This window comes from Uloborus diversus, chromosome 7, assembly GCF_026930045.1.
Source record: "Uloborus diversus isolate 005 chromosome 7, Udiv.v.3.1, whole genome shotgun sequence".
Lineage (NCBI taxonomy): Eukaryota > Metazoa > Arthropoda > Arachnida > Araneae > Uloboridae > Uloborus > Uloborus diversus.
The window spans coordinates 28,707,634-28,851,812 of record NC_072737.1 but is presented as its reverse complement, the minus strand read 5'-3'; the positions used below and the strand labels follow the sequence as shown (position 1 = coordinate 28,851,812).

The window sequence follows — 144,179 nt, the reverse complement described above, 5'->3', positions numbered from 1 at the left end:
TTTTTTTTTTTTTAATATTTAATTAAAGAAAATTTTTGTGCTGGGATTTGGATTTCCAATCCCGAAATCTCGATTCCGAATTCCATGGGATCTCGCATAATAATAAGAGGGATTAATCACATGGGATCGAGAGCAAAATACCGCAATATGTCCAACCCCACAAAGATTTTCCATGCCAGCATTTTCCAATTTTTGCCGCTCATAAAACGAATATTTTCACAAGCATCATTTGAAATTTGAGTCAACTTCCGCGTATTTCTGCAAGAAGAGCAAGAGAAATTTTGTGTCTCATATGATGAACGGTAGATTTACCATTTAAGAACAAAATAAATATAGAGTATATTCTTTGAGAAAAAATTGTCAGTCTTATTCAAGATTTGTGCTTTCATATTTTCAGCAAATGAGATAATGCGTAAAAGTTATAAACGTTTTCGAAAACCATCATTAAAATTTGAAACCGAGAAAATTCCGCTTTAGATAACATTAAGAAAATGCATTACTGGCTGCAAACTCGCTGGAGTATCCTGAATACAATGTTGAAATGCTTTAGTAAGCTTAAGGTAAATCTTTTACTTACTAAAAGAGCACACTATTTTTCTATGAAGAAGAAATGAAAAACGTTGCATTTTTTACGCATTTCTACTCTGTAGAAAGTACTTGCTGATGTCTTTGTCACTATGAAGCTGATGTTATTACGTAAATAACGGTGGTACCTTGAAAGTTTTCTTGGGTGAACTAGCTGAGAAATCTTCAATATTCGGTATGACTCTAAAATAAGTGACAGAAACTTGGATGGAACACAGGATGAGTCGCATGACAGTGCAGTACGTTAATCTGCTGAAGTTTTTGAACGTTAAGTAAGAGGTAAAATTAGCGAAGTTATCCAATAATTTTTAATAAGACTGCAACTTGTGGACACCTATGAAACGGACACTATGAAGCAAGAAGGGTTTTGTCAATGCAAATTAAATTGGACACAGCAATTCCCACATCAAATAGACATTTTTTTTGTCTGAAATTAGCAGCTCCTAAGCAAAATCCATAAAGCATAACCGCCACAAGAAAAGAAAAATATATTATACACGGTACTAAAGTTTGGAAATTTTTGATAAATGTTTACAATTTTTTAATATCAGTAAAACCAACTGCAGTGGAGCCACGATAGTTGCTTATTGGTATAAGTCACTTTGCAATACTCTACAACTGGTGTGAGGAATTGGAAAAAACTACTAATTCAGTAACAAAAGCAGTCCTTCCTAAAATAAACAGCTTTTTTCTATTTGACACTAAAATTTAACTTTTAGATGAATAAAGTCAATTCTACTTGAATAGCTCTTTTCGATTCCAAACCATAGTTGGGATTGCAACATACGATATTGGTTGAAAAGGAAAAAATATTTGAAACCACTGCTCCAAACGTGTATCACAGAAGAACTTATTGTTTTTCTGTGACACACTTTAAGCAATCAGACACGTTACATTTCATCAATAGAATTTCATGAGATAATGTAGATGTTGTTCTAAATGATTGTTTACAAGCAGAGCATTAAATAGTGGGATAACATGGAGTCCATCGGTTTCTCTTCAATGAAGAGCTGCAATCCAGCGGTAATAAAATAAACGTCTTGCCAAACCCATGATTGATACTCCAGAGTCTATTTCGTTTATTTGAATGCTTGAATACGTTCGCTGCATACGAATCATTGTGTTTTTAACTTTAAAGAAATAAATGCGTTTAAATGTTTGAGAATCTGCTCTAATTATTATAAGTTTGAATTGCAATATGAGGCTAAACGTAATTTACGGTTAAGGGACGATAATTTGAAGTTCCCAATTTCAGTTGCTATGCGTTCCAGAACAGTTTCCAAAAATGAAAAATGCAATGAATAATTAAAAATAATTCTTTTTTGAAAGATATTTATATACATATTTGATAAAATTTCAGTCGCATACTATGTAAATACGAAAACAAATCATTAATCAATTACTTGAGTACTGGTAACATAAGTTCCTTTTAGTTCCACTAGGGGGCGCAGTATTTCAGTATTTTGTAAATGTAGAATTTTGTAACATTTTTTCAGAGGAAACTTTGTATTTTTCTGTTTCAAAATCTGGCAACCGCGGGACCGATTTCGTACCAATTATCCTGTAATACTAAAAAAGGCAATTGCAGATGTAAATAGTTAAAAGTTTAATAATATTTATTTGTCTGTAAGAATATGATATTTTTAGTTTTTCAAAAGAAAAAAAAATAAATGCTGGACACACATGATTTAAATTAAGAGAAAATCCTTTTGGCCGTTTTGCCGACTGATAATTTCATTTTTCAATTTTTCCCTAGTTCCCGCCGTTTTGCCGACATGCAATCCCTACATATTTCAAAAAATGTTAGATTCAAAGTGAAAACATTTGGGGGAGGGAGGAAATTTTGTGTCGACGAAAAGTAGCGGACACCAAATTAGTTTTTCGGAAGAAGAAAATAAAATTTTCATTATCAACAATTATATGATAGAAAACTCTCCATAAGCATTTACTAAAATTTTCAAGGTTGCCTCAAGAACAGAACTTCTTTGTTGTTAGGCGTTAATCTGTCCAGACTGTTTCTAGCTAATATTTTGGCAAACAGGCATTTAATTCAGAGCAAGAATGAATTTAAACGAACAGTCTGATTTATTAGAAGTGTATAAAAAATCATTCTTTCCTTCAAAATTGATTTTTTGTACTCTGAAAAAAGTGAGGCATGTGAAATAAAAATATATCTAGATATATAATAAATGAACCACTTCCTACAAGTGCTGACAGTAATTATGGTAAAGTATGATCTGTTAAATCCTAGCGCTGCTGAATCCCAGGAGAAAAAGGGGCGAACGCTGAGAGCAAAACTGATAAAAAGTAGTGTTTATCTCATTTCAGAAAGTAAAACGTCGCACTTGTAATCAAATTTTCTTTTATTTTGAATTGTGCAATACAATATCCGAAATATTTTAATAGCACACAATCAGTGCGATAGAGGAGGGTTACAGAAGAAGAGCTTGAAAAAAATAGTTTTCGCATATTTTTAAGACAGGAAAGTATTTTATTTTTTAATAATGGTCAAAAAAGGCTAAATATGATGAATGGGTTGTCTTATCTGCCACGCTGCAGTGAATCAATATGCAAATAGGACATTTATTTTTTACAAATGAAAATCATCAATCATCATTACCTAAAGTAAAAATTGCCTTTTTTGCGTCCTCTCTATCTAATGTAGAGAGGAAATAATTAGATTTATTAAATTTTTTTAACTTTGAATTCAACGATTATGCAAGTAATCTGAATCATTTTTGACCATTTATGGAAAGTGCTGTTGTGGCTATATGTGTGCCCTCATTTATCTGGTCAGTTGGAAATTAAAATACTTCTTTCTCAAAAGAAAAGCGGATGCATTTCTCAAAAGCACCAACAGCCGGTGTTCAAGCCAGTTTAGTTAGTATTTAGAAAATTACCACAAGAACTTTATGTTCAAATTATTCACACTCTATTAAATAAAATAGGTTTTAGTTTTGCGAATACGTTAGTAGTTTGTTGAAGTTTCTTTCAATGCTATTCTTTGTACAGCACTGTCCATTATGAAGCAGTGCGCTGTACTTTTCAGTGTGTTTATTTCCATCTTCAGTGTTTTTAATACATTTTATGATTGACGATACGTCGTTCAAAAACACAATATATTTCCACCGCTCTGCTCCAAAAGTTTTAGGAGCATAATATTTTTATAACAACTTTCTCCACTTTTGTTTAACGATCCTTACGTCTCTCTGTGCCCTAAATAAACGATACGAAGGAGCAGAATCCTGTTGTACCTTCCAATACTATTCTGCAACTGCACTTAGACACTATGCGAATACGCCTAGGCATTCGCCATTCTATAACCAGAAAAAAAATCTTCATATATTGGTTTTAAGAATAATTCTGAAATTGAATGTCTTTCTTGTGCAACAAATGCAAAACAGTTGTGTAAGTTTGGGAAAAATATGCATCCAAAATGATCATCAACTGCATGTGTCCTTGTCAAGAGTTTAAAAATGTAGTCCATCTTCTGCACATAAAGCTAAAGGCACTCAAGATTAATGCAAGACGCACTTTCCGGCCTCCATTAGAGCTCAAGAATAGCCACCGTATTCCTGAGAGATTTAAACCCAAAGAATTATTCTCTTTCGTCCAACTTCACAAGTCGTCCATCTTGACTCGCAAATTTTTTTTTAGCTGATAATTTATCTAAACAATTCAAATGCAATTTTTTGGAATGATTTTAACTAAAAATTAGCATTCATTACGTTTCAACAGGACAACGCTCGTTGGTTTTGCTAGTAATATAATAACTATCTTCATCATTAATCAATTTTTTTGAATATTTTAAACCTTCTTAACACTAATGGAGGATATGTACTTAACCCTTTCCGACGGAATTTTGAAATACTTAAATAAAAGTGTTTTTATTTGGTAGACAGTATACTATGGTAAAGAGCATCTTATAGACAAAATTTCAAGTTTATAGATGAGAAATTAAAAGAGTTATGGCCCGTCCAATAATCCGGGCATGTGTTATTGAAATACATATTTCAGATAATAAAACGGTTAAACATCAAACAAATTTCTTTGTAAAATATTCTCTAAACAATAATAAAACATAATATAAGCATTTGAAATAATCAACATAAGATAATATATTTTTTTTAGATCAGAAAAAAAACCTCGCCTTTTGCGACGAGAGCCTGTGGTTGGGAAAATGAGCAAGTCCCATTCTCCCAACCCCTATTTCTTTATGTTGACAATCCCAAAATGAAACATTCTTGTACAGATAATAATAAGCAGACTGTAAAGAGTCAACTAAGAAATAAATTGAGTAATTTATTCAATTAACAAATGATTAGCAGCTGTTTAAAGTTCATGTCCAGTATACCGGACGCCACGTCTGAAAGGGTTTGTACCAAATATAATTTGTACTGCTGGTAAATTCTTCGGGCAAATTTTAGTACAACGGTAGAAGTAATGAGCGGTACGTAAACCTTTCAAATTAACTATCGAAGAATGGGAAAAAAACAAGCAACCGATTAGTATAATTAAAGGTACGTGAAAACTAATGACGTTTAATGATATTTTAATGAGCGTACTTAAACAGACACAACTGAATTCAATCCAAAGTCTTTCAAAGCCAGCTTAAATCGTGTGAGTAACATACTAAGAGGCTTGAATGATTTCAGTAGAAAAATAATCTGGGGAAAACTTTCTTTGTATAAAGTAAACATTAGGTTATTTTGCGACCCTCATTGTTATGCACAAAAGCTTTTGCTTTCTCTGGAATTAGTGAAAGAAAGAGAAAAATCTATAAGTAAAAGCTTTCATTGAATAACCTCATGCTTAAATGAATTTACTTCTGTGCAGAAATCAATATATATTCGTTTTGTGATACTATTTAATTACGTTGGATCTGTTGCTGAGAAGTAAGGAAAATTATGCATTTCAAAAAGCGTACAGTCAGAGTGATCTAATAATGTTTTGTCTTGGAAATGAAGAAATGTAATATATTTTTCCTTTATGTATTTGAAATGCAATTGAAGTATATGCTTTATAACATATTTCTTAAGAAGGACTGCAATTTTCATTTTCGTACATATGCTATAGTCCGACCGCGAACAAATGACCCTTGTCAATAATTTGAGAAAACGGGTCCATTCCTTCAAATAGGTAGAGAAGAAAGAACGCGTGCCATATTTTCAAATTTAGCTACATTTTGGGGGGGGAAAATACTCCTAGTATATTTTGGTTCTTTTTTATTTTAATGTAAGTGGAAGTATTTTTTTCGTCAAAAGAAGTTTAATAATTTTAATTTAAATATTTGTCTTTATAAATAAATGTTAAAAATTAACTCAAATTCCAGCATGAGCACAAGGTCCTTAAAATAACACTTTTTTTTTAATCTGTTTCTCCCAATATTTAAGGTGTTTTCTCTTCTTTTACGGAATAGATTCATCATGCTCATTTAATCAAAACGCGATTAAATCTTTGCCTCATAGTAAGAGAAACTCTCAAGAAACATCATTAAAAAACATAATTGTTTTATTTCTGTGAATTCCAATGCAGTTTCGTTGAAAGAAATGCTATTATTTTTTTTCTTTTTTGTAAACAAATATAGCTTTCTTGTTTCAAAGAGGATTACACATGCAAGTTAAAACCTGCATTGCTAATAGGGTTAAAAATTCTGAGATTTTTTGTATGCTAAAAAGTGTTGCTTGCTACTTAAAAAAGAAAAGCTAAAAATAAGCACTTTATGTTTTTAATTTCTCTTGCTTAAGAATAAAGATTTTTTTTTTTTTTTTTGCGAATTGCATAACGAATTTAATATAGTTTTTTGTGTCCCCAACTTAAACGAATTAATGCAACCAATTTTCCCCCTAGCTTAATGACTCCATTTTGGGGTTTTTTTTTTTTTTTAGTTTTTTTATTTATTTATTTTTCTGCCGTCAATTTATGAATGAAAAGAGTTGCGTAACGGTTACAAATTATGCACAAAAATATTTACTCACAAAGGCGGTAAATTGTTAAGGTGATTATATTTCTGTAAAGACATAAACTAAAAATAAAAACGTATGCTCTTGAATTATCTATGATAATCATGAAACTTCTTTTGAGAAATAGGGTTCATGATAAAATGATTTGTTTAGTGATTATATTTAAACTAGAAATTCGCCCGTCAATGTATAACGGGTGAAAATTGCTTCTACATTTGAACGAAGCAATTGCCTTTTTGATGATAGTTTGAGAATTGAAATTGTAACTCCAAATCTCTAGTGAACTAACCCTATACTCCAGTATGTAGCGTTCCTGGTTGACCATTTGTTTGTTTCTTAATTCCCCTGAAATGACACAGTCTTACCAGTAAAACAGTTAAGTTACCGGATCAAGTTCAGCCTTGTCGCAAGAAAGCCTTTCCCTGCATGTTAAACATTACCAAAACATTTTATCAAATTATCATGCTATGCCGCGAGTTTCATTGTTAAAACACCCGGGTTACTTGGTCATCGGCTATTATTAAGATGAGGATATATTTTTTTAAAGTATATTTTTGTAATTCGTGGTACCAGTAGGTCTTCTAAGATGCATCACTCTCCTGCTTACATTATTATTTAGAAGCTGTATTTTCTACTTAAATTACAAATATTTGAGACAGATCTCGAAATGGTTTTTTCTTTGCTTAAAATTGTATCAGTTAATTTAAAAAAAAAATATTTTTTACTCATTTTGATGGAAAGAGGAGTGCATTGTTAGGACAAACGTTATAAGCACACCTTTGGACGTAGAATGTGTAACAAATGTGCATTTTCTACTTCGGTACGTTTAAGCGTTTTTAAATAATGTAATAATATTTAACTATAGCTTCGATGAATGAATAAAACTTGATTATGAGCTCTAAAAACGATGTTGACCAAAAAAAATTAGAAAGTGCACCTGACATTGGAGTAATCACTGTATTCATGACTTATAAATGCTATAAGTTATTTCACTGTTTGTTAGCAGAAAATTGTCGTAAAATTAAAAAAGGAAAAAAAAGAAATAACTATCTGCTTTTTACGTAAATACTAGAAAATGTCCCTTCAAGATATGATGGGTGAAAATTGCTTCTACCTACATTTGAACGAAGCAATAGCCTGTTTCCTGATAGTTTGATAGTGGAAATTTTAACCCTAACTCCAGTGGATTAGCCCTGAACTCCAGTAGATAGCGATCGTTGTTAACCACTTTTTCATTTTTTAATGCTCTTTAAATTACATTTTTAGTAGGAAAACAGTTAAGTTGCCGGATCCAGTTCAGCCTTGTCAAAATAAAATATTTCATTGAAAGTCAAACATTACCAAAAATTTTTTAAAAGTGTCATGCTATTGGGCGAGTTTCATTGCTGGTGACGTCAGGAGCGTTACTCAAATTGGCTATTATATGTACGAGGATTTAAATTAAAGAAAAATATATCAATAACTGAATAATCTTGTAAAATAGTGTCTCGAAATTCAGAAAAAATGGCATAATAAGGAAATTATGGGGTTACAGTACCTCCAAAATGATCAAACTATCAAAAAAAATTTATTGCATTTTTCAAAACTAACAGTTATTCCAAACAAAGGGAAAAGTTTCATCGCTTTAATTCAAACATTTAAAAAGTTATGAATAGTTTTAGGTATGCTCGCTATGTGCTCTTATGCAAAATAAAAACTTTAAATTTCTTTTCTCAATGATCGTTTTTTTTTCTTTTGTTTTCATGTCATTATAACCCCTAAGGATTTTTTCTATTAAACATACAGCTTTAAAGTAATACGTTTTGCACTCAGAATAATATATTTAACAAAACTGCGCAATGGGTAAGCATTTCATAAAGTACTCAAATTTTTAGAGCGTGTTATTATACATTAAAAACATTTTTTAATACGATTTTTTACATTAATAATCACAGAAAATTTTCTAATAAATATGTAAACAAATTAATGCACAGATTTTTAGACATGATAATTGTCATCGTTTAACAAAAAACGTTTTTTAAATAAGTGCGAAAACAAAAAACCTTAGAGATTTAAAAACATTAAAATTTTCCTAAATTTTTTAAATAAAAAAAAAGATGACAATATTTTAAAATATTGAAAATAAATTATTGATTACGAAATAAATATGCATGTTATGGTTTCAATGAAAAACAAAATTAACTCAAATTTTAAAAAAAATGTTTCGAAGGTACTGTGAACCCTTCACTACATCAATTCATTTCAATTAGGATTGGCATAAACGCCATACTGACAGCCTTAATGTTTTTACTGAAAAACAGCTTGCAGTGTATGCATATTGTCCCGAAAAAGAACTCTTTACGTCTGAATTCTAATTTACATTCTAAGCCCTTCCATTCTAAACCTGAAATAATTTTTAGAATTTATCATGGTAGAAAGTAATCTAAATTTTAAGACAAACTGCGGCTATGGCACCTCAACCCTTGCTCTGAACCAAAATGCGGGTTATAAGTATTTAAAAATGTTCATTATATGCACACGGAAGTTTCAATTATTTAGACACTTAATCTTGCACAGTGTTCGTTGTGTTTTCCACACTGTCACAAACCATTCGTTTTCCAGAACTTTAACTGACAAGAGGAAATAAATGTAATACTTTTCCAGATGATAATTGTGTAAAGATTCAATAACAGCTTAATTTAATATTAGAATTAAAGCTATAGTATGAACTGAATCTAACCGCAAACTACACAGCACTTCAAATGAGCTGCTTCATAAAACTGTTGATTTATTTTGTTAAACAGTTTTATCGCAAACAAAACTGATAGCAAAAATTCTTGAAAATAGTGACAGTAAAACTTGTCAAATTTGGTAAGAGATGACAGTTTATATCGATAAAAGTAAACAAAAATCTTTAGAAAATTTTGTGCACCCAGTATTAATTTTCAACAAAAATGTAACACGAGTTTGCTACACAAGTTTCAGGGATAAAGTCATTATTATAACTTTTTTTGAATCACATCAAAATTTCACATCAAAAAAGAGAAGGGTTAATTCTAAAACTGCAACGCATCTATACATCTTTTGCTTTTTTTTTTTTTTTTTGTCATAACGTTGATTTCCTACAAATATGAACAAATAAATTTCGTATTTAATTACGTTTAGGAATACTATTTCAAAACTCCTCTTTCCTCCGCGCTAGAATTATAAACTTATTTATTACATTCCAACCATGTGGCATGTGCAAAAGTTTCTAGTTTTTGTATTATTTGTACATTTTGAGCAACATAGGAGTAGGTAAAGCATTAATTATTTCCTTTCTAAATTTAAAGTTAAATGTAATATTGGCATATAGTATGTTACCAGGTCTGCATTCTAGAAATTTCTAGACTATTTCTAGAAATCTTAATAGAGGGAAGATGACTGTCATTTTTACATGAATTTTACTAGGAAAAAATATAATTCAGAAATCATGAAAAAAAATATTAACAACATTTAAAAGAGCATAGTAAAACACGTTTCTAGATGCGTATCCCTTTTTAATGAAACATAAGGTCTTGAAATCTGTACGAGTTCAAGGAAAGTCGCCAAATTAAGCAGACATGCAAACGGGGAAATCGTTGACGAGAAATTGGTTCCTCCAATTCTCACGAAGTCTTTAAAAGTAAACCTTTTCTTAAAATTTCAGTAGGTTTTAACACTTTATATCTGGATAACGAGGGCATGAGTGCAAACGTTTTTTGTGTCAAAAATTATGTCACAAAAGACTCTTTCGATTCCTCTCTGTTTCTTTTTTTTTATTATTACACTATTCATGTGGCTTCCTGGTTAGAAATGTTCATGCTAGCTTTAGTTTTCTAAGAGTAAAATAATATAAAGAAGAAGATAGTAATCATTGAAATTGAAACATTGCTGTTAATTTTGAAGACGAGCTCCAATTACAAAAAGTGTTGTTAGCGCTAAGGCGGACCTATGGATTTAGCACTGAGCTCGTGGTCGAAGGGTCATGGGTTTGACATTCGACGGTTGAAGACCTTCGTGTGAGTTAATGGCGACTGATGTAAGTTAAATATAAAGCAACCTTCAAGATCCCATCACAAATAAGAACCACCAAGGAATTACTTGGTTCCTCTTAGCTACGTCCGACTTCCACCGTAATTGTCACACTTCTTCTGTCTTAAAATGGGTAATAATACACACTACTTGTGCTGTTTTCCAGAATGGTTTAAAACACAACAGGGTCAGTCTGTATATCCCCCCCCCCAAAAAAAAAAAGATTTTATGAAATGAACGTTGATTTGATTAACATGTGTTCTGAAGCAAAGACATAAAGCATGCAAAACAAAACTTTATTTTTAAAAGAGCAAAAACGTTTAAGTGCAATATCTTTCCAAAGAAAAAAACCTTTGAAACTAAAAGAAACTTAAAGCGAAGCACAGGATTTTAAAAATTAATCTGCAACATTAATGCAGGATATGAATATTTAACAACTTCGATTCGGGATTCCGAAAAGCGTATTTCGCGGTTAAATCTCAACTTAATACGAAAGCGAAAATTAAATGTAAGTTTTATTTAAAGTTAATTAACCTATTTTACTTTCACACAAACATTTCAGAATAAAATAATAAATATAAAATTAAACCGCATTGCGCTTCTGAATTTTTATTTCAGTGTTTCGTATTCTTAGGGCTACGTAATGTTTCTGAATTTTTAATGAAATAATTTCAAGGGGGAAGGAATGTTTTAAATATGTGTTCTTATTTTAATGTTTGTTAAATAGAAAACTTAGCTACTTATGAAGTAGCCATTAACGAAAAAGCAACGTTTATGTTGTTAATTATTGTACAACTCATTGAACAAGATTTTAGAAATCTTATAAAATGTGTTGCTTTTACTAAAATAAATAACTAACGTCGCTTGAGTACTGTAAGTATATCTGTTATTTGCTATCATAAAAACAGAATGTTAGAAATTTATATGTGTTTCTTCATTCTCTCTTAAAACTCTAATAACATTGGAAAAACATTTAAGCAGTCAGAAGTATTTTGATGATTTGTGAATCTGTAAGCGTTCTTCTAAAGCTAGATCTGATCCTAAATTTGAATATAAAATCATTCAAAAGTATTTTAAGTATAGAAATTAAACAGAAAAAAAAATCATTGGGGTAACAGCACCAGTAACAGACAAGGGTCCAGTACCAGACAATCGTAAGTTTGGATTTTAATGATAAGAATTTTAGGCCGGTAAAACTGATGTTGTTGCGACCCATGAATACGGTGCAACCATCTAGTGTTATCAGAATGAATTTTATGAGCCAGTTGGTATTTACAAGGCAGTGGTGGAAGGTTATGGACTATTACCACGAGATCAGCTGGTGTTCCATGTTAATTTGAATTTAATAAGGTTTTAGATCTAAAAATAGAGAATGTTTGCACATTTTGAAGAGAAAAGGGATTATGGCTGTTCATTACTCATCCTTTCCGCATCCTATCTGTTACTGGGTATCATCATATTTGTCGGTATCTGTTACTGGGGACTCGGACCTTTTTTCGAAATTAAACAAATAAAAATAGAATTAACTCATTCAGAGGACCCAGAAGCAGCCAAACGTTACATGAGATGTAGTTGCATGAGTGAAAAATAGTTTTAAAAGTCTAAATGCATTGAAAACCTCAGAAAATTGTGTTCTGAGAGCGATATTTTAAGCATGTGGTATGGTACTGGTGCCGTTACCATAAACATTTCAACTCCTTTTTGATTAACTTTCTCTTAACAGTAAAATAAAACGAAATGTGTAGGTCGGTCTGCCGATCTACGTGTCCCCTTATAATGACTTTTAAGAGAAGGTTACTATTCGAACTCTATTTTTTTTTTTTTTTTTTTTTTTTTTTTTTTTTTTTTTTTTTTGCTTCTAAGGTCTTGCTAAAAATAGGGGAGAGTTTCGTACCTTGGGACACTGCTAATTTCTAAGAATCTATTTTTAGCAGCCATGTTTTTGTAATCTCTAATGGTAACCTTTACCACTAAATGGTGCCATAGTAAAAACAGCATCAAATGAGTAAAATTAACAGTTTTGTGAGAGAAAGAAAATTTCATGACTCCAAAGTAAATATTTTCATCATTTTTACTTCAATTTCTGTCTTTGTATTGTAAAAGTAATCAACTAAATTTTATTTTACTGTAAAAGAGAATTGCGTTAAATATTTTTATTATGAGAAAATAAATATAATGCATCTAGATTGACCACTATTTTGGTTTTTCTTAAACCACGTGGAGATTGTACATGAGGACAGCCAAACATATTTTACCTTAAGACACGTTCCAAGGTGAAACATATCCATGGTTCTTAATAATTAAGATTTGTTTAGGAACATGGAACAATGTTCTAATCTTATGTAGTATTTTAACATTTTTAATTCATTATTCCTTTTCAGAATTCATTATTTCTTTTTTCATAATTTATTATTCAGAATTTAATTCATTACCATGAAAAAAAAATTTTTTTGGTGCGAAACTGGTTTAAGTACATGGTTGTTTCTTGAATCATGAAGACTTTCCCACAGTACAACAGGAGTGTCCCAAGGTACAAAACGGATGTTGTACCTTGGGACAGATTGGAACTTTTACGTTAAATAGCTGGCAATACAGTGAAACCTGTGTAAGTTGACCACTTGCGGTGCAGTACTTTGGTGGTCAACTTAGACAGGTGGTCAACTTATAAAGGGGGTAATGTTTTTTTTTTTTGTCATTTTTTGCACAATGTTTTCATTTTTTGACTAATTGACACTTACTCTTTCTGTTCAACTCACTTTCATTGTTTAACATTACTTTGAAGCAAAAATGTATAATGTTATTCAAATATTTTTAGAGATAATTTTCCCAGAACGACGTATAATGTGTCATGCAATTTTAAAATTTCAGTAAATTGAGCAAAAAAAAAAAATCTTATATCTTATTGTTTATGAAAAGTTACTTGTTTGATATTAATAGTTCCTAAAAATTCATAGCTATCCAAAAATAACAATTTTTTCGCTTTATTTTTTTCTCATATACATTTATAACCATGATGATCTATTGTTCAACAAAATAATTCCTTATTGAAGTTTGGCGCATTTATTAGACACTAGTTAATTTTCTTTGGATTTCTCCCATTTCAATTAATTTTAATATTTCATACTTTTTATCAATCTCAAGTTCAACTAACTTTCTTTTATGTAAAACTATAACACAAAGAACAACAAGATGGACTTTCATAGTTCAAAAAGGCAGTTGAAAATGAAAATGTCCTATCTCTTAATCCCTTGCACCAGAAATACTGCAATGCAACTAACTTTACTCTTTAGTGCAATTCCAGTGTTGCCACAAAATATTGCAGCTGGAAAAAAATACTTTGTACCTTTCTACTGACACATGTTTTCATTGAGCAGAGTACAAAAGGCAATCTCAAATAGAAGAAAAGAAAAACAAGTTTGGAGAATAAAAGGGTTCTTAGTAGTTTTCCCATGTTGTTAAACTCACAGGAAAGTTTAGTTATGCTGCTGTTTTATTTAGTTGGTAAAATGCTGCTCTGGCATCGAAAATATTCTTGGAAAGCTATAAAATAAATAATAATGTAAAATAAAATAATTTGCTACATTAAGTTTTAAAAAATAAACCAAGTTGTCAACTTACAAAGGGTTTTTTACAATACTCCAAACCAAATTTGGTGTACATCAGTGGTCAAGATAGACAGCTGGTCAAGATAGAGAGGTGGTCAAGTTACAGAGGTTTTCCTTCATTATATAAGATAGGAAAAATTCCGTTCCTGACAAAAGCGGTCAACATAGACAGGTGGTCAACTTACAAAGGTGGTCAACTTTACAGGTTTTACTGTATTTTATTTCCAAACCGTCAGGATTTTTAAAAATATATATATTGCTTAGAAATATGTTAGGGTATTTTAGCTTTTAAATTTAACTCAAATTGATTTACAAAATTAAAATATTAAAAATGTCCCAAGGTACAGCACTATCCCCTACTTCATTTCCAAGTTTAGTTTTATTTGAGCAAACGAATGCTCATGACGAAGAAATATGACTTTTTTCCTTTTATCTGGCTATTTAAGGCTATTTGTTGAACATTTCTAAAGAATATAAAATTGATTAAAGAATATAAATTCAAACTTTTTTCATATGAAAAACTAACTAAAAACTTCTTACTTGCCGATACTCTGAATTAAGCAGTACTTTTTTATTCAAATAAAAAGAGGAAAGTTGTGAATAAAACTCAAAGTGCTCTTTCTCAAAGAGTCAACGACAGAAAAAGTTAGAGAATGATTGACTGAAACAAAATGTAATGAGTTCACTGCTTGATAAAGGTACGACGATTTAGTTTTGAATAAAAAGGATAAAAATCTGTAATTTTGCAAAAACTTTAAAATTTCTTTAAACGAAAAAAGACAAACTTAAAGAAAAAAAGTAAAAGAAAAAATTCTTAATCGGAATAATGTTCTTAGGGTTCCTGTCAATGATAAAAAGTTAAATACATAAATAAAAGAAAATACTTTTATTTTCAATATCATTTTATTTAAATTAAGCACATTTGTATAGCATTGTATGGTCATTGCATTTTACTATACTTGATTTTTTTTTCTTTTTTTGAATTCAAATAGATTTTGTTTCGCAATTCAGAGGAAAGAAAAGGTTTGCTTTTTTTTTTGTTCAGTTACGTGCCGATAAAATTTTTCAGGAATTGAAATTTTTTCCGTTTGAGAAAATTAAAATAATACCTAGAATAAAATTTATATCGTCTTTATATATATTTAAGTAACTTTTTCATATTTTCACGTAAGACATATATATATATATATATATATATATATATATATATATATATATATATATATATATATATATATATATATATATATATATATATATATATATATATATATATATATATATATACTCAGGAACATTGAAAATAGCTCCCCAAGAAAGAAGAAAGGTACAATCGCGAAAATTTTGCATATAAGAAGAGTGACATCTGATAATCAAATGATACAAGTTTGATGTCAATACGCATAACCGTTTACCCTATAGTACCGGTGCAATCGGTTAAAAGGTGCTATATATACCAGTGAATAATTAGGGATTTAGAAATTTTACAATTACATCCCGATTGTCGGAGAGCCTTAATGAGTGAAGGATAAGCTCGATTAGTCAGAAAACGTTTCTTACAGTTAGGCGAGTTTGAGAAAGGTTTGATCATCGGTATGAAAGTTGCAGGCTGGTCAACGAGCCGTGTTGCTGCTTAGGTGAATCGTTCGGAGTATTCGTTAGAAACTGTTTCAGGCAGTGGACACGAGATGGTACCCACGTGCAAAAAGTCGGGTCTGGAGCAACCAGGAAGTCGACGAAGAGAGAAAATCGAAGGATCTGGCTGCAGGAGCTCGTGGATCTCGCAGTGACTCGTTCCATCGTACAAGCAGACGTAGGGGTAGCAGCTGTTCTTGGAAAAATTTCCAGATATCTTTCGGCAGTAAATCTGCAGTCCAAGTGCCATCTTTCCGCGTAATCCCTTTAACACCAAAGCAAAGGCAACTCCGTCTACATTGGTGCGGAGCCTGAGCGATGTGTGATGTCACTGACTGGCAAAAGGTGGTGTTTATTGATGAATCCCGTTTCGTTTTGGGGTCAGATGATAACCACGCACGGGTGTGGAAGCACCATGGAGAAAAATACCATTCAACCCATTCTATCGCATGACGACTGCCCGAACAGCGAGCATAATGGTCTGGTGGGCCATAGCCTATGACAGCTGGTCTACTCTAGCCGCGGTACATGGAACCTTAACTGGCCAGCATTATGTTAAGGACTTTCTGCAACCACATATAGGACCGTTCCTAAATGGGGCAAATTTTCCAGCAAGATAATGCTCGCTCGCATACAGCTAGAGTTGCTCAATGACCAGCTGCTCCCCCTACTTGTCCTGTATGTATAGATCATGTATGGAAAAAGCTGAAACGCCAGATTCTCTGTGCAAGATTTAAATGAGGCTGTTCAAAACTTGGGGGTCCACCTGCCTCAGGACAACATCGGATGTATAATTAGTTCAATGCCGGTTCGTGATGCGGCATGTAATGCAGCAAAAGGGGGTCCAACGCGCTATTGAAGTAGCACTGTATTTATGTCATTTCTTAGCCTGTATATGTTTAATTGCCTGGATTTTCGGATCAAGAGTCTCTCTCACCTGTATTATTATGTATATTAAATTTCACTTTAATCCAATGCTTCCTTCTTGAGGAGTTATTTTCAACGTTCCTGAGTGTATATATATTTATCTATCTTCAATTTTGTTATCAGTTTAAAAGATGTGTTTGAACTAATTCGAAGCCTATGACCATCGACAGAGAAAGATACGCAAACGGTTGCTATGATTACGGTTGGTTGCTAGTTTAGGCTAGAGCGAACTTATTATTTCACCAACTTACGAAAAGGGATATACAGGGTTTCCGAAAAGTCCTTGACACATTTAAAAAATTCATAGAAAACCAACAAATTGTCGTATGAATTTGCGGTTTGCACCATAATACTTCACAGGTTCAAGAGCTTTTATGATATCGAAAAAAAAAATGAACAGAGGAAAAAAAAGGAATTTCGCAGCCAGGGTGTCAGTATATGTTATGTTTGTAATTCTTCGATTAGTAATTTTCATTCCTTTTTGCGTTTTCTCATGTCAACAAAAACGATTTATAAGTTCCTTTTAAATCGTTTTTGCATCCCTAAAATATTGCTGACTCCTTTCAATAACGTCATATCTCAAAAATCGTGAGTTTTCAGGGGAGAGATTTGAAAAATTAAAAGTAAGGTATCATTTACTAAAAATATAATACAAGCCACTGATTGCACTTTTTCAAAAGCATAAGGTCTTTTTGAAGAAAATCTGGTGTTTCTTCTGTTTCATGAAGATGAAGCGCAAGAAGTTTTTAAAATTTGTGCTTTATTTTTGACGTTCTAACACAAAATACAAAGATACTATTTGAAGCATTTGAAAATATGTCGTTGTTGAAACTAATTGTTCGCTTTTCACTACGAACAATACCGACATAAATGCAAAAAGTGCGTTCTTGATTAAAAACTTTAAAAAAGTGAAAAAAAATAAATAAATGTAAAATGATCTTTTTTGTGCGCAATACTGTTTTCTGAATAAATAATATCATCTTTTACCAAACGACGCAGATATTTCATGCCTGATGGATCAAGCGCAACTCAAGACCATTCTTGAAAAGAATATTCTGAAATTAATTGAAAATGTAAATACGACACTTTTGCTCTCTAACGGCGAAATATTAAGTTATATAAATAGAGGTCTTGCAGAGATACACTAATCATTCATGGCAGTTCAAAAAATGGTATAAATCAAAATCGCTATTTTTTGAGATATGACGTTTTTGAAAGGAGTGAGCGACATGTAGTTTCCTTTAGAATTAAAAAAGTATATATATGCAAACCGTTAAAAAATACCTTTAGCTACCGTCAAAAATTTGAAAACAGTCTCCAATTTTAGTTAGTGATATTTGATTCTTCAATACAAACACTTTCATCATAAAAACATTAACATGCTAAACTATGACATGCCTTTTCCATGAATTTTACTTTATAACTAAAACTAGTTTAACTAAAACCAATTCAAAATCATTTCTCGCATTTCTTCACGTTTGCTTTCTTGTGAATAATTTTCTGCAAATGAGTGAATAAGAAGCTGTTATTTCTCGAAACCACGAAACAAATCTTAAATTTTCCGATTTGAATTCTCTACATCTTCCTCGTACGTGAAAAATAATAAAATATTCAACGGTGATATTTTTAAATATTCCACCCCTCCACCTCTTCTTTGTTCTTTAAAATTCCTCTGCTTAGATTGTTTTAAATTAAATTTTTAGATTAAACTCACTTTGGATGGCGGGAAATACTTTTTTGGCACCACTACAATTACTGTATTGAGGGAAATAGCCATGCTTTTCCTTCTTTTTTTTTCTTTTTAAACATTATTCCGCGAAGGAAATTACTGTTACAGTTTTACTTTTTATCAAAAACATTTCGACTTGAATTTAAAAAAAACAACTTACAGTTAAAGATATTAAGAACAAGATATCAAGAACTATTTATTTAAAATATAGGGGAAAACAGCTAGAACCTAGTGGAGGAGAAAGTACCATAAGTTAATCACTATGCATTCCAATTCCCGCTGGGAGAATAGTACAAGTGGTTTTTAGACGTTTAGCCGAGCATGAAGTTATCTTCTAAGCTACTAAAGGAACTGAAAAGCGAAAAATTAGTGCAATTCATGGTGTGTTTTAAGGGGGCATTCTAGTTTGGAAATTCAAAAAAAAAATCGATTTTTTTTTTCCTTATTCTCAAAGTTCAGACCTTTAAGAATAAGTTTCTAAGAGGATTTATGGAAATTCAAATTATTTTTGGAGTTACAGTTATATTTGTTAAAATAAACTCTTTTGCTGAAATGAGACTGCAATCTATAAACGCGTTCAATCTATAAACGCGTTTTTCTCGAAACTAGTTTTTTCGATACGGTTGACAAGATCTCAAGTTTTAATGCACCGATTTTCTTGAAAATCAACTCATACATTCTTCCTACTACCAAAATTGTCTCCACGTAGGATTTTTTTTTTAATTTTTGATTTTTATTATTTTTTATTTTTATCAAGTTCAAAAAATGAGCCAAAAAATGAACTTTTTTATTTAAAACTAGTGGTACCCGCACGGCTTTGCCCGTAATAGAAAAATTAAAAGGTGTTTTGGTTCGCCTGTATATTTACAAATAATGTATGGTGAATTTTCTCACCAATTGGCTTGCGCCCATGTTACAGTTCCACGTTATGGTAATTTAGTCGTTCATCTTATGATAATTTTGTTCTTAAAATTGGAATAGAAAAAGAACTACATCGAATTTTTGAAAAATCGCTTCGAGGTGCACACCCCCATGCTAAAAACAAACTTAGTGCCAAATTTCATGAAAATCGGCAGAACGGTCTAGGCGCTATGCGCGTCACAGAGATCCTAACAGACAGAGATCCGGACAGAGATCCTGACAGGCAGAAAGACTTTCAGCTTTATTATTAGTAAAGATAAAGATCAAGAAGACGTCATTTTGTGAAAAAAATTAATTTCAAGTCGGCTACGTCCAGACAATTCTACATACTTGTTTAATAAGAATTAACATTAACTTTATGTTTCAGATCACTGGGATTGGAATCACGTCAGAAGAAACGTTTTTAGAATCCCCACTTTACCAGCCTATACCAACTACAATTTCGAGTTTTTTTTTTTTTTATATATACATTTTCATACTTTTAAAGCGTTAATAAAAAAACTGATAAAAATAGATAGGGAAAATAGTTCCTTTTTTTTTAATTACGCCCGTAAAATCTCCTTAAAAATCAAGCCTCTAGACTAGAATACCCCCTTAACTGGCAACTATTACGTGCTTATACAACTAAAGGATAGGATTCTATAAGGCATGTGTTTAGTTGAAGACCCACAACGTTATTTCTCTATTCTTTATGTTGGGGCCTTAGAAAATTAGCAGTTTTATTTATTTATTTATTTATTTATTTATTTATTTTTTTGAAACATAAATGTAAAACCTTATAGAGGTGATAATTACATACTATATCGTACTAGATGACCCGACAGACGTTGTTCCGTTCAAAGTTTGTAAATTGAAAAGTTAAAAAATTTCAATAAACTATCAAGCGTTTGAACCGTTCTATTGAAAAAAATATTTTAAGCTGCTATGGTGCGTATAATATGGTGCATATATAATGCGTATATTTATTACAACTTGATTTATCTAATTCCCACTGAGCAGTTTTATTAACTTTTTTCTCCCGTACTTGATGGTTTGTTCCTTCACCATACTCAAAGGATAAAAAGCATCCTCAGATATTAAGTGTAAAAATCTAACTACCCATCTAGGACAAAAAGGGAAATCCCGCTGCAACATCCCCCATATGAACAAGTATAAAACAATTGAAAGGATATCGTTTAGAAAAATTACGTAGGTAAAAACAGTTTTCTGAATAAACGAAAATCACTTATTTGCCAGAAAAGACAAACACTCAAACACGCGCTCCGATCCAAAATGGCTGATCTTAAGCTTATGCGCCGGTTCTTTTTTTTTATTGGGGCTTTAGGAAAACCTAAAGCACGGATCCGGTCACATGGTTCAGGTACGACGACAGAACACACGTTTTGCGTGAACTTTCCAGTACTTAACTTTAAAATAAATATCTCGGGACCTAAAATCGTTACTTTTAGGAAAGGAAGACTTCACTCTCTCTCTCTACGTTTTATCTATTCTCAATTGACATATCACAGTAGGAAATTTCATTATAAAAAGCAGAGCTAGCTTTCTTTTTGTCCTTTGGCAACGGGTTAAATATTTATTTCAGTTCTCGCTCAACAATGGATTAAAATAAATATAAATCATTTTTGAGAGATATAACCATCCAATGTTTAAATTAATTAATTAATAAACAGAAATTTTTCGGATTCGATCCATCGCGCTTCGAAACCATGCTTGCCACAACTTAATTACACACAAAAACTTTGATCAAAATCGGTCCAGCCGTTTAAAAGCCTTATGGTGACAAACATCCGCACAGAAGATTTTTATATATTAAGATAAATAAAAGTAACTTATTTTTCGTTTCTTCCAGAATAAGGAAAACAATAATATGTTTAAGTATTTGAGCAAATTTGGGTGCATTTTTATATATTTTTCTGCTTCCTGATTTTTCTGAACATGAAATATTCAATCGTTATATAGTATTAAAAAAATGTGTAGGTTAAGAAATTGCAGTATTACCCAATTTTGTATGCAAAACGCGTGTTTTTTGCACAATAGCTACTGGTACTTAAAACGTAACATTTTTCTTTTAGAAAACCTTAACAAATATATGTATATAGATGTGTGAAAAAAAATAAATAAGTTTGGGTACCTGGGGCCCGTATAAAGTTAAATTTTGTATTTTTTGATTCATTTTTATTTTTAATTTAAACGTTCAATACCCTGCATCTGATTTTGAACATTTTTGCAATTGGAAGTATACATCTGGGACTAATGGTTGCGAAAATAAATGTCTAGCAGGTTAAAACGGAACACCCTGTATAAGTAGAATATATTCTTCATTTATTCTGATGCAAAAGGAAAATTAGCTTTGAAGCTAGCTCACTTTTATTTGAACTCCAGACATCTCTCATGACCTATATTACGCACTTCCAAATATCCAGACATAGGAACCAGCCACTCGCATGGGATCTCTTTTGTAGTACCGAACTCCACGCGATGATTTCCCATGAGAAAATAGCTAAAATTGTTGCTTACGAGAAGACTGTTATTTTTATTCTAGATTAAACGAGCACGTCGAATGCTTATTCAGGTGTCTTAAACCCGAGTGTCATAATCACGAAGCAAATTCTAGCATAAAAAAAGATGATTCATAGCATTTGGTTCTTATGGTTCTCACTTCTTATTGGTTCTACACTGCAAATAATCAAACACTTTTTGAACACTTTTTTTCACACGCACACTTGTCTCCTTTTTTAGAACACTTATTTCGGAACATTTATTAGAACCGTTGTAAGATTACTTTTTAAAACATTTTTTGAACACGTACACTTGTCCCCCTTTTTAGAACACTTTTTGGGGTCAGTTTCCAAAACACATCTAGAAACACAGTTCGGAACATATATATAGTTCAGCATTCTTTTTAGCGCACTTTTAGGATCGCGTTAAAGACACGTTTTTGAACACTTCATTGAACATTTTGTGGCACACATACAGGTACAGTTTCTAGAAGGCGTTTTGGAACAATTTCTTCGCACTAATATCATCCGAGGATACCTACCGCACAAATATAAAAGTAGCTTTTAGAAATTATAAATATGCACTAAATTCGTGTTCATTTTGAGACAGCAGCTGATGATGGTTTAGGCTTTGGATGAATCTAATTATTAGTCAGCATAGCTACAATGAAAATTTAAAATGCAATGATATTTCCAAGATAATTGACTATCTTACAGCAGAATTGCACACGAACAATGTTTACCAATAAGAAGGTTGCAGGAAAATGTAGTGCACAATATTACTTAGTACAGAAACTGCATACATTTAAAATATTAATGTCCATATTTTAGTTTTTAAAGCTAATCCATACTGTAAAAAGTAATCAAAAGTGTACAAACAAAGGCTCGCATAACTTCAGTTTGTTGCTTCATAAATTTCACTTTCAAAAATTTTAATTTCTCAAGATCAAAATAAATTTGCCTTCATTGTTTGAATTCGTGCTACTTTGCTATTCAGTGATCTATTGCTTGGTATCTGATCAATGACCTTAAACATTAGTTGTGTTCTTTTAAAAATGTAAGTGCAGTGGAATTCTTTAATGACTAATTATTTCCTTGAATATTAACTAAAACGATGAGTGCTGGATCTGGGGGCGAAGGGGGGAGTTGGGATCCTTGCCCCCGTGAGACAATTTTTGGGGGACAACAAATTTGTTCTATTTCCGTGGGGGGGGGGGGTTGTTGAAACTCAATATAAAACTTGAAGGAGAATGAATAGGAGCATCAGTTTCAAGATTTGCCCTAGCTCGAAAAAATCGTGTATCCGGCACTGACAATTATCAATTAATTATTTTTAGTTTTAGTTCCTTGCATAAGGAAGAAAAGTGTTCGCGAAAAACAAAATAAATAAAAAATTACTTAGTCGTCAGTGGCTGGCATATACTTTCAGTTTAGTAGCCCTTTTTTTATCATTAGTAGCCACTTTATTCAAAACATTTATTTCTTGAATGAGGAAAAAATGTACTACATAAAAACATGAGATGTGGAAAAGGTATTACCGTATGAGATCTAACTGAAATTACATTCATTTGCCTTTTTTCTATCCCCTCCCCCCCTCCCACCAGAGGTGAGTACAAACCTTTTGTATAAGCTTCCAGGTTTGTGCTTGTTTTTAAGGGGTGCGGTTTGGATCCTGAAATTATCAATGGCTTTTATTATTGATTGAAAGGCAACATGTAATACTAAGGTTGGGATTGTTATTACATTGCAAACTAATTGCTTCAAAATAGAAATGATTTGTGTATGAAAATTCATTGGTGAAAAAATTGTGTGGCCGTTTCGGTTCTTAAGACGTGACTGGTTGAGTACTCTTTTTAGTTTCTATCGTATGGCATTTAATCTCCAGATGGCAACTAAATGCCATACATTCAGGTCTAACTCAATCAGACAGTTAATATCAAGTTCATTAACTAATGCAGCTAAATTTAAAATACGCATGGAATTTATGTTTGAAACTTACGCACATAATACTGAACTGAGTTTATCAAATTTATCTAGTCAGTCATTAAACACAATATGTTTAAAATGAATTTTTTTAACTTTATAGATACACATTAAAAAATTTACACAACAATGCTTGAAACTATCATTCTTTTACAACCGGGTAAGCCATTACCTAAAAAAAACAAGAAAAGCCTTTTTTTTTACAAACATACGCTTAATTACGAGAACACAAGAGTTCCGTTATACATTTATTTGTAGGCTGTAGGGGAATGTGGGGCAAAGTGAAATGGTGAAATAATTACTTTTACTGCCAAAAATCTCATAATATTTTAACTATATAGTAGCACATGTACTCTATTCCAGTCAGGAAAAAAATACATCTGAAGCTTAAAATTAATGATAATAATGGCAATTTTCAAAAAAGGACATTCATATTGTAATATTTTGATGTAAGTCAAAAATTATTTTTGTAAGAATAAAATGATAAACTTATTGTTACTAACATTTTAAATACTAATTGAGACCTTCTAATATTTAATTCGGTATTTTTTACTTTTTTCAGTTAATTTTAAGCTTACTTGTATTTCTAATATTGGTAAGGTGAATGGAACAAAGTGAAATAGTTTATTTCGTTTACTCACTCAATTACACTGTTCGGCAAAAAAGAAAAAAAAAACCCTTCAAAATGTTTCTGACATTTCGTTGGCTGATTCTTATGTTAAATGACCCCCTGAATCCGAATATGACCTCCGTTTTCTCCCTATACGTACCAATTTTTTTAAAAGGCCTCCCCAAGTTTTTTTCAATTTTCCTTAATTTTAGAGATTTTTTTTTTTTTTTTTTTGGAGGTGAAAGGAACTTTATATTAACTGCTAACATAGTTTTGGTGGGCAAGAGAGGTTCAAAGTTCAAGATCATGGACACCCATCGCAAAAAAGGGGGGACTTGAGGTGTATACCCCCCCCCCCCCCCCATATTAGAAAAATCACGAAAAACGATCTTTTTATTCTGCTTTTTTTAAAAAAGATGTTTGTAAAAACCATTTCGATGTAGAATGAGAGTATAAGACTCTCTTCTATGACTCCTATGTCCAAAAAAAATTTCGAGATGTAAAAAAAAATTTAAAAAAAAACTCTCCTGAATGTCGCACGTTGCATACGAGTTGAATCGCAGGTCTTCATTCAAATAGATATTCTTCTGGCTGATTCTTATATAAAATGACTCCTTGTTTCTAAATACGACCATCTTTCCCCCATCACGCCCCCTTTTTCGAACCTCCCCCCTCCCCTGATTCAGAGCCATTTTATTTGTTTTAAATTTTGAGGGGAAAATGAGCATTACAATAACCGTAAACATTATTCTGAATGACTAGACATGTGCAAAGTTCTAAATCTTGTGCATATATAGCAAAAAAAAACTTGCTCCCCCCCCCCGAATAAAAAGGGGGGGAGTTGTACAAAAATCGGTACATGTAGGAGGATAACGGAGATCATTTTTGGATTCAGGGGGTAAATTTGCAGAAGAATCAGGCGGATTAGCCTAAGAATTATTTGAGAGTCATTTTTGCTGCACAGTGTGTTTGGAGGGGTGCCCCCCCCCCCCCTGTTTTCCTTTTTGCTACATATGCATAAGATTTTGAGCTTTGCACATATCTAATCATTCAGAATTATGTTTACGGTTATTGTAATGCTCTTTTCCCCCTTCAAATAAAAAAATGGCGGGGGAGAGGAGGGGGGTAGGTTCTAAAAAGGGGACGTGAATGAGAGAAAGATTGTCGTATTTGGAAACAAGGGATCATAGGGGTCATTTTACATAGAAATCAGCCAGTTGAATGCCTTTTTGAATGAAGACCTGCGATTCAACTCGTATGCAAAGTGCGACATTCACATGATTTTTTTTTTTTTACATCGCGAAATTTTTTTTGGACATAGGAGTCATAGAAGCTTAGTCTTATACTCTCATTCTGCTCGGAAATTTTTTTTACAAACTTCTTTTTTAAAAAACTCAGAATAAAAAGATCGTTTTTCGTGATTTTTCTTTTATTTTGAGAGGTTATACTCCCCCCCCCCCCCCAAGTTCTCCTTTTTGCGATCGGTGTCCATGATCTTGAAATTTGAACCTCTCTTGCCCACCAAAACAATGTTAGCAGTTAATATAAAGCTCCTTTCACCTCCAAAAAAAAAATTAATTGCTCTAAAACTAAAGAAAATTGAAAAAAACTTGGGGGTCCTTAAAAAAAATTGGTACGTATAGGGGGGGAAACGGAGGTCATATTCGGATTCAGGGGGTCATTCTACATAAGAATCAGCTGACAAAATATCAGAAGCATTTTGAAGGTTTTTTTTTTTTTTCGTCGCGCAGTGTTATTTACAATATCACTTACGGATTCATTTATTAATTTATTTACATTTCTTCATTCATTAATTCACTAATTTATTCATGCCTTCACCCATTTTCTTATTCATTCACTATTTTATACGGTCATTTATTTTTCTTCATGTATTAAGTATTTTATTTATTTAAGTATTCGTTCATTGTTTCATTATATTTTTATTATTCATTCTACCCTTCTTTTAATCATTCATTTGAACAAATACATTTTTTATGAGTGAATAGAACATTTTTCATTCAGAAAAATATTTTATTTTTCACTATTTCTATGAAAAAAATAAAAGGAAAAATTTCCACTTTTTTTTAATATTCTTTCTTTTTAAAGAGTAATTTTCAAAAAAAAAATTACAATTTGTTCATTTAAAAAAAAAATCTAGCCTGTTTAGCAATTTCACTTTACCCCACATTCCCCTACTATTTTTTCTATAATAATTATTTTTCCGAAAAAAGCCCCTATATACTTGTCTTTCTCCTTTTCTCTTTACATCATCAAAGATAGCTAAAATGTTTTAGACGCATCAGTTTTTACAATTTTCCGGATACCACCCCCCCCCCCCTTTAACCAGAGTTTCCTTCCTCTAACATCACCAAAGATAGCTTTGAACTATACTTTTAAAAAAAAAAACATTTTCAAAATATTGTGGTTAATAATACCCTTATTCTTCAGGTTACCTTACAAAAATGTTTTTAACACTTTAGCTTCAAAATATTTTCCGCTGAAATGAACCCCGGAACATAAAACCCAAAGTTCCTTAAAAATGCCCTAAATGTACAGTTTTAAAACTTTTAAACTTCTTACATTTCTTCCTATAGGTATCCTTCCCCCCTCTCCATACTTTTCCCCATCTTTACATAATCAAAGACAGATTAAGCATATGTTAGACTAGATAAATCTCCGAGGGAAATCTCCCTACGCCCTTTTTAGAACTGTAAAAATGGCTTAAACTTGCGTTACTAATATTGAATTCGGCATTTTTCTCAGAAAAAGGTCTGATATTTCCTGTTTCCTTAGTCTGTGGTCACCCTTAATCTATCTCTCAATGTGATAGAACATATAACAACTAAATTACAATTGAAATAGTTTTTACACTGCAACAGACATCACATTTAGTTATCCAACAATTTTTACTAAGTCTTTCATGGAACTTTTCATGGTTCAAAAAAAAAAAATGTTTTTGTGTTTACGTTATCAGGTTGTACCCGTTTACAAAGAACTAAAGGTTTTTTTTTCAAAGAAATAAAGGGTGAAATTTTTTATTCACATGTTTTTTATCACACGGCAAATTAAAAAGTGGGATTAAAGAAAAAACTATTAAGCATTTTTTTCTGAACTAGCGGTTTTAACTATTTTTGTGTCATGACCCCATTTTTAACAACACGAAACCCGATACATGTATTGTACGTACTCAAAACACATATTTATATAAGGCACCCTGTTTGCTCTAATTGCTTTAATGATTTCAAAAATTTGACTAAAATACTTAATAAGATTTTTAGCTAATGTTTTGAACTCAGATTATTCATTCGAACAGCACTTTGCTTGGCATTTCTGCAAAACATCGATCATGAAACTCGAATTTCATGATTTTTTTAACTGCAACAGATAATAAAATTAATTATCCATAAATGAGATGCTAAATGGTTCGCAATATTTTATCCTCAAAATTCAAGATAAAATTGATTGATATGAAACATTAGACAGTATATTTTGTCAAACATCATTACTTAGAAGAATCTTGATCTCTGGACCTAGGTTCGAATCTCATTCATACTATTGTGGTAGATTTTGATCATATTCAAGTTTAACCTAATCTAAGCCGCAGAACCTCCAGCGATTCATTCTTTTTCGGTTTGTTAAACCAAAAAGTTGTGCAAAAGATGATCGATCTTATGGGATGTTTACAAGCAAAAATACTAACGTATCAAAAAATTGCTAACCAGAAAAAAAAATCACCTGAACTATTTGTAAAAACAAAAAGTGGATGACAGAACTTATAAAAAGCATTTAGATGAAAGAGAGGCTTTTTTTAGATTGAAATTGAACAGCGTAAGAAGTGCCATTCGACCTTCATTACAAATGTTTTTGGGTACCCGCAAAGGGGACCCGTAGTTTAGGATCCCTTGTTTAAACCTCTAATTCCGATGCTCTTAAAAAATTTTAAATCGAAAGGTAACGACAGGAGCCCTAAACCAATCGTCAAGTTTCAAAATTAGAATCGTAACACGTTAGTCTTAACGTAACCACACAGTTTTAAAACACAGGATTTCATTTTATTTCAAAACTTAAGCGGTATGGTAAATTATTAGTTTATTGCCATAGTTAGTAATGTACAAATACAATAATTATCTGTAAAAAACATAAAAAAGGAAAGTGGCGTACCTTTTGAGCATTCAAAAATATCGCGAAAATGATTGCGGCCGATCCAGATAGTTTACAAACATGGCGTAGCTAAGAAAGCAGTGATTTCACAAGCATTCTCAAATCTGCGCGCTATGTGTTCTCACGTGTATTCCCAAACTTCGGCTGAATAGAGATTCCCAGCAAAACACATTCGGTGCACTTTTGGAACGTTTTCTTTAAAACGGAACGGATTAGTAAAACATTTCAGCTTCATTTCTTTGTACTCAACACATTCGAAATACATTTTAGCACATATTCAGGCAACTGGAACACTTAAAGAGTTTCAAATGTGTACCGATTATTTGCAGTGTACACGTTTGGCATGTATTCATGCACATTAAAGCTGTTAAAACATTAATGCACATTTATGTTATTAAAATTGATATTTGTGACACCTAACTGCGGAAAAAAGAGTTGTGCTTCAGCTCCGTAAATAGGAAGCGAATAATGAAGACATTACTCTGTACGTCTTTTTTTTTCACGAACGACTTTCAAAGTTTGAAAAAGATATAAGCCCCCCCCCCCCTCCCCGACAAAACTTTTTTCTTCAAGTACACATTATTTACGTTTTTCTTCTATTTTCCACTGTCAAATACTCATTTCTCTCTCTCTCTCCATAAACATTTATTTATTTATTTATTTTACATTTTTTTGTACAATCACGCGTAAACCGTACAGTTTCGTACCATTAACAAAAATTATAACTTTGTTTTTTGGTTTTTTTTTTTTTTTTTTTTGAACATTAATATTTTTCTATTAAAATCCAAATCTAAAGTTTTCAATGAAATAACACGAAATAGACATTGCCGCGTTTTTCTCGTAACGCAGTTATAGTTAAATACATAAGCAATTCTGAACATACCACGATTAGGTGGGTGCACTTCGTGTTACGCTCTGCCCTTCTCATCTACCCAGCTAAGAATAATTACAAGTGTTTAAAAATTTGAAATGTATTTTCATTTGATAAGAGATTTTTAAGTTTCTTTTTTTTTAGTTTTTAAACTCAAGGTTTAAAAATAAACTTTTGATTCAATTTTTGAATTTTCGTCGCGTAATTTTAGTTGGGAGCAGGGTTGCCAGACGTCCTGGATTTCAAGGGACAGTCCCGTATTTTGAAAAATTGTCCCGCGTCCCGGAGAACTTCCATAAGGGACGGCATAGGTCCTGTATTCTAGCCAATAACGATATTTTATAATACGAGACTGTATTTTTAAGTAAAAAAAATACTGTTGAACGAAAAATGTGACTAAACTAATTTGCACCTGTTCCTATCAACGTCGATCTGTATACTGAACTTCGTTCTATTGCTTGATTTATTCTTTGAGTTAGAGTTTCTTCAAAAGTGTACTCACAAATAAACATACTGAGAGGAATCTTTCGAAAGCTAATGAAACATGGTTGTTTATAACCCCTTAAAAATACACCATAACCAGTAACTGCCCTCAAATACAAAATTATCATCCTCCCCCCCCCCCTTTCACTCTTAGAAGCCTGTCCCGTATTTACTGTTTTTAAATCTGGCAACCCTGGTTGGGAGTGTAAAAATGTTGCTGTTAATCCATCTCTTACGTTTTCTCAAACATATTTTTACAAATTCACTGACCAATTATAGGGCAATTCGACCGCCACGTGCGAGCAATCAGACTTGACAGCTTCAAAATATTTTTGTTATAGATCTTAATATTGTTTTAGTTAAACAGAAGTAAGCATATCTTTCAAGCTTTTCATTTGATACAAAGATAATCCTGTCACAATTATTTGTTATTAAATAATTTGGTCATTCAAAATTTTAATTATTTACACTTAGCTTAAACGGTTGTAAAGATTTATGTAAAATGCCATTCTATTTTACCCACAGGTGACAGTTCAAATATTTAATTAAAGAGTAATAATTTTTTAAAGGCGGTGTAGAATTTTTGTCTTCAGAAATCATAAGTACGTTTGTCATTAATAAAACAAAATTTTGTTCATTACTCTTTTAAATTACTGTTTTTAATAAAATATATGTGGTATCACGTGCAGAAAATGGCCGTATTCCATAGAGTGGCCCTAAATGAATCTTTCAACAATCTAAGTATGATATAAGGATTTTACAAATGCAAACATAGACAAGTGTTCAACTTTTTCACTTTGCATCGTTGAAGAAGGTGAACACGTTGTCCAGTCGATAAACACTTCTTAGTTAGAAATATCACTCTTAATATAAAGAGATGATCATTTCAAAAGTAAATCATAAAATTTTGGCTAAGAGAAATTAGAAAGTATGTGCTTTACCTTTAAGAAGAGCATTTCGGGAGTCAGATTAAACGTCAAATACACAAGGAGGGAAACTGAAAACAATGCGCTCTATTTCGGTTTCAAGCGATACTAATATATGTACCTTACTAAATTACGAAATACTTTCTCCGTTATATGATTTTGATAGATGATTTACAAATGTGGTGGAAAGGATAACCGATTTTTAATCTAACTCTTGAAACTCGACCCCTATCCTGAAAATTCCATACCGTTGCACTTTCAGATAATAGAGCTAAAAACTGATAAGCAGAATTGAACTTATGAAAGTTGACCACCTGCGATGCAATTTTTTAGTGCTCAACTTAAAAATGTGTTCAACTTATAGAGGTAGATTTATATGATAAAGGACAAATTCTGAACCTGAAAACAGCGTTCAGCTCAGGTGGTCAACTGACAAGAGTTGTCAACTTTGTATGTTCACTCGACTTCTACCTCCTTTTTAGTTAGTCATATGATGCAAGTATATTTTTGAAACTTTTAATTTTATTTGAATATTTCATGACAGATGTTGTACTGAAGTGAAGGAAATTAATTGGTCCAAAAATACCCCATAATAAAATACCATAAAAAATACCATAATAAAATTCTTAATGTTAAACATAACTTTTTAATTAAATATCGTATGCCTCAAAGATGATCGAAATGCCATTAAAGCTTTACAGAAGGTCAAGCATCATTAAACAGTAAGCTCTACTTATTTGGGAAAGTAGATTTAATATTAATTCGACGTTCATAATGGAATCAACAAAAAATCCTTGTGTATCAAGAATTCTCAAATCTCCAATTTGCATGGAGCTAAGAAGCTTACATTTCACTTAGTTTGTGATGAAATTTTGTCGTGGGAGGGACCAGTATGAGAAGAGAAAGTCTTGGAAATACTAATAAATTTTCTTCTTGTGCCTCCCATCGACCGCCCTATGACGTCACGCGACAACATGCGCGCGCACCTGAGTTCTGGGGTTCGCATATAAGGCGCGAGGTATAAGCGAACTCGCTCCCTTTGCTATATCGTCAGCGGCTCGTTCGAGTGCTTCGAATTTGGTACCGCAGACCGGTAAGTACAGAGCTACTGTACCACCCTGTTTAAGATCCAGCGCGAGTGGATCAGTTCGAAATAGCAAGTAAATATCTTGATTTTTGCACACGGAACGTTCGTACAAATTTATGGGAATTTTAATGTTTTTATTTTTATTTAATAAATTGCGCAATTGAACTATAATTCTGAAAGTAATGACATAAAATCCCAATCTTCTTTCTTGCATGAAAAAATTTATATTGAAATTTCACCACTACCCTAAAAAGTATAAACTATATTTCTAGAGAACAATGTTTACGTTTACTATTTCTTTCTTATTTAGATTAGACAGCACTTGCACATGTTGATAAATTATTGTGGCAAATGTACTTCACAAAAATATTTTATTACATAGTTTTTTACATTTTTTTTTCATTTCGCGTTTATGACTTGATGTTAAGTAAGTTGTTAAAATTGTCATTTAGGAAATAAATTTACGGAATTCTGTCAAATTATTCGACAAAAATGTGCAAATCGCACCTTAAATATTGTTGTGAATCTACTCTCAATCGTTTGCTGTGCATCTGAACTCTCTATAATAATTGTGTATCTAGTTTTTAAGCTTTGACTTTATTGCACGAGAACATTTTTAATTTTTAACAACTTGAAATGGGGTGACATCATATTTCGTGGTATCTAATTTATTTTCAATGGAAAGGTGTTTCACAAAAACACTATAACCTCATGCAAGAAATTTCCGTGGTAAATACAGCAGAAATTGTAAATCAAATGTAATACAGTAACCCCTCATTATTCGCTCTTGTTGGGAATTTAAAAAAAACTCGATATATCTAAAAACGTTATAGAACCGAGGTCATAAAAAGTAACGAATCAACGAACGTAATCACATGATATGTGCCTCTACAAAAATATTAATTCATCATCACATTAGGATGATTTTCTTAATAGAAACTAACGAAATTTAGACTACGAATTTTTCTTTTAAATTTAAAAAAAAACTTATTTCGTATGAAGAAATGCCAATCAAAAGTTCCAGCTTTAACTGCTACAAATCAAGTATGGAAAGTTTGCTAGTTTTCCTCATTGATAAATAAAAAAGAAAATACTATTTCTGCGAAATATATCATTTTTTTTTAACTGTGATATCAAATATAAAGCAACATTTTTTAAATGTAGATTTTCGAGACACAATGAAAAAGTGCGATATGTCCGAATGAGCGATATAACGAGGCACGATGTAACGAGAGGTTACTGTATTTCCTATAAAATTTTAGCGTCGATGTGCGCAAAAGCTTACGCTGGCTTTAGCGCAACTGTTGCTGCTAAACTCAACAGTTGATTTGTTGAACTATGTTCTAAAGTGCTCATTTACATGTAAAATTTAAAATTATTTATAATTAAGTTAAAAACTTAAATTTGGCACTTATCTGTTGTATCTTCATGATTTTTCTTCATTTTATGTTGGCTAAAAATATCGTCAACAGCTAATTTTTTAAAAACGTTTTATCCTTCTCAATAAATGTCATTGCTAATTTGTTTTATTCTGAGTAAATGTTTAAAAAATGCATTTATTTTTAATATGAGTTACTTAATTTGCGTATTGAGAGTACTTTGATAATAGGGCAAAATTTTGAAAGAAGAGATAAATTTCAATTTCTATTTTATATACTCTTACGTGATAAATGAACTTTATTTTGTGAAGTTCAATCAGTTTTTTAAAATAAACACTCGTATTTATAGTTAAGCAATATAAAAATAGGCCGCTTATGAAAAATATTATAAAAGACATTACTTTCGAAATACTATGTGGAAATGATTAATTGATATTATCTTTACTAATAATAAAGCTGAAAGTCTCTCTGTCCGGATCTCTGTATGTCAGGATCTCTCTCTGTCCGTCAGGATCTCTGCGACGCGCATAGCACCTAGACCGTTCGGCCGATTTTTATGAAATTTGGAACAAAGTTATTTTGTAGCATGGGGGTGTGCACCTCGAAGCGGTCTTTCGAAAATTCGATGTGATTCTTTTTTTATTCCAATTTTAAGAACAAAATTATCATGAGATTGACGTGTAATTTACAAAATTATCATAACGTGGAACCGTAAAATGGGCACAAGCCAATTGAAGAGAAAATTCACCATCCATTATTTGCATATATACAGGCGAACCAAAAGATCTTTTAATTTTTCTTTTACGGGCAAAGCCGTGCAGGTACCACTAGTATAAACTATTACGTAAACTGTATAACTATATAAATAAATAAAACTTGGTTTAATTGTTAAAAGACTTTGCATAATAAATTAATATAGTTTCGCATTAGAAATTCTGACGTTCAACTAGGAACTATCGCTTTATCACTTTTGCTTTTAAGATTTTATATTACGTAGTTTGCGTATAAGTCGCGAAGGTCTTTGTTTCCAATATTATCCTATCTTAAAAAAACAAAAACTGATTCTGTGATAGATTAAACGTGTGGGAATAATCGAGTTAAATTTTGCTGTACATTCGACCAGAAAATTTGTATTCAACTTTTGTTAATGAAAAATAACTTTTAAAAACTACTTGTGCTTCAAGAATTAAAAAAGAATTCCTTGCCCAAATTGTAAAAACTTTGACTTTAAATAAATTAACTACTTACTTCCAAAAATAATTTGCGCCATAACTTTTAAATATAATTTCACTATTATGTCCCTCTATAGCCATTAATTGCCTTTGTATTTCCTTTTTATTGAAAGATTACTTTTGTAGGAGGATTTTTATTAATGCATATTTGATAACAATTAAATATTTAACAAAAATATAATGTTTACTAATAATAAAGTTAAAAGTTTCTCTGTTCGGATCTCTCTCTCTGTCTGTCAGAATCTCTGTGACGCGAATAGCGCCTAGACCGTTCGTCCGATTTTCATGAAATTTGGCACATAATTAGGTTGTAGTATGAGGGTGTGCACCTCAAAACGATTTTTTGAAAATTTGATTTTGTTCTTATTTTATTCCAATTTTAAGAACATTTTCCCGAGCAAAATCATCTAAGATGGACGAGTAAATTACCAGGTTATCATAACGTGGAACCGTAACATGGGCAAACCAAACGGCGACAAATTCACAATACATTATTTGTAAATATAATAGGCCAACCAAAAGACCTTTCAGTTTTCTACTATGGACAAAGCCGTGCGGGTACAACTAGTTATAAATATTAATAAACTACTGCTCATGAAATTGCAGCAGAGATATTGCTTATATTCAGAATATATTTGGCTGTCTAATGTTAGAAATGTTTAATGCAAAGAATATTTATATAGATTCGATTAATTTTTAGAAGGTTAGATGTTTTTTTTCTTACTTTTTTCTACTTTCTAAGTTTTTTTCTACTGAGGATGTCGATTGTTAGATAATCAAAGAGATAACCTAAAAACACATTAATTAGGCTTCCTGAGACATTGGAAATAAATAAAGAATAATTTTTTTTTTCGTTTCATGCGAAAAAAAAATTTTTTTCTAATACACTGTATGTGTATTACCAATGTTTATAATACAACATAACATATCATACAAACTCAAATATCAAATACAATATCAAATATCGTATGATAATAAACATATCATACAAACTTTGCCTTAAACATATAGAAAACTAATATTTAACGACAAGCTTACATGAATATGTTGAGTGTCGTTTCCATATTAAAAATACGAGTGTATTCATGGATATATGAGAAACATTTTGCCCGTAGGGATTTCCACGAGCATCCAAAACATTCCCTTTAGTTGGTTCTAATTATCTTTAAAAAGTAAGGTCTGTAGTAAGCTATAATGCCGTGGGTAAACGGAAGTACTGCAGAAATGAGTTTTTCAGATCTTTGAAGAAATGCTTGTTAGATTCAATACTAACAATAGGAAAATGTTGGAATTAGATGTTTTTTTTTTCGAGCCTTTTTTCAGCAGAAACCAAATAAGCTGGTTTGTGCAATAAGGCTAACGTACTCTCGATTTCAAAAATGAAAAAAAAAAATGAAAAATGAAAAATTTGCAGTTATTGCCCTTTAACTGCCCACGGCAGTCGAGGGTTAGGCGGCTAGTTAATTGGCTCTAACCAATGGTTTTAAAGTAGTAAAAGAATGAAGAGATGCCAAAAATGTATACATGACATAAATAATAATTCTAAAATTTTGAAAAAAAAAGACCGAAACAAAATCATATGCGAAGTTCTAAATCTTGAAAAAAACCTATATTTGACTAACATCTTATGTATGTAAAATATAAGTAATACAGGGCGGCTGTAATATCATTTAGTCTGTTTGCATTACGTTGAACATGTTGTAAGAGAGACCCTTAAAATTGACAGCCACGTTGTATAGGCTAAGGGAAAAAACTTCCCTAAAAAAAGTCAATAGCTAAAATAAAGGGGTGCATCACAAAAAGCAACAAACTGAAACAAAAAAAAAATCACAAAACGTGTTCAATGTGCTTTCTGTTTGTTTCAACCCCATGTTCAATGCTATGTTTGTTAAAGCGTTTTCAACAGCTTCATAAAGGGTTTCTCTATTAAATGCAGCTAATTGGCGAGTGAACGGCAGTTAATTAAGAAGCCCTGACTTGGTGGTAAAATATTAAACTAATAATTTCGTTTCGCAAATTTATCTTCCCTCACTCCTTATAACATAGGAAGAAAAAAATAATCTTACATAATCTTCTGCAAGATTATTGCAAAAGATTTGAGTGAATCAAAATATAGCTGTATACAGGATGTTTTCGAACTCTTGGGCAAAAACTTTAGAGGGAGGGGGGAGATGCTACACATCTTGACAAAAAATATAATGGCAAAAATAAGGGTCTCAAACGTCTTCTGAAGGAGATAGGCGCCATTAAAGTTTAGGGACAAAAATTTCAAATGATCATAAAAAGCGGAAAATTTGGTTGATTCGTTTGCGGTATTTCGCTTAAATTATTCTTTTAATCAGTATTTTCTTCAAGATAAATTTTGGAGTTGTAGTTTAAAAAATGCTTATAGAGGGTGTTTTAGACTTGGAATAAGGAACAACTATTTTTACTGCTATTTTTGAATCTCATTAAATGTTTTTTCATGCTTGGACTTAAATTTTGAGCTCAAAATCTGAATTTTTGGGAATGATTAAATAGTGAAAACTGAACTGTCTTCAAAGGTTGAATACACTTTGTCACAAAAAAATGTATGCATCAAGAATTAGTTGAGCTGCGACCAAAACATTCGGCAGGAATATAGTTAGGAATATAGTTTGTAAAGAGAAGATTTAAATTTCATCGCCAGTGACGAAAAGGTAAGCGCGCTATGCGCTTACAAGATAGGTACGATTGAAAGTGTGAAAGCTTGTGTGAAAGGGAAACTTCAAACGAAACTGCCGAGTTGTAAACACGCTATTGTGACAAGGACGACCTTTTAGGGTTATACGAACAATTGTTGGACTTTTCAAAAGGACGTAGAGTAGGTCTGAGAGAAGCAGGTTGGTTGTACGTGCGGATCTGCCGCCATCTCGGTCGGAGCGATATGTAAAATAGCTTAGTGTAAGTAAAAATAAATGAATCACTCCATAGCGGTCGGTTAAAGCATTCTAGAAACAGAAATAAGCGCGAAAATCTCACATCATAAGAGCAACCACTGACGTATCAAAAAGGTCGCTAACATTAGTTCCATGCTGTTTAACACCTTGCAAGAAACTGATGGTATGAAGAAAAACAATCTTAAGTATACTGAAAGACGATGGTACACTTGAACCGGCGGCCATTTTAATGGATTGGATTTTCGTGGATTGTATTTTCGGTGCACTTGATTAGCTGGGTTGTGACACACAGGAGGCATGTTTTCTTCGACGATGAAGCCCGATGTAGTTCCAGTGGTCATAGGTAACATATTTCACTCCGTACCACGCCGTGTTTTGTCTTGTATAGCTGCTAAAGGGGGCTATATATATATATATATTAGGGTGGTCCTAATTTTTGAAGTTGCATATATTTTACGCGACGCCCCCATCAATTTGTTCCATTGTATAAATAAATGATCCTTTCAAAATTTAAAGTCCATCCATGAATATAAACAAGTGCCCCTAGGGCCCGTTTTTTTGAGTTTCGAAGAAAAAATTGCGGATCTTCTCATTTTTATGTAAAAATATTCTAACGTTTTATATTTATAGTAATTTTGAACCTGAATAGGTGCTGCTACTTCCAGATCGACCATTCTCTCACTTTCATTCTGTAAAATTTAACATGTTACAGAGAATAAAATGTACACCAATGGCCTTGGGTCAAGCGTACCGCTCTTCTGCGCTTGTTTCAACCAAGCAGCAGGGGAACGTTTCTTCCTATCAAGATGGACACAAGGGATTCTATAATCAATTAATGAATGACCTAGGCCATTAATGAACGATCTTTGAGAACAACAAATTGCCTCCTCCAGGCTTTGGGGGTGTTGATTTACAAAATTCCCTGTGTATGTAATAGGTGTGTCAAATAGAGACGCAAGGTTTCAATGCTATAAATATAAGTAATTGCAATTATATTTTAATTCGCTGTTCTTTAGTTATAAACATACCTAAATGCTTATGCAATTTTTAATTTTTAAAATATAAATTTGGAAAAATCCTCGATTACTGCTAACATGAAAATATACTGTATTTTCCATTGCTAAAATATAAATTAAAAAAATATATCCAGCTCGGAACAATGTACAAATTTATACTTTAAATTAATTTTCTTCTATTTCAGTACATAGTCCTTTATTATCATCAAATTCTTAGGATTCACAAGATTTAGAAACCGAAATGGGTATCTATCCTAACCTGTTGAACTTTTGTTTTTTACAGCTGGTCTACCACAATGCGAAAAAGCTTGACAACTATTGATATCTGCTCGCCTTTCATCACTGTTAGACAAATGCCATATTAGGGATAAATATGTTGTTTATTTATTTACAGCCTATGTAAATGCAGTAAATTTAAATCCAAATGGCCTAGTGATCAATCGTACATTCCATAAGAGAGCAAAAGAAAATCTTCGAGAGGTAAAATTAAATTTCATGAATTTAAATTTAGATTTTGTAGTTTTTCACTTGGATACAAAGCTACATCCAGATGTAACTGGAAAAAGAACGCCGACAGGATTAACGTGATAGCTTCAGGTCCTAATATTGAACAGTTACTCGGAATTCCTCAGATATTTCTTCAGTTGTATATGATATCTTAGATGATAGCTCTTTATTGCTAACTGTTCTAGCTGTAATGTTTGATACAACGACTTTCAATACCAACCGTATAAATTGTGCATGCAATTTTTTAGAGCAAAAACTGAACGGTGATATATTACATTTAGATTGCCATCATCATGCACTTGAAATCGTGCTGCAAAGTGTGTTCTCAAAGAAGTTCTTGCCTTTCTTAGTTCTAAATCAGATGTTCAATTATTTAAGTGCTTCAAATTTTTTTTGAAAAGATCTCAATCATTCAGAAGTTATAACATTTCAATCAAATACACATACCACTTAAATTCTAAACGACGAAGTGGATGACATATTATTGTTCGTAAAAAGCGGAATTGAGAAAGATTATAGAGAATTCTCGTAACTTGTAATAATATTTCCTGGTGAATTTCCTCCTTCAAGTATATGTTTCGGCAACCTAGAGCTTATCCCTGAGCCACATGGGTGGCAAAAGGAATTTTTGTTTGAAAATTTTTATATTTAGGAAACAATTTAAATTGATCTTACATGAATAGAAAGTCCTTCAATGCTGTTTTACAAAGCTGTTTTACAATTAAATGCTGTATGAAGATATCGTTTTTCGCAGCAACCCAATCGAGGCTCCTTTCAATAATATAATATGTATAAAAAACTAGCAGCGTACAAAATGACGACAAACATGCATCAGAAGCACTGATTGGAAAATTCGTAAATCACTTATGGTATTTAAGGGATAAACTAGTTTATCTCCTTAGTTAGTAGCTTTGTCCGTATTGGATGAAGGAATTAACTTTGAAGATAGGAAAAGACTAGTACAAAAAATGCTTGTGATAAGGAAGACGTGTCTGATGACTGTTTTACAAATTTCAGATAACAGTAGATGATTTAGAATACTTTCTTAGTAAAGATCTTCCCCTTTATAGAATCAATAACAAGTCAATTGTTTGATAAGTTGCAAATTCTAAAAGATTTTTTCCTATTTGATCCTGATTCACGGCAAAATGTTTAAAGGGAATAGAGATCGTTAAAATACTGAAAACTGTGAATGATGCAACTGAAAGAGGAGAACAATCAATCGAAGAATTTCACAACTAATTTACCAAATATGAGTCACAAAGCAATTTTTTTTACAGACCGTCCCAAGACTATCGGAAAAAAAATACACACTATCAATATACATTGAGAAAAGCTTACGATTAAGGAAAGTTTCTAAAGCATTATTTCATTCTTATTCGAAGTAAAATCTTCACATGATATAAAGTAATTAAAAAAGTTAATTTTAGTGCTACCTCACTGTAAAAAATTTTTGCAAACCTAGGAGAAACGATGTGCTGAAGTAAAAACTCGGAAGATTTGTGGAAAAATTATCAAAAGTGTTAAAGTTCAACGGCCTAGGGGCTCGTGTTATTATTGACCGATCGAGTTCAAATTTTGCACACGTTACTTTTTATTATAGTGTCACAAAACTAGGGAGCGTCACTTGTTGAATTCCGAAAAAAAAATTTTCCCATATAAATAAGGACCACCCTAATATATATATATATATATATATATATATATATATATATATATATATTTGTGTGTGTGTGTTTGGGGAGCATTCGTAAATATTCCTGTACAAGAACGTCAGTAAGAGATAAATTAATATTTGTTTATGCACATTTAAATATAGTAATCCAATGTGATTCAGAATTATTCTTTCCATATAGACCTAGAAACCATTTTATTATATAAACCTTTTTCATCACATTATCAATGTAAGTAGTGCCGTACGTGTAGAAAATATTTTTTTACCAAAATTTGCTTTTCAGCATTCGTAAAAATAACATCATTTGTGGCCTGAAAGATTTTTTGTTAAACCATAATAACCTAAGTACCTCATTTAAAATGTATGCATCTTGAATCTTTTCGAAGAAAGAAGCAATTTGGTACTGCAAAGTGGGAAACACAAAATTCACACGAATTGCTTGTTATTTTTCTTTCCGTCCAAAATCAATAGAGAACTCTGCTCAAGTAGGAAAAGAAAACGAAATGGTTTTAACTTAAACTAAAAAAACCTTTTGAATAATAATTATTACTAAATGAAATCTGTAACTCGTGTTTTCTATTTATGTGAAATAAAATAGGTTTATTATTCATCTTTGTCGCATACTAGGTTTAAATTTATGTTTATCATTTTTCCATCAATGGAAAAGCTCTATCGTGAAATCTCTGTAATTACAAACGCTTTGTCGGATTCTATAGGTTATTGATACAGGAAATTACTATTGAATTTAACTTAATACATGTCAAAATAAATTAATCAGTGATTGAATCTATTATGTACTCTAGAGATTGCTTAATCAAAACCGTGTTATACCATTTCAATTAGAAGCGGTTTACTTTGATTTGAACTAATTAATATGTCTTGGAACGTTTTATGTATTTCATTCATTTATCTAATATTACATAGTTAAATAGTTTGTAAATATTGATGCTTAGCAATGCGAATTCTATGTAGAAACTATTACATCTACTGGATAGTCCAATTTGTAGCAGAACGTTTTAACCCGGTAAAACTCGCTTGCGAAATAGCACAAAAACGGTTGAGGGGGTACATATGACCATATCCATATATTTTTTATTTGGTGCAATGTATGCATGTAAATTTTAACAAAAGTTCAATGTCAATTTATAAAACAGATGCTTCAACACATAAAAAACTTATTTTAAAGACTTTAAACTGATCACTATAACAAGTTAAGAAAGAAATTCCTTACATATTTCAAAAAAAAAAAAAGAAAAGAAAAGAAAGAAAGAAAACCTACTAAAAGGATGCTTAATACATACCCATATCATATACTTCACATGCATTTATCATAGATATAGTTTGAGTGAACCTTGCAAGTAAATTACTCACATTTAATACAAGAGATTTAGATTTTTTGAAATTGGACGCCAGTTGAAATTGGTGTTTAGTTGCAGAATGCAAAAAATGAACACAAATTTTCAACAAATGAAAGACACCAACTACGCACTGGTGCTCTAGAAAGTCAAATCTGTTGCACTGCACACTCGAAAGTATAAGATAAGGAAGGTAAATCTCTTCTTGTACTAAATATGAAACATTTATTTGCAAAGTTCACCCAAATTATGTCAGTGATGAATGCATGTGAAGATTTATATGGGTAAATGTTAAGTCTACTTTTAGCGGCTTTTCTTCCTTTTGAAATATGTAAAGAATTTCTTAAAAACTTGTTTTTGGAGCAACTGGGGTTACTAAGGACTCAGCGCGAGTTCTTCCGGATTAAGCAAAAACTTAATTAACTGAAACTTTCAAACAAATATTAAAAATATCCCCCCTCTCCTCGGGCCCCTGTTTAATATAGTCGACTGCAGACTAGAAATTGGTAACTGTATTTATAACATGAATTATAAATGAAGTTCTTAGGCTCAGCTCCAAGTGTCAATCATGCAGTTGAGGGTGTTCAGTGGGAGTTTAAAAACACTGAGCTTATCAATACCTTCGGTGGACTTCTCAGAGCGACTGCAAGTCTAATGCCACAATGTAAAAAAAAATAAATAAATAAATAAAATTAAATTTAAAAAAAAAACAAGCATGCTTCTTTGGTGACTACTGTTTAGACGTTTCTTGCACTGGATAAGTAGTTCTTGATTAGAAAAAAAAGCATGAGCGTACAAGTTTTGTACTTTTTGTCTGAACAACGTTGATTTCGTTTATTTCAAACTAATCTTTTTATTGCATTTAGTTGCTGAAAGGAATTTTTCTGTGCTTTTGAGCTTACTCAGAAATCCCTCTACCGCACTAAGCAGCTATTTCCCACCACAAAATGCAACGCGATTCCGAATTTTCGTCATGTGCCCTGCAGGGACGTGCACAAAAGTTTTAGAGCCTCGAACAAATGATTTTTACCGGCCCCCCTCCATATTGTTTACTCTACATCACTACATATATTTCACCGTTCATTTTGAAAATCTCGGGCCCTTCTATTCCCCCCCCCCCCATGCACGCCTCTTGTCTCCTGCACCTAAGATTATTTAATAACCTAGTAAAAACTGGGAAGGGATTTGCCGTGTAGACCTCAGACAGCTCGTAATTAAAAAATCAAACATTTCTATTACCACATACATAATTGATTGTATTTCTATTGTGTAGTCATAACAACTGCTTTTTCAAGTCGCATTTTTGGACTGAGAATCGATATTTCGATACAAAGAGTGACATCGTAATACAAGTAACCAATATGAAATAATATTGATTTTAGGTTCCTGTCACTTGAACGACGAACAATAATTGCTGCTTGTAAATGAAAAATAACACGCACTTGAATGAAAACAAAACGTATCACATACATTTAGATACAACACTAGGACCTAAATAACTACAACTAAATTCTATTATTCAATAAAGTTTAATTGCTGGGTATTCTCTGTTTTTTAGGGGGAAAATTTAATGCTCAGCTAAACCGAGTACTGTTAGACGGATTAAATTTACGTGATATAGAAATGTTTCTTCTACACTAGAGGTATCCGCACGGCTTTGCCTACCGAGTAGAAAATTAAATAGTCATTTGATTTGTCTGTATATTTACAGTTAAAGTGTAATTTGCTTTAAGTATTTTTTTAATCTCTTTATATTTGTGGCAGATTTGAAAACTTTGCTTATAGCTTAACAAAACCCAGTAGAAGCCATAGAAATATTTTTGAGGAGGAAGGAAGTTTCTCTTCCTTCCTTAAAACACAAAATAGGCCTTTTTTTTTTTTTTTTTTTTGAAATTAAACACTATAGAACGAACGTTGTAAGAGCAATACAGTGAAACCTGTGTAAGTTGACCACTTGCGGTGCACTACTTTTGTGGCCAACTTAAACAAGGTGGTCAACTTACAGAGGTTGATTTATATGATAAGGCCTAATTCCAAGCCCGAAAAAAGCGGTCAACTTAGACAGGTGGTTAACTTACAAGGGTGGTCAACTTCACAGGTTTTACTGTATTTTTACAATTTATTGAACACATATCCGTAAAAACAAAAGAAAAGTAAAGTAGACAAATTTTGCTTGGAAGTTAAAATATTTCAAAAATTATTTGGATTGCAAAAAGAAGTTCGTGTCTTAAAATGTTTGGAGCCAATTTTTTTTTAAAAAAAAAGATAAAACTATTCAAGAGAATAAAATACGAAACCATAGTAATATGCAAAAGTTCCGTTTCGAAAATTAATGATGCTTATCTTTTATTTTTGATTTTATTTTCGAGTACAATAATTTTGAATCGCTTGGTTTGATTAAGGTTAGCCTTGTACTTCGGTTTTCTTTGAATGATTCCTCCAGCTCTTCTAATGCTCGTAGAAACTTCTAACAAACTTCCACCCATCTTATGCAAAAAACTCAAAGCTTTCGAATGATTAAAAACTTGAAACTGTGAATGAAATATTTCTCTTCCATATTATTAAATAAATGTAAAAATGTGATTAAAATTGAAACAGAAAAAAATCTAATTTTCGAAAAATCGCTTCGAGGTGTACACCCCTATGCGCCAAACCAATTTTGTTCCAAATTTCATAAAAATCGGCCGAACGTTCTAGACGATACTTTCGTCACATACATCCGAACACCCATATAGAGATCTGTACATCCAGACAGAGACCTAGACATCCAAACATTTTTAATAGATTACTATTTTAACAACGTCAATTATCTTTAAAAAAGCACAAATAAAACATTATGCTTATTTTAAAACAATGGGTTTTTTTTCACTTCTCAGGGAAAACGTAAAATGCGGGAAATTCATAAATAAGTATATAACTTACAATCCGAGTTAAATTAATATTATCATATCTGGAAAAACTGGGATCTGATGACACAACAGTTAAATGCTGGAAAACGTAGATTCGGGGGACATAAAATCGGGGTTTTACTGTAACGCAATTCCTAAACAACGATTTTCGAAAAAAAACAACTTTTTTTGTAATAAACTGTAGATGCCTGCAGATTAGTTTTGAATTGGTTTTTATTTTTGCTCGCAAATTTTTATTATCATTTTAAAATGCCTTGGAAAACTATGACAAATGATGAGTTTGCTTATGTCTACCAGATTGGGAATCGGTCCATTTTCATAGTTCTCTTCATTCGCATAAGCTTCGAAAGCTCAGAGAAATATGTTTAAAATATAAAAATCTTGATGTTTAAGTAGTGTTGTTTAGGCTTTAAATGTTGGCAGTTTTTTAAAATGTGTATTACTGTATTTGGAAATGTTTAAAAAGCTTAAAACAATAAACATTTAAAAGTTAACAGAATGGTGATGCCACTTGTTAACTTAAACTATTATTATAAAGATATTCACGCATTTTTCCATAACATATTGTGATGCTCGTACATGAGTTGAAATTGATTATTTAAAACGAAATAATGTCAGCAATAGTGTAGTATCTACATATGATCGCGAATCATTTTAACCTATTTTTGCGTACAGTAGTAGTGCAATTTTAGAAAGTATTTGAAATATTATATTAACTGAAAAAACTAATTTTTTGAACAGTACATAATGAAGAGCGCGACCGTTAAAACTTGCCACTAGTCAGTCACTTGTACTGTAGGCATAAGCAAGTCTATTAGCTTAATATTCGTAGAGTGGGGGGGGGAGAGAAACTACTATGTTTATGAGTTAGCGACAATTTGACGAAATTGCCTTTTTCCGTTAAGTTGTTTTAAACGATTAATTGATTACTTAATTACCGTCTGCATCAATAGTTTTTTTTTTTTTTCAAGGAGAGGGGGTTTTTCAGTTCTAGAATTTGTAAATTGTATACACCATCTTGGGCGATTTAAAAAAAATGTCAAAACGGTAAAACAATTTAATTTTGAGCGATTAAGTTTGACACATCTTTGGACATTCATATCCTACGTCTGTGTTTTACCTCTTAAGCCATTTGCCAAAACCGGTAGTACGGTAGTAACTCCTATAATTTATTTTAATTGCGTTATTATTTTTTTTTCCTATCACTAGTTTTTAATTTGCAGTTTTTTGTTTGAAACTAGTTCATGTTACTTATGTCATTAGTTAGTCGTATCAGTAGTAAGTTACTATTATAATGGATAAAATAGGTTAATGTAAGGCAAAATGGAATAGTAAAAATAACTTATTTTTTTTTAAATTAATAAGTTGGAAATATATTCTGAAAATTACGGTGCATAAAGAAAAAAAAAACCAGACACACAAAGGAAGGGGGTTATAAGTTTTACATGTCTGTGTATCTGTGTATCTATGCATCTGACTGTGACACTCTAGCACTAAACGGATGGACCGATTTTAAAAAAGAAATTTTAGCTCGAAAGGAGAGTTGATCGAAAGTGTTCTTAGCTAGGTTGCGTCTTCGGATGACATTGATTACCGAGAATATTAAATAAAATCCTCTTAAAAGTTTTTCGAGATTTTTGCAGTGAAAACACATTCAAAATTTTAAAAATTTAGTACCAAAATAAAGAGTATTTTTTTCTGCATCAGATAGAATGTATTTGGAACTTCCATGTTATATAGAATTCGAATTGTAACGTTTTTTAAAGCAAATTTTAAATACGGCTAAACCTTTATTCAAGCGATTGGTAACCAAATTCATTGTTGGCCGACAAGGAAATTAAAAGCAATGATTTAAAAATTTTATCTGTTGCCAGTTTTTATTTGTTAACAAATAAAATACTTGTAATTGATTTTTAATATTACAAGGCTTTTAAAAGGATTTTCAATTTTCGTTCTTGATTCTATATTTGCAACTCAGTCGGAGTTTTTAAATTTTTAATTTTAGTTACTCGTAAGATATACTGCTCTGCTCACGTAAAAGCTGGTTATTTGCAGAGGAAAATGCGGCAAATAAGAGACTTTCAAAATTTCTAAAGAGCCTTACAACATCCTGTGCCCTCTCCCCTAAACTAAAATATATTTAAATCTCTTACGGCCTTGAGCCAAGAAAGACCCCACAGCAATAATCAAAGAAAAAGGCGACCATACCATTGAAAAACTCACGACCTCAATCGTTACCGTCGCAACAACCTGACGATCAAGACCTGACGATCGCCTACACAGATGGCTCTTCCAACTCTAATCTGGATAGAGGAGGAGCAGGAGTCTTTTTCATCGAACCAGACGGAGCGCAAGAATGCCACGGTATTCCTGTTGGGGAAAATCGCCTGAACTACACATGCGAATTCGTCGCCATCAAAAGTGCTCTAGAGATTTATCTTTCTAGGGAGGACTAGAGTTCCAGAGGTATCATCATTTTCTCTGATTGCAGATCAGCATTGCAGGTGATCCAGAAGTCCAAATGTCAACTTAGCCATCAGATCATTAAGCTCGCAAATAAAATCATTGCTGGCCAAAGATCCTGTATTTCATAATGGATACCGGCTCATGTTTTTATTTTTGGTAACGAGAAGGCCGATGAGCTCGCAAAGGCATCCCGTAATTGTCCTCGGCTATCCAACTCCCTAACCCTCGTTGATGCCACCGCTGTTGCTGGCCGAAGACTAATCGGTCAACAAGCGAAAAGAAACTCCATTCCGGATTTGAACTGTGACAGAACCATATCGACTACTGTAACCAGACTTAGGACAAATCACTCAAAGGGGATGAGGATTTCTGCGGACGGACAGCGTAGTTACACCAACTTTTGCCCTCATTACCCAGATGACATCCCACTGTCTCGTCAACACATCTTCAGCTGTCCAGCAATCCAGGTCAAACTTTTTAACATCGGCTTAGAAGACCCGGTGGACCTACTTTATACAGATAAGGCTGTCGAAGTTGCAAAGGCTGTCTACGACAGCTTCGAAGTCATACAAATGCACATTATCACAGGCACGACATCATCATCATCATCAATGCGGCAAATTATTCCGGAAATTTCCTTTTTCATTGCTCTTTGGGTTTTGCTAAACCTTCGTACAACATTAACTAGATTTTTTAGAAATTCCAAAAAAAATACAATTTTTGTTTCTTTTATGAAGCACAGCATTTGTAAAACTATTGGTATAGACAAAAAAATAATCATTCTTGATTGAAAGGGAGCGAAATGAGGGAGGAGAAAGGCACTTTCTTGTTGAAATCTGCAATATTTCGTACCAAACATGATCTGAACATTTGGAGTAAAATATTTTCCTAACCTTGGTTTTATAACACTACACATTGCTTTTCAACCGCCTTTCAGTGGTAGTGAATGAGATTTATTCTCTTTTTGAAATAGGCTCCCAAACCATCTCATACAAAGCATATTGATAACGTGGAACATAATGCTGACTCTCATGTGTCTTATCAATAGTCTGACTATATTATATCATTTTGGCGACTTAGACTTGGCTTTAAAAGTGAATAGTTTATCTGATAAAGAGACAAGAAGTTCCGTTCAGAACTAAACGAGCTTAATTTTCCGTACGCCATTATCGACTTTCTAGTATCTGATCAATATTCTCAAAATTAGCTAAAACTGCAAATTATTTGATGCATAATTTTTTAATATTTTAAGCAGATTTCTAGTAATAAAATAAGCCTCTCTCATCTAAAGAATAAGATGCGTAAAAAATAAATAAACGAGCAAATAAAGTAGTACCTTTTAAATAAGGCAGAGAATACATTTTTTTCCATTAAAATTTTTTTTTTACCGCTTTCCGAAAGAAAAAAAAAATAAAATTAATAATCTCATTAAAATAAATAACTAACATTTTTTTTTTAAATGTTTGTTTTTTCTCTGTTGAAAAAAATAATTCTAAAAATGAATTAATGTACTTTCAAAAAATTAATATAAATAAAATGTCAACTTTAAAAAAAGCAATAATTTTCACTGTCGAAAAAAAAACATCTGCGCATATCTTTATGTAGAAACATAAAGGTCTCCGAATTTCTCTGCGAAAAACTGAATACATAAATTAAAATTTTTGAGTGAAAATAGAAGCAAATCATATTAACATCAATTGTTTTACAGTAAAAAACCAGGGCAGCGGAGTAGGAATCAATCTCACTTTGGGACAAACGAGTCAGAGTCGGGAGCCGAAAATTTTTAATTCAAAGACTCGGAGTTGAAATCGGTCATTTTTCCTTAAATTCCGCAACTCTGCCAATGTTTGCGGAGTCACAGTCGAATTTCCAAGGGTCGGAGTCGGTCATTTTTATCCCGTGTATAAATTTTTGCTAAAGCGGCTTGTTGCTTGCGGAGTCCCACTAATTCTCGAGCACAGGGGTCGGAGTCTAGTGCTCTTAAATTCTCGAAGTCGGAGCCGTTAGTTTGTCGTCAAGAGCTTGTTCCAAAAAAAAAATTTTTGAAGTAAATCCGCCTTCAAGTTCGGGATCTATATTGACCTTTAGTATCACGTAGATGCTAATGTTAGGAGATTTGAACTGTTCGAAACTGAAAGGAAAAGTGTTCAAATCAAAATGATATTTTTCATGCATGGTGCTTTATCAAAAGCTTTTTCCTACAAAGTTTGATTGAAGCAAACTCGCCAATACGTTCAGGATTTATATTTGCCTTGAATTTCCCCATATGTGGGCGTTAATGTAAAGTTTTTTGGAACTGGCTAAAGTTAAACGAAATTTTTTTCAAATCAAAAAATAAAATGTGGGAATGAGGTGCCTTCGCTGAGATCTTTCGAACAAGAAGAAACTGTTCGAATAGGACTATTCTCTCAAAAGTTATCGGGGGCGACAGACCGAAAGAAATTTTCCCCCATATCAATTTCCTGGTTTCCAATTTTTAATTTTTCGATAGTTATATATGACTCTTTTGATATTTTTTTCGTTTTTCGCGATATTTTTCGAATGCATTAAGCCTTTTTTTCCAGCTTTTTTCTTCTTTCTCCGACTTTTACTGGGAACGTAGGCTAAAAACTCGTTCCCATCTTGCCAAGAAAGTTTTTCTCTCCCCCCCCCCCCCTTCTTCCATTCCATTGTAGTAAAGTCTGAAATGCTACAGTTTTTGTTTTTTCTTTTGGATTTTCACCTTGAGCCTGTTAGAATGTTAAACATTAATTCCTGCAATATTTAGAGCTTGAGTGCAAGTTCTATAGCAGATTTTGTCGGCTTCATCCTATTATTTCCTGACCCTTTTACAGGTTATTTTGTCCGAACGAATAGCATTGTGCTAAGTCCCCTTCTGTCAATGACATGGGACATCTCATTATACCTTTCTGACTGCTCTGTAAGTGAAAATTCACTCCATCCGGGTATTCTCCTCTGGTGAATTATCACAATCTGTAAATTTCTACACCTATCCTATATAAAAAAAATATAATTAGTGCTTTATTTTTAATCTTATGATAGCTATACAAGGTGTTCTAAAAATAACTGATACATTTGAAAAATTAATAAAAACTAAACGGGCGGCGATAGAAATATATCTTTTGTTGAGCTACGCTTGGGACAACAGTAAATTTTCAGGTAGGCAAACTTTCAAAATTTGTTACAATTTTACTCAACAGATGGCGCTGCAGGTATTTTCGAACGTATTAAAGAAAACGCAGTCTGTAAGATAGCCAAAATCACCGGTATGTTTGAAAAATCAATAAAAAGTTAACGGCAGTGACAGAAACACTGTTTATTTGCAGTATACGTGGAAAAACATTAAATTTTCAGACAGACACACCTGCAGCCTCATCTAAATACCTGCAGCGCCATCTGTTGAGGAACATTGTAATTAATTTCGATTTTTGTCTTCTGAAAATGTACTGTTGTCTTAAAGATACCGCAACAAACGGTATATTTATATCGCTATTCGTTTAGTTTTAATTAATTTTTCAAATGTATCAGTCATTTTTCGAACATTTTGCATATACCTAATTTCAGATTGCTTGAAAAGAATGGGGACTACAGTAATACAAATAATTTTTTTTAAAGTGCTTTAAAATGTTGTATGCGAACTCATAAGTAACTTCGTAAATAATTTGTCATTACCATTCCCCCCCCCCCCCCACTTAACTAAAAATAACTGAAATACATCAACGTAGAAATAATCAATAAGAATCGATTTCTATGTATTTATCTTCTTCGCAAATTTAATACGGTCAAATAGCATTTCCATCGTAAAATATGTCAATAGCTTCAACATAAAGTGAATTTGATTCTTTTTTACCCCTAAAATCCATTTTAGTGCCTTATCTTCAGAACATAAGTTTATTGTGTCGTTTTATGATATTGAAGCCGAATTTCCAATGAAAACCTTCCGTATATTTAGTACCTTTTGCTTAGAAACACGAATTTACAACGTATTCATGAATTTTATAGCTACCATTTCCGCAGTGTTTCATTTATGGAGCAGAAAATCAAGAAATACAGCTGACTTTTCATTTATAATATATTTTCGGCGCTATAACCATGTCCTACAATTTTATGATACGCAAACACTTGTAAGAGTTTATTTCTCAAGACCACCTGCGCAACGCAACAGTTTATACGAAAGATGAAATTTTTAGGTTTCGTTTGAAAATATGGATACGTTGTAAAAGCTGCCTGGCTTATGGAAACAGTTTCATGTCGTTTTATTATATTAAACTTAAATAATTTCAAACTGCTAAGCAAACTGCAAAACCTGTTTCATCACGTTAAAAAAAAATACTGCACTTGCTAGAAATGAGCCATTTTTACTTCCTTTTGCAAAAAAGGAAGTATTGTATTCGCGAAAAAATTTTCACTCAAAAATCGCCCTTAATTTAAATTTTGCTCACCCCCAAATGAATGTTGAGTTTTTTTTTCGATTCGACCACATGCGGAAAAGTGCCTAAGAATGTATAGACACGCGAAATATCCATTTTGACCATCACCGAGGTAATTACAACGACTTTTCTCGTGACGTCTGTATGTATGTGCGTATGTGTGTATGTGCGTATGTGTGTATGTGCGTATGTGTGTATGTGCGTATGTGCGTATGTGCGTATGTATCTCGCATAACTCAAAAATGGTATGTCCTAGAAAGTTGAAATTTGGTACATAGACTCGTAGTGGGGTCTAGTTGTGCACCTCCCCTTTTGGTTGCTTTCGGATGTTCCTAAGGGGGTCTTTTGCACCTTTTTGGGGGGAAATCATTGTTAATTTCGATGTAAACTCAAGTGGCGTTATAATTTGTCGGACACTTGGCGATATATCGCCAGTTTTTTGGTCGCCAAGTTTTGTCGCCAACTTGGCGACAAATTTGGCGGAGTTTTTTTTTTTTTTTTTGGTTTCAATTTGGCCATTGTTGGTGATATTTAGAGAATAAATATTGAATCACATTAAAATAGCGAATAATGGGGAAATGACATTAAATTGGAGTAAAAGGAAGTCATGTGATGCACACATCAGCTCGTTTATCTATAATACTCAAAATGGTGTACTTCGGCACAAATACTCATATGGAGACGGGAATGGGCTTTTTTGCACAATGTACATTTGAAAATTGACAAGCTGGAATAAGCATACGCAGTACAGTTTCACAGTTCCTGCAATGTAGGTTGAGGCGTTGCATACACTCGCTTGGCGATATAAAATCGACTCTCGATAACTCGAAGCTTTATAACTGGAATATTTCCTTATCTCAAAGTTTTCATTCGGTCCGAAATAATTTAGTGTTTTTAATACAAAGTTGGCTCTGTATCTCGAATGCACTGCTTTTAACTCATTTTTTTTTTTTTTTACGAGAGTTCGGTCTTCATTTTATGCAAAAAATTCAGCCAAATGGGAAAAAAAAATTCCCCCGCTTCAGCACATTGCTTTGCATATCAGCTTGTGTGAGGGGGATAATCTATTGGCAATAGTGCTCCTTAATGCACACATGGTTGCAAGTTTACGTGAAAAGTAGCTGATCAGGCGACTTTTTGCCGCATCTCAAGACCTAAAATTTTATGGCTCGCTAATCTTTGAAAAACTTAATTTTTTGGCAAAAAAATGAAAAAAAAATAGCTAAGTTTAGTAGAAAAGAAATTGGAGCTATGACATACAAATTTAATAACGTTTTAAGGATGTGAAAAAAATGTAAGCAGTTAAAAATAACTTCCATTTCCGAAGTATCTCAGGAATATTTATTCGCTGTAAAGATTTTTTTACGTAAAACAAATGATTAATTTTATCCGAACTAGAATTCTATTCATCGGCACTAGTCCGGAAAAATAAAATTAAAAAAAAATCTCTGAAGGCTGGGAACGATACTTCCGATAACTCAAATTACCGATTACTCGAAGGTTTTAGCAGGTCGCTTGAGACTTCGAGTTATAGAGAATTGACTGTATTCTTACCGGAAAATAGTCTAAGGGTTCAGGACAGGTAAACGTGAAGGATATTTTACTCAAATAACACGCCCGCCGAAAAATAGCTGGAACGCATTTTATGCCTACTATTTTTAACATTACTCTGTGATAGACAGTGCCCAATTTCCCAATAGACAGAGTAGGCAGCTGGCTAATTCGGCAAAATTTTTAGGAGCGGCAATTTTTCTTTAACCCCGCATTTTTTTTCTTTTATTATAATTTTTAAAAGTTCACTAATATACTAGCATTCTTTCATTTTCGATAGCGACATCCTTTTCTTGTAATTTAATAATGTTTACATTCACACATCCTACGAAAATGAAAAAAAAAACAATCCTGGTAATAGATGAGTGTAAAACAATAAGTGTGAAGTCGAAAAGTGACGTCGATTGAAGAAAAGAAAGTGTCATTGCGTTTGACCAGAAACACCAACAAGATCGAAGTTCGACTAAGATTTTTAGTGTTATACTTAATACTATTCAGTTGTGGTTTCTTCAGTGATTGACGTGTATTTTCTCTTCTACAACATTAACATTTGAAAACTCTTCTAATAATATTAAGTGTCGGTGCAAATGAAAATGAGTGACGAACGAAAAATGCTGAATGATTTTAAATGAAGGAAACATGCCCTAAATTAACAACCAAAGAACAAAAGGGAGTCTTTAAAAAGTTTTTTAAATGGATACACTTTTTTGAAATGGACAATTTTCAAAAGCAGAATCTTTGGACTTTTTGGAATGTAATTCAGTAGCAATTTAAATACCAACGAGCAATGAGGGATGGTAAGAAACTAAAGTGCGTGAACGAATTACCACAAAAGAATGCATTCAAATCGTCGATTCAAACATGAAAACAACTTTCAATTTGCCGATAAAGTTCCCATTTTACCGAATTATAAAATACGAGTAAGCACGAATAGCATACATACTAACATCCAATCAGAAGAAACGTTAGGCCATTATTAAAAAACAATTTAAAAAACAAGGTTTGGCTTGAAGCTAAATTAGACCATGGCGGCAGGTGTCTTTTCATTCTTAACTATAAACACGCCCGTCAAGACGGGTTTTATTACGGGTGAAAATTGCTTCTACATTTGAATGAAGCCAATGACTGTTTGGTGATATTTTGATAGTTGAAATTGTAAGCCTAACTCCAGTAGATTAACCCTAAACTTCAGCAGGTATCATCCCGTTGTTGACCAGTTTTTTCGTTTCTTCATTCCCTTGAAATGACACAGTCTTACCAGTAAAACAGTTAAGTTACCGGATCGAGTTCAGCCTTGTCAGAATAAAGCAATTCCTTGCATGTTAAACATTACCAAAACGTATTATCAAATTGTGTCGTGGCGTGAATTTCCTAAATGAAACACGCACTACTTGATTATCGGCTATTATATATATGAGAATTTAAAACGTTTGAACAACTTTGTAATCGACTTTTTCCCTCTACATATTATATACCGCTTATGAGAAGAGTGTGTGTGTGCTCGTGTGTGCCTGTTTGTGTGAGGGTTAGTGGGTGTGCTTGTGTGCTAATTATTAAGCAATCCAAAATGAAGGTTTTGTATAGTACTTTTAAACTTAAATTCTCAAAACTAACATTAAGTAAGCTCACGATTTTCAAAGCAATTACATTCGAAGTAGCGTCAAGGAAAAGCTGGGAAATTTCCCCCGAAAGTATCATTACAGTCATCAGTAGAGAAAAAGACCTCTAGTCACGTGTTCAAAGTTCTTGCCTGATTCCAAAATTCTTTTGAATCACCTATAAAATTGAGTGTTGGAAGCAGTTTTTGTTATTTCAGCATTTGTGTTAGCTGATCATGCAGGTAACCTCTCAAGAAAAATGAGGAATCCGTCAAGTTGTAAAACGTTATTAAGTTAAAAATGAAAGTAAATTAACATTTAAACGAGCTGATGTGTGCATCACATGAGTTCCTTTTACTCCAATTTTATGTCATTTCTCCACTACTGGCAATTTTAATGTGATTTAATAGTTTACTCTCTAAATATCACCAACAGTGGCAAAATTGAAACAGATTTTTTAAAAAATCGCCAAAAAGACTGGCAATATATCGCCAAGTGTCCGCCAAATTATAACACCACTTGAGTTTACATCGAAATCAACAATGATTTCCTCCCAAAAAGGGGCAAAAGACCCCTTTAAAAACACCCGAATGCTACTAAAAGGGTAGGTGCACAACTAGACCCCACTAGGAGTCTACGTACATAACTTCAACCTTCTAGGACTTACCGTTCTTGAGTTATGCGACATACATACGCACATACATACGTCAGACTTCACGAGAAAACTCGTTGTAATTAACTCGAGAATCGTCATTATGGATATTTCGCGTGTCTATACGTTCTTAAACACTTATCCACGCCTGATCGAGTCGAAAAAAAAAAAACTCAATAATCATTCGGGGGTGAGTAAAATAGAAATTAAAGTCGATTTTTGAAAGAAAATGTTTTCGCGAATACAATACTTCCTTTTTTGTAAAAGGAAGTAAAAATAGTGGCAGTTTAAAAATGTGTCCAAATTGGATGAGATAAACATTAATGAAATTTCAAAGAAATATAATGCTGATCACAAATGTTCTTAAAAACATATTAGTCTTTTTACTGTAAGTACATTGGTTTTTGACTTATTTTTGACATACTAGAGTGAAATTAATTACACATTTATACAACGGCCGCAAATGCGAAACGTCTTCAAAGGGCTTCTCCTTGTTCAGTAATGAGAGTTTTTGGTAAAGAAAGACCAAAAGAAATAATTTGATCACATATTTCAACATTGGTTTTTGTTCAAATCTTCTGTAAATATGCTAATAAAAACAAAAAGGCTACCGAAAGCAACTGCATTTAATTACTAATTTATTTTAAAGAATTATTTAAATAAGATATTTTAAATAAAAGCAAATATTCTAAATAGCAGCCAAACTTCTATAAAAGATGTGCAGGGGCAAAAAAAAAAAAAAAAAAAAGTATGCAAAAATTCGTTCAACAAACTCATTAATATTTAGAAGCATTCTATTCATTCCTTACGCTGATGATAATCTTTTTTGACATGCGAAGAGGAATTTCATTCTCTTTTAAAGCCAAAAGCAGACTTGCATGATTCGCGTATTTAAAGTACTTTCCTTAATGGAACCATTATAATACACTCAGCGTTCAGAAATTTTATCTTTAAACAAAGCTTTGCTTAAGAAACTGAACTGATTTGTCTTTGAAAGGATTTTAAGGTTTTAAAAATATTCTGATGTCTGGATGTCTAAAGTTACAAAGATAAATTGTTTCCAGATTGAAATTGACAAACGTGAAAGTATTATTTTAAACTATATATATATATATATATATATATATATATATATATATCGCTCGAGAACGCTCGAATTATTGGCAATTCGTGATATGGGAAGTTTCCACAACAGTTTCAAAAGTTTGGAACCCGATTAGGACTTCGAAGTAAAGGAATATTCGAGTTATAAACTTCAAATTATATATATATATATATATATATATATATATATATATATATATATATATATATATATATATATATATATATATATATATATATATATATATATATATAATTTGTTGAAGAAAAAAAAAGAAAAAAAAAAGCAACACCCCCCTTTCCTCATCTCAAAACTCATATTCCTTTTTTTTTTCCTCAATAGATTTTTATCTGTCCTCCCCCCTGTTTTAGCAGTACATTTACAGTACGTTTATCCTGAGGTTTTTCTACTTTTAAGGCAAAGTAAGGTGAAAAATATGATGTTCAATATGATTTTTGGAGTAGTACTTTATTGTGAATATATTTAAAATTATCAAGCTTTTTTGTACGGTTTTATGTATAGAAGGAGAGGTATTGATTTTTATTTGCTTTATGGGCGGAAACCTAAAACCGTTGAATCTGAAGCAAGTTCAGCTTTAATAACAAAAATCCGATAGAATAAACGTAAAGCCTAGTCAAAACTTCTCAAAAATTCAATACCCTGCAGACACCTGAGTTCACATCTTCAGTATGTTTCCCCGAGTCAGAAAAAAAGTAGTTAAAAAGTCTCATTTTCTATTTTTTTAAACTAACAAATAAGAAAACCAATAGCTTTATTTCCATTTCGTGGATAATTCAGCAATGAAAGAGTTAAAAAGGCAAATGAGGAAAATGATATTATGAAAAGAAAGGTAGACAGAAAGTGAAAAGCTTAATGCTGATATTGAAAGCACGACCGTTTTTTTTTTTTCTTTTTTTCTTTTTAATATTATGCGTTTGAGTAAGAAAACTACCTTATTACTATGCAATCCAAAATACTACGTTTACTTGCATGTAATAAAAAAGTATGATAAAAAATACCAGATGAAAAATCTTATTTTTCAAAAGCAGCGGAAATTTCGGTAAAATAGTCTAAATTTTAATAAGAAAAAACTTTTTCGAATCTTATTTGCAAAGTCAGACTAATAATAAAGCACTGTTATTAAACCATAAGACAATCAATATGTTTGTTTCCGAGGTGGAAATTTCTATTTCCTAAACACAAAACCTGTTTTATTTTTAAACAGGTTGCGATGTGACTATCATTATACACGTTTTATGCGATCAAAAGTATCAAAAATATGTATTTCATGTAATAAATAATTTTTTGTATATTATAGAGTAAACCTTACGGGGGCGTGCACGGGAGGGGGAGAAGGGACACCTATTGTCCCGGGCCCGACCCTGCAGGGGGCCAGATATTTTTTAAATCCGAGGTGAAATATTTGTATGGACTTAGGAGTAAACAATATGGAGGGGGTCCGTAAAAGTCATTTGTGATGGGCCCCAAAATTTATGTGCACGCCCCTGAACCTTACTAATAATAAACTCTCCATGAAGCATACCTCTAATCAAAAGCTTAGTAGGGACCGTGGCGGCCTGATTGGTAAGGCATCGAATTTGTGACCGGAGGGCTCCTGGTTCGATCCTAGCCGGTCGAAGATCCACCGTCTTCACTAAGGGTAACTGGGGGGCGTTAAATATGCTCGTGGTTATAATGTCCTCCAAGTGAAACGATACTTCTGGGGGTGTTAGGCCAGAAAGTTATTCGGCTTCTGGTCTGGTTCGAACTGTCCGCATCGAATTGTCCGTAGATGGTGCTGCCATCTATCGTGCTGTCTGAGCCAAACCGGACTTCCACCTAGAAATAGGCGCTTGATTAAAACGGAAGCCGTACCCCTCTGCCTTAAAATGTAGTAGCATTGCTGCTCGGGTTCCCGAGTGACCATAAGTTACAACAACAAAAGCTTAGTTAATAGCATATTTAGTTATAGATAAACTATATTTCTGGCAAACCTAACTTGACAGCATTGTAAAGGCTACGCGGATCGGAATCACTGCAATACGGGTCTGGTTAGGTTTGCCTTAATTATAAAATGTAAGCTCCAACTGATATACTAGTCCTTGACTTGCAACTATTGAGAGTACATATATTTTTTTTTTCTTTGTATGTATATGCTAATACTATAAATTGTAAAACGGAACCCTAGAATAGAATACGTTCTACAGATCAGCCGAAAAACAAAAATGCTGATGGTTTTAGTACTATTGTATGTAACCATCATCAAATTTATGAGAAACAGCCAGGTATTCAAAAACATAAAAGTCATTAACAAGCCAATATATTTTTCAACAACACTTAAGTTATTTACAGAAAAAAAAAAATTTAGCTGAAAAAAAAATAATTCAATAGCAACGATCTAGTGTTTTGGAGATGCTTCAGTTTTGATTATAGTGGTACTTTTCCTCGACGATCAAAATGAATGTTAATGTTTTTTTTTTCCAATATTATTATTGTTTGCCCAAAGTAAAGTTGTTAACCCAACCCATAGGAATGTTTTTATTGTGTAAATATTTTTTTCTATATTGGTCAAAATTTTAACACAAAATATTAATGGTTAATGTACACATGATCTTTTTCCACTCAATATCAATGAAATTCATTTTTCAGTGAGCAATAAGAATACAATAAAAAGGAAAAGTACAACCCTGGTGGCCTGGAAGCTTTTTTTAGGCACAACGCATTACGTAGTGTTTAATCTCAGGCATTTTGAGACGAAGAGCTTAGCATATCTTTTGAAAAAACTAACTGAATAATAAAAATTTAATGGATACGTGACTTAAGCAGAAAAATCCTAAGCTTGAAATATTCGAAAAATGCATTTTTTTCTCGAAATTTCAAAGAAAAAGAAAAAAAAAACACCTAAAACTTAAAAACATCATTTTTTCAGTTCAGTATGCTTTGACAGATATGGGATAATACTGAAGCTTTCTGCAGTTAGGCAACATTATGTTTTCTAGTAAATTGACAATTTTTTGAGCTTATCGGTGACTAAATGACTTTATTTATTTAACTGTAAATTAAACTAAAAAATACTAATTTTTTGCACTAATATGTGAGACATTAAAAAAACTATGTTGTCCAGAAAAAAGGTAGAGAACGTTGATGATTGAAAATTTTAAATTTTTACAAGTGTAAATATTAGTTTGCTTGCAAAATGTCACTTTGCTTCAAAATTTGAAGAGAAAACTAACAGTTAAAAGACGCTATAGAAAAAATATATCAATGTTTTTATTTACTCTTATTCTGACAGAACTAGCCGTCAAGCATATTTAGTCGCCTAAGATTTGATGGACCACGTATATATGAAAAGTAAACAGCAAACGATAATCTAGAAATTAGTGTATGTTCTAGTGATAGGCCATCAGGCCTATTTATTGAACAATTGAACAATATATGACCCAAAACGTTGCCGAAATTTAAGTACGATTGAAAGTAGATCTATACTTTTTTTACGAGTCCCTGTCTTAGACTGTTAAACGTTTAAAAAATATTGAAATGGCTTACAGTAAAAAACGTACGTCTTTATATCAAACTAACGTCCAGGAATATGACTGTGAGTAACTCTAAAAGAAAAGTTAGAAATGGCAGGAAATGGCTATTGAACCCTACATAACAAAATGTTTTTTATATCTCTAACAAAAACGAGTAATTTATAATTCCTTTGCTTTTTACTTCCTTTTACAAAAAAGGAAGTATTGCATTCGAGAAAAAAAATTTCACTCAATAATCGACCTTATTTTCCATTTTACTCACCCCCAAATGAATGTTGGGTTTTTTTTCGACTCGACCACTCGTGGATAAGTGCCTAAGAACGTACAGACACGCGAAATACCCGTTTTAACGATTCCCAAGTTAATTACAACGAGTTTTCTCGTGACGTCTGTATGTACGTATGTGCGTATGAATGTCGCATAACTCAAGAACGGTATGTCCCAGAAAGTTGAAATTTGGTACGTAGACTCCTAGTGGGGTCTAGTTGTGCACCTCCTTTTTTGGCTGCATTCGGGTGTTTCTTAAAAATGTTTTTTGCCATTTTTTGGGGGGAAATCGTTGTTAATTTCGATGTAAACTCGGTTGGTGTTATAATTTGGCGGACACTTGGCGATATATCGCCAGTATTTTGCTCACCGAGTTTTATCGCCAACTTAGCGACAAATTTGGCGATTTTTTTAAAAATTCGGTTTCAATTTGGCCACTGTTGGTGATATTTAGAGAGTAAACTATTGAATTACATTAAAAATGCCAATAATGGGGTATTGACATTAAATCGGAGTAAAAGGAAGTCATGTGATGCACACATTAGCTCGTTTATATTAAAAAGAAAGGGTTGCAACCACACAACTATTATTTTTAATGTTTCCATTAGTGTCGTATCAGCTTATTGTTTACCAATTGATGTAGGCAGGTTGTCTGTTATTAGCACATGACCCTTTTTTGGTACATTTATCGCAATTCACTGTTTTCTACTCTATTATACAAAAGTTACAAGTGGATGAGTGTAATAAATCTATTAGAAGTAAAGTTTCTAAAAGATTTTCGCAAGATTAAAATTTAAAGAAGAATGTTAATGAATATCTTATGAAAACTTTAGAATAACCTCTGACGAATTAGTGCATTTTCTTTTGGAGTAAATGAATGTACTACACAAACAATTTCCTTCATATCTGGGTCTCTTATTTCAAAAATGAAAGATAAATCTCCAAACTTTATTTCTCGCTATACTTCAGAAAAGGAAAATATGTGTTTATGGAAATTCTCGACAAACTCAATTTTTATTAAACTTTGCTTTACCTCAGGGAGCAAAGTTTCGCACACTAATATACTTTTCTGGGATTTTAATTCTATTCCAAAAATTTTCTTGGCGGAAAAATTGCGTTTATCAGGGAAAAAAATATTTCTACTCCGAGGAGAATTATTTTTCACATCTTCGTTGTTACTCAACCTCAGAAAACTTAATATGTTTTTGTTTATACTCTTAAGCTAAGAATTTAATAACTTCTCGGAAAACTTTATTTTTACCTTTATTTTTTAAGTTCCAATAAAATATATATTAAAATTTTCCGAAGTATATCTAAGACATTTTCCAGTGCAAAATTTTAATATTTATATCTGAAATGGACATACCTGCATTTATGTCGATAGGATAGCGCTAAAATAATTCTGTTTAATAAAAAATAACAATCTACTAACATCGAATAACTTTTTAATGCTGGACCATTAATGTACAGTTGTTCACATGAACTGACAATTTGCTGTATTTTTATGATTTTTAAAGAATCTAATTTTAAAACCAATTCACTTATTTCTTGTTCATATTATTAAAATTCTGTATCTAAACAATATGTTAGAATTTCATCATTATATTTATGAATTTGATCATTGTATTTATCTCACTATCTAAAGAAATACTTCTATATCAAAAAAAGAAATACCCTGGGTTTGCAAATTTTTTACTTGCATAATTAATCTAGTTAGCTTATGTTTCTTTTTTTTCTGTATTATGACAATGCATTCGTTTGATGTCCACTACTTTACATTTTACTTTTGATGTTTGTTATTCTTTATTGTTGAAATTCAAAAACAACATATACATTAGGATGGTTCAAAAATACATGTAAAAAAAGAAGTTTGTCCGAGATAACAGGACAACCCTCAATATATTTCGACTTCTGGATAGTAATATACTGGAAGAATTTTAGCTTCCTATTTCAACTGAAAGAGGATGCTCAACCCCCTCCCCCAAACTTTATAAGTATGGGAAGGAGGGTTAAAAATACATTGAACTGAAAAAACAATGCTACATATTATAATATACACGAGTATTATGCATATACATTGCAATGAAATAATTTTTTGCAAAAAAACAGCTGGGGAAATTAAATTCGTCTAAATTTGTGACATTTTTTATGCTGCGGCTAATCTGAAATTGAGAAGTCATTGAGCACCTTCTTAAAATTTGAGTAAGAAACTAAAACTTTTTTAAAATTCATTTATGCACATGATCCCCAATTACTATAAGGGTACTTACTACATTTAGTATCATGTTTTGCTGTTTAGTTCAGTTGATATGAATATATCGTCTGATAATTAGAAAGAATTATGAGTCAAACGGACCAGTATTGATGCACTGGTAGACTATTACTGGTACATTTGTGGCTTATTACTAACTAGCTGCGTTGCCCGGCTTTGCCCGGTCTATTTTGAAAACAAAAATTGTGTCAAGTGACGTATATTCAACAATCAGGCATAAATAAAATAAAAAAAAATCATCATGCAAAATTTCCCCTCCAAACAATGACGACAGATATTAAAATTCTTTTAAGAAATTAAAATAAATTGAGAAAGATGGATTTAAAAAGCGTAACCATGGAAACACAAAATAAAATAAGTTTAAGAACTGAAAATGAGAAAGATGGAAATTATGGATTCAAAAAGCGTTACCGTGGAAACGCAAAAAAAAAAAGGTTAAAAACTTAAATAGAGAACAGATTTTTGAACTTCATTTAATTCGCTTGTAACTTTTTTTCTAATGGAGATAGAGGGTTAAACTTCCGACCATAGGTCGAGTTAGATCTGGAGTAAAAAAGGTAGCTCTTTTTAATGGTCTCAAAACGAAAACTGTAGGTTAATTCCTTCCCCTTTTATTGATAAATTCAATAAAGAAAGTAGTGCCTAAATTTCAGCTAAGCCTAAACAAATTCGAGCTAAAAACGTAAATAACTCCCGCCGCAATTAAGTTACAGCGTTGGAACAAATTGCGTAGAACGCGGAAAATTCTTCCCTTTCCAACGATATATAATATTACTAATTGCGAGTAATTTTTCACCCCCATATTCGGGAATTTATGTGAAAATTGGGCTTAAATTGGAATAAAAATAGAACTATTCATCGAATTGTTTTCGAACTGGTCTGCAAACCTTCTCAGGACTTAAAGGAACAAATTGAAAACTTCAGCGAAATCGCCGGGTAGTTCTCGAGTTTTGCGAGTTCAAACAGACAGACGCTTTTTGGACTCTTCATTTTATACTATGTAGAGATGAATTCAAGTGTTCACTTAAAAAAAGTCCTCAGTTACCGTTTGGATGATAGTAACTCTAGATTGTTGAAATACATTTAAAAATTGGGATAAGAATATACATATTCAAGAGGCTTAATTTTGGGTAGCCCATTACTGGTATACCTGAAAATGTGTGCCTATTAATGGAGTACAGAAAAGGTTAAACTTCTTTTTTTTTAATGAAGGAATAATTTTAAGGATTTTATGTAGCAATAAAACATGTATGAAAGTTCGAAATGATGTACAAATAATATTACAACGCAATTGTATGAAAACTTTCAATGTAACTGATTTACTCTCTTTAGTGGCTCATTATTTACTCCCTTTACCTTAATGTACATATCATCCTTGTCGATTTAATTTCTGGATGATGGAAGCATAATTTCTGCCGTGTGCAAGTAAACGGCAGTATCTGCAGAAATGAGTTTACGAGATATTTGAAGAAACGCGTTTTGGATTCAATGCTAACAATGGGGAAATGTTGAAATTAGACGTTTTTTTGCGCATTTTTTTCAGCGGAAACCAAATAAGTGCGCTTGTACAGTAAAGATAACGTACAGCAGATGACAAAAATGCAAAAAAAAAAAAAAAATTGCAGTTACTGCCATTTTCCTGCACACGGCCGATTAATATTTGGCTCTAATAATTTTTATATATACTGGCTCTGATAATTTTCTATTACGCAATTGTAACCATAGAGTCCGTTTAAAAAGCATTTTGATAAAAAGCATGAGAAACTTCTCAAACAAATTTTACGATATTTCTTGGAATAGGGTTTCCAAAAGAAATATCCAACAGCAAACTTAAAGCTGAATCCTCCTGCAGCCTTATGATATGATTTATTGTACCTCGGAGAGAGCTAACATAAAGAACAACTAACAAGTAGGTTTGGAATTTCAAAGCAATCCAACGTTTTATATCGTCTGAATTCTACTGAAATTGAAAATTGGAAATGACGTAAAACTACGAACTAATATTATTGTACTCAACAACCGGTACGATGAAGATAAGAAAAAAAGATAAATTAATTTGAATTTTGACTATTTGAATTCAAATTATGTTTTTCGCGATTTCGAGTGTGTGTATGTATGTCGGTGTGTGTGTCTGTGTGCAGGCATGAGTGTGTGGGTGTGCGTAAGTTTGTTCATGTATGCGTGTGTGTTTGTGTCTGTATGCAGGCATGTGTATGTGTGAGTGTAGGTTTGTGTAGGTATGCGTGTGTGTGTGTAGGCTATGGATACAATCTGGATACTGGTTTCGCTGGAGGAGCAGCATCGGGTGGGGCCGGTCGACAGTGGTGCTGCAGAGGGAGGCGGGGGGGGGGAATAAAATCATAGGAATATCAAAACCGTCAAATGAGAACAATAAGCAATGTGATTGCTCAATAAAGAAAAAATAATGAATGTAAAACGTAGTTATGTAGTAAAAAACATTACCGTTTCGGTTATTAGATTTCTTCTTATGACACACAGAAAGCAAAACTCAAATATTTAAAAAAAGAGTTTATAATCAAGTTGATGTCAGTACAACTGATGTCTGTGCCAGTAGACTAAATAAATGAAACAGTTGACTGTAAATGTTTCGCCCTGTACCCCCTTTTTCTACTTTTTATATGTACAGATTTTGGTAAAATTGCGAATTAACTTTGTATTAATATTTAAGTACTTTTTAAAAGATTAAAAAGAACGCAAGAAAAAGCATTAATGGCACACATTCATTATTCTACATATATTTAATTATTAATTCATAGTTTGACTCCCAGAAACATTAATATTTAGTTCTAAGCAAAATACTCTGCGAAATATACTAAATGCATCAAATACCAGTGTAAATAAGTAACTGCGAGCTTCATTTTGTATTCAGCTAAAAAGTAATTCAAACTTCATGAATGTACTGTTGAAATACGCAAATATTATGCTTGTCAAAAACAGCTAGTTTAAATAATTGATAAACTTACAAATGAAAAATGTATCATATTAAAAATTTCATTCGCCTTGTTTTATTTGTGAAATATTTACTACTAGCAGTACTCGCACAGCAATGCCCGTGCGAAGGATTTAAATGAAGTCCGTTGAATAAAAAAAAACCCACGCCCTCGTCCCCCTTTCTGATGTGAAATGATCATTTTTCTTCAACTAAAATGCGTACACACCTTTTCAAAAAACCTATAAAAGTCTCTTTGGAATTTAAAAATATTCGTCAAAACACATAAAAAGGCTAAAATAGCTTTAAACCTCAAGATAATACTTCAACTGTATGGTTCATTGCTTAACGCCCCAAGCAACCATGCTACCGTAACCCTGCCCTTGCGAGTGAATCGGTTTTTTCTCCAATTTAAAATGTTTCGCCAAATATACAATACCATGATAAAAACGTTATAAAAACAATCACAATTGAATAATACGACAAAGAAAATTTTTTACTTAAATAAGTAATTATCTTCAAGTATAATAACACAAAAAAAACGTTGAAGAAATAAGGAAAACAAAACCTAATAGAAAAATCCTACATAATCAAATTATGTACTTGAATATCGAAAAAAAACCGCATTCAAAAATTTGTTCGCTGATCACAGCAGCGTAGCGGACCAAGCGTCTAATCCACGTGGTACGGTTCCTCGCAACTATCGACACGGATGGCCAGCGTCCTCTCGATGAGTTAGCTTACCTCGCCATCTATTAGGAATTCATAGAACTAAACAACTACTTAAACTTTCTATTTGCAATTACAAATATTTCGCACAATATGATTTCTTTCTTTAAAATATCATTCAGTCTTAATCAATTAATGAACAATAGCACAAAAAGATTTTTTTCAATTCGAACCAGTAGTTCCTGAGCAAGTTCGAACAAACAAACAAACTCTTCAAGCTTTATATTATTAGTATGATAGACTAACAATTAAATACTGAAATATTTTTTTTGTCTAATGTTACCAATATTTTTTTTTCTTCTGCTCTACAATATTACCACTCAAGTGTCTGAAGTTCTTGATGCTACGTTATTACAGTTTAGGTAAATCTAACCTGGCAGCGTCTTAATGCTGTAACTAGGATCTGCTTAGCCTTCACAATGCGACCAGGCGTTGCTGTTATTAAATAAAGGACGTCAAGTTCATCTTTTATTGAATTCATAAATTAAAAATTAGCAAATTAGTTTTCAATTTTGTAATTTGAGGTAAAGTTTTGAAGCGCTATTTCATCTATCCCTATAATACATGTATTTGGGTGATGGAATATTGTACAATTAACTAACTAATAAATGCAGTTAAAGAGTTTAATTGCATTTTTAATCAGTTATAACACCAAGTATAAGAGCTTGTACAGCATTTAAATGTAGTATATAATATTTATATACACGGAAAAGAATATTTCTTAATCTAAAGTGTGCCAAGTGGAACTTTTCCTTCGTTCCGTTTGCTGGAGGAGGAAGGGCTCGATGGGATGTAATTAGTTCATAGATGTCGACCATCTCAAAGATATATTTTTGAAATCCCCAAGATGGCCCAAGTGTTAATTTCTGGATCGTTGGCGATATAATGGATTTATAGTAGTTGGAAACTAAAATTTTTTTAGTTTGTGAGATTTTGCAACAGTTTGTCACCTTTGGTATTTGCCGCCATGTGTGATAAAAGTTACATAGAAACTACGTTTTTCAAAAAAAAGATTTTGACAATTTAATCTACCTTTAAATAAAATAATTTTCTAAAGAAAATTACAGCATCTATTACGAAACGCAAAACTAAAAAAAAAACTTTGAAAACAACAAAAATTTCAGATAATCTGCGAAAAAATAATACAAACTAATAAATGCCATTAAAAGTTTTCTTAAATAAATTTTAAAAAAACACCAACTCAAATTATCATCAAAAGAGTCATATCAAAAGACAAAATAATTTGCCGATTCAAATCATTATAGGCTCTCATGAGATAAAGTTAAGAAGTTCGAGACACATTTTGAAAAAAAAATCTAACAGTTGAGTTTTGAATTATTTGCACTGATTCAGCATTTATTTAACAAGCAAAATCATAACATTAATATTTTTAAAAAGATTGTTTAAATTTAACTCTTTTTTAATGGAGTTGTTTTAAATTGCTAATATTCAAAATATTTTAGGTCAATTTTTAACTTGTCTTCAAATAAATAAGCATATCAAAGCTTTAATTTTTATTTGGCGATTTAAAAAATATTAATTTAATTTTTAAAAAAAAGAGAAAAATTTCGAAAATTCAAAGATTTTTTTTTTTTCTTTTTTTTTAAAATTTTCCAAATAAAATTTAAAGGAAACTGTTTGAAAACATATACTCCAAATACTTTATCTTTACTTTATCAGTTCTTGATTTATAAGAGTTTGAATGCAAAAAATCGGGAAAAATTGCATCATGGAGAAAAACGCGTTGAAAGTTTCGTCCATTATTAGCTAAATGCATGCAACAAAGATAATTATATCTTTCGTTCTAATTAAGATAGAAACTAGACTCAAACGACCTTTTAAGCAGAAAACAAACGAAGTAGTATTTTAAATAATAAAAAAAATGCAATATTTGACGATTTTTGTGTCTCGGATTCCTTTAAATCAAAGGGAGCAAACATGGCGTCGATGTCAAGAAAATTTTCCAGTTTTCGCTTTCGTAGTTAATGATGCCAAACGTCAATGCACTTGTGTTCGTCTCTTACCCACAAACATATGTGCACATTAATTTACAAAATTTAGCTACAAACTTGAAAACAAAAGTCAATTTTGAGAATATCAGTCCACCTAGTTATGCATCCATCCTACGGTGGCATACCACAACAGTGTAGATAATAGCGCAACACTATTCCATTAAATCCTCGTTACCCATTAGTGAAGAATCTCATTTCGGTCATAAATTTTCCGCTCAGCATTTCCATTTTCCATACGGACGCGAAGATAAAAGGTTTCCCAATGCACATCGTTAACGATGTTCAAGCATTTGGGAATATAGAATCGCTTTATGGTGCATAAAACGTGCATTATGATGAAACACACAGTAGACACTAAACGTCAAGTAATGGCGCGGAAAATATGTACTGTAGAATGGAATTTGAAACTACCGCATTTGGAGAAAGTAAAGGAAGACATTTTACCCAATTCTAAACAAAAGTGGGAATGCAGATAACGCTGGTTATATTTTAAGTATTAGTTGTATTGCGTCATAGACGTACGTAATAACATTGCTTTTCAAAAGATTTCTCTGATTGAAGTTTGCCAATGACGTAAGAGTGTAGTTTATTTACAACATCATCTTGGTACACACACGCATTGCGTAATGCTACTAAAATACGACGTCCCCAATACACATTAAACAGCTGTTATTTCTTATGTATCATTGGAATTCAAGCCAAGGAAGATAGAAGGGATATCCCTTCTATTCTTCTTGGGTCAAGCAAGTGTCACTAAGTCCAAAAATAGCTAGAGTCCAGCCCGCTTATTAGGATATCGGTTAAAAGAATATCCAGCTTAATATAATACATTGTCAATGCTCCAAACCAATGTAATGTGTTATTTTGATTCCGCTTAACGGAATATAACGGTTACTAGAATATTTTTTGTGGCAAAATGGCTATTTAAGCGGGTTCGATTGTATTTGGATTTTGATACAGTTGTGTCATCCAGAACTTTTAATTGATGTATCCAACCCCTTTTCACCTTGCAGGACTAAAAAGCTTCTATGCTTTTTTACTGAACAGTTACTAAATCACGCAAATTATGCTCTGGTGAGTGATCTTAATGACATTTCTTATTTAAAACGGAACCTCCTAAATTCTGCAGTAAGAGACAAACCTTTTTATCCCACCTCATGCTCAAAATAGCCGTTGTGTTCGCCTATACCACCAACCTGGAATTTACCTTTACATGATCTTCTTTTTCGAGAATGTTTCATAGTGAACACAAAATTAAAATTATTTTCGTGATACATAACTTGCTTTTATTCACAATATTTTGAAAAATATTACATAAATCTATCACCTTTTAACTAACTAGCATTCGACATAGGACAACCTAGGGATGATAAGTTAAACTCTCAGGATAAGAAGTTAATAACAACGTATAAGTATTATAACTTATGATAAAATCGGTGAATATATTTTTTTTTCTTCTTGGGAAATACTAAAACACTCAATATAGTTAAAATTTTAACCAGAAATGATTTTTTTAAATAGTAAAGATTACAGAACTCTTCTTTTGAACCGGAACACCAGCAGTTCTTTAAAAATCATTGGTCACTTAAAAATCATTGGTAGCACCATCACCCGACCACACGCGGATATAATGCCTAGGAACGTACAGACATCCGAAATATCCATTTTGACAATCCCCGAAATAATTACAACGAGTTTTCTCGTGACGTCTGTATGTACGTATGTATGTGCGTATGTATGTCGCATAACTCAAGAACGGAATGTTCAAGAAAGTTGAAATTTGGTACTTAGACTCCTACTGGGGTCTAGTTGTGCACCTTCCCTTTTGGTTGCATTCGGGTGTTTCTAAAGGGGTGTTTTGTCCCTTTTTGAGGGGAAATCATTTTTAATTTTGATGTTAACACAAGTGGTGTTATAACTTGGCGGACACTTGACGATATATCGCCAGTCTTTTGGTCGCCGTTTTGTCGCCAACTTGGCGACAAATTTGGCGATATTTTTTTCTTTTTCTTTTTTTTTTTTTTTAAATCTGGTTTTAACTCGACCACTGCTGGTGATAATTAAAGAGTAAACTATTGAATCACATTAAAACTGTCAATAATGAGAAAATGACATTAAAATGGAGTAAAAGGAAGTCATGTGTTGCACACATCAGCTCGTTGATATTTAACCAGCACAATTCAGCTAACCTTATGTCCTTTCTTTGAGACTCTCTTAAAGTAAGCAGCTTTCATGATAAAATGGTTGCAATGGGTATAATAATTCTTGAAGATTAGAAGGCCTCAATCAATAGTTAAAATGTTAATAACATAACTTTCACATTTTATAATATGAAAAATATTTTCTATGCATCAAAATATTACAATATGAGAATCAATTTTCAAAAGTTGCCTGTTCATTATCATACGCTTCAATCTTCGGCGGTATTTTTCTCGACTGGAATAGAATACATATATACTCACATTGTTGAAATATTAACAGACATGTGGGGCCAAAAGCAGAGGAAATATTTCACCATTTCACTTTGCCCGCTTTTAAACTTTGCCCCACATTCCTATACATTGATTCAAAGGATCATCTCTTCAAAATGACTACATACTACAATATAACTGTCAAAACACAAAATATAAATTTTGAAACATAAGCATTAGTAGCTATGCTCGCATTCACTAATTCTTCTCTCGAACCGAAAAAGAGAAATGAAATAGGGTACAAAAACCAATGTTTAATGTTACTAAAGTAATGTTTTTGAAACACTCTACCTGTATTTAATTTTTTATCTTTCTTCTTAAAGTGCTCCTTCAAGCACTGAACGATCATTTAAAATCGTTTGGCAGATTCGTGTGTTTTTAAAGAAAACGAAAACCTTGGAAAAGTAAGTCACGGAAGCAACAAAGAAAACAAGTTTGGCATAAGTCTCGAGAGATTCATTTTTCTTTCTCATTCTTGAATGCAATTTATGTGACATTACGTGTTGCATATCATAACTGATGAATCACTACGACTAAGAAGAAGCATTTGTTCCTTCTCGTCTATCATAAATTTCGATGAATAAACTGTCCAAAAATACAACCCACTTAAGAAATTCTTACTATTTTATTTTAAAAAATATTTTTCTGTCATTTTTATTGCATTTTGGATGGCACACAATAATACATTGAAAAATGATCCTTAATTAATTGGATAGATTTTTATTGAATTCAAAAATATTATTAATGAAAGAGCATGGTCGAAAACACGGGATATTTTTTTTTTCTTTTATTGATTTTGACTTTCTCAAACGACATTCAGCCGTAGCTTTAATTTTCGCTGCTGACCTCAGAAGTGAGCAAATCGCTAGGGTTACCAGAATCAAGTTTCAGGACACTGCTAAACTTTCCTAAATGAATATTTTATTTTACTAATAATTCTTGTTTCGCTAATAAATTGCTCGCAGTGAAGTAATCATTAAAAGGCGATATTCTGACAGAAAAGACAGCCCCGCGCTCCGATTCAAGAGGACTTTTGTCACTTGTGACGTCACACGATGAAATACTTTGGTTTAAAAATCAGACATTTTAATAAAATAAATAAAAATTAAATTTTGGGAAGATGAAAGTGTTTTCTGGGTCCATGTTATTTTTTTAACTTATTCTACCAGTCATAACAGGAAAAAAACTTTGCACAGTGTGAAAATTCATGAAGAGCTAAAATCAAAAATGACGAATTTAAAAGCTTGTTACATTTTGGTATGTGAATAGCTACGTGATTCTATCACCTTCTTGGTGTAACATTGGTAGTAAGCAAAGCCACAAGCTCATTGTTTTTCGCTTTTTACAGCAGAAAAATGTAATTAATGACTTATAAAATCGTAACCCGGCAAGCTTAAAATTTTGCAAAAGCGTACTAATTATTGATTGATAATCTAAATTTTATGCTCTTTCTCTCCACAAAATTTGTACAAAGATAGCATATCCATGTATAACTGGCGTAAAAAAGATATCAATAGTGACACATCATTAAAATTTCGTAATTTCGAAGAATAATTTCTTATGCATTATTATTTTAAACAAAAACTAAACTGTAAACATCACATAGTAATGTTTTTACGCGTATTGTAAGATTTGAGACCAAATCACTTAAAACAACCAGGGTAACGGCACCAGTCACAGACATGCTTAAGACATCGCTCTCAGTTTAACTTAATTTTCAGTGCCTTTTAATGTATTTAGACTTCTTAAACTATTTTTCTCTCATGCAACTACATCCAATCTAACGTTTGGTATCTTCTAGATCCTCTGAATTAGTTAATTCTATATTTATTTGCTCCATTTTGAAAAAAAAGATCCGACCACCGGCAACACACACCGATAAATGTGATGATATCTAGCAACACGCAACATGATGAAAGAATAATTAATAGACAAAAATCCCTTTTTCCCTGCAAAATTTGCATTTTTTTAGAGCTAAAGCCTTATTCAATTGAAATAAACATGAAACACCAGCTGACTTCGTGGTAGTTCATAACCTTTCACCACTGCCTTGTAAATCCAACTTGCTCATGAAATTCACTTTGATAACACTAGATGACTGCACCGTATTCATGGGCCACAGCAACATCAGTTTTATCCGCCTTAAATGTTAATTATTTAAAGCCAAACTTATGACTGTCAGTTAATGGTGACCTTTCCCTATTTCAGAAAACCTTAATTTTCTCCAATGCTGTTTTTTTTTTGAGTTGCGTCATTTCTTTGCCTGGATGCAATATGTAAATAGAATTCGCGTCAACAAATAAATTGTTAAATAACGTAATATTGTAAAATCAGTTATTTCAAGTGCGACTCCACCTGTTTCATTTAATAAAATCCACCGCTTGCAAGATGTGGTCGGACATCCAATTTCTCAATGCGACTGATACCAAAGCTTGTAAAACTCATGAATTTGTGAAATTTACGTAGTGTACAATCAATTTCAAGATTTCCTGAATTTTTAAAAGCGTTGTGAAAAATATAACCTCAAGTCCAGCAAACGTGCACCCAGGTCAGAAATAAAGAGTCGTTTTTGACACTTTATGTACAGCCCGGATTTTACCCAAAGCGACATGCATGCCTTAAGCAGTTCAATGATTTTTTTTGATGGCAAGCTGTTTTTGGACGAAGACAAGGAGGTCCAAGTTATTATCATATAGTTGCAGCGCAGGCTGCATTCAAACACTCATGCCCCACTGTGATAATTGCCTAAACAATTGTAGTATCTATGTCAAAACAAAAATCATAACAGTTTAATATTTAATGAAGGATTGTCCCACAAATTTGTCTGCATTTTTTTATGGTTAACTGAAGTTACTTTCTAGATATTCCAGTGGCTAAAATTTAATTTCAAATGGAAAAGTATATACACTAAGTCATAAAAAGAAAACACAACATAATGAATAACAGATTTCGTCAGATTTTAGAACTTAAACTTTTTTCCTTCGTTTTAGATCTTCGAACTTCATTAACGCTTCCAAGCCGCATGTCAAAAACTATGCTTCCTTATTTCTTTCTCAAGAAAACAATATTGCTACTACCTATTAAAACAAATACTCATCACTATATACTTAATCTTTCAATTAGTGTTCAAACACAGCGTAATTATCATCAAAAACAAATTTATTCATTTCCTTAAGAAATCTTATTTCATTCTCGTCATTTTTTACAAAGTATATGTCATTAGCATTTCTCAAAACTCGCATTATTACTTTACTTCAGAAACTCTTTGTAATCTCCACTTCATTTAAACACATAATCCCTTCAATTCAGGCGATAAATATTGATGGCTACTCTTTGTATTTACTTATTTAATGTTTTTTCAGAGGTTTCATCTCACTTTCATGACATTTTAGAAAACTATTTCCATTTATTATCGTTCACTTAAATAAATTGCTGTCGTCTTGTTTTACAAAACGTACGTCATTCTTAGCAATCTTGGAATTTTAATTTCGTAACGGAAATTTGAAACTTGTTCTTTAACTTAAAAATCCACTTTAAAAGTTTTTAACTTTTCGAACCGATTTTCATTATTATATCCATTTGAAATAATCCATATATCGACGACTTAGCAATAAAATTTATATTTTAACTTCCTTTTGCTTGTATAAAAAATATAATTTTAGGTTTTATTTTTTGCTATAATAAACTGTGCACGAACAATTGCATTATTTCTATCAACTTTTAATTTACTTTTGTTCCGTTTTTTCTTCCATTTAAATTATGTCTTCTATAAGTTCGGTTTTAAGGAATTCGGCTTTATGATTTCTCCGACTGATAGTTTTAAGAATAATCTACTGAGCGTTCAGCTTACTAAAGCAACTTAATGCAAAAAAGGTCCCATTTTCTTGTATAACAAAGTATACTTTTTTACACATTGCTTTTGTTTTATACATGTACTTCGAAATTTCTCTAAAATGTTCGAATTGCTAATGTATTCGATTACGATTAATATGCATCACATTTTATAAAATGATAGTTGAGCTCTCAACAGGAGAGAAGAGCTTTTTTATTGATTTTTAAGAGAAAATGTTTAAGAAAGATTTTTGGATCAATAAAACAAGATAACTGTTAAAGAAAAGCTTATAACCATGAAATTTACAAAAAGTATGATGAACCTAACACTTTAAAGGTTATAACGGCATCTCGCATTTGGTGGCTATGTCACATATTTCGATATGCTGATGCATTCCCCATAAAAAGAGTCACCTTCTCCAACACTGAAGGAAAACGCCGAAGAGGGAGACCCCATGTCAGATGGCTGAATGGGATAGGGTTAGGTGGGAAAGACTTCAAGAGACGGTCTTGGCCTGCAACAGGCTGTAGCAGCAGCGAAGAAGAAATAAAGGGCTTATTCTGCGGGCATAATTGTTTCATCATCTGCTTTCCCCATGTAGGTAAAACAGAAATTATCTTTCTTCCTTCCCGGAATTGTTTTTACAAGAAGACTTGGTTAAGTGTTGTTCTATTAGAGCATTGTATCCAACCAGTTTCAAGTGTTTGAAAATAAGTTATTAAAGACGCTGTTTTTATATGTTGTCAGTTTGAAGATTCAATTAAATATTGAACTAATAATATCTAATAAATTAAGAGGTTTGAAGCTTACACAACATTTTCCTTCAACGCAGTTTTGTTCGCATGCTACTATCATTCATAAAATTTTTGAAACAAAATTTCAAATGAATCAATCTCTCACATTTTTACATTAATATCAAGCAAAATAATGCACAAAATATCTAATTATCGATTACCCCCCCCCCCCGCCCCAACATTTAATTAAGTAACAAAGCTAAAGCTAAGACTGCAGTTTTCTTTAACGCGGTTTTGTATACATTCCAGTATCATTCGTACACTTTTAAAAGCAACGTATTAAATGAGTCAGCTCCTCTCATATCTTTACCCAAATATCAAACTAAATCTTGTACAAAATACCTAATTAAACATTAACCCCTCCCCCTAACATCTAATTAAGTAACAGATCTGAAACTAAGATAATAGTTTCTTCAACGCAGTTTAGTACATATATACTAGTATCATGCACACACTTCCAGAACAAACATGTCATATGATTCAGCTCCCCTAATATCTTAGCTCTGTATTCCAACTTAATATTATACGAAATATCTAATTAAATATTAAACCCTCTAAAATTTAATTAAGTAACAAGTCTATATAGAGACACCAGTTCGTACATATACTAGCATCATGCATACACTTTTAGAACTGAAATATCGCTGAGTCAGCTCCCCTAGGTTTTAACTAAAGATTGTCTGAATCATCCTAATAAATATTTAACCCAATAATATCTAAGTAAATAACGCGTCTGAAGCTAAGATACCAGTTTCCCTCAACACGATTAACGTACACAAGCTAATACCACTAGATTCCAAATAAGGTAAAGGTTGGGGGCGGGACGTCTAGTCCAAAAACTTTTTTGGGTCCCTTAAGTAAAACATTACGCTTGCATTCATTGGCTGAAACAACTTTGGCCATTTGGGGGCCCCTTCAACGCAGGGACCCGAATCCATGTCTTAGGGCCATTCCACGGAAAACGGTAATTTTGTCCCGTTACTTGACGCTTCATATATTTCGTAAAAAATTATAATTTAAAATGATGATGAACAAAATTTTGTTGTTTTCAGCAAGTTACCGCCATAGGCAGAAATACGTGAAAAACACCGCCAACTCAGTCATTCCAGCCGAGGACTTCAGTTTCGTGCTTATTAGCACTCGTCAGCCCGACATAGGAAGTGACTGAGTTGAAGGTGGAAAACCTTTTAAGGAAGCTAAGAGTGCCAAACAAATTGGTAGTATGCCGGGCTGATGAGTGCTAATAAGCACGAAACTGCAGTCCTCGGCTGGAATTTTCAAAATTTTGTTGCTTAAGAAATCACAAATGCATATGTGACTTCTTAAGCAAAAACTCTTAAAATTTTTTTTTATGAAATATAAGAACCGTCACGTGCGGGATAAAATGATAATTTTCAGTGGAATGGGCATAAACATTTTTTTTTTCAATGGTTTACAATAATTATTTCTAAACTAATGAGACATGTTCCGTTACGCTGGAACCATAGCTTTCAAAATCTACACTTTGTTTCGTCATTGCTGTATCAATAGAGCACAAATATTAGCTTATTCATATGCAAAATGCCAGAGGTTGACTTTGGATGTCCCGCACGTGACGCATGTAAACAAATTTTATTTTAAATAACAAAATTGTTTAATAAAATATAATTGTGTCAGGAGTATCTTCGTATCAAATGTAAAGATTTAAAAAAAATGTTTACCCCTGTTTCATTAAAATATTAAGAGATATGACGGAATGTTAATGAAATTTAAGCGTATTTTTGTCTTGCACGTGACGGTGGAAATTCAGTAATCAAATCTGGAAAACCACGCTTCCACGTTTGAACCAAAATGTCGAATTTCATCAGCTCCCCATATTATCTTTGTAATTCCTCAGTCAATTCCTTTAGTCTTGAGTGGTGCAAACCTCATATTTCACCCATTCATTACTTGGTGACGTTTTCCACGAAACAAGGAAGCTTTCTAGAACTTAATTAGATAACCTAATCGAATTATTTTCTCTCGTCTGGTCAAATCGATCTCTTGGTCAGCAGGATTAATAAAGTACTCTGTATATTAAATTAGTTATCTTAATATTACGTTCAAGTAATTAGTTTTCAAGTGAACGCAGCGGTTTATTGATCACTAATTTCATCTTGTATTTATTTTTATACAAGCGCTTGTTTCCGCATTTATGAAATAGAGCAATTTGTCAATATTAGTATCTTCGGTTTTGCTTCCAACTTCTGAGTTAGTTTACGTTAAATTTATGAATATATTTTTGCTTTTTTTTTTTTTTTCATTCCAAGTGTATGCATTTATATTTGGTTTTACATTCAGAACGCAGTCTTACAAATTTAACGAAATATAATGTTCAGTTAACGGATTTTTTTCAAAAGATAATGTATAGTGTTTAACGGTAATAAGATAAAACCAATATAGTAATGACGCAAATTTTTACCAATTGTAGGCTATTATAGTGAGACAAGCAACAATTGTATGTTTTTGTTAAATGTAACTAGCTGATACGTGCGAAGCATTTGTATTGAGCTCGACTGAAGGAATTCAAAAACCCGGTCTTAATAATTTTTTTTTAATGGGAACGTGACTTTATTTTCCGCACTTAGCGGTGGAAAAGTGCTTTAAGGTAGGTGAACACCCTAAATATTTTTCTTATCAATATTCAATGTACCATTCTAAAAATGTTTACGATTATTGAACATGACATAAATAACATATTTTGACAGCTTATTTGTTGAAAAAAAAATCGATAGGTTTTATTTTTTTTAAATGCTATATTTTTAGCAAAAAACTACCATTTCCTTAACACATCCAGTGCGTTCATGTTTTTATTATTTCAAAAACTTTTTGGGTCTATCTCTTTGTGATATACCAGAGTGTAAAATGACCAACAAATTTGAAAATAATTAAGAACGGGTTTTATGGGTAAATGTTTGAAAATCTCCCCCGAAAAACGTGCTTTCTGCCCCCTTAGTTTAATTGATCATTATTTCAAAACCATATTTTGCATGTACATTAATTTCTCGAGGCTTATATCACAGTAATTCGTTCAATTACCATGCTTGCAAAATTTAAAATCTTTAAAGTTAATACTTTTTTTCGCTAGAGCTGTTGGAAAACGTGGTCATGAAAAAACTAAGAAAGAAAAACGAAATTTCACTTATAAGCAGTGCGTTATTGTTCAGTAAATTTCTTCTAGTTTTCTTAATAACTCATCGATTTAAAAAAACAATTGCGGATTTACAAAGAACACTAGGGCTCTCTAGATTTCTCAAAATCGATTTTATTCGAAAATTAGGGTGTTCACCTACCTTAAATGATGCCTTGCTTTTAAAGTTTGATTAAAATATGGCGTACCTATAAGAAACACCCTTTTGAGAAATTATACATATGATAATGCGATTTACTATGTTAAAATAAACGAGTTTTTTCTGATCAATGCAAAAATCCACCTGTAGTTTGAAATTTTGCCCTCAATGCGTTAAGACTATCGCGGAAATTTGGATCAGGATTTAGGGCTGAACAAATTTAGTTAATCAAAAATTACATTTTCTGTCCCATGACAGGATCAATCCCATGACTTTCCAGTTATTAGCAGGACGCTCTTAGCAACTAAGCTACGGATGCTCCTTCGCAAAATGCAAAACACTAAAGCAATGCGTAACGAAACAAAAAAATTACTTGAAAATGAAACATTTACTTTGTTAAAATAACAAAAAGTTTAGCTTTGATGAATTTTAAATTAATGTCTCGTCTAGTTTTAATAACCTCAGAACTGTAACTCGGAACCCTGCAGTAAATTTAGATTACATATTAAAGGAAATTTGAATTAGAATTCTGCTGAAGAAAATTATTCAATAAAGCGACACTTTTCGGCTATTGTGATTCGAACTCACGAGTTAGATGCACTACGCTCTAGCCAACTTAACTAACATGCGTCTCGGTGTTGGGATGCTATGCATTGAAGCAATGTGTAATAAAAAAGAAAATAAATCTAGGGGGGGGACAAGTGGAATGTGCATTGTCTCTATATTCTGCCAAATTCGGTGGAAAATCTTTAAAATGATATCTTACTTATGAAGTTTGATAAGGTATTGAAGGAGTTATGGCGTTATCACAAAAAAAGAAAAAAACTTTGAAAAATAATGTATATATGACAAGTTTGCGTCATGAAATAAAAATCTTCAAGTTATTAAAACAAATTCTCACCTGAAGTAATTCAAATACATGAAAGTGTTAAATAAGAGTTGGTAAACAAAACATAAAACCATTGTTTTTAACATATCAAACATATAGGATCGAGGTAAGAAACTGAAAACTTAATTGCTGGTAAGCTATCAAATCATCGTTTTTAAAAGATGTCGAAGACAATATCTGCAGTAATTGCACTCAAATCGAGGCAGTGAAAAGAAAAGAGATGTAAATGCAAACATTAAATATTTGGAGATAACCAGTACAATTAGTAGGATAACCTTTTCTCTGTTTTAGGGAAAGAGATGGCACCAGTAGACTTGGTGGGCTCAATATACTGTTTGATTTAGAAAAAAAATTCAGTAAAATTCTACCTAAGACCCCGGGACGTGGCAAGAAAGGGACGCGTGGGGTGTGACTCCCCCCCCCTCGATATTTTCGACAGACGGCATTTTCAACAGATCAATCGGCGAAGGTATATGAATGTTACATTTTATTCTGCTTATCAACTTTTCGAAAAAAAAATGCAGAGTGATAAAATGAACGTAAAATATACCAGGGCTGCGAAGTCAAAGGGAAAATGACCGACTCTGGGAGTTTTAGAGCTCTCGACTCCGACTCCTTTATGCCAAAATCAGTCCAGCTCCGACTCTGAAGCGCTGTCAGAGTTGCTGACTTAGAGAGAAAATGACCAACTCCGATTCTTGAAAGTTTAAACCTTCGGCTCCACACTCCAACACCTTTACCCCAAAATCAGTCTGACTCCGCAGCCCTGAAATGTATCACTCGGCATAAAGTACGATTTTGCTCAAGTCGGTATTTGTGTAAAGTAGGCAGTGCAACAGAATTTAAATAGACAATAAACATGGGGCGGCACTGGCGCAACTACTGTCCTCTTACTGAGAAACGAAAAGTGCTTTTCTTCGGGGGAGGGAGGCCGTTCGATAATTGTAGAAAACGAACGAGATTTCCCACTTATGGCCCACGGGACACATCCAGCCAAAGAACAGATTTGGTGATTTGGCATCAGTGACTGAATAATAAACAGCAAATAAGACAGACGTCACCAAAACAACGTAGCCGCCATATACTCCGCCAACAGCTACCCGCCCTAAATTGAAAGACCCTTTATTTTAAAATTTCTAACAAACGGGATGCCAAAATATGTCATATTCAGCTTTTTGCTGCATCCAGCAAAAAATCATTTCTCACTTTTCTGTCTCATATTGATTGAGATAAATTTTTGTGACTCACATGTTTCCATATTTTGATATTCCATCTGTTGATAAATAAGGAATTCAGTGTTTAGGAAATTCTTCTGTTGCTTCTTTTTTATTACTTCTGCATCTATTATGCTACTATTATGCATGCTGTCGATCTGTTTAGCACGAGTAAAAAATGATGCTTTTGCTCTATTCTTTTTCGTTCGTTGCCCTACTTCTACTAGAAAAGAAAATGTAAAGAGAAATCTATGGTACATATTAAACATAAAATAGGTGTTTCTTACAAAGTTCGAACAATTCCGTAAAACTGCACAATCAAGTATTAAAACGTCAGAGACTGAAAAGTGCAAATGAAGTGTTTTGAATAATTTTAATTGTTCTCGACTACTTGAAAATAACTAAATGAGTTTTGAAATTTCTTGAAAAGTGCTTCAATTTTATTTCTTAACAAGTGCATAAAATATGAATTGTCAGAATTGGCAAGATGCTACTTTATAAATACGTGTTTTCTAAATGTGTACACCATTCCTTTTAAAGCATTATTTTACTATTAATCATTTTATATTTAATTCAGTGCTAGTGCTGTGTTTGACGGCGGTTTGGAGGGTTAATCACAAACTTAACTACACCGAAGGCAGATGTGAGCAAGTGACAATGCGTTATCTTTTCTTTTTCCTCGGTCTTCCTCTCCGTCAGTTAATGTCAACGATTTGTCGAACCAAAAACAATTTTTATTTTGAACCATCTTAAGTTGTTAAATAGTGTATGACTCTTAAAAAAAATCTCCCATTTTTTCCTTGATATTTTTGTAGTTCCAAACACCCCTTATATGTCCTCAAAATGCAGAATTATACATATATATTTTCAAATTTTTCTCCGGGGGCGAGACCCCCGGCCCCCTGGAATTGCGAATATTCTGTAGCCCCCCTTAAGATGGTCTCTGCTTTACTCTCCTGTTGCTCTTCCTCTTTCAAGATCATTTTTTAAAAAAAAAGACAGTTGGAAAATTAAAAAGAAGGAAAATAAATAAAATAAAACCACGTGTCTTGATATATCATAGGGGAGAGACACACATATTGAAAGTTGAAACTTAAAAAATGGTCTGTTTTGCCACCGAGATAAATTGTCTGGACTGCAAAAAGGGGTTCTCCCTCCCATACCTAAAATAACTTAGGGGCCTACTGTCTAAATTCACTACTGTATATATATATATATATATATATATATATATATATATATATATATGTGTGTGTGTGTGTGTGTGTGTGTGTGTGTGTGTGTGTGTGTGTGTGTGTGAATTCGGCAAGCTATATTATTGGAACCGAAAATTCGAGAATTATACATCCCCCCTCCAAAGGTAAAAGGCTCGACACGTCCCTGCTAAGACCTTATCTTTAAAATGCGTTTTCCTCTAAACTTGAAAATGTCCACTTACATCACTTTGCTTCTCACTGCCCCAATTGTCCTCTGCAGTAAATGTACAAGGATAGAAAACAAGAAGTTCTGTCTAGAACTAGACGAGCGTACTTTCCCGTATACCCCCTTACTACTTTCTAGTACCTGATCAATATTTTAAAAAATAGCTAAAAACATATTTTTAAAATACTTTAAGCTGATTTCTAGGTATTGGATGCGTAAAAAAAAACGAACAAATAAAATAGAAGCAACTTTTAAACAAAGCAGCTAATACACTTCTTTTCCGTTTAAAAAAAAATCTTTAACAGCTTTCAAAACGAAAAAATAATAATCAAAATTGATAAGCTCATTAAAATAAATACATCATATAATTAAAATTGATAAGCTCATTAAAATAAATACATCATATAATTAAAATTGATAAGCTCATTAAAATAAATACATCATATCCAAAAAAAAAATCGTTTCTTTTTCCCCTGTTGCCAAAAACATTTTTTAAAATGAATTAATGCACTTACCAGAATAAATAAAAACAATAAAATGTCAACTTAAAGAAATAATTTTCATTGTAAATAAAAAAAAATCGTCTGCGCATATCTTTATGTAGAAACATAAATGACTTCCAGTTTATTCGCCGAAAACTGAATACTTAAATTTAAACTTTAGCGTGGAAATAAAAACAAGTCATATCAACAATAAGTATTTCACAATTAAAACCATAGCGTCGGAGTCAATCTCATTTTGAGATAAAGGAGTCGGAGTCGAATATCCAAGAATCGGAGTTAGTCGTTTGTCCTCCGTGTATAAATTTTTGCCAAAGCAACGAAGTCAGAGTTGAAGTCGGGGAGTCGGAGTCCGATTAATTGTCGGGAACAAGAGTCGGAGTCGGAGTCAGGTGCCTCTAAATTCTTGGAGTCGGAGTCCGAGAATTTAGAGGCACCTGACTCCGACTCCGACTCTTGTGCCCGACATTTTGGCGTCAAAAGCTATTTACAACAAAATTTGTTTGAAGTAAATCCGCCTTCAAGTACGGAATCTACATTGATTTTCAGTTTCCCCATAGGCGCTAATGTTAAGGGATTTGAACTGTTCAAAATTGGACGGAAAATTGTTCAAATCAAAAAGATATTTTATATACAAGTTTTTCATCAAACGCTTTTTCCTACAAAGTTTGTTTGAAGCAAATTCGCCTCACAGTTCGGAATTGCCTTGAATTTCCCCGTCGGCGCTAATGTTAAGTTTTTTTGAACTGTTCAAAATTGAACAAAAAATAGTTCAAATCAAAAAGTGAAGTATGGGAATGAGGTGTCCTCGCCGAGATCTTTCGAACAAAAAAAAGTTTGTTCGAATCGGACTATTCATTCAAAAGTTATTAGGGGGGGACAGACCGACAGACATTTTTCCCCATCTCAATACCCTACTTTCCAATTTTTAATTTTTCGATATTTATTTAATTATTTTATTTATTTTTGACTTTTTTTTTTTGTTTTTTGCGATATTTTTAAGATGCATTAAGCCTTCTTTCATGCTTTTTTCTTCTTTTTCTGACTTTTACTGGGAAAGTAGGCTAAAAATGCTATTATTTTAGTTTGATTTATTTTAATTAACGGGATGGAAAATAGCTTTTTTTTTTTTTTCAAACTGTGAAAAATTTAAAATATTTGTCAAAATTGTTACATGGACTACGAAAAATAATTTAATGGTTCAAATCCCTTTTAATTAAATCACTGCATTTAAAATATATTCATTTGAACTTTTTCTTAAAAGGTCAATAAAGAGTTTTATTATTGAGATATGAAACCTCAATGACTATTTGAAAGTCTTTTCAATTAATTTTTTCTAACGAACTTGATTTCGAAAAGCTAAAAAATGGATGAACTCTTGACATTTAAAAGCACGTTTAGCTGATGAATGATTCCAGACACAAATTCGTGAATCAAAATTTAATAAATGCAATTTAATGTACTTTTTATCGGTAATGTTAAATAAAATTCTAACTCTAAAGATCATTAGGTTATTGCTATTTTTAACTATGTTAAATAGTTTCACATTTATAACTATTGTCGTAATTGGTAAGTCTAACGTAATATTAACGTCTTTAAATTAGTTAAACTTTTTATAGTTAAGTTTGCTGCTGTTATTGTTTAAACAACTCAGCAACCGAACCCCGGATAAACAATGCTAGCCGATTTGAGGCAGACATGATAGGCTTCCGTGTAAGGAGCACCATTAAGGTGGAAGTTCGATTAAGCTCAGACTGCACACGACTGATAGAAGCACCATCTATCAGCATTGCAATAATTGTGATCAAAACCAGCTGTTGAAAAACTTCTGATCCAGAGGTATTGATATAGAGTGGGAATTTAAAAACACGATATGTTTACTGCGGTCCAAGTTACCACTAGGGAGCACGGAGGATCGTCGACCGGCTGGCATCTAGCCCGTAAACCTCTAGTTTCGAGTTCAACGCTTTAAGAATAAATTTACTATGGTCCATAGTTAAGTGTAATATGTGTTTCTCTTACGCAATTTGAAAAGCGTATTTTTGCAAGTCAAGCCAAAAAAAAAAATTAAAAAATTAATTTGAATATTGACTTCTTGAATTCAAATTATGTTTTTCGCAATCACGAGTGTGTGTCTGTGTGTGTAGGCATGTGTGTTTGTGTCTGTGTAAAGGTATGAGTGTGTGGGTAGTTGTGTGTATGAGTGTTTGTGTGTGGTGGGGAATGTGTATGAGTGTGTCGGCATATGTGTTTGTGTGCAGGCATGAGTGTGATGAGTGTGTGGGTAGTTGTGTGTAGGTGTGTGTATGTGGAGGTGTCTGTATGTATGCGTGTGTGTGTATGCGTGTGTGTATGTGTTTGAGCGTGTGTATCTGTTTGTGTATGTGTGTGTGTATGTGTTTGAGCGTGTGTATGTGTTTGTGTGCGTATGTGTGTGTGTGTGTAATTGTGTATGTATGCGTGTGTGTGTGCGTAGTATATGAACGCAACCTGGAGACGGTTTTCGCTATAGGAGCAGCATCGTGAGGAGCCGGTCGTCGGTGATGCTGCAGAGGGTGCTGGCGGGAAAATAAAATGATAGCACATCAAAACAGTCAAGTGAGAACAATAAGCAATCGTGATTGCTCAAAAAAGGAACTAGTCTTCATTGATAAGCATGCGCTCAAAACCACAATAGTTCAGTATTAATAACTTTACCCCAACCAAGGGAGATTTTTTTGAAAGTATCGTCTATTAGTCAAATTAGTAAAAAACGAATTGAATGATTAGGAAAACTATGTTTTCGTTTTTGGCAAAATATTGGTAGATTAGTAATTAAAATCACTGAACGTGATTATTATTATTATGACCTATGCTATTATGTGTTCATGATGTTTTTATATATTCTTATAATATGTACTATCAAAAATATTTTAGTCTGAACCGCCGTGAGAAGGTTAAAGGCTGCATCAGCAGAAATGAGGTTTTAAGATATTCAAAGAATCGCTTTTCGATGTCCATACTAACAATAGGGGACTGCAGGAGTTTGCCATTTATTTTCTGCCAGAACCAAAAAAACAAGCTTATTTTTCCAAATCTTCTTTACTAATAACAAAGCTGAAAGTCTGGATCACTGACGCGTATAATGCCTTCTATTTGATTGATTTTCAAAACCTCTGGCACAAAATTAGCGTTTATCATAGCGGAGTGCAATTTGACGCGATTTTTTGAAATTTCGATTTCGTCCTTTTTTTTTTATTCCAATTTCATGCTTATTTTTATCACTTGAATTTGATAAAATAGAAAGAAATATTTCATGCATATTTTAAAAATTTAAGTCATTTAAAAACTCAATTTTTTCCTTAAGACGAAGTTTGTTTGAAGTTTCCACGAGAATTAGAAAAGCTGTAATAAGATTTTTACGATATAACCTGAACACAAGGCCATAGATCAACTTATAAGACCCACTCTGTTGCGCAAGTTATAGTTCTTGAGAATAAATAACATTTCCAAGGCCATAACTCAACTGCAGGCTATAGTTCTTTAGAAAACGAGCTGATGTGTGCATCACATGACTTCCTTTTACTCCAATTTAATGTCATTTCCTCATTATTGGCAATTTTAATGTGATTCAATTGTTTACTCTCTAAATATCCCCAACAGTGACCGTATTGAAACCAAGTGAAAAGAAAAAAAAACCTCAAAATTTGTTGCCAAGTTGGCGACAAAACGTGGCGACCAAAAGACTGCCGATATATCGCCAAGTGTCCGACAAATTATGACACCACTTGAGTTTACATCGAAATTAATTATGATTTCCCCCCAAAAAGGGGCAAAAGACCCTCTTAAGAACATTTGAATGCAACCAAAATTGAAGGGGCACAACTAGGCCCCACTGGAAGTCTACGTATCAAATTTCAACTTTCTAGGGCATACCGTTTTTGAGTTATACGAGATACATACACACATGCACACATACGCACATACATACGTACATACAGACGTCACGAGAAAATTCGTTGTAATTAACTCGGGGGTCGTCAAAATGGATATTTCGGCCGTCTGTAGGTTCCTAGGCATATATCCGATCGGGTCGGAAGAAAAACTCAACATTCATTCGGGGGTGAGAAAAATGGAAATTAAGGCCGATTTTTGAGTGAAATTTTTTTTGCGAATACAATACTTCCTTTTTGCTAAAAGGAAGTAAAAATGGTAAAAAACCTTTATAGTTGACGCATGCAGATAGGATTTCAAGATGAAGCAAGAAAACTAAATTTAATTTTATTTGAGAATGATCCATCATGCATCATAGTAACTGAAATCCTTAGAAAATCATTAAGGTCATTAAGCTCATTTGACTCATTGAAAAGGGAAATTGAATGCATTTGGGGAAACCAACAGAAACTTTATGAAAACAGAAACTCGTCTTACTAAATATTAAAAATCGACAGAGCGGTAATGTTTCAAAAAGAGCACCAGAAATTGAATGCAAAAGGGTATCCTTGGAGAAAATTAACTTTAAACACGTAATTAACCGTCAAAAATTGCATTATCCCACAAATACCAGCTTCCGTGTTGCCAAGGTGTTGTATTAAAAATGATGTCTCATTACTGAAGCTGTTCGGAATTAAGTACATTATACCGGCGAGTGGTAATTGCAACATATTTCCACGAGGTCAGAAGTAATTACGAAGCATATCATAGGACAATTTTCGTGAGTTAGGGAATTCTCGCAGTCCTGGAAACAATTTGCAGTTGCTAGGTTATCGGTATCATAGAGAAGTCTAATTACTTTTCGCTTACTTCTGAAACTTTGACCATATTCTAATATTAATGCATTGTTATACGGAAAAGCATCTAACTTCAGTTCCTTTTTTAAGAAACAGTGAGTTGGGGTGGATTTTTTTTCCATGCTGTCGGCCTGACTGAAGTATTTTGCAAATTTTATGTTACCATGTCGATATTTAAATGAGCAATAAAATGTGGGGGAAGTATTTATTATCTGTGAGCCATTTATGGTAAGGCGTGTTAAGAAGCTGTTTTAGTAAGTTTTTTTGAAGAGCAAAACTTCTATTAACTATTATTAACTAACTATTTCTATTTTTTTCTTTTATTAGCTCTACATTGTTACAGATTGAAAGTTCATTTTTAGTTTTATCCATAACCACCATAATCTTGACTCTATTTCAAAAATAGACTTGTTTGTCTTTCAAAACAACGGCGCAGTGTAGCATTAGGATATACGTGCGCAATTAAGCTATAAAACTCATTAACGGTACTAAGAATTTGAAATTTGTGTAATTCTTTGAAATTTTCACTTAGTCTTTAAACATGTATTTTTTTGTTTTCCAATTGTTCACCTAAATGAAATACTTGGCTAAATTCAGACTATCTTGTCGATGTTAAACAGTGATATGAGTATATGTGTGTGTGTGTGTAATTTTTTAATGATGTTTAAAAACTCGTAGCGTATCTGTTACTTAATTAACGAAAATTTGGTTTGATTAATGCTAACACAATAATTTTTTTTCTAAAATACTAATCTTTATTAATTTCCCCGTAAAATATACTAATAGTTTCAACTTCATTTAAAGTTATTTCCCGAAGTAAAAATTTTTCTTCATTTTACACATTGTCCTCTTTTTTTTTTTTTTTTTTTTTTCAATATCCCATCTAAAAAATTAAATTATAATCTGAAGCTAGCAACACTCTTGCATAAAAAATCTTGTATGCATCTTAATCTGCATCTTTTATGCAGTAATCTGAAAGTTTGTTTTTAAACGTTGTTATTTCATGATTTAATTCTCAAACACAAAGATATTTATTCAACTTTAAAGTAGTGTTATTTTAATATTACGTTACAGCTAAAAAAAAAAAAAAAATACCACCCTCCTTTGTGCTTCCACAAATTTAACAACATTTTATAACTCGGCAAACATTACAGAACATTTCAACTTTTAGATGGCCATGAATTGGTAATTCCTGCTTTCAATAGGGCCCCTTCTAAATTTCCTGAACAATACGAGCTAGAGTAGCTGCAGGAAATGAAAAACCCGTCAAAGAAAATGTATACGAAGAATAACCCCGTGGCAGAAAAAAAGTGAAGACAAAAAGCGAAGCGACTCAACGACTAGTTTTTCCTTTTACCCAAGACGTCCTTTCTGTTCAGACTTGTGTCAGGCAATTGCAATCATTTGACAGTTCATTCAAGTTGTCCTGCAGAAATGCAGAGCGTGATCAGAAAGGAAAGATTCAGGTTATTTCTGCTTCAGTTACGAGAAAGGGGCATTTCTTTCCACCCAAGATTAAAATGACACCAGCTAAAATGGTACATCGAAAAGGATCAAATTGAAGACAGTGCCACTTGAAAAGTCTCTGCAAGATATTTATTTGAAATGCGGGTTATCTGTTATAAAATGGATTGAATCTATTCAAAAAATAGCGTTTTCGAAGACAGAACTATTTTTTATTATTGAATATGCAGTGGTAAAATAAATTGAATGTTATTTATGTTAGGCAAAATGCCTAAAGAGCAAATTTATCAGGAACATTTGAAACGTCAAATGAAATCAACAAGTAAGGTTACATGAAAAGTTTGATAAAATGTAGTTTTCTAAAACTGTTGAGGAATTTCGGATAATTGTTTAAATCATTTAAATAATTATAGGGATGATTCTAAATACAAACTTGAGATTTATCAACCTCATCAGAGCCGATGAAACCTTTTTATTTTTATATACATTTATGTTTTTGAATGACTGTTTCACCATGGACTGATGCCATGGACGCTTGGCACCACCCCTCACCTATTTTGACGGTACCCTGGTGAATCGTGGCATTCAGTTCAGGAACCCCTGAATTATGCTCTGGTTAGCATAATTATTTAAATATTTATATTGATGATTCTAAATACAAACTCCAGATTTATCATCCGCTTCAGAACTGTTGAAATTGATTTAATTAATTATATTGAACTGAACTGATTTATATAATTATATTGATGATTCTAAATGCAAACTCGAGATTTATCATACACTTCAGAACTGATGAAACTTATTCATTCTTATATACATTTCTGTTTTTGAATGATTGTCTTACCATGGACTAAAACCATGGACAATTCGCACTGTTCCTCACCTATTCTCGTGGTACCCTGGTAAATCGTGACGTCTTATCTAGACACCCCTGAATTATGATGGCTAGAACTAGGTACTGTTTTTTTTAACTGTATTAACTCTTATCAGGTAGTAAGTAGAATTTTTTAATTTCTTTTTTCGAGTTTAAAAATACAGCTGCTGGAAAGTTTAGTGAAAAGTTAGAAAGGGGTTTAATGGGAGAAAAAGAATCACGTAAGAGTAAATTTAAAGGTTTTGTGAAGAACACGTTAAAATTTCAAATCCTAGGCAAGCTCTCATTGAATTTTTTCTAAATCGTGTTATACAGCCGAACCATTGAGAAGAGATAAAATTGTTTGAGTGAAGACTAATCGTGAAGGAAAGACCACGATTCATCACCTCCGAAATCATCGGAAGAAATCATGTTGAGTTCGATAGGTTTACGCAAAACGTGTCAGCCATTCGTCGTTGTTGAGTCACGTTACTTGAGGGTTTTGCCCAAGCTTTTGCTTAGCCAATGATTGGACTTGCTCCATTCATTTACTAATTCCTTTTCTAAGAGCCGAACTTACCAGGGCTACTAGTTCTATGTCTTGACCTAAAACAGAAGAGAGGTTATCCTACAATTTGCACTAGATATTCCCAAATTTTAAATGTTGGCAATAACATCCCTCTGCGCCTCACTTCACATATTTCGGAAAGAAAAAAACATGGCTTGAAAAAGGATGGGGGTTGAAGAGTTACGGTAGCAAAAACTATGCTTCACTTTCAAATACAAAATTGGTTTAAAATGATGCTCAGCGACTAATATGGGAAACGTATGAACAAAAGTTTGTGTTACGTTGGATTGAGGTTGTGCGATGAATAATAAGATTTTGTCATTACGTTGCGATTTCGCTTTTAGTGATCAAAATCTGCTGTATGCCACCAGTACGTAGCTTATAACTAAATTTTTCATGAATATATTTATGTTTTAAACTTTTTTATGTGTCTGATTTAAGAGAATTATCGTGTTCAAAAAGTTTTTCATGCTACAATGAAACAGTCTTGTAATTAAGAGCAAATTGAGAAGTTATATTTGTAGTACCATTTAATAAGAAATTTTGTCTTTTAACTGCATATCTGAACTTTGAGCAGACATCTTCTGCATAAACGTATATATAAATAATCTTAATGAGTTGCAGTTATTGGTTTGATTTCAAAATAGTAAAAACGAATGGAATAACTCAAACTACAAGTTGTTACTTTTTGTTTAATCAGCAAGAAATCAAGAACTTCTGAAAACATTAGTACGGCGCACAGTGGGGCGGCCTCATTTTGGACATTGGGTGGAAAATTAAGCCATTTAGTATTAGATTTTTACTGTTGTACTGATAAACTAAGAACATATTTCCACTAAACTTACTAGTTTTTAACATTATTACCCGAGGAAAATACTATGGATTCGAAAAATTAACTTGCTACTTCATTAGTAGACAATTTAGCAACAGTCGGTAACCAGTTTAAAAACTTAACAAATGTAATGCTGTGATATGCTTTATGCACTCCTAATAAATAAAAAAAACACCAAAAACGTATTTTAGAAAATAAGAAAATTTTGGAGATAATTTTCAAAGTATTTTGAATGCATTTTTGAATTACGAGAATCGCTAACAAATGCTAACAAAAGCATTGGATCCCGTACATTGTAGAGAGTTTAAGCTTTTATAATCTGGTTACAATTCTTGCCTAAACCTGCCTACTCAAAAGATATTGACAATTAAAGACAAATAATTTTACATTTTTCAGTTTGTTTACTTTTTATTGCAAACCCTTTCAATTAAATCCCTCGGAGAATCAGTTTAATAATGATGATAGGGAAAACAATGGGGATGTATTTAGCAATTTATTAATCAGATTTGATACCCTGATTTCAAATTTGCAACCGAACACTTTCAATTTGCAACAAGAAATACCCAAAGAAGTGAAGAATTTGCGTGAATATGATGTTATGGAAATTAGATAAACTAATGTTTCACAGTTCTATGAGATTTGGCGTTAATTGTTAATTACTTATTTAATTTTGCATTAATTACGAAGTTTATTACTTTTGCCTTTTAAATAACAAAATGTGATCAAATTGTTAAGTTTAAATTCATTTTACTGAAATGTTCAAACTTTCTATACACTTGCCCCAATGTGAATGGTGTGGAGTGAATAAAAATAACAATATTTTCTGTTTTACGAAGATTTAATGTAAAAGATCGCAATATGGTAAAATTTTACTTACGATTCATGATTTTTGGTTATTATTGGAGAATTTGAAAAATCATGCATTTTTAGTGTTTAGCATTCCGTATTTGTAAATTTATTTTACTTGAAATACTAACTAAAACACTTTCTCAACTTTTTTAACTAAATTGCACTCTTTAAAAAAAATGTTAGATCTATTGCGATTGTTCTTCCCCCAGGTCTCAATGTAAACGCATGTTCTAACTATTTTGTAACTGTAACTTCGGCTAGAAGAAATAATGCCGAGAAGAAGCGTTTGAGTAGTAAATGGAATCGTTTAAGGAGAAAAACTTTTGGTGTAATTTACTTTTACGATTCCACCAGGGACTGACCACTTACGTTTGTAGATCTTAATTGTGAAATACACCTTTCTCAGAGCAACTCAGTCTGATTGGTTTTAGATTACTTATCAACAAAATGGAGAAATAGAAACGTATTTATTATGTGCATAAATTGCTTCCATAAGATAAATATGGTATTTTTTGTCTCTATTGCAGCGTTTGAGATATAATACTGATAAACAAAGACTTGAATTGAGGCAGTGAAAAAAAAGGGCTGTAAAGTATTTTTTTTTCTTTTTTTTACTTTTTATTGAGGCATTTGCAATATTCAAACCAGTGGTATTTTTTCACAGATAAGTTTTATTTTCTAAATAATGATGTATAGCATCACCTACCAGGGTTGCTAGTTTCAACTCTTGCACCAAAATCGATAAAAGTATAATCTACAATTGAAAGGCTCGGAGCAAAGAATATATGACACATGATGTGCATTTTTCAGTAGGCCAATTTCCAACTTATAAAATCTATTTGTAGAATTTTTCAAAAGTATTATACCTTCCATTTTCTGCAATAATAAAACCAGATGTGTTTCTTCAAATGACATATCCAATTGTCATGTTTTTTTTTTCTCAATTTTAGTTGTGAGATACAAAAGTTTTGATCGAAAAGTCACTCCTTGTGGTTTGTCACATTTCTGAATCGAGCCCTTCAATTTTAACAAGTCATTTCGTTTTTTTTTTTATTTTAGCACTTACATATCTGTATTACTTTCTATGTTCTACATTTGAGGTAGAAATTTTTAAAAAGAGCTACATGGAACGTTAACGGATTTGTTATACTGATCACACATTTTAAAAGCCTACAAATATTACGTCACTATCGTCAGAACGCCTCGAGATGATCATTAACTTTAATTTCCACCCGACTGCGCGTGCGCGACCCAAAGAAGGGTAATGTGTTTATGAGTCTAAGTACAATTGTTCCTATGTGGCGTTGTACAGGCTAAACTCATTGGCCAATTTTTTATAAATCTTACGTCGATCGATTTGCATTGACCTTGGGAGTGTCACTAAGCACATGACAGTGATCCAAATTCACCTTAATATCAACCAGTCTCCCTAATCCAGTTCAAGATCGTGTCGCACGCTACCTGCGTGCTACACAGCGCGCGACAAATGCAGGTAGCGATTTCACTGCCTGAATTTTTCGTTTACTAAGTCTGCTAATTCGATTTTCATCTCTAAAATGTTGCATTTGTTTTTGTCGTGATTCAAAGACCTGAGTTTTGCGACGTGTATTCTCTTGACGGGCTTTTTTTTTAGTTTTGGGAGAAAGATTTGACTGACGACTTTTCCGCGTTGTTAATACAGCTGTGGCTGACTAAATTCGAGCATTTTTGCTAAAGGTTAAGCATATGCCGAGCAAGGTCCCTAGAGGGACTAATAATCCGTAGTTTAGACTTTTTGACCAGTCTAGGAATACCGTAAAATTTGAATGGGCCCCGACTGTTGATCCTTCTTTTCTGCTTTTATAAGTTGTCTTATGTGTGTATCGATTATAAAACTATTTCAACGGAGTAGTTATTCAGTAATATTTAATAAAATTCTAATCTACTGGGTTTATATATATATATATATATATTTTACGTACTCGGGATTTTTGTTTTTATTTAATTTTTTTTCCCGCAATCTTAGCGTTCCGAAAAAGCTCCAACAAAAGTCAGTTCAAACTCAATCAAGAGCGATATACCAACCATGTAAAAATAAGTTATTTCCTATATGAAGTTGTACTTCTTGCATATGTTTGGAACTAAAAGCCTTCCTTTCTTTCGTTATCATCAGTCACCCACTCTTTCAAACAATTCTGTGCATGAACGTTTCGCTACAAATAGAAATTTGTTACTTGTTTGTAAATAGAAGTATTAATATTGTACAAAAAATCGGGAAAAGTCCATGTGAAAGTTAAAATGTTATTAACAAAACCTGCAGATAGACAAAACGAAAACATAAATGACGTATAAAGTAACAGAATTAAATAATATTTCTAGCTTTGATATTTTGAAAACATTTAAAATCGTAAACACTTCATCGACTTTTTACATTTCACAAATTTTCCCAACTGTATATTCTTAACCACACAAAAAAAGCTAGATTTTTCTTTCTTTCTTTTCAAATCTAGTTTTTATACTTATTTGCATATTTTCATCTCATGGGACTAAGGAAAGAAAGGAAATTAAAAAGTTAAGGAAACTTTTGTCACAGACAACAAGCAATCTAATAATTTCTCCCCGGGCGAAAGAAAATGACTTAACAATGAGGTCAGTTTTTACTTTGTTAAACACGAGTTTCATTGCAACTTTAGAAGCCTTACTCATTTCCATTTAGTTTCATTTACTGTTTGGTAATAAATACTGTTATCTGGAAGTTTTTAAAGAGATAAATTCATTTTGTGTTTAATTTACGTGGTCTGTTATGTGCAATTTTTCATTATGTTTTGTAATTAAACTAATGCGCATTTAATCAAGTTCGCATTACTTCAAAAATGCAGAAAAAAAGCAAGGAAATGCTAAAAGATTTTTTTTAATGAAAATTCTTCAAAAAATGTGTTGTTTACGGTTTTTCAAAAAGATAACACACACACACACAGATATATATATATATATATATATATATATATATATATATATATATATCATGAACTTCCATTTAACCTCAAACTTAAGTATTATTTTCTCCGTTGCCAATGGTTTAGAACAAATTAAGACCTTTATCAAAGCTATAAAAAATAGTTAAAATAATAGCAAAAACTAGTTTGAGCGCAATGTGCACTTCTTCTTCTAGAACCTGAAAGCCTGTTGCTCAAGTTTATTTGATGAGAACTTCAATTTCAATGTTCCACTACGCTTACAGATAATGCAGAACACATACAGACAGTACTTAAAAGAATATGCAGCACACATAGGGGAAACTATTTCCGGAGGGAGGGTTGATATAGAGCATACTGCCTAGAATGTGTCCAGCAATCGATGAGACCACTTGAGCGCCGAAATCTCTAAAGAATAATTCATCCTGAACTGAAATTATTCTTTCAGTTGCCAATCTGTCAGTGCAAGATTCATTCTCTTTTATTACCCACATAAACCACATAAAAGTATTAAAACTCTACTTCGAAAACAGCTTGTTGTTTTAGGAGTGCTTATTCCTGACATGAAGCGAAATAAAGAAATAAATCGTTCATGTTTTCGATGAATTCTGAGAAATTCAGCCTTTTTTCTACATACCTTTACTAATAATAAAAATAAAAGTCTGTCTCTGGAACTCTGTCAGTTACTCGCATAGCGCGTAGACCGTTCGGCAGATTTTTATGAAAATTGACACAAAATTAGCATGAAGGGGAGCACCTTGAATCGATTTTTCGAAAAATCGAATTTGTTCTTTTTCTATTCCAAGAAAATTTTGTCGAGCAAATTATCATAACATAAACGAGTAAATTACCTTAACGTGGACGAGCAAATTAGCATAACATGGGCGAGTAAATTAGCAAATTAACACAGCAAATTGGCGAGAAATTCATCATCCATTATTTGCAAACGTACAGGTGAACCCAATGACGTTTCAGTTTTCTACTACGGGCAAAGCCGTGCGGGTACCACTAGTAATACATTAAAGATAGTAAAACTTCAACACCTGAGAAATTGGCATTTTTGTAATGTCGCCTTTTATTCCGATGCCAAACTTTAGGCAATGTAAAAATAAAAATTATAAAAAAAAACAGAAAATACTGAAAAAAGTTATTTTATAAACGAAACAAATAACCCTCAGGCATAAACCTACGAAATGGACACAAAATTTTTGCTATTTAAATTTGCCATTACATTTTACGCATATTTATAAATTCTCATATTTATTTTTAGATTTCAATCTCTTCCACAAACATGAAATACTTGTTGCTGGCTGCCGTTGTGGCATTCCTATTCCTCCAAGTTTTCGCAGCTGTGCCCTACCCACCACCTCTTGGTAAGTTAAGTACAGTAAACAACTGAAAATGTTCTCATCATAGCTTTGCAGTTGCTACATTATAACTATATCTTTCGCATTTAAAATATTTCAAAAAAGTTTTACGGCAAGCGTGTTTTTTTTTTTTTTTGAAAGTAACTTTGTTTTGATTTAGGAATTTCTTCGTTTTACTGCATCCAAAGTAACTGCTTCAGGGTTTGTACATAACAAAATGTATTTGCATGAGTTGGGAGATGGGAAATAAATCATTTCAAAATGCATTTTGTTATAATACGCTGCTAGAAAATATTTTTTCACCGTAAGAAAGAAAAAGTAAAACAAGTTCTAAACTTAACAAGCTCTGTTGAATATAATAACATGTATTAACTAATAAACAAATGATAACGTAACTCACTCTTTTTTCAGAGAGTCAAAAAGCATTTCACAAATGAGTCAAGTTCATACATAGAAAGTTGAGCAAAATTTACTAAGAAACCTCTAATTGTGTACGAACTTATCTTTATTACTAATAATAAAGCTGAAACTCTCTCTGTCTGGATCTCTGTGACGCGCATAACGTCTAGACCGTTTGATTTTTTTTTGTCCATGAAAGTTGGCACAAAATATAATTGTAGCATGGGAGTGTGCACCTCGAAGCGATTTTTCAGAAACTCGATTTCGTTCTTTCTCTATTATAATTTTAAGAGCATTTTCTCGTGCAAAATTATCATAAAATGGACGAGTAAATTACCAAGTTATCATAACGTTAAACCGTAACATGGGCAAGTCAATTGGCAAGAAATTCATCATATACTGTTTGTAAATATACAGGCGAACCAAAGACATTTTAATTTTCTACTACGGGCAAAGCCGTGCGGGTGCTACTAGTTTAAAATATAAATCAGTGGTTCTTTCATTAATGCAATGTGATTTTTTTTGCTTAGGTTTTCTTCATTGATATCGTACTAATTATCACTATAACTGAATCTCCCTTGAAAACATAACTTTGTTTTAATAAGAAATATATTCAGGGATCAATATGCAAATAGCAACATTTAAAACAGAAATTCAAAAATTCGAGAACTGTAAAAAAAGATTACTTTTCTCTCCATTTAGGCTAGTTTTGCTGTTAAACTGAATATTGTTAAGAAAACTTAGCACCTTAAAGGCCTTATCAAACCAGTTTTTTTTTTGGAATGAAAATAAAAAGTTCTGTGACTACCTTTTACAACTTTACTTTTGACTCCTTGCAGAAATTTATAAGGTTCATTCTCTAGTATGTGTAAGTTTTGAACGAAAGTATTTTTCAATTTCAAAACCTTTTGTTTTCTCTTTTTTCATTCTTGCATGAAAGTGTTACCTACTAGAAGTAGCTATAAACAATGATTCAGGTAATTTCCAATTTTTTTACCCAAAAATTAAAAAAATTAAAAAAAAGAGTCCGTGTTTACGGAAATGAAAAAAAAAGTTTAGTGTTTGAAAACGGAAATCAATTTAATATCAAAGTAGTAATTTTTTTAATTGTGCAAACAATGAACTATTTTAATGATTAGCATGAATCTAGTCTTTAGCTCTCTTAAGTACTGCTTAAATTTTAATTATCCTTTTTATTCAAATGTGTCAAAAAAGAATAGAATTATTAATTTACAAATAAGTAAATTTAAGACTGTACTGGTAAGTCATAACCTATACTGGTAAGTTCGTAGTTTGCCTAAAATTGATGTATTTCCCCTCCATCATTTATTCCCACCTCAGAAATAAAGACATTGATAAGGTCTCACGGAGGCGAGGAATTTTCCGTTAATATAGGCCTAACGGATACATTTTTTATGGAATCTTTCTTTTTCTTCGTTACTACAATCTGCACATGTTAAGCATATGAAAACATGTGCACTTCTTTTTTTACATTAATTTACATCCCTGAAATTCAAGTTCACGGAGATGAGATTTCCAAATACACTTGGTTTTTAATCAAAATCTCGTTTTTTTTTTTTTTTTCTTTTAACGAATATAAAACCACTCCTTTATGGCTGAAAATAAACAAGGGTCTTGTACTATGGAAAATAAAATGTCATGTCATTACTGCCATCTGTTTATGAGAAATGGTCTTTTGTGTTAGGGTAACGGAGGTGAGAATTGGTGTTACATTATTTCCCCATTCTGCTACGACGAACTTAAATACAGTATTTAAAAAATGAATATAATTAAACAATTAGTATTTGAGACTCTTGTGAAAGTAATAACGAAAAAAAATACATACTTTTAATTAAACAAGTTATTAAGCAACATAAACAGTCACTCCAGTTGTGTGAAATGACACGGAGGTGAGAAATCACATGTTGAGAGTAAAAAAAAAATGTATTGAAATAAAAATTAATATTAAAAAATTGTTTGCAGGTTTAAATATATAAATTTTTGATGAAATGAAAAAACATTGTTGAATAAATTATTCCATGAAGTTTTTACTGTAAAAAGCATGAACCCCCCCCCCCCTTTGAAAAATGAGTCATAAGCTATTTTTCCGTATTTGTAAGCATACCTTTTCCGTCTTTGGAATTATATTGGTACATGCGTTATCAGAATTCTCTATAATTCGACAAATGTGGAGAAATTTGTTCTGTACTCTCCAGGTATGCTGCATAGTTTGTTTTTTAATGAAAAATTGTTCACTTTCTAAATCTTATGTTAAAATTTATTCCCTTCCTAAATTTTGAAACAAGAAGCCCTCATTTAAAACATTCTCTCAAGTCATTGTTTTCTTCAAGAGAATTAAAATTAATTACTTTTACAAGCCTTGAAAAACTTTACATGTCTCGTTGAGTGGTATGAAAATTTTACGACCAGTGTTGATTGTGTTGTTTGAAATAAACAGGGTAGGAAAATGTCTTAGTTACAAACATTAAAATATTGAACGGTAAGTCAGTATGTGCTACTTCATTAATAATACATAGTGTCTCATTAATATTTATACTGGAGGTGTAAGAGACACTATGACGATTCGAAATTAAATTCAATTTCATGATCGGAAACAGCTCGTTCTTGTTGTAGAATGCCTTCTTAGAGAGCTCGAAAGCACAAAAGTTGTCCTTTTGGGTTCAAAATACTTTGAAGCCACAGATGTAGTGCAACTAGTTACTCGCTTCTGTAACAGCAGCCTCTGGGCGCCGCATTGACCACGGGAGCATTGAAAAACCTCAAAAATAAACGAACAAAAGTGGCTTCCTTTACTTAAGTTAGTTGTTTGTTCTAAAAAGTTTACAGTAATAATTTTCTTATTTAAATTTTCCTCTGGTTTTCTTGTTTTTTAATATTGTTACAAATTCTGTAAATAGTAATTATTGTAGTAACGTAACCTGTAAATAGTTTCCCGTAATGAATATACAGCCCCTTTACACTCGGCCGAAGTATACGGCCCCCCTATTCTTTTTCTTCTTATTTCATTCACTGATTTTATCAATGAAAGTGTAGAACGGTGTAGCATTTTCTGGAATATTTGAGAGCTCTCTTTTCGGTATATAAGCCGTTATGCTGGATAAAAAGTTTAGTTTCGATTGAGAATTTGTGCTGAGAGTGTATTAGCTCTGTTTATTGCAAGGCATTTCGCTGTGTTGTTTTTCGTATTTGGAAGCAAATACGTGTGTAACCGTTGAGTTTACGGTTTGAGTGATATTTGCTTAATTGCTGATGATTAATTTAGCAGTTGTTGACGATCTTCCCTGTACATAGTGTAAATAAATTTCCTGTGCTCTTAATCAAGAACTGTGTCGTCCTTTCAAGAAAGTTGGAAGTCTCACCGGATCCGTTACAATATTGTTCTCCCAGACTCTTTGCCATTTACTGGGTGCTGCTCATTTAACTATTTTCTCGAGAAACATGTAGTTTGAAACAGTGAATTGAAAAAAAAAAAAAACAGCGTTAATAAATCACAAAAATTACAAAACTGCTGCGTATGCAAGGGTTTGTTTTTTCCAGATGAGAAACTTTTTTTTTATGCAGAAAAACCTTGAACTTGTGACTAATTACTTGTTACCGAAAAATAGGCTTGATTATTGCATTTTTATTTCATGTCTTTCTGTGAACGACTACACATTCGTTGAATTTTAATGCATTGGTAGTCTTCAGGTAAAAGGCTACGTATGCACAAAATACAACGGTTTCAGTGCATTCAGTATCTCAAACACCAATTTAGAAAATTTTAGGCAAACAGCAAGTAGCAACTTAGTACCTGTAAAACACCGTCTTCCGCATGAATCAGCTACTTTAGACTTTGCAATGCTATTTGATTCCTAATCGTCATTGTGCCTCTGATAGCCTGTAAGTTTGTGTCGTTTATGGGACACCTTGCATAGTAAAGTATTTTTACATACTGGATACAGAAGACCATTACGATATTTGCCCTCTACTTTTCATGAAGATGCATCAAATCCCGAATGGTAACTGCATCAAAGAATGCCAATGATGAATTACAATTCCGTTTGAATGTCTAAGAAAAAAAATTAAGTTCATTACATGCATATGAATCCAGAAACTAGAAAGCGGAACTGACAAGGCATGTAGATTTGTAATGTTCATCGTCAGCAGCAAATGGCTCAGATACATCTAAACTCGATTGCAAGCTTTCTTGGCTATGGAGAAATGAGCTGCGGCCAAGTGAAGGAAATAGTTCCTTGCGCTTTGCCAGATAATCGGGGGAAATTACGCACTTTGCTTTAGAAATCGGATTAGTTAGTTAAACCGACGCAAAAGGGACATTTTTTTGTCATAATTTCTGTGAATCGTTAAATATTTTCAATTTTAAGAGCGGTGCAGCGCGGATCCATACATTCATTTGCAACTGAACGAACCAGCCAATCAGAGCTCACAAACAGTTGGCGATCTCCGGATATTCTGCGTTTGGCGCGATTTTGCTCAAGTGCTCCACTCTCGTTCGCTCGTCGTCCGCTGTAGTTCACTATTTTCGCTCGTTTTATTTTCTATCTTACTTGCTCGTTTTTCTATTTTCGTATCATTGATAATGGAATCTACGACGCCAAAATTGAGCTATGTGTTTCAGCCACACAAGCAAGGCAGCGCTTTGAAGAGCTCTGCAAAGACTATAGTTATGAATGTGTTTCATAAATTGCAAGTAAGAAATCCCAACGATTCTGTCACTGAAATTTTGGACAAAATTTCGGACTTGACAAGTGTTTCAACCCGCAGCATCTTACGAATGCAAAATGAATTTAAGATCCAAGGCTCTTTTTCCACACCTGGGAGAAAAAGGCCCGCAAGAAAAGGCAAAGCAACGCGAATGCAAAAGTTCGACGACTTCGTCCTGTCTGCCATTCGAAGGAAAGTGCATTTGTTTTTTAAAAGAAATGAAATACCAACGGTGGCGAAAGTCATGAAGACTATTAACGAGGACGCTGACCTACCAAATTTGACAATCGCCACAACAAGAAGATTGATGCAAGATTTAGGGTTTGTGTACAAGAAGAGATCAAGGAATTCTATGCTGATAGAGAGGGAAGACAACCAAGTCTGGAGACGAAAATATTTGAGGCAAATTCGCCACTACCGAAATGAAGGAAGGACTGTGTACTATACAGATGAAACCTGGGTGAATTTTGGTCACACAAAGCAAACAGTGTGGCAGGACACTTTCATCAAGAGGCCGAAAGAAGCATTTATGTCTGGCCTCTCAACGGGATTAAAAGCTCCTACAGGAAAAGGATCCAGGTTAATAATTACTCATGCTGGAAGTGAGAAAGGCTTTGTGAAAGGAGCTGCTGATGTATTCAAGGCAAAAAAAAGCAAAGGAGATTATCATGAAGAAATGAATGGAGATTACTATGAACAATGGTTTAAAAATAAATTGCTGCCAAACCTTGACCCCAACAGTATTATAGTTATCGACAATGCTTCATACCACAGTGTTTTTGTGGAAAACATTCCCAACACTTCCACCAAAAAAGATGACATTCGACAATGGCTGACATCAAAAAATATCGCTTGGAATATGCTGAAAGCTAAACTTTTGAATCTTGTACAAAATGTCCGCAGCAAGTATGAGGAGTACCGGGTTGATAGGATAGCGGCTCTTCATGGTCATACTGTTTTGCGACTTCCCCCTTATCACTGTGAGCTGAATCCCATTGAAAACATATGGAGTGTTGTCAAAGGGAAGGTGGCAGCAGAAAACAGAACATTTAAAGAAAAAGAAGTGGAAGAGCTGACAAAAAAAGCTATTGATAATGTCTCAGATGAAACGTGGAAGAACTGCGTTGGCCACATTATTAAAGAAGAAGAACTAATGTGGGAACTTGATGGAATGTGCGATACTGCTGTTGATAACTTGATAATTCATTTTGATCCCGATTCAACCGACACTGCTTCTGAAGGAATGCTTAGTACAGAAGAAGTCATGTCATCCTAAAAATTAAGGCTTCTGTAATTGCGGGTGATATTTTGTCGAGTTTTTTGTAAAAGGTCTAGAACAGCAAAAGATATTGGACAAAATGAAAATCCAGATCTATGTTAATGAGTAAAATTATGGCAATGATGCAATAGAACTATTACATAATTCAATTCAATTAAAACTTTATTGCAATATCAAATATTTTATAATGTTTCGTAAAATATTTTAAAATTGATCAACTAATAGAAATAAAACGATTGTACATGAATCATAATCTTTTACATTCCCAAAGGAAATGCAAATAACGCTTTGGTTGGACTAGAACATTTTCTTTATCAACATCGACTAGTTAATTCATCCTATATGACTTTTGATTCTAGATTCAAAAAACTTCAGACATTTTTTCTTGTTTTAGTTGTTTATATGCATTATCGAAGATGAAATTACCATGTGACAGAGACTAATATTTTAAAATTTACAGCAAATACACATGTTTTATTAATTGTTATTTAATGTATTTTAATTTGATTTCAATTATCAATCTCCGAATAAACATCTCGTCGTAAAAAAAGCTCTATTTTCACTTCAAGTATTTCACACACAATTGTATGTAATGAGCAATTTAAATGTGCTATTTTGTTTTATAAATTGTTCCTTAAATGAAAAGAATCAACATATTCATTTATAGAGATGCACTGAATATTCATGCTGCGTTTTTGGAGGATAAAACGTATATTGGGTTCTATCGAATACTTCAATATTCAGCAACTAATAGTAAACAAATTCAAATGTTTGATAATTAGAAATCAAACTTTTTTTGTCATATATTGAATGAAAGTTACAATATAGTATAATTCAAAATTAATTGAAACTGTTACTTAACAATTTTATCATATTATAATAATTTTAATGAGAGAAAGAAAAAAACTCTCTTGTTAAATTTAAATTGTGTTGCTTTTCAATGTTTTCTTAATTCTTAATCATTATTTATTATCATGTTATTAAAATTTAATAACCCTTTGCACTTATAGAGAAATCAAAAATATCTGGCAATGTTGGACTTTCTTAATTTTAATGGATGATCATACAATTTATCAGTTACCAAAGAGAATAACATACCACAAAATCAGTTGAAAAAATTGTAATTTGTAATGATAATTTAAACAACTTTGGTTTCTATTTGTATGTAAGATAAATGCAAGATTCCTTATTTATGACATAACAGGTTGCCATGATTATGAGTTCTCAAATCATGTACAGTGTTTATATGAATCATGTTTGTTCTAAACTGTAAAGCAGCTAATTCAACAAAGCTGGGTTTTGTTCGGATTTATTTTAAACTTTATATATATAGATTAACAATTACACTTAATGTGGATAAATTTGCGATGTAAAATGGAAATGCGTTTACTTCCCCCCCCCCCCAAAAAAAAAAAAACATTGGCATAAAATTGATATTTTGTCTGGGGCAGTTTTTTCCAGCGCGGAAACAACTGACATGAAAAACAACATATTATAATTAGGCAAGACATTAAAAAAAATTAAAAAATTGATTTGAATTTTGACATCTTGAATTCAAATTATGTTTTTCGCAATCACGAGTGTGTGTTTGTGTCTGTGTGCAGGCATGTGTGTGTGTGAAGGAATGTGTGTGTGTGAAGGTATGTGTGTGTGCAGGCCTTTGTAAGTGTGTATGTGTGTGTGTGTGCGCGTGTATGCATGCGTGCGTGTGTGTGACGGATATGGACGCAACCTAGAGACGGTGCTCGCTAGAGGGGCAGCATGGGAGAGGCAGGTCGAAGGTGGTGCTGCAGAGGGTGATGGCGGGGGGAAAATCAGCTAACATCATTCAACAGTCAAGTTAAAGCAATAAGCAATCGTGATTGCTCAAAAAAATGAAATAGCAGAAAATAAACCTAAAAAATACAGTATAATAAAAAGCAGAAAAATTTCGCATTAAAAATATAACACTGTTATAAAATCAAATGTCAGAACGAATGTGATTTTTATTAGCGGCTGGTGCTGCAGAAAAGAAAATATTACAGCGTTAAATCCAGGGCTGTGGAGTCGGAGTTGGACTGATTTTGGGGTAAAGGAGTCGGAGTCGTTAAAAAACATGCCGACTCCGACTCCAGGATTTTTTTTCTTTCATTTTCACTGACTCTCCTTACATTTTTTGAAAACTGACCACTAATTGGTTCGATTACATGTATAAAAAGCTACAAATGAGAAAATAACTGCTGTTATGGCAATCAGCTAGCATGAGCGCTTACCGAACATTCTGTAGCCGTCCCCTAGTTTGCTTGCTTTTTAACTTAACTAATAGCAACTGTCATCAAACGGTTTTGTTGCCTAGCATTCCCAAGTAATCACTTTCAAATAAAAATAGAAGTATAGTGTTTTGTTTGATCTCAGTTATAAAATAGTAAAAGGAATGTAACAATTTAGTAAGCGGAGACCCGTATCTCGGGTTTAAACTTTTGAGGGTGTTCGGCAAATTCAAATAAGTTCTGGCGCGAAAGCACGAATCCAAAAGATCCGATGAAACAATCTAATGTTTTTTTAAAATTATTATTAAGAATATTTCTATAAGCTTAGTTCTCACTAAAAAGTATGGAACAAAATAAGTGTAAATGATTTCTTGGTTACAACACTCAATAATTACAGTTACGAATCTTAAAATATTCATATTAAGGGTAACTCTAAAGCAGCCAATAAAATTTAAATTAAAAATTTAGCGAAGAAGAAATATAGGTATAGCAAAAGCTATTCGTACAAATTTATATACTGCCGTATCTTGGGTAAAATTTGCTCCTGACGTATATGTGCCCTATTTTCGTTGAAATTTTATTGATGAAATATAATTAAAAATATATTCGGAAAATTTTAGGAATTAAAGTATTTATATTTTTTATAAACTCTGAAATCAAATTCAGGTGACACCTACCAGATAGGTGTTACCCGGGACAAACGACCCCCTCTCAAGAACTTAGACTTAGAAAAAAAGCTTTTTTTTTCTCTCAAGTTACAGCTTTCAAAAATTGAAAGCACACGATTTGATCAATATATATTTGTCAAACATTAAAAAGGGGCAAATTACAAGTAATCCTTTTCAATTTAGAAAAATAGGGGGAGGGGGAATTTTTGAGTCATCTCACTTTTAAAGTCGTAACTATTGGAAAATTTAATTTTTAAATTGAATTTCTTATGTTGTATGCATTTTGGGTTAATAATAAAATACAAAATGCGAAATTTTCATAAAAAGGAATTCTTTTTTCAATCTCTGTTTTGTGGTTTTACCCCTTCCCCTGAAGGGGGAGCAGGAATTGAGAAAATAAAATAAAAATAAAAAAGTCCGGAGTTGGAGTCGGAGTCAGCCGCTTCAAAATCCAGGAGTCGGAGTCGGCCATTTTCCTTCCGACTCCGCAGCCCTGGTTAATCCCATAAATAGGCAGAGCTGCATACACATGTTTCGAGTTTATAGGCGTGCGCACGGGGGTCACCAAGGGTACCGTGGTACCCCCATTAGCTCGTAGAAACAAAAGTTAATACAAAAATGGCTAAAATTTTAGATTTTTGGTTTCATTACCTTCTTACCTCCTACGCTTTTAAAATGATTTTTTCTCACAATGCTTAAAAATTTTCCTTAAGCAAGCAAGTATGGGAGCCTTTCCCATTGTAATTTCAACCTCCCTGTACAGTGGTACCCCCATTTTTGAAGTCCTGCGCACGCCTGTGTTCAAGTTTACAAAGAACCTCTCATTGAATGCACCAAAACAATTACATCTGTGAAATTTAGTGAAAGCCTATTGGTACGTATTTTACTTTTATATTTAAAGGTGCGTTGGATAAGTAATACAGTTGATTAAGATCATTCTTGATAAAGTAGCCAAAACTAAGTTCAAAAGGAAATTGGAAACCCAAAATTGCTGTGTCAATTTAAAGTTGGCTAAGAAGGAAGAACTAGTATCACTTCATCCTCAGTAATAACTCCAAAATCATCTGCAACAAGTCAATAAAAATCGACACAATTTCTTTTAGTTCTTGCGAATTCAGCAGTATTTTTTTTAATTTGTAACATCAACTTTCAACAGTAATTTATGGTTTTCTTTATGTAAGTTTCACAAAGACAAAATCACCAGTTTTAGTACTTCTGTAGCTGAACTACCAATTCATACTAGATCGTCATAGTCGTTGTGTAATTCACTAATATAAATATTTCATCAGAGTTGCTATTGATTATAAATTCCTCACTATTAGGATTGGACCCACTTCCTATATAGTAAATATGTACGGGGTAAGTGAAACCCCTCTTCTTAAACACTTATTAACAATAAAAATTCTTGCTGCAATATGCACTTTAAGTTAAACTATACACAAAAGTTTAATTATTATAAAAAATAAATAAAAACTAACCTGGAAACACTTCTTTGAAAAATTCTTGCTGCAATATGCACTTTAAGATAAACTATACACAAAAGTTTAATTATTATAAAAAAATAATAAAAACTAACCTAGAAACACTTTTTTGAAAAATGTTGCTTAAACTCGCAAGAAAAAAAAAAAATCAGATTTTTTTTTTTTTTTTTGGACAAAGTTCTATGACCTAGAAAAAAATTCCGAGAAACTCAAAATATATGCAAGACCAATCACTGTAATGAAATATCATATGATCAGTGTAAAAAAGTATAAAAGCTATATCCATATTTCAGTTTTAAAGGGGTGACCCACTTTCCCCAAACAACCCCAAAAGTAATTTTTAAAAAAGTTTCTTGAATATTTTAATTGCATTGCATTGCTTGAATATTTATCATTTCAAGGGCATTTTAAAGGAATTTCGAGGTTATCAAAAACTTACCAGTGGGAATCATAAATATATTGTGTTTTTTTACCCATCCCCCTTCTGCTTTTCTTTGTTTCAAAGTCCTTTTTATATATCAATACAAAAAATACTTTCCTGCAGTTGAGGCTAACCTAACCTGGCAGTGTCTAATGCTGTGATTAGGATCTGCGTAGAATTTATATTGCTGCCAAGTTAGGTTTTCCCTAACTATAGTGATGTATTAATGAACAGTTATTAAGTCATAGAAACTTTGGTTGAATATATTGAATGATATTTTTACATTAGAACTGAATAAAAATAAAAATCAATAATTTTCGATTTTGAAGATTCCCCAGTAAATTTTTCTGGCTGCGCTACTGACCCACGAGACCGAGTGGATGCCCCCCCCCCCTCCTTGAAAAAAAAAAAAGAAAAAGTAATCATTATTCATTCTCTGTAGTGTAACATACTTGATCACATAATAAATTTATGTAGAAAGTTTATGAAGTACATTTTGCAAGTTTTTCTCATAGCGTAAGAACATTAATCACATTGCTTACCTAGGTTTCTTTTTTTGAGTAAATTTTAATGCATTACGATTGTTTTTGAGAAAATTTGTCAGGCTTTTTTTGAAATAAAAAAAAAGTAATAATTTCTACCAGTAACGACTTTTATATTTCTGAGAAGAGGAAATAATTTTTAGAACAAAATACTTGAATTAAATACCGTTTTTTATAAAGTGGTGGGGGGGGAGCATTTCTTATTCAATAAAATGAAAATCAATTGCTATTCTGTCATACCGCTCATTGGTTTCTCGACTGAAAGTAGATCCTGCTTAATAAGTCCCCCCCCCCCTTCTTCTGACGAGCGTACCAAACATTTTAATTTCTCATTTTTATCCCGTAAAACTGCAATTCCATGTACGAGCTCGACTCTAACATAAAAATCAGTTCCGTGTGAAGTATGCCAAAGCGGATTAATTCGCCAAGCAGGCAACTGCGAGTGCGGTGTCTTATCGGAGATCCTCCTTACAAACCTACAGGCGGTCTTTTCACTCAGTGTTTTTCCTCCGCGCGTAATGACGTCACTGACAAGTTAACTTGCAAGCTAGTATAGAATGACTGCTGCTTCCTTTCCTGTGACAACAAACCCACTATCATGTTTAACAAGAGTCTTTGAGCAAATCTCAGTTCTGCAACTAGTTACGTGTCGCTCAATTAAGCTCAGATAAGTAATCTCAGTTCGCAATCAGGATGGAAACTCCAGGGACTTTATCTTCTGGTCCCATAACCGAAAGCAATTTTCCGGAAATAATGTCATTTCACTCAAAGCTGATTAGCTCGGGCCATTATACACGCCACAATTTGTAACTGTAAGCGCATTGTTGGAAGAAAAGCATCGTTAGCAAAGGTAAAGTCATATCTTTCAGAAATTTCTCCGATAAAAGTGGGAATTGTTTATCTAGATATTTAACTTCGGAAAGAGATTTGAGATCATTTGTTTGAAGTTTTAAAGGAAAATGGTCGTTTTACTCTAACGTTTGATTCGTATATTTTAAAGACAATAGACAAACTTCGCTTTAAACGCTCTATTAATTTAAGTTCTTTCGAACTTAGCGTTGAATTAAATTTCCCTTTTATGCTCAAAGATATCCATGAATTTAATGTATGCATTTCGTTTACTGATAATGAACAAGGAAACATATTTGTACACTTTCTTGTTGTTGTTGAAAGCATAATTGTCCTTAACAAAAAAAAAAAAAAAAAAACGCGACCCCAATAAAATCTATTTCATATTGAAATCAGAAAAAATTAAAAGTTAGATTTCACATTAGAAGTAGCACGAAAAATCACACTTAAATCAGTTTTTACTCACAATATTTTTTAGCTGAATCTTAGACATTAAAAGAGAAAGCGGAAAACTTGCTATTATTTTTAAAATATATCTGGATTTAGATATTTTGAGCAGTCTTGCATAAAATGTTTGAGTTTCAAATTCAAACTGCATTGCTTCATTAATTTTTCAGTGAAACAACCTTAGCTTTGCCTCAATTTTTGGTGATATTCAGAAATTATTTCTATCATTAATACATGCAAATTAGAAACTTTTTTTTTTCTTTTTTGTGCTTTATTCTTTATTTTTGCACTTTTAGTATACCTTAATCATATTTAATGCTATTGTTCTTACCAGCAATTTATTACCAGTAATTATCGAACAAAATGTCTGTGTTTCATGTTTTTTGCAGTTGAGTCTGTTTTCTTTAATCACTGTTGTATAGCAATTTCTGAAACATTTTTATTTTGCTTTTCCAAAACAGTATAATTAAGTTTTTCAAAAAAAAAAAAAAAACCTTCGTAAATGCATTTACTAAAGTTTTTTCGCGTTTCCCCCCCCCCCTTCTTTTTGTGCTCTTATTTAATTTAAGATGTCTCCAGAGTGTCGTTTTCTCAGTCAGAAAACAAACGAGGCGAGCGTAAAATTTGAAGCATTTATGATCCATTTGAAGCAAACGATGTGATATAAAGTATACATATAGGGCACTTGTACTTAATACTATATTTCTTTTGTTACATACTTATCCATTTAATTGCATTTATTAATAATGATATTTAATCTTTATTTATACATCCCTCTCTTTGACGTCAGTTGGTATATTTATTTGAATTGTTCACGCTGTTCCATAAAAGTATTTAACTAAACTTATTTATCAACGGTTTTATTACTATCATTTTTATTTTAATGTACTTGGTTATGATTATTTTTTATATTTAACTCTTCTTGACCTGCCTCATGAGTCATTTTTTTTCTTTTAATCGCAAATGCTTTTTTTTAATTGAATTACTATATAATATATACTTTAACCTTTAGTATATAAAAAGCTATCCTCCTACTACTACTCTTAAATTCCACAGCTTATTTTAATGTTGGACTGTATATTTGAATGCTTGCCTCTGTGTGGAGTTGTGCGTTTATATTGTACGTACAACAGGACATTGTACAAGAGTTGTAAGTACTGCTGCACCCTAACCTGTATATCTGAGCGTAGCTGTGTTACCGCTATAGATTAAGCTAAGTTAAAAGGACGTACCGTGTTAGCTAAATGCAATTAATAAAATTTATGCAAGAGAGACAATTACCCTCCGATCTATCCACTTGGACGAACACAATGTTTTCGAAACTGTATCCGAAAATGATCGCAAATCTTAATAACTGGTTCTCGATCCTAATGAGAATTTTACAGATGGCTTACTCATCCTCACAGAAGAGTAATTGAATGAATACATGCATGATAAAACGGATGAATTAGCAAATTATGAGTACTATATAATTGATAAAATAAACAATATATAAAACAAAATGAAGAAATAGTGCAATTATAAGTGTACTATTAAATGAATCAATAAGATAGTAACTGAATTAAACTAGTTTCTTGTAGCTGTCACTAACATTTCTTCTTTAATGATATTATAAATCGTAGGATCCAACGTATTGCTACAAATTTGGTAAATAGTAAATATTTTTGCGTTTATATATGCTTGCTTTGTTGCAATTTGGCTAAATGTGGTGTTTATCCCATTAATTTTCGCTTAAAGTTACCGTAGTTCTTGAAACTTTACCTATATGTAGATTTTACCTGTAAGAACCATTTCAACATTTTGCTTTTGGGATTGCCGAGAAATTTAAGCGAAGTCGCTAAGTTGGCAGATTTTTAGCGACCTTTTTTTGTGGCAAATTTGGCGAGACACCAAGCATGGCGGCATTTGGAGACTTTTCGAACATAAAGATTAATATTTTAAATCATTGAGATTTTTCCGATCATTTTTAAAGGATTAAATCTCAGATGATATATTAATATATTTTATTTTTCTTATTGGGAAAAATAGGGTATTTTTGATCGCAAAAAAAATGACAAAAATCAGTTTTTTTGGAGCGATTGACACCAGAATTTAGCGTTTGTTTCTATGTAGGTTCACATTTATTTCAAATTTGATCTTAAACGTAGCATTACTTCTTGAGATATAGCACTCTGAACAAGAAAGAACTTCCGATTGCAGTACCTCCTTTTGAGCTATAGACGCCAAAATAGAATCAGCTCGTTTACTCTCTAGGGACTACCTGTCGATAAATTTTTGTTTGATTCCGTTCATTGTTTCTTGAGCTATAGTATTCACAAGTTATGGCAAAAACGTTCGATTGATGAACCCAGTTTGAGCTATTGACACAAAAGAGAATAAGCACCGTTTTGGGGTCAGCATATGGACTAAATTTTGTTTGATTCTGTCAGTTACTTTTTAATTTATAGCAGGCACGCATAGTTGAAGAAATGTTCAATTGCCCCTTGGAAGAATTTACACCAAATCCTAATGGGCATCATTTCATATGGGACAAAAAATGTGTAGTAAATTTCGTTTAATTTCAAGCAGTAGTTTTTGCTCTAGAATGGCCACAAAAACTGGTATCACACATACAGACATTTTCCAAAAAAAGTTCGAAATACACTCAGTACATCTCAAAAAGTTCGAATCCGCCAAAATTCGAGAATTTGAAAATTTGCAAGAAACCAATACTTTGTTTTATGTATTAGATTTCAAAGCAAGTAAAAATGATAGAATAAAGAATAAATCATTGGACAAATAAACCATTCAATTAGTGAATGATGAAATGAATTAATAAGCGTATCAATGAGTAAATGATTGTACATATAAATTAGTAAAAAACTAGGGGGTTAAACACACTGCTCTCACCGCTCACCAATCTCCGTTTATCCCGGTGGGTCAAAATTAATGATTTAAGTACTTTTCAGTGTGTCAGGACATCCGTGCATATCCTCAGTACATCCTCAGGATGGGAAGTACGGCCCCTTAACCCATTTTCGGCCAAAGGTCGAGTTAGATCTGGAGTAAAAAATGCCGCTATTTCCACTGATGTCAAAAAGAAAACTGTGACAATTCCTTCACTTTTTACTGATAGATTTAATGAAGAAAGTAATGCCTAAATTTCAGCTAATCCTAAAAAATAAAAAATGAGCTAAAAACGCAAATATTAATGAAACTCCATAATTAAGTTAGAGCATGAAAACAAATTGCGTAGAACGCGGAAAATTCCACCCTTTCCGACGATGTATGATACTAATATGTGCAAGTAATTTTCACCCCTTTAATAGGCAATTTACGCAAAATTTGAGCTTGAAAAATTAATTAAAAAAACTAATTCGAAATTTAAAATACAAAACCCCAAACGCAAATCACCAGAGTTCGAAACAATTTTGTACAACATTTCGAGGCTGTAGGTACTATGGGATCTCATAGATGCAGGCCCGCCACAGACTTCCTTTCAAAATTTCTTTGACCTTATTTTTTTTAGTACAGGGACATTACGTTTACGTGGCTCGATGCAGGCTTCTACATACAATGCACAAATAAACAGAAAATGAAAATTTTTGGACTTACGTCAGTCCGGCTCTGGGGTACAAATACTACCGAGATAATAGAAAGGTTCGTCTATGTGAAAGACAGCGGTCCCAACTACTAGGTTGGAACAGTGTATGTCGTAAACAGGGTTCTAATTTCCCCCCTCTTTAATTAAAAAAAAATGCGGCGAAAACATTAACAGTAACTCTCCAGGGAAGCAACTTTTCCGTACGGGGCTCTTTAAGGAAGTTAAGTATATGATATTCACTTGTGGAACGAAAAATAATCCACGCTGTTTAATAAGTGAATATTTTATACAAAAAATTTCAAATTCTACGAATACAACGTTAGATGTTAAAATCCATGAAAAATAATTATTTTACATGTTTTGAAAACTGCAACAAAGGGCAGCATTCGATGACATAGAAAGCTAATAATGCAAGAAATCGATTTTTAATAACAGATATAGTTGTTCACAAAATTACATTTGCAATACATGAACGCAATATTACTTACAGTTGAATTTATTTTTTGAACCATTTTTTTTGTAACTGTTACTATTGTTATTGTTGTATTTAAAATTCTAGTAAATTGCTGCATCTGTTTACTGTTATTCTTGTACTTGTTATTGGTGCTCATCAATAACAGAAAATGTTCGCGAAATTTCATTTGCAACACATAATGCGCAATATTATTTACAATTAATGAGTTTCACTCAGTAATGAACTTAAAGAAACTTCTCACCAGAAATTCGACCTTCTTTTTTTTTTGTTTTTGTCTGTTTAATTTCATTTTCTGTATTCACAAGTTTTCAATTTCTACAAAAAAACCTCAGTTTCATTGTTCTATTTTTGTAACTCACTTACAACAAACAGTAATTAAATATGTTTCGTTAACAATTTCGAATTGAGGAAGCACAATCATAATTAAGTTACGACAAACTGAAGTACTTACCGGCCAAAGTTATAAAAAATCTTATGAAACCGAAAAGAAGAACGGAATTAAGGTTTACGAAGCACCTCTTTTGAAGATGAGACGATTAGTGAAAGTAATTAGAGTAACCTAATGTGAAGGTTCTAAGACTTCTATAACTTATAAAGAACAAAAAAAAAAAATACATCCCCGAAAGAAAGACAATCAAACCGGAAGCTCAATGAAAGGTTTTCATAATGATGAAAGGTATGAAATTATTTTGTTTGTTTAACAACTTCCTCATAACAAGTAGAAGTACAGGAAAATAACTTTGTTATTTTATGTCTCGGTGATTATTTTAATCAGTGTTAGCTATCTCCAAATTTTTAGTTATCTAGAACTTTCTTAAACAAACATTCATTAAGTTCAATAAAACATTTGAGCTTAAGATAAGAATATTTTAGAAAAGACAGTTTTCTGCGTCTTAATTTTACTTTCCAGCATAAATGAATTATTAAAATATATTGCGAATCATCATGTAAGTAAAATCATATGAGAATTTATTTTATGCAGCAGAGGTTTCAGTAATATATTTTTATTTGCAGTTAAACACATTAAAATTAAAAATAAGTTAAGTATGTAAAACAAATCGGTTACGATTCGAAAAAAAAACAAAAAACATGAAATATATTAGGAACTGTTATCAGAATTTTTCAAAGATAATTTAATGAAGACAGCACAGAATGTTTAGAAAGATTTGCATAAAAAAAGAACACAATGTTTTGTAGCCCATATTTCTAAGCAACAAATGACGTCACATTCGGAGTACTTTATGAAGATATTTTTAAACCAGTGCAACTTGATTTCAATATGGCGAGTTGGGGCTAGAAAGCGAATTTTTTGGGGGGGTTAAGTATGCGAATTCACATACTTGCCCCGAGTAAAGTTTTTTAAGTCGAATCGTTAAAAAATTGAAACGAAAATTCTGTAAAGCGACAATTTATTTAAATAATTCCATTAGTTACACTATTTTTGAGCTTATTATTATTAATTTATATATATATATATATATATATATATATATATATATATATATATATATATATATATATATATATGCCTATACAATAGCACAAATCCCAAATACCTGCCCTATTATAGGAAATGCCAACAAGAGAAGAATCAGTAAAGGGAGAACCCCACCAAACGCAATGTTGCACGTATGGTGCATTCCTTAGCAGGTGTCAAAACAAAAATACGAATTTATTGCTGATACTAGACAGATTATCCAAGAAATAAAAGAAAATTTTTCTTCATTTACAACCTTTAAAAAAAATAAAGTTTAAAAAGTTCGCCAATTCTATCGCCGGTCTCCCCTACATACTGTACTAATGTACATCACTTGTAAGCACGCTTTGCACGAAAAACGTTACTTTTCTATCTGATTAACTAAAAGTTCTTAAAAACTGTTTTTCTTCTTTCTCTCCTTTTCAACATACATACAGTAATTGATTAAAATAGACTTATTTTTCAGAAAAATCCAATTATTTAAATTTTTGAGTATCCAAATGAGATCCGGTTCAGTCCCAATTAATTCGGATGAATAGAGTTCTAATGTAAAATGCTTTTAAGGGAAAGCAAAAGTTCTTTAACTGAAAGTGATTAAAATCATACAATTAATATTTACTTGATTAAATAGATAGGCTTCTAATATATCTATTGCTGCAACTGAAACGATTTACTGTAAATGAGTCTCCATTTGACCTTTTTTTTTAATAGTTTATTTGTGGTTTTATTATTCAGTGTGTGAAGATCTTTTTTAGTAATATCCAATATTTACAAGCAGTTTTAAATTTGACAGTATCATTTCAATTCCACTAAAAGATGTTTTTACCTTGTATGCTTCATATCTGTAACTACTTCTTTTAGTTCGAATCCTTTAAAATTGTAGAATAGCACACCAAGACAAAACTTGGAAAGAAAAAAAATTTTGAAAAAAAAAAATAGAACCGCCTTCAAAATTGCTCTAAAAAGTGAAAAATAATTTTATTCTTTAAACACCATCGATAATGTTTTTAAACATAATTTTTGAAGTTGGCGCAAAAACAAAACGTAAAATCCAGTGTAACCATGCTTCGTTCATATTTTTTTTCAGAAAAGCATCCAAAGTTACGAACGAAACATTTATATCGTTATTCAAATATGCTGTCATCAATGAATAATGTATGTGATAGTGAAGAAACTGGGCCTGGTTAAATTTATAGTTGTATTTGAGTTATGGTTGTGAATGATTCTATCTATCGTTTTTGCGCCAACTTCAACAATTATGTTTAAAAGCATTATCGATGGTGTTTAATGAATAAAATTATTTTTCACTTTTTAGAGCAATTTTGAAGGCGGTTCTATTTTTTTTTTCAAAATTTTTTTATTTTATTCTTTTTAGTGTAAATGTAGGTATTTCAGAAACAGTAAGAAGTTACCATCACGAAACTTCACATTTTTTTCTTAAAAATGCTCCATACTAAAAAAAAAACTATTGACACGCGTTAAACTTGAAGCGATTGGCCCTAAAAACTTATCTTCGTTCCTCTCTGGAAATCATGCGTAGTTAATTTAATTATAACCATTTAAGTATTGCGTTTTTCCTAACTAATTTACATTCCACAGCATCTAAGTTGCTCATGATGCAATCCTGTATTTTCTTACTTAGCCCCGATCATCTGTTATCGGCATAGATGATAACGATAAAAATACTACAGAGTAGTTGAGGCAAACCTAATGGTAGCATTGTGAAGGCTAAGCAGATCCTAATTACTACATCACCTCGCTTCCAGGTTAGGTTTACCCCTACTATGGAGCAATAGCACTGAAGAAAGGAAGATTTTGATCATTCACATAGGGTTACTATAAATCAGCAGGGTTACTAAAATAAAATTATTTACGCCAAAAATGAGCCGACAGCGCCAGATTCCCCATTATCGAAATATCCCTTGAAGAAATTTGATGCTTGCTTTAGAGAAGCCTTCATTCAAAATTATCATGACAATTACTATTAATGTTACTGTTATATGGCACCAACCTTTTATAACAATGAGTTTCATATTGTCGCGTAGACGAAGATAGCGAAGACAATGTGAAAGCCAAATGAAGCGAATACTCGTTAGGCTCAACTCGAGATCTTTTTTCAGAACCACGAATGAACGTTACATCTCCTTATATACAACTTGAGAAAGTGCTGGAACTTTCCAGACTTGGAAAGATACAGAAATTAATAGAACATTCGAGAAAATACGGGAACAGTAGAAACGAAATTTCAGTAAAATTCACCTTGTCCTAGTCGGGATTTGAACCCGGATCGCTCGTGTGGGAGGCGAGAATTCTACCACTGAGCCACCGTTATCCACGGATGAAAAGTGCGAACTTCGCTACAATATCATTTTAATCATTTAATAGGGAAATTGCATAAAATTTACTGTTTTTTGCCCATAACTTTTTTTCTAAAGAGCAAATATGGTCAAACAAAGTAATGGGACCTAAGTTGAGCCATCCCCTATCCATTAAAAAAAGAATCATCAAAATCGGTTCACTAGGTGAGACGCTATGAGTGGACAAACAAAAAAAAAACATACATACGGCATGAACTGATAACCGCCTCCTTTTTGAAGTCGGTTAAAAACTGAACTATTTTGCGCTAAAGCCTGGCTTTTTTAACGAAATGTCAATTTGAAGTAAATGTGGTTGAGAGATAAAACTTTTGTTGCAGCTTAATTTTTTTTTATTTTTTCACAGTAAAAAAAAATATTCATAAACGTAGGAAAAAAATCTAAACAAAGCTGAAATATATCTTTTAATTTGTTAAATGTCTAGAAATAACAGCTGTTTTGGACATTATAATCATTGGATCCATTTGGAAATTGTACTTTCACTTTGGTTCTATTATATTGTTTTTTTTTTTTTTTTTTTCATATGGTAAAAATTATTTGATTGCATTTTCAGATCGGAATTTATCGGAAGACTACAATGAGAACCTGGAAAATTACTTGAGAACCGACAAGTAAGAAGCTTTATTTATATTTGTTTACTTATTATATAATCAACGTCCTTTACCCAAAAGGTTGATAGAATTTGTAATGTCAATTGCACTTTGTGTTGTCGTGAGCTGTAGCTACAAAAAAAAAAAAAAGCCCGATGAATATTACTAAAGCAATGATTTAAAAGAAGAATGTTACTTTGATTGCATAGTTAGTCTTGGAACAAATTTCAATCGTTGCATAATTAGCTTTGAAACAAAGATTTATGGAATGTGTTTTTTTAAATCTTTAATTACTAACTAAAATTACACTCTAAAATTGGCAAAATTCTCGAAAAATGGGAAGTTTGAGCACAGAAACGTTTTAAATATAAAGAAGCAGCTTTAAGCAGTTTTTGAAGTAACTAAAAAAACTGTGCATTTTATAAGTATTTCATAAATTACTAAATGTAAAGAGCATTGATTACTTTTTAAACAAAATTTTGTCAAGGAATGTTTTTTTTTATACAAGTGGTATAACATATGTATTTTTTTATTACGTGAGGAAATTAATGCACAAATTTCTAGAAGTGATGATTGTGATCTTTTAACAAAAAAATATTTTGAAGTAATGCAAAACACAGTTTCCAACTACTTAAATAATTATCTTCAATTTTTTGGAAACTTTAAAATTTCCAAAAAATAACACTTCCTTTTTTTGAATATTTCAAAAGTAAGCAGTGTTTTAAATCTTTGAAAATAAACTGTTGATTGCGAAACAACTCTCATACAAATTTCAAAGGAGTGCATAAAACATAAAGGATTTACATATTTGACCTAAATTGGAAAAGAAATATACAACATGATGTAATGCGATCCGTTAATTTAGAAAAAATATCGTTGAGGCACTTTCTTCTTGCTAGACAATAGATGCCGGGGGAAATACTCAAAGTGATTTCGATAATTTTATTAATTTATTTTTTCATTCGTTTAATTTTTTTAAAATTTTGCAATCCAAGATCGACATAAGTCAATCGTATCTGTCTGTTTTCAGACGTGCTTGCATTCGCCGTGGTGGTGGATGCGACGGCAAGCCTAATGACTGCTGTGCCAACTCATCTTGCAGATGCAACCTCTGGGGGACCAACTGCAGGTGCGAGCGTGCTGGTCTTTTCCAACAGTGGGGGAAATAAACGAGCAGTCTGAGAAAGAGTCGTACGCACTTTTCGACACGTGAAATCCCTGTTTTCTTCAGTGTATATGTTCGAATTGATGTACGTGTGTGTAATTATGTATTATCAGTTTGACCAATCACGGTATGCGTAGACGTGTTACTCATTACTGCGTCGAAATTCAGAATTGCATTTTGTTCTGTAAATAGTAATCATATATTTATTGCGTTTTTCCTTCTTTACCAATTATAAACTCAAGTTTATGAAACCTTGGACTGAAGATGAGCGATTCCGAAATAAATGTCTGTCGGTTGTTTTAAATGTTTTTATCGCAAAACCTAAAATTGATTATCGTTGCCAAACCGCATGAAGTCGGTAAGATATAGGAGGAGAATGCGACTAGTTGCCTGGACCACGTGATGCCTACTACCTTTCTATTGAATTAAAACTAATTAATAAAACGATACAAAGAGATCTAGGTCTCAGTTTTAAGGCTAATGCTTCAGTTACAATATAATATCAAATTCCTAAAACCAAGTATATATATATATATATATATATATATATATATATATATATATATATATATATATATATATATATATATATATATATATATATATATATTCTCGCTTTTTTTGGTTGTGTTTGGTTGTGTGAAATAAACAGCAAATGTATCATGCAAGCAAACTAGTAATGGTTTTACTGATTTTTCATTTTGATTGAGTTTTTAACACGAGAAAGATTAAACATGACTGTTAAACCTTTTTTAAGTACTTTCAAGCATAAAAACTGGATGAGAATTGTAAAAACTTTGAGCTGGCTGTAACAAAGTTCCAAAAACGTTATTCTAGAATATAAATTTGTTTTATAAACTCGCTGCTGAAGTTCAAGAAAGTTCCAGTAATTCTCAAAAATCAATTCTTAGTATTATTCTTAAACCATTTAAACCGTAAACCATGTTCTATGTTATAGACGTAGAAATTTAGTTCACGACATTTAACTGACACAGTTTTTACATTTTTATTTTGAAGTAGTTTCACGTACTTTAAAATGTGTTTCTTCCATTTATGTCCTTTTATCTGTTTTCTTTCCTCTACAACAAGTAGTGCTTATGTCAGAGCAAATATATTTATTGTATATAAGGATATAAATTATATGAAATTATAAAATGTAAACATAAAAACGAATATTTTATATTTATTTCTAATACCATTTCTAAGGAGTGCAATGTAAATTAAACTGAATTCTACAGAATGTATATTTTTGAAAAGTGAAAAATGTGCATAGAATTTCTGAATAACTTATAAAAGTATAAATATAATAATGTTTTAGATCATTCTTATAATTATTTATAATTTTTTTTCCTGCACTTCTTAAATAAAACCGTGCACTGCATTTATTATTTAATGTGCTATTTTACAAAAAAAAAAAATATGTACATAATAATGAAGATAATCTGAAGGAGGAAAATGACGTCTGTTTGTGTGTAACGATTATGCAATTGATGTAAATCAACCTAATACGAAACAAATAGCATACCAACATTTTGTATTTCACTGTTTATCACATAATTGTTTTATGTATATATTCCCTTACGCATCAAGAGTGAGCAATAACAAAGACCTAAGTTCATTACCAAACTTAGCACTTTTTGAAACTCTGTGTTACTTGATTGACTAGTTATTTAACGAAATTCATTTGTGTCTTAGTATTGTGCTGCTTCGTGACCTGTTGTGTTCTTGTGAATAAATTTATTTGCTGTCATGCCTTAAAGTTTTTTCCACTAATGGTAACTTCAGTCTGACACTTTTTTTACAACAGAGAAGACAAATGATATATTGAACAGTAATGGATATAAAACTAACAGGAGGGAATATTAAACTAAATGCAAATGAATATCAACCTAAGAGCAATGGATATGAGCCTCATAGCAGTAAATAGTAAACTAAATGCAATGGATATGAAACTAAAAATAAATTTAAAACCAAATTTTAGCAATGAAAATAAATCCAAAACAGTAGACATCAAACTAAAAGCAAAGAATATCAAATAAAAGCAATGAATATCAAATAAAAGCAATGAATATCAAATAAAAGCAATGAATATCAAATAAAAGCAATGAATATCAAATAAAAGCAATGAATATCAAATAAAAGCAATGAATATCAAATAAAAGCAATGAATATCAAATAAAAGCAATGAATATCAAATAAAAGCAATGAATATCAAATAAAAGCAATGAATATCAAATAAAAGCAATGAATATCAAATAAAAGCAATGAATATCAAATAAAAGCAATGAATATCAAATAAAAGCAATGAATATCAAATAAAAGCAATGAATATCAAATAAAAGCAATGAATATCAAACTAAAAGTCATGAATATCAAGCTAAAAGTCATGAATATCAAACTAAAAGCAATGAATATTAAACTAAAAGGAATGTATATGGAGCTAAAAGCAATGACTATCAAACTAAAAGCAATGAATAGCAAACTAAAAGCAATAAATATAAAACTAAAAGCAATGAATATGAAACAAAAAGCAATGAATATGAAACAAAAAGCATTGCACATCAAACAGAGCAACGGATATCAAACAGAAAGCGCATTTACAAACTATCACCAATGAATATCAAACCGAAAACAATTTAAAAACTATCAGCAATAAATATAAAACCAAAAACAATATACAAACTATCAACAATGAATATATAAACAAAAACATTAGATAAACTAAAAGCAACAAATATTAAACTAAAAGCAATTGATAACAAACTAAAAGCGTTTCATATCAAACTAAAAGTAATGGATATCAAACTAGAAGCAAAAGATACCAAATTAAAATCTAGGGATATCCTATTAAAAATCAATTGAATCTACATTAACACCATCGGATATGATATTAATATTTAGAATATTTGCTCTAAATAAAATCATAGCGTTATTACCAAATCACGGTCGGGCTAGAATAATTTTTACTGGTATCACGAAATGAGTTTATTTTAAAGGGCGCACAGAGTCCTCGAATAAATTTCTATTGCTCTTGCCAGTTGGTAAAAATACATCAAAATTATCAAGTTATAATACTGTTAGGATATACGGGTCAAAAAGGGAAAAAAAAGTATTAGTACCATTTTTTTTTTTTTTCAATTTATTAGTACCACCGTGCACTGCGTTCTCTGAAAAGGAGAGCTTCTACTTTTTCGTTTAACAGTTTTTAAAGGCATTTGAAAAAGTGAGGGTTTTTAAAGAACTCTTTACGTAATGGCAGACCAGAAAATTCAAAAAAAAAAAAAATCGCAACAAGTGGCCAGAGAACATTTTTAATTAAGGTATAAAGCGAAATTTTCATTTTGAGTTTCTACTTTATCCAGAAGTTTTATTTTTTTATGAAAACAAGAATGCGGCCTCCAGCCGATTCGCTGCATTTCCCCTTCAGCGTAGCGCCGAAAGAATCATTAAGCGCAATTCATTTTGTTCTCACTAAATTTAATATCCTTGATAAAGTAGAGACTCAAAATGAAAATGTCGCTATATAACTTAATTAAAAGTATTCTCTGGCCACTTGTTGCGATTTTTTTTTTCTTTTGAATTTTCTGGTCTGCCATTACGTAAAGAGTTCCTTAAAAACCCTCATTTTTTCAAATGCCTCAAAAAACTATTAAACGAAAAAGTGGAAGTTCTCCTCTTCACAGAACGTAGTGCACAGCGGTACTAATAAACTGTAAAAAAATGAAATTTTTTAAAATTTGCATTTTTGAGAAAAATAAAAATAAAAAAAAAAATTAGCTTTTGTTTTCAAAAGACTGAGAAAAAACTAAAGCACATATTTCAAAATGCTGCATATGTTTTTAAACAAGAAAAAGTATCCTTTTGAACAAAACAAACCGCAACAAAATATATTCTACCGTTCCTGCGATAATCAACTTTAAAGATTTTGACGAAAATCCCAAGCGAGAAATCATGACAGGACCGCCATCTTTGGCGATCTATACCTCGGTCCAGGAATTTTTTGGGCAAAACAAAAAAAAAATCGTATTTCTTAATTTTTTATGAATTTCAACATGTGCTAAATTCAAAAAAAAAAATCGTGACCAGCATGCTACACCCCTTGTTGAATTGACACGGATTTTACCTTATTTTTTTCTTCAAAATTTTCAAAAAAAATCGTCATGTTTGTTTACAACATGCAATTAAATTCGTAGTAGGCTTTAAGTCAATTAACTCATATTTTCCGCCAATTTCCCATGCCAGAAAAAAAGTAGAAATCATTGCTCCCTAATAACCTTTAAAGAATAAAACCATTTCATAAATTTATCTTTACAAATAAAGTGTCATCTTTTAATATTCAACGTAGCTATCCTGTAATTTTCAAAAAAACTCCCAAGAGGTAAAGTTATCTTTCAAAAACTATTATAATTTCTTTTAACAGGGCTTAAAGATTTTCGCAAAAGTAAATACTTTCCACCAAAATTTTGAAATTATATTTACGTTGTAAAAATGAATCTTTGTTCAACCCCTTTTAAAAGCATAGTAATGTTTTCCACCAAATATTGGTTTTCACACTTGATTTCAAACATTAAATTGTGTTATGCTAATAAAGTAGAATTCATTGCAAGCGAGTTAATTAAGATTTTAGCAAAATTCGAATGGATGCGTAACAATTTTTTTTCATATTAACTTGACAAAGGAAGATTACACAATACAAGTTCAAACGTATAAGTCAATGCTGAAAATTAATTCATTCTATTCTTTCAACTGCGATTTTAAAACATGTTTTCAATTCGAGGTAATTAATATTCTGTCAAAATTAATTACGGTAGCCAATTTCTAATAATTCGTGACAGTTTCGAGTTCTAATTAAGGCTACTCATTTGCCTCGAATAATTCTTATAAGTAAATTAATAACATATAAATTTACAAAAGCTCGAAATTTATACGTATTTTTGCTAAAATAATAAATTTTCAGTAACGTTTCGGTTTAAGCTACAGAAATAAAACCGAATATAACCATGTTTTTTTTTTTTTTTTAACGATATTTTAAATGAATATTTGTACCAGATTTGCTGATAATAAAACAACACGTGTTTTCGTAACCGCACAAAAACAGGTTTGAGGGTAAATAGTTTCAGATATTTATATTGAAGACAAACAATATTTCAAGAAAATACGGCTTTTCATAACGTGTATTAGACTTAAAATTTTTTAAATGCTTTAAATTAAATACATTGTTTTTTTTTTCTATCTTGAACAAAGTGAAGGTTAGAAAAAGACTCCGAGAAAAACTTTCTACCAAAAAAAAAAGACTTATGAATTTAACTCACAGCATTTGATTTTTAAAAAAATGCCTCGTAGGAGACATCTTTTTAACGAGAATCAGTTTTAGTAAGACTGAGTACAACAGCCTTAAAAAAACAATTTTTAGTTATTGAAAGTTTGCTACACGGTTATTGCTTTCAAAACTCGGCTAAAAAGTATTTATAAGAAGAGAAAAATACGTACTGAATTTAAAAACTGGGTTTTTTTTCCATTACGCAACTTTTAGCAGAAAACTTTTGTCACTTCCAAATTTATATTTATATAGCAAGAAGAAATTGCAGTTGTGCACTTGCAAGATATTTCGTTCATATTACCACTGTGTGAATATAATTCCTTTATTATAATATATAACGTAAAAGCTGACTTTTTTTTTCAAAGTATGATTTTAAGAAAAAAGAATTCGATCAAATATAAAAATGTAATATAGAACAACAAAAGAGAAAAAAAGGACAAAATATATTTTTTTACACTTTCGTGACTTTCTTTTATGCATTTGAAAAAATGCGTTGGTTAGAAAGGAATTAATATTTAAAAAGAGATTGCCGTCTAGCACTAAGCATTTCCTGTTTAGTTTTGTAGGGTTTTTTTTTTTTAAATATAAATGAGACAGTGGAAAGCAAATTAATGTTAGTGGCAAAATTCAAAATTTAGAGGTAACCAGTACAAAGGAAAAGTGAACTTTTCCTCAGTTGGGACAAGATATAGCACTGGTAATCCTTGAAGGTTTTGCTTTACAGCATGATTTAAAAAAACTTTTCAATGCAAGTCTATCTAGGACCTTATCTTCAAACGTGTTCCTTTCGGAACTTGAAAATGTCCACTTACATCTCTTTGGTTCTCCCTGCCTCAAATCATATGTATCCTATTATTGTAAAGTTAAAGCTTTTCTTCAAAGCAGAATTACTACCTTTTTTCTTAGATCCGGAAATTTTAACAAAAAGTATTGGTCACATTTGTTTCAGGAAAAAAGGGAAAGGAAACATTGGCAACGAACAATACAGCCTTAATGAACTACAGTTTTTTTAGTGTGAATGTGATCATTTTCAAACAAAAGATCGTTACAGAATACAATTTTGAAGAAAAAAAATCCGCATTTAATTTTAGATTTTAAGATATTTAGATGCTTGACTTAGTAAAAACAATGTTTTTCTAGAACGTTGCAATACTAAGAAGTCTTGTATTTTTCGAAAATCAGGAGAACATGTTAATAAATGACTGTCACTAATGGTATGAATAATAATATGTTTAGAAATATATGTATATATTTAGTTTTATACTTTTGGAATCATTTCCTAAAACATACATTTTGAAAGCAAGAAACGAAAGATTAACTTTTTAACTCAGAAAAGGAGCAAAAAAGCAGTTCACATTTTTACAATTTTCAGTATCATTTATGCGTGCAAAATTATGTTTTGAAAATTTCTGTAAAAAATGCAATGCTCCAAAACATATTCAAATCAGTGTGATATAAGTTTTTAAAGCAACAGCATTCGGAATACAGTATAAATAAGTAACTGTAGCATTTCCTACTAACGATCAAGCAGATCAAATTTACATATGAATGTGTAAATGCATGCATTTAAAATTTCTTCTTTTCCAGAGAAACATCCCTTTCCCTTTTAAAAAAGCTACTTTTTGGATGTAAATCCAACTTTTAAAGAACAAGAAATGAATAAACATAATATTTTATTTCTTTCCATCCCAGAGCCTCACAATGTTCGCTTTGGAAATAACATTTTTATTATGTCCCTTGAGTGAGTACCATGAATATATTAATTCAGCCGGAACTGATGCCTCAAAGGTGTTAGTGAATGACTCCTTAAAAATAAAGATATTTCGAAAATAGGATTTGCTGTTGAAAAGAATCTTTATTCTCTAATTTATTCAACAGTTATTGTACTTATGTCTTTTGATAAATTATGAATTTGTTTTGAGATCAAAGATTCTTTTGATGCGTTGAGCGGAAAATGTTTCTATGTTTCAAAACAACAAATTTCAGCTTACTTTAACAGTTTGTAAAGCAGCTCTCAAGCATTTCTATGACAAAACAAAAGTAACTTACTATAAAATGACCGCGGCTTTTTTGAATCTTTAGATATAATTCGAAAAAGCAATAATTTGTTATTTTTTAGTCTGCAGTTCTAAACACAGTTTAGGAACACTTTGTTTATTTTTTTTGTTGAACAAGATAAAGAATCAATGAAAGTACGCCGTTCATTATATTGTAAAACACTATGAAAAAGCAACAACAAAGTTCAAATTTCAAGTTATCTGGTATGAAAATAGTATCAGCTATTTGGTTTCCAAAAAATAGGAAGTACTTAATTTAGACATTTATTTTTCAATGCCGTGAAACTGTAGAATTCGTTCCTTTTTTTCGTTGCTCCAGTGTTAATACTCACCGTAACAAAGAATAGCGCGCTAAAGTTTCGTCGATACCATATCTCACCCCATCGGTTTTGTTCGGCTTTTCCCGAGAAAACTTTCACTATAAGTGTACAACGCCCTGCCTCCCCGTCTTTTCAATATTTAGAACAAAAATCCTTAATTTACGAAAATAAGGCAAGCCAAAAAACTGCGTTGATGTTGATGCACTACGTGTTTGTGAGAAATAATTAGTCACATGCGCTTGATTCATTTAAGCGGTTTGCTTGATTCCAATACGGCAGTTTTTTTAATGCTGAAGCCAAGCAGGTATAGCTAAATCTGGATTTGTTCTGTTTTTGAGCGTTTGATTCATTAGAGCGTCTGATCCAATCAACCGCTGATACTGTAACTCGGCGCTCACTGTAAATACCTAAAACAGTATCGGCAAAATAACTAATGCCCGATGCTACTATTTTAATTTATTAACCAATCATTCTTTTTGTATTTAATGAATGTAAATATTCATGATAAATTTGAAGCAAGTATGCGCAAGCAAGGGTTAAAGAAACAGACTTAAATATTGTAGAGAACCTGTATTTATCTAACTTATCTGTTTATACGGAATAAATACCTTTAGAAGCAAAATGCAGCATTGACTCTACGAAGAGAAAGGATTCAAAGTATTCAATAAATTTTAAAAATGAGAGTGCATATATTTGGAGAATTTTGTTTATCTATTTATTGACTTTGTCAAATTGTGCAATGCAAGCCCGACATTTTCCAGTTCCGTCTTGACATCAAGTTTCTACTTTGTTTGGAAGGTGCAGTTTGTCTATCTTTGGCATGCGGTGTATCAGTTTGTTAGATATATTTTTTAACACTAGAAAGACGGAGGGGCCTGTGTGGCCCCTCGCTTAGTTTGTTGTTTAATAACTCGGATAATAACTAACGGAACTTAATGGAATTTTCTGACTTTTCATTATATGACACTATTTGAATGCTTGTTTAATTATTTAATCATTCGCTTCATAGTACTGTTAATATCGATCCTTATACCTGGAAAGACGGGAGGGGCCACAGTGGCCCCTAAGCATTTTGACAATTAAAAAATTTATTTTTTTCCTTTCTCCTAATTGTTGTAGCATAAAAAAATGCCATTCACTCTAGTTTAACCTGTAACTTCCTCTTTATGCAGCCGATTGGATATCCAAATGCTATAAACAGTACCGACTGCTTACCATCCTAACGGTGGCCATTGCTCTTAGAAAGGAAAACTAATTCAACCTTTTTCCCAGTATAGAGAGAAAAACTAAAAATAATTAAGTACTAAGTTTTTATTTAGTCATGAAAGAAGGTGTATCAGGCATGTGGACTCCCTCAGGAAGAATTTTTAAAAGAATTCACTCCAAAAATGGGTAGGAGCCACACTGGCCCCTTCAGTCTTTCTATAGGTATACAGAAAATGTCAGTCGTTCTAACACTACTCCCTCTTTCCTTAGTCACTACACTTAGATCGAACATTTTATCTCAGATTAGTAGCTACATTTGGATCGAACATTTTGTCCCAAAATAGCGGCTAGACTTAGATTGATAATTTTGACCAAAAAATAGTAGCTACATTTAGATCGAATACTTTTTCCGAAATTAATAGCTACATTTAGATCAAACATTTTGTCCAAATTACTAGCTATAATTGAAATATTTTGCACTAAATATTGAAACCAGTAATTCATGATTTTTTAATTTTTTCCCAGAGATTTCAGTCTATAATGCTTTCAATAAAAAAACATTTTATTACCAAGCATTCCCTCCTTAAATCAGTATCAAAATGGTTTCAAAACTTCAGGGTTCACACACTCTTAAACCACGCCCCGTTCTGTAAAAACTCCTCCACCGTTTATTGTAAATAATTGTACTAGAAAGATTAGTTCGATTTTTATTGAACTCATTTTTATTAGTTAGTCAATAATTTTATGCAATTAAATATAAAAGAGTCTTTAGAAAATGGGACGTGCCTTAAGAATGGGCAAACCCTGAATTTTTTTAACTAATTTAGTACAAAATCAAAATAAAATGCTTCGTAAGTAAATGCTGTTAATTTATAGCGCAACACTTAAAATCTCTAAAAATATGCTTAAGCAAAATGATAAAGTCATCAGTATCAATAAAAGTACAAAAGGATTGTCATAAAACAACTAATTTCGATCGGAGGAAGTAAAAGTATTTTACTGTACTGAATAGAAATACGTGAAAAAGGAATAGTAAGAGCTAGCGTTTTATTTATCGGATACGATAATTTTTTTATTCCCGCAAGACGGTTTGTCAACGTTCAATTATTTTGTTGACTTACACGTTTTATACTGTTTCACTTGAAAATATTATTTTTATTACTTTCTTGCAGTAAAAACTCGTTTTTCGTTCACACCCAGATACAAAATGCTTTTCTATTTGCTATTTACAGCACAGACGATGTTTACTACTAGCGACCATTGGCATACTTCTTAAAAGATCATTTCTGCAGCAAGGGATATAATTTCTAATTTTTTACCTTAATGTTCTAATGTTTCTATTGTTTTTCAGTTTTATTAAAGGTGATTTTTTTTTTATGTTTTACGTATCAAATTTCTAAAAATGTTCCACAAAGACTTCTTTAAAATAAAAAATCCCGAAGTCTACATGTTTATTTCTGACAGTTATTTTTAAGCTCGTTCCAAGTGGACACTAATTTTCAGTTTCAACTAAATGAATCTTAGTTACCAGTTTCTTACGTGAAGTTTACATCATTCAAAAAAATATTTTTCAAAGTAAGAAAAGTTTTTCATTAAAAAACAAAGAATCAAAATAACTAAGTTGGCAAGTATACAACTAAAGAAGAATTATGTTTATATAAGTTCTGGATAAACTTCCTTAAAAAATGCCCTCAAAAGTACTTTATAGTTAAATGACGTTAAATAAAATTTCAGGACTTGTTCAAGCATGCTCTCCCCTATTGAAAGCAAAATTGAATTTCAGGATGAAAGGAATGTTCGATTATTCTTCACAGATTAAGCTTTTTTAGTACGAATAAGGATAGCGTTATACAAAATTATAATTTCATAAAATACTCTCTAATATTAAATTTGTTATCTGATAATTTACATAAAATTCTTATAAACACATTAAAAGCAAACATTTAATTTTATAGGAAAGCAAGTACTTTTTATCCTTAATCTTTACTAATAATAAAGCTGAAAGTCTGTGTGTCTGGCTCTCTGGATATCCGGATATCTGTCCGGATGCGCACATAGCGCCTAGACCGTTCGGCTGGTGTTCATGAAATTTGGCACAAAATTAGTTCGTAGCATGGAGGTGCGCACCTCTAAGCGATTTTTCGAAATTTTGATTTTGTTCTTTTTCTACTCCAATTTTAAGAACATTTCACTGAGCAAGTTATCATAACTCGGACGAATGAATAGCATGGACGATTAAATTACAATAACATGGGCGAGCAAATTAACATAGCAAATTGGCGAGAAATTCATCCTCCATTATTTGTAAATAAACAGGCGAACCGAATGATCTTTTAACTATCTACTACGGGTAAAGCCGTGCGTATACCACTAGTCAACTATAAAGGAGTTCAAAAAAAAAAAAGTTTCACGGATAAATGAATATATTTTCTAAACATCTTAAATAAATACGTTTAAACTCTTCGCCCACCATTTTTCACTAATAAAAACTAAAAGTTTCCATCGAATATTTATACCACATGAGAATTACAGTATTTTAAACGAAAGACCTTTATTCCTTAACATGGGTATATATTTGTAAAATAACTATCAGGCTTCTAGAATTTTTACCAAACTAAACAAAGCCTACCTTCCTGTTTACGAAATTAATTTTCTCTAATTAATGTTGTCTCTAATTTTGTCTCATTTAGGTAATTCAACCTTACGCCTACTTAAAACGCCCATGCAACTATTTTTCGCAATTAAACAAAGAGCACTGGTGTGCATTTCTTTAAATGCAGAAGGTTGAAAAAAGCGACTGGAATAAATAGCAGAAATTTGCCATTTTTTCTATTGATTCTACTGAAATTTCTACTGATAATTACAACTTCAAAGAAAAACTAAAGAAAAGAGTGAAATTTTTAGCATGTGGTCTAAGTCAGTACTTTTGAGAACTGTAATTACACAGTGATCGTCCCAATAGTATGTTGATTATCCGTTTAAACTATAAGAGCATATCAGGAAAGACAGTTAATTGTGGTCATATTGACTCGTTGTTTAATGACTAGGTAGTGGAGTGTTTCAGCTTGACAAAAAGGAAATATGCCCCATCTGATTACAAGTTAATTGCCCTACTAATGACTCTCAGGGTGACATCTTCATATATAAAAATGAATGGTTGTCTCTATGTCATCCATGAACTCAAAAACTACCCGGCAGATTTGGCTGAAACTTTCACCGTTTGTTATTTTTGGTACTGGGAATGTTTATAGATCAGTTCCAAAAAAAAATCTGATCGATAGTTCCTTTTTTTATTCCAATTTAAGTCACAATCCATTGGATAAGTACGAATAAAATTATCGGCTGCGGAAATTAATTCACGTGAAAGATCTCATTCGGAACTCCAGCGCTCGAATACGCTACCTTGCGGTGATTTATAAAACTGCGTCTGCACCTAAAACATTGCCACGTTGCGCATCACGTGTGTCTGTTGACGTAAACGCGGTCAGTTTGTTCTGAGTAACGCATTCAACATGTCTAAGAACGCCTTCAACAACAGAAATTAATTCGTCCCTTAGTAGTATTCTCGAGCTTCTCAAAATAATGTTAGTTTTCCTTATTTCTTTCAAAAAAGTATTAAATGGTGGAAGCGTAAACAAGAAAACTCTGGATTAACAAAATTGGATAACGTTATACCAGGTAAAATTTTTTATTGTTTTGTATGAATTTGTAAGAATATGAGTTTTTTTTAATCTTAAATTAATTTAAGTAATCATATTTTACAGCAGCATTTAGTTGGAATGGACAGTATGCAAAATATTTTCTTGAATTTATTATCGTAGAACAAAATGAAAAATGTTTAACCGAGAAAGAATTTACTTTATTCCTTTTATTCTCAGCTGAAAGGTTTCGCCAAATTTGTTTAGGGTTATAGTAGTTTTAGTATTGTGCAAGCAAAGTAGCCTTGGCGAGTTTTCACGTTTTTAGTTAAACCATTTTTAATTTTTATCATGAGTGGAATAAAATGATAGTAAGATTACAGAATTCGATAAGTAAAAAGAAATAATGGTCAATCAACTGAAAAGAAAACTACCACCATATATAAACTGTGAGTACACATTTTATTTATTTTGTTCTGAGTGAATTTGAATAAATATCAGTTTTTCAATTCGATGAAAAAAAAACGAACTTAACAACATTGACTGGACACTTTTCCTTAACCTAATTCCACATAAATGATTTAACTAACCTTTGTTACTACAGTATCCTACTGAAATAGACAGTATGCAAATAAATTTTCTTGAAAATATTTATCGCAGAACAGATTGAAAAATCCAGAAAGAACGTTAAGAATTTGAAAAATAAAAAAAAAAGTTCGCCAAAAATCTGTTTATAGTGTTATGGTTTTAAAATTATGTGAAAGAATAATGTATCTTGACAAGATTTCGCATATCAGGTAAATCATTTCCATGACGAATGAATTAAATGCATGATTTCTTTGGATATCCAATCATATAGTCATAGAAATAAATTATCTAGTGTTAAACGTTACTCTTGACAGTCTGCCACGTATGTGCACTATGTGACAAAAATGTCAACAAATGCTGGAAATGTCACGAAACTGAACTTAATATGTACTAATGTATAGAAAAAACGGTACAAAATGAAAATGCCGTTCGAAGCGAACCAAAAATTTATGAATTCCGAATTCAACATCGTGAAAATGGCTGCTTCAGAACAACTTACTGTGTGTTCTGCATTAATTGTTTACTTTCGTAATACTTTTTGGTTTCTAATCTCTTTCTATATGGGTCAGAATAACCAAAAGACTTTGAAAAATCTTTTCAAACGAATAAAGCGAAAAAATCATACATACGAACAAAAATCACAACACTTTTAGCATTTTCTTCGTTACCACATGCGTTTGTTTTAGTTTTCAATTCCGCCATTAGACAGTGACTGCAGTGCCCCCTATAGTTCGTTGGAGTTGCGAATTGATAAGAAGTTAGCTGTTGCCATTTTTCTTGAGTTTGAACAAATAAATTCTTTTTTTATTGTTTTATGGCTTTTCATGCAACGGGGGGATTTAAAACTTTTTCTATTTGATATTTTTAGCGATTGATTGATCTTGCAAACTGCGTGAGTATAAAATTTGAGTATAGTCACGGCTTCACTTGATACCTGGACCGGCTATTATGAAAATTGCTATATATATGTATTTTTCCACGGAGAAGGTGCATAATATGCTCATTGAAGCCACTCGCCACCAGGTGGCACTGCAGAGTAGCAACTTCTGCCCTGTTCAACGGATTGTCATGAAAATCAGTATAATGATGTATTTTTTTGTTGGCGTAGCAACGCGCGTCGGGTACAGCTAGTTATCTATAAAATATATTGTTTTCTTCTAATGAAATAAGTCAAATATTAAACTCTTTTTACGGTTGTTTTCAAAAGAAAACTAACTACAAGTGTCCCTCGTATAACACAGTTAATTCGTTCCGTGTAGTATCAAAACCGTATTATCCCATAAAGTGAATCGTCCCTCCACCCTAAACGTGCTAAAAACATCTCACCCATTGTGAAGAAATTGATCTGTTTGGAACCAGCGCATCGGCACGCACATGCTCCGAAAATGCCAGCTACTCTGTTGTCAACCCCCCCCCCCTTATTTCTCATCAAGGTGGAACCCAAATTGACAGCTCACTCACTTCCTTGGTTCTTAGAATAGACCTTTTCATCTATTCAAATTCACGTTATCTGGATTTTCCCCATTGAAGCTTCGTTTCCTTGTGGTTTTGCTAAACAGTCATTGTAAAGGAATGTTCATCTTACTTAGGAGCTGCCTGCTGTAATTTTGAAGCAATAAACTCAATTTATCTTCGCAGTTTAGAAATATAATTTGAAATAAAGCCTTTAATCTTTTCTTCAGAAATAAGAGTAAAATTCTTCCAAAAACCCAAGTTTATGTATAGAAACAAGAAAAATTTATTTTTGTTAAAAACTATGCTATAGATGTTTATTCCAGAACTGTGGAGTCGGAGTCAAAGAGTCGGAGTCGGACTGATTTTGGGGTAAAGGAGTCGGAGTCGTTCGAAACATGCCAACTCCGACTCCTGGTTTCTTTTTTTCTTTAATATTCACTGACTCTCCTTACAATTTTTAAAAAAATTGACTACCAATTAATTTGATTGCACGTATAAAGGCCTACTAATAAGAAATAACTGCCAGTGTGGCAATCAGCTGACTTGATTGTTTATCGAGGTTTCTGTAGCAGCTACCTACGCCGTAATCTCCTAATTTGCTTATTTTTTAACTTTATTTAACTGACAGCAACTGTCAGCAAGCAGTTTTGTCCCTAACATTTTCAAAGTAATCACTTTCATATAAAAATAATAATATATTTTTTTACCTCGATCTCAGTTTTAAAAGAGTAAAAGGACTGTATCATTTGAGCAAGTCGTGAAACTTCCGACGGTGCTTGGTAAATTCAAATAAGTGTTGGCACGAAAGCGCAAATCCAAAAGATCCGATAAAATATAAATGTTTTTTTTTAAATCTAAAGACTTAATCTAAGAAAGCTTGGTTATCACTAAAAAGTTAAAAATAAAATTAGTTCATGTTTTATTGGTTACAACTCTCAATAATTGTAGTTAGTTTTAAAATCTTCATATTAAGGTTAATTCTAAAGCTGCCAAAAAATTTAAAATTCAAATTGAGCCAAGAAATGTAGGTATAGTAAAAGCAATTCGTACAAAGCTGTATACGGCCGCAGTTTGTGTAAAATTTGCTCCAGACGTACATGTACCCCATCTCTCCCCGCAATAAATAGTGCAATATTTTCGTTGAATTTTTTAAGATGAAATTTAAGATATATAATTGGGGATTTTTTTCAGAATTAAGGTATTTCAATTTTTATAGACTCTGATTTTAAGTTTAGGTGTCACCCACCAGATGGGTGTCACTCGGGAGGGGGGAGGGGCGCTCCTTCTCAAGAAAAGTTTTTGGACTTAGCAAAAACTTTTTTTCTCTCTCTCTCTCTCTCTCATGTTGCAGCTTTGAAAAATTGAAAACGCAGGGTTTGATCAACATCTATTTATTTAATATTAAGGGGGAGTAAATTAATTCTTTTCAATTTTTAAAACAATGATTTTTCAGTAATCTCACTTTAGAAATCTCAACTACTGGATAATTTGATTTTCAAATTGAACTTCTTACGTTGTATGCATCTTAGGTTTACGATAAAATACAACGCGAAAATTTCATAAAAAGGAATTAATATTTCAATCTCTGTTTAAAGGTTTTCCCCTTTTCTCATAAGGGGAGGGGATTAAAAAAAAAAGCCGGAGTCGGAATCGGAGTCGGCCATTTTTACTCCGACTCCGCAGCCCTGGTTTATTCTAATTCAGTTGTTTGCTTAGATGTCTGTTAGTTTCTTCTTACTGTATATGAATATCATATGCGTATAGAAGAAAGGCACTACACTGCACCAATAAACAGAAAATAGTAATTTTCGGACTTACGTCCTTCTGGCTCTACAGAAATATCAATTATACTCTTTTAAGTCATTAGCTTAATTTTACTCCGTCGCGTTCTTCATTCGTTACATCTATCTTATCGCCATCGTATAATCTTAGATATTTTAATGTCTTTAAGCACACCTATACTTGTTTTCAAAATAAAAATTTAAATTTATATTTCCATGACCCAATTTAATCCTCCCCCCCCCCCACCCGACTACAGTATTAGTTCCTCCATTTTCTTTCGATTTTTAAAGTAGTTTTCACCATAAGGCTGGAAATAAAATGCTGTGAAAATTACACAAAATTACTACCCAACATATGTTGTGATCAAGTCAGATTTTAATATTAAATTTTTTTTTTTCAAAAAAAACAAAAAAAAAAACGTTTTTAGAAGCCGAAAAGTAAGTTTCTGGCTTTTTGTGGGAAATCTTTCAGTAGATTTAATTTCGTAATGAATTTGTAGTCATAGTAAAAAGTAATTTACGTCTGCACTTTCTGTTTTGATATGGACAAATGATAGTAACAAATAAATTTAAGCTATTTCAGCCTTGTTAAGCAAGAAAAGTGTATCTAGACATTTTGCGAAACTTTTTTCTTCTGATTTTTTGATTTAAGATACGATTGTTAACAGGTAAATGAGAACAAGTAATGGCAAGATGAATTCCAGGAGTAGACTAAGTTTACGTTTCAATTTTTTGAGCGAAATAAATACCTTTCTTGCTAAACTAGGTAGTGATACAGTTAGTAAGCAGAGGATTGAAATATGCTTCTTAAAATTTGATCTATATAAACAATAATAAAGATAGAACCTTGCTTTTGACTGAAAGAATATGCATGAAAATACACTGAAAGGTAGCAAAACATCCATTAGATATATTTTAATTACTCGTGCTAAATTAATCTCTGGCAATCAAACATAATACACGAAGAAGAACTAATTTTTACTGTTGTGAAAAATTAATTTTCTAACCTCCTTTGAAAAACATGGATTTAAAAATTTATTGAACAAGCATTTTTGATCTGTGAGGCGCGCACAGACACACCCTCACACAAGAAAGAGAAAAATACTTTTCACATTCAGAAAAAAGATGCATTTTTTATTAAATACATATCAATGTAAAAATCGAATAGTAATATCAAAAAGAAATCTTACAAATATAAAATTAAATTAATAAGAATTTTTAATAGTTTAAATAAATCTTATGGTTTCAAGTTAATAAAGTGATATTATAAGAAGAAAACATAAATACAATTTTTAGCAATAGAAATATTACAAAAGTACCTTCATGCTGGTTGAACTAAATGATATTTTGGTAAGGAAAGGAAAATTCAGCAACTTCAATTATTTAATGCTTAAATCATAAGAATTTAAAATATGTATGTTACACTTATGTTATAATAAACTCAAGGATCCCTTACTGTCACATAATCAATGTTACAATATGAAACAAATTGAAAACAGCCGTGTACCTAAATTTAAAGCAAGCCGAAAGCTCTTTTTAAATACTGATAAAAGATTAAATCTTGCTTGAATAATAAGAGAGGGAGTATTGTAATAAAATAACGAAACGAAGCAAGCTACATAAGAAACACAATGTTGAGATATATAAAGGAAAGAGTCATCTAAAATGCAAAATGATTGAAAATATCATTTAAAATGCATCAAAAATGAAATTGAACTATATAAAAACTTTTTAGCCATATGTAATTATTTAAACTTAAGTAATGAATGCAGCCAATTATTTTCGTGACGTGACACTATCATGCTCAAGAAAACTAGAACTAATAAAATTTAAAACAAATCCTTATCATTCCTGTATTTTCAACAAGATACTGAATGAAATTTCTAAAATTTTAGAAAAGGCAATTACACAAAAGTTCGGAAAGAGAAAACCAAATCTAAAATTAAAATAATCGCTATTTTCAGAATTTTCAATATGGTATTATACAAATAATTTGGGATAAAAATTACATAAATAAAAATTAAATTATTAATGCTGTATGATAAATTTTGAAGCATGGAGCAGCACAAAGTCCGACATCACATTTTTCACATTCGAATCGTGTTTCCCGTCTTATGCGCTTGCCATTACCATTGGTCTTACCGCAACACACCGCACACATTCTGGATGGATTTTTTTTTCTTGCAGGTTGTTCTTTTACATAAGAAGGAAAATGCCTCCCCAACAATAGCGCTACATTATCAGTAGTTTTGGCTGTAGCATTCGTTTTAGAAGAATTTACACTGATGCTTTCCTCTATAAGTCTTTCCACAAGTTTCAAACGAAACTCTATATGAGTTAAAGCCCCTTGGTTTTTTTTTTTTTTTTTTGTATAAAACGAATGCGTTCCACTCAATTTGGCTCAACAAATAACCAAAAATTTTCTTGTAATACTTACGTTGCCGATTCCTAACCACAGGGTAATATGAAATACACTGATCAGATCGGTCAACTCCTCCCATTGTATTGTTATAAGAAACTACTGCCTTTGGTTTAAATATGGCAGTAGATTTTGTATGTTTGGGCTGCACTTGAACCATTTCACTGTTATGGAGTGTACTAAGCATGATTATCGGCTTTTTGTCCTTCCATTTCATCACGCAAATTTTTCCTTTTTGAAAGGCTGTGATTTCACCTTTTTTTAGTTCTGTGGTCTTCAGCAAAGGAGGCAGTCCTTTTCTGTTCGATTTCATGGGTCCACAAATATCAGTTTTTTCCTGTATGAGGATTTCCGCTAGCTCGGGAGATAAATAGAAATTGTCCGTTGTTAAGCAGTAACCCTTCCCAGTAAGATCACTAAGCAAAGAAAGAACACTTTTGATGGACAGTCCAAAATCATGAAACTCGGAATTAAATGCTGTACCTTTTCCTGTGTAAATAACGGAATTCCATATATAAAAGCTCTGAGATTCACAAAGCTGGTACAGTTTAATCCCAAAGCGAGCTCTTTTGCTTGGAATGTATTGTTTCCACGCTAGGCGCCCCTTGAATGCTATCAGAGACTCACCTATTGATATATTTTGTTCCGGAATGTAAACAGGCTTAAATCTATGCACAATTTTGTCGTGTAAGTCATAAATTTTTCTAAGCTTTGGATTTGGATGGTTGCTGGTGTTAAAATTTGATGAATCATTCTCAAAATGCAAAAATTTCATGATGAGACCATACCTTTTTTCGGTCATAATTTTCCCGAAAAATGGGGTATATATTGATGGTCTTTTAGACCAAAACCATTTTTCTACAGGTTTCTGTACTACTCTCTGCAGTAACAACAACGATATAAATTTTTTCATTTCATCCTCATTGGTATACTGCCAGGATAAAGCTCTCGATCCAGGAGTAAGTTCAGAATTTTCAAAAAAATCTGCAGCATATTCGTTGGTTTCGGACACAATGAACGAAACAATGTCTCTGTCGAAAAATAAATTTAAATACTCCAAAGGATCTTCCAAATCTCCCACTACATGCTTTATTCCAGGATTTCCAGTAAATTGAAATTGTGGAGAGCTCATCGGTGCAGATGTCGAATCAAGTTTGCACCAATTTCTAACACAATCCAGTGAATCATCTTCCGATTCACTTTCTGAAGAAGAATATTCTTCCTCTGAAGACTCTATCAAATCCTTCAACTCAGAATCACTACTCATAGTTTCTCTATAATATCACTCTAAAAGAATATTTGTTTCGTCTTTCTCTAGTTGAAAATTACCATCAAATGCAGACTACTGCATTCTTGAACCCGTATTTATGCTGAGAGTAACAAAAGGTCCAAACATGTACGTCACATGATATGGCGTTTAAGTACTTATTCAAAAGTTTGTTTTCAAGTGAGAAAATTTACTCCTTTATGTACAACAAACAGCTGCAAACAGTATGATTCCAGTATTGTAAGCATGAGTTACTAAAGCTTCAAAGCTTATCTTAGTTTGATGTATTATTCAGGGAACATTTTCTTATCAATCAGCTGGGAATGTCTCCATCAAGTGCGATCACTGTTTTCTTACTTTATGAAAAGAACTTAAAAAAATGTCCGCCTTCTGACGCTCTAACTGATGGATCTGCATTCAAGTGTATGGAACATACAAAGGGGATGCAAGTGTCAGGTATTCCCCCGAGAAGGTCTCCGAGGAGAATACCTAACTAGGTTTCAAACTTTTACCATTTCAATATCACAACACCATTTTGACACCATGGCCATGGCACTTCACGACGTCGCTCACATCCAGGGGCGGATAGAAAAATTATTTTTATTGCTAAAACTTGAAAAGCGCACTCCCCTCCCCCATACAATGTCTCATAACGAAGTTTTCATGACTTGAATTTTAATTTTTTTCTTAGGATCCCTTAAGACCAATTAATCTACTTTAATATTATGCACTAATATACTTTGAATGTGAACGTGAAATATCTTTCTCATTTCAAACCAACTAAATATTAAACCCTATATAATTTCACCGAGATGCTATAAAATGAGCGATTTTAATTAGGAGCATTGTCAAAATGATTATAGCACGAGGGCAAGGTATTAGATAAACTCATTCACCTTTTGAGTTTTTATGACTTAATTTAAATTTTAGATATAAAATATTGCGTTAATAAAGAAAATCATTGATTCATGTCATATTAGTTTTATTGAAGAATTAATGAACTATTTAATGCGAATTTCAAAGCAGTTGCTGATTTGTTCTTAAAGCCATGATATAGTTGAGATAACATTTTGATACTACATGCCGTTTCCATTGATTTTACCGTTTTGCCAAAAAACTACCGTGTGATTCCTTTCATTTTGCATTTTTAAAAGCTGCAAAATAAGTCTTATTTCCCAGATAGCTTCCTGGATTGAAAGGATCCTTCTCGGGAAATCTAAATTTTAAAAAAGAAATATGTAAAATATTGATTCCATCAAAGAAGAACTAATAGACGATTCGCGATATTACTATAATTTCTGAATTAACTAGAAAAAAATAATTAATTGTTATAATTTTTTTTGAAAACTTATAATAACCCAACATTCATATTTTAAAAACGATATTGGAACTGCTCGCAATCAAAGGCGTCCATATGCAAATTTTTTAGGGGGAACTCAAATATTTCCCCAGTGGTTTAGCTGGATATTTTTTTCCATAGAAACCGATTTCAGGACAGATTAGAGTCATTAAAATTTGACATTTTAAATAACTTATTCATTAATGGCTGGAGAAGAAATGTTTTACATTTTTGCAAAGAAAACAGTGCTATTTTCTAGGGCTCGACCGATGGCATTTTTTGGCCGATGGGCCGATGCCGATGGTTGGCCGATTGTTCAAAGAAGGCCGATGGCCGATGGCCGATTGTTTTCCTCCAAATGGTCGATTGCCGATGGCCGATGCCGTTGGCCGATGGCAAAAAAAAAATCTAATTTGAATTCCGAAACTTTGAATTCAAATTATGTTTTTCGCAATCACGAGTTGCGACAAGACTCTACTGGTTAGAGTTATTGTTTCTAGAAATGGCTCCCCCGCCCAAGCATGTCCCTCCTCCTGGGTGCTTACGTGTATATAGTTGTGTGCGTGTGTGTGTAAGCTTAAGTGTGTATGTGTGTAAAGGCGTGCGCGCGTAGGCGACTGTGTATGAGCATGCGTGTGTAGGACATGGACGCCACCGCTCAGCAAAAGTGGATTCCGGGGGACAGTGCTCAGGACCAGCCACGCCGCCGCCGGTGGACGATGGTGCTGCAGGCCTGGTCCAAGCTGAAAAAGGAACCGGAACATCAAGGACTGTCAAGTGAGAAAAATAAGCAATCGTGATTGCTCAAAAAAAAAATCTATCAGAAATCTTAATATATAAAAATCAATGTCCTGAGATAACATATATATATATATATATATATATATATATATATATATATATATATATATATATATACATATATATATATCAACGCACAGTCGAAACCGCTGAAGCTTCAGACTTGAAATTTGGCAGGCATGTCCGCATGATTACAAAAGTAACCACTAAGAAAGGATTTTTCAGAATCTCAATTAGTTCGGGAGAAATTAATTAAAACCCCTTAATTTCTGCGAAATTAAAAACCTGTCATTGAAATTCAAATCCCTTATTTTCGAAGGCTTTCCTCCATTCAAATCATTATTCAGTACTTCATCTCAACTTTTGGTCGATAGCGAACTATAAATTTGATATTGTTTTTGTTTCTCACGTGATTCTTCGAGGCTTTTCTCAAGTCAAATCATAATGTTTCTGTCTTTTGCTTTTATTTTTTCAAAACTAGAAACGAAGTTTTTAAGAACATCATCACAGGCGGACTATCCTTTTGAATTTAGAAGAGTGCAGTTTCCTGTTAAAGTTTGCTTTGCAATAACCATTAATAAGTCACAAGGACAGACACATTAAAAGTAGCAGGGATCGATTAAAGAGAAGATTTTTTTTCACACGACCAATGTTATGTAGCTTGCTCCAATGCCAGTTCATCAAGCAGTTTAATAATTTTAGCACCAGAAAAAAAACTAAAAATGTTGTATACAAAGAAGTTCTAGCTTAAACATAGGTATAACAATAAAATGTGGATGACCTGTGTTTGCAAAGATAATTAATACTTTAAAAGGATCGTTAATAACAGCTAAAGATCGGTTAAGGACAAGGTCATATATATATATATATATATATATATATATATATATATATATATATATAAGGAGTCCAGGGTCCCCGGGATCCTCCCCAAATTAGAAAAAGTTATTAGTAATAAGTAATTATTATAAGGGATTTTCGAAACTAGGTGCACCAAGCACTGTTAACCCCTGCTAATTCCATTACCCGAGCAATGCCGGGTACGGGAATGCTAGTAAATGGATAAAATTGTCAGGGATTTAAAGGATCATTGATTCATTTCTTTACTTCCTTACTATAAGGAACAGTAATCACAAAAAAAAGAAAATCAGATTTCGACCTAAATTTTTCTTTTACGATCACCCAATTTAAACTTCACAAGTTTTTTCGGCACACTTGTACATGCATATGTACATAAGAACATATAGATGACCAAAATATCCATTTTGAACGCCTCCTTAGTTAATTATCGCAAATTCTCTTATGATGTCTTCATGCGCGTAAACTTGCGTCACTCAAACACGTTATGAAATAGTAAGTTGAAAACTCATACGTACGTAGTATGATCTAAAAGTTCGAGGACAAGTTGTATAAAACCTTACCCTGAATAGTTCACATTACCGAAATACATCTATCTACAAAATAGTCACCTTGAGCGACTATGCACATCTGCCAACGTTCGTATAGTTTTTAGAAGGACTCCTGGAAGACATTCATCGCAACCTTCTGTAAGGCCTCTGGCGCTGCTGCTTTAACTTCATCGTGGGGAAGAAGTCGACTTTCATGTTGAGAATGCACGTTTCAATTGGTCAATTCTCTGATATGACAAACGAAAAACATAACGTTTCGTCGGACTTAGCTCCGTGTGACTTTTACCTGTTTCCAGCAAAACACATTTGCATGGAAGCCGCTTTCTTCCGTCAGGAGATGATAAAGACGCATCACAGAAGGTAGCGAAAAAATGGCTTCCAGAAGTGTTTCCAAAAGTTATATGAATATTGGCAGAAGTACATAATCCCTTAAAGTGATCTTTTGAAGGTGGATGTGCTTCGGTAATGTGAACTATTCTGGGTAAGGTTTGATACAGCTTAACCCCGAACTTTTGGATCGTACTACGTACAATCTGTATAGGGTGTAGTTATGCTTCTCCTGTTTTGACTGCTGTATGATAGAAGACAATGAACAACAGCCCCCCCCCCCCAAAAAAAAGAAAGAAAGAAAGAAAAGGAAGAAATACAAAGAGACTGTTTAGTAACCAATTGATTTGTTTTTTTTTCTTTCAATTGAACATATAACTAAGATTTCAGAAATATTGTAATAATGTATGGATTTAGGTACACTAAACATAGTAAAAAAAACATTAAATTATATTGTTTAATCATTCAAAAAAAATTAAGAATAAAACTATGAAACCGTCAACACATTACTCAATCAAAGTGGAAAGATTGCACGTTGACATTTTTTAGTCATCAAATTAAACAAAAAAGGTAACAGATAAATTACAATATTAAATCAAAACAGGAATATTTTTATGCTTATTTAAAGTTTGCATTTTTCATAAAAGCTATCACAGTGACATAAATTTTGCGGAAAAAAGAAATAGCCATGTAAAAAGCGAGGTTCTTAAAACACAACCACCAAACAACTCAATATTTACACCAAGTTAATAACTGAATACATATACTACTTGATCTGATGTTTTCACACGTAATATTGAACAATTCGATTGTTTAATCTTTTATGAAGCACTACAAACAAGTTCAAACTAAATTTTTCAATTTAACAA

General features: G+C 32.2%; 2 protein-coding genes across 3 annotated transcripts; one reads left to right on the top strand and one right to left on the bottom strand.

Moving 5' to 3' along the window:
* The first annotated feature begins 31,942 nt into the window (after positions 1-31,942).
* LOC129226262 (U8-agatoxin-Ao1a-like) lies at positions 31,943-119,662 on the top strand. Of its 2 annotated transcripts, none has more exons than XM_054860863.1 (4): positions 31,943-32,022; positions 96,562-96,664; positions 118,182-118,239; positions 119,249-119,662. In XM_054860863.1, the coding sequence occupies exons 2-4, from the start codon at positions 96,583-96,585 to the stop codon at positions 119,385-119,387; spliced, it is 279 nt and encodes a 92-aa protein (XP_054716838.1). In that variant the 5' UTR covers positions 31,943-32,022; positions 96,562-96,582; the 3' UTR covers positions 119,388-119,662. The 2 variants fall into 2 exon arrangements, with proteins under 2 accessions (XP_054716838.1, XP_054716839.1); XM_054860864.1 differs by having other exon boundaries at positions 32,008-32,089.
* Positions 119,663-136,045: 16,383 nt separating this feature from the next.
* On the bottom strand, positions 136,046-139,434 carry LOC129226354 (piggyBac transposable element-derived protein 4-like). The gene is made up of 2 exons (XM_054860956.1): positions 138,186-139,434; positions 136,046-136,056 (listed from the first exon to the last, which is right to left on the bottom strand). The coding sequence occupies exons 1-2, from the start codon at positions 139,432-139,434 to the stop codon at positions 136,046-136,048; spliced, it is 1,260 nt and encodes a 419-aa protein (XP_054716931.1).
* Between the last annotated feature and the right edge of the window lie 4,745 nt (positions 139,435-144,179).

Coding starts and splice junctions, on each gene's coding strand:
- LOC129226262 (XM_054860863.1), top strand. CDS start 96,583: ATGAAATACTTGTTGCTGGCTGCCGTTGTGGCATTCCTATTCCTCCAA. Junction 96,665..118,181: donor GCCCTACCCACCACCTCTTG/GTAAGTTAAGTA, acceptor TTGCATTTTCAG/ATCGGAATTTATCGGAAGAC. Junction 118,240..119,248: donor AATTACTTGAGAACCGACAA/GTAAGAAGCTTT, acceptor GTCTGTTTTCAG/ACGTGCTTGCATTCGCCGTG.
- LOC129226354 (XM_054860956.1), bottom strand. CDS start 139,434: ATGAGTAGTGATTCTGAGTTGAAGGATTTGATAGAGTCTTCAGAGGAA.